Source organism: Thrips palmi, unplaced genomic scaffold (assembly GCF_012932325.1).
Source record: "Thrips palmi isolate BJ-2018 unplaced genomic scaffold, TpBJ-2018v1 HiC_scaffold_2, whole genome shotgun sequence".
NCBI lineage: Eukaryota > Metazoa > Arthropoda > Insecta > Thysanoptera > Thripidae > Thrips > Thrips palmi.
Window position 1 is genome coordinate 3,879,751 of NW_023144629.1, and position 113,358 is coordinate 3,993,108.

General features: G+C 51.9%; 6 protein-coding genes and 1 pseudogene across 23 annotated transcripts; 3 read left to right on the forward strand and 4 right to left on the reverse strand.

Moving 5' to 3' along the window:
• The first annotated feature begins 3,811 nt into the window (after positions 1–3,811).
• LOC117647312 (protein krueppel-like) lies at positions 3,812–12,236 on the forward strand. Its single transcript, XM_034389019.1, has 2 exons — positions 3,812–3,976; positions 9,775–12,236. Exons 1-2 carry the CDS (start codon positions 3,937–3,939, stop codon positions 11,379–11,381), a joined length of 1,647 nt encoding a protein of 548 aa, XP_034244910.1. The 5' UTR covers positions 3,812–3,936; the 3' UTR covers positions 11,382–12,236.
• A 23,244-nt stretch (positions 12,237–35,480) lies between these two features.
• On the reverse strand, positions 35,481–39,569 carry LOC117646778 (cysteine--tRNA ligase, cytoplasmic). 3 transcript variants are annotated; one of them, XM_034387963.1, is made up of 12 exons: positions 39,351–39,569; positions 38,736–38,915; positions 38,320–38,662; positions 38,078–38,218; positions 37,793–38,003; positions 37,467–37,708; positions 37,142–37,375; positions 36,895–37,039; positions 36,599–36,816; positions 36,342–36,504; positions 36,051–36,262; positions 35,481–35,977 (listed from the first exon to the last, which is right to left on the reverse strand). In XM_034387963.1, the coding sequence occupies exons 1-12, from the start codon at positions 39,416–39,418 to the stop codon at positions 35,858–35,860; spliced, it is 2,277 nt and encodes a 758-aa protein (XP_034243854.1). In that variant the 5' UTR covers positions 39,419–39,569; the 3' UTR covers positions 35,481–35,857. The 3 variants fall into 3 exon arrangements, with proteins under 3 accessions (XP_034243854.1, XP_034243856.1, XP_034243855.1); XM_034387965.1 differs by lacking the exon at positions 39,351–39,569 and adding an exon at positions 39,123–39,305; XM_034387964.1 differs by lacking the exon at positions 39,351–39,569 and adding an exon at positions 39,033–39,189.
• A 90-nt stretch (positions 39,570–39,659) lies between these two features.
• LOC117646775 (wings apart-like protein homolog 1) lies at positions 39,660–48,920 on the forward strand. Of its 5 annotated transcripts, none has more exons than XM_034387957.1 (19): positions 39,660–39,818; positions 39,906–39,978; positions 40,413–40,487; positions 40,607–40,923; positions 41,000–41,804; positions 41,913–42,081; positions 42,237–43,068; positions 43,146–43,297; positions 43,381–43,508; positions 43,590–43,710; positions 43,795–44,043; positions 44,129–44,344; positions 44,432–44,654; positions 44,794–44,909; positions 44,984–45,071; positions 45,488–45,706; positions 45,799–45,887; positions 45,964–46,065; positions 46,191–48,920. In XM_034387957.1, exons 4-19 carry the CDS (start codon positions 40,620–40,622, stop codon positions 46,329–46,331), a joined length of 3,954 nt encoding a protein of 1,317 aa, XP_034243848.1. In that variant the 5' UTR covers positions 39,660–39,818; positions 39,906–39,978; positions 40,413–40,487; positions 40,607–40,619; the 3' UTR covers positions 46,332–48,920. The 5 variants fall into 5 exon arrangements, with proteins under 5 accessions (XP_034243848.1, XP_034243843.1, XP_034243845.1 ...); XM_034387952.1 differs by having other exon boundaries at positions 39,661–39,818; positions 44,984–45,083; XM_034387954.1 differs by having other exon boundaries at positions 39,669–39,814; positions 44,984–45,083.
• Positions 48,921–49,198: 278 nt separating this feature from the next.
• Positions 49,199–60,908, reverse strand: LOC117646779 (heterogeneous nuclear ribonucleoprotein Q). Of its 10 annotated transcripts, none has more exons than XM_034387967.1 (13): positions 60,740–60,908; positions 59,316–59,459; positions 58,547–58,791; positions 58,349–58,456; positions 58,057–58,233; positions 56,619–56,754; positions 55,569–55,774; positions 55,346–55,495; positions 55,071–55,222; positions 54,899–54,996; positions 53,072–53,220; positions 51,600–51,810; positions 50,741–50,934 (listed from the first exon to the last, which is right to left on the reverse strand). In XM_034387967.1, the coding sequence occupies exons 2-13, from the start codon at positions 59,446–59,448 to the stop codon at positions 50,741–50,743; spliced, it is 1,959 nt and encodes a 652-aa protein (XP_034243858.1). In that variant the 5' UTR covers positions 59,449–59,459; positions 60,740–60,908. The 10 variants fall into 10 exon arrangements, 9 of the variants coding, with proteins under 9 accessions (XP_034243863.1, XP_034243861.1, XP_034243860.1 ...); XM_034387966.1 differs by lacking the exon at positions 60,740–60,908 and adding an exon at positions 60,260–60,536; XM_034387968.1 differs by lacking the exon at positions 60,740–60,908 and adding an exon at positions 60,015–60,034.
• Positions 60,909–61,144: 236 nt separating this feature from the next.
• LOC117646777 (brain tumor protein-like) lies at positions 61,145–74,258 on the reverse strand. Of its 3 annotated transcripts, none has more exons than XM_034387961.1 (15): positions 74,120–74,258; positions 72,949–73,355; positions 72,673–72,852; positions 72,405–72,560; positions 72,090–72,320; positions 71,904–72,004; positions 71,620–71,824; positions 71,044–71,514; positions 70,809–70,962; positions 70,542–70,700; positions 70,287–70,453; positions 69,962–70,155; positions 69,719–69,882; positions 69,408–69,640; positions 61,145–69,319 (listed from the first exon to the last, which is right to left on the reverse strand). In XM_034387961.1, exons 2-15 carry the CDS (start codon positions 73,201–73,203, stop codon positions 69,215–69,217), a joined length of 2,775 nt encoding a protein of 924 aa, XP_034243852.1. In that variant the 5' UTR covers positions 73,204–73,355; positions 74,120–74,258; the 3' UTR covers positions 61,145–69,214. The 3 variants fall into 3 exon arrangements, with proteins under 3 accessions (XP_034243852.1, XP_034243850.1, XP_034243851.1); XM_034387959.1 differs by having other exon boundaries at positions 70,287–70,465; XM_034387960.1 differs by lacking the exon at positions 74,120–74,258 and adding an exon at positions 73,982–74,091 and having other exon boundaries at positions 70,287–70,465.
• Positions 74,259–75,157: 899 nt separating this feature from the next.
• Positions 75,158–80,680, forward strand: LOC117646776 (DNA-directed RNA polymerase, mitochondrial). Its single transcript, XM_034387958.1, has 14 exons — positions 75,158–75,302; positions 75,597–75,716; positions 75,799–77,761; positions 77,861–77,990; positions 78,078–78,299; positions 78,384–78,545; positions 78,639–78,752; positions 78,836–79,081; positions 79,173–79,332; positions 79,421–79,524; positions 79,613–79,782; positions 79,865–80,036; positions 80,123–80,208; positions 80,281–80,680. Exons 1-14 carry the CDS (start codon positions 75,179–75,181, stop codon positions 80,402–80,404), a joined length of 3,897 nt encoding a protein of 1,298 aa, XP_034243849.1. The 5' UTR covers positions 75,158–75,178; the 3' UTR covers positions 80,405–80,680.
• Positions 80,681–80,748: 68 nt separating this feature from the next.
• Positions 80,749–85,468, reverse strand: LOC117646780 (annotated as a pseudogene).
• Between the last annotated feature and the right edge of the window lie 27,890 nt (positions 85,469–113,358).

Below are 113,358 nucleotides of genomic sequence, written 5' to 3' on the forward strand. Positions count from 1 at the left end.
TTACCCTCAGCCCTCTGAAACGCACGGCGCGGCGGGAGGACGGACGTGGCGGTCGACGGGGAGGTGCTTTCCGCGGCCCCGGACACGACAATGACGAGGCGATACGTATCCCGGTCGAATCCCATATGCAAGCCGACATGCTAACAACTGCGGCCGTTCAGGGCAGTCAGGGCCCACAAAAGGGTTATTCTGCGCGTCCGGCTGCCCGGCACGCACACGCACACACACACGCACGCACACAGATGGGGGCCCCGATGCGGGGGCGTCCAGGTACATCCATAGTACTGCCCCGACCCGCGGCCGGAGATACGTCCATGCACGCGGAGGCCTACTAGTGTGCGTGTCTGTGTGTGTGCGCGAGTCCGGCAGTCCGATCTGCGATAGTAAGCCGAGCCGGGGCGAGCACCCACACCACTGTAAGCGGGCAGCCGGTCGAATAATGGCGCGGAACACCGGCAGCCTTCGAAACGCAAAGAGCGACCCCCTTCGTGGCGTTTAATCCGGCGTGAGGCGATAGATGACCGTGAGAAAGTCGGAAAAACAGTTTTTGCAAAAAGGTCGATAATTTGACGCGACGCCGTGCAGTGACGCGACGCCGCGGTGCTGGCGGTGGCAAGCGAGACAGGCTGTCTGCTGAGCGACAGCGGGGAGTGCGAGGCGCGGCGCACAGGTGGACGAGGTGGACGCGGAGGGAGTCACTCAGGACGTCAAGAAGTCCGTCCAGACGCAGCGGCCGGTCACTGACCCTCCAGCTGCGCGACCCAATGGAAGCCCAGCCTGAGGCCCTCTGGGACTGCGGACCTGCGGACGGTGGGGCACCCCCGGCTCAGCGCAGTACGCGCGAACTGGGGAAGGGCCCACGCCGAGGCCCCGGCCGTCCTGGACCCTCGAACAGTCGCTCTGTCTCTCTCGCACCGCGACGGCACGCCCCACGAGTGCGAGAGAGACAGAGAGGAGGCTGCCGGTGGCAGTGTGGCGTGGATTAGCCGCGCACCAGCACCGATGCATGGTCGTACCTTACTCTTCCATCAGCCCTCCAGAAATGAGTTTTTGAGAAAGAGAGAGAGCGTCGTGGACGCTCAGGCTCGTTACAGTGCAGTGGCGGTTGCGGACTTTTGACGTCCACACAAAAAACTCACGAAAAAAACATGATGACAGAGCTCTGAGAACCACATAACCGATAGGGCTCTGGGATCCAATAACGGCAGAGCTCTGGGAACCAAGTAACGACAGAGCTCTGGGTAAGTCGTGCGTTTCGAACTTATGATTCTAGTAAAGAAGCGATCCCGCTCTTTCAAAAATTTTAGCGTTGTCATGTTGGGCCCCACGAAGTCCCGGACTGGTCTAAAAGGCATGCCGTTTGCCGCTTGCTTTGCAGCTTTTACAGTGTCGGAGAAAGGATTGTCGAGTTGTCTCGTCATCCTCCCTTCGGGCTCCCTTCGGGGTGGCTGACCGCGCTGGCCGCGGACCGGACTCACCCGTGTGGCTGTAAGCCCCAGCCTGCCTGCCTTGGCCCGGCTGCGTACCTGTGTGCAGTGTGCAGGTTAAACCCATCAGCCCCTCCTTCTCCTTCGGAGAGCGAACCCGCCTCTGTCTCTCTCGCACCCCTACGCGACGCGGCCGGCGCCCCGCGAGTGCGAGAGAGACAGAGAGCGGGACCCAGAAGAGGTGACGCTCGGGATTTCGCGGAGCACGGCGGGCGGGAAGGAGCGTCGGACGGGAAAGGGGGAAACCACGCTCCGAGCGTTCCGAGAGTCTCGCTCTGTCTCTCTCGCACCTACACGGCACGCCGCCTGAGTGCGAGGGAGACAGAGCGACGAAAACGACTCTCGGGATCGGTGTCCTGGTGCTTGCTGCTCGCGGGGGCCGCCAGTAAATGGCGAAGGAGTAAAAGCCCGGCCTACGCGCCCTCTCCCCCTTTCGCCCCTCGGGCGCGCGGGCCGCCCTGGCCGCCCTGGGCGCCGGGCCGCGCGGAGTGGGGTGTAACGGTGTAACGAACGAAGACGCGGGGCTGTTATGAGCGGCAAAACAGTGGAGGGGCATAACGACGGGCAAGCGCGGCAAGGCAAGGCGAGCCGGGCGGGGAAGGCGGGGTGGCGTCGGGGAGGGGCGCAAAGGGGTGGCGCCTCAACGGGTTACGATCGATGGCCTTCCCTCTGAGGGCCTCTCCCCTCTCCCTCGCACTCACGGCACTCCCGGGCCGCGCCCGGCCGCGCCGCCTGGGAGCGAGAGAGACGGAGCGACGCGGGTTCCTGGTTGGGAGGCGGCCCGCAGCCCGCTCCGACGAGGGCGAGGGCCCGCCCGGTGTGGCTCAAGCGCACAGCGCGCGTTTTTTTGGCCGAAAAACACGGTGTTTGGTCGCCACCGCGGCCGGGAGTCGAACCCGCGGCCGCGCGGTTGTTTTGGCCTGGTTTTGGCATGGCACACCGTCTCCGCCACCTGTGGGCCGCCAGGTGGCGCAGTCAGGCGCGGCCACCGAGTGCCACGACGCGACCGAAGCGACCTAACCAGCTGCCGCACGATCTGCCCGTAAAACGGCCCGTCGATGAGGCACTGTGCGTCAGCAGTATCCCTCGCTCGGGTTTAGCCAGATAGGGACGGAGCGGCGGCACGTGTCGCCCGAGAAATCGTGACCCGGGCCGGCCGGCAAACCTACTAAATTACCAGGTGGACAAGCAGGTGCTGAAAGTAGTTGCCACGGCGGTGGCTGGCCACGAGAGCGGTAGATTGGCCGCGAAGGGTCGCCGCCGTGACGCCGTCTCTCTCGCACTCACGGACAGGCTGGCCCTGGCCCTGGCCCTGGCCCCGGCCCGCGCCTCTGCAGGCGCCGAGTACTACGGGTGGTTGGGTGGTTTCGCTGGTTCAAGACTGGCAGGACTACCATCAACGGCTCCGTCCAGGCAGCCGTTCGAAGTCGCTCTCGGGTGAGCGGTGGGGGTGGGAAGGGGCGAAAGCATCCCCAAATTGTCTCCACCGTAATCGTCGTCCGGCCGGCCAGACGGGGCCTCCATTGCGTGCGTCCACTGCCGTCCGACCGCCGCATCGACCACTACACTCATATTCCAGACGCGTGTTCCGGCCATCCTCCACTCGGCCCGCTCGGTCCAATCATGGTTTCTGTTCGTACCGCTCGCGGAGGGCTCTGGATTTCGCGGGGCCTCCGGGGTCCCTTCGCTAACGAGACGTGGCCGACGACCAGGCCGACGGCCCCGGCGAATCCGCGCAAACGGCTGCAAATGCAATTGGGAGCCGGCCGGGGCGTCCACCGGGACGACCGGGAAGGAGCCGCGCCGCGCCGGCCGCGCCCCCACATGCCTGGCGCCGCGCGCCGCCGCGCCGCCGCACCGCCATCGCGGCCCTGCCCTTGAGGCCCTTGAGGCGCCCTAGACACCACACACTCCGCCGCCCTACGCCCTACGCGCGCCCGCGTGTGTGTGCGTGTGTGGGAGGCGACGTGTAAGTTGCCGTAGGTTAGGAGAACATGAATCGGCCAAGACCACCCCCTCCCCGGGCGCGGCGGGGCGGGGCGGGGCGCGGCGGGGCGGGGCGGGCCGGTGGGAGGAGCCAAGCGGGCCAGGCTTGTGCCGCCACTACACTGCCGCCGCCGCAGCACGGCGCGCTCTGCCTGGAGGTCCGCGCCACACGCCACCGCCACTGGCCGCGCTCGCGCCGCGCTCCCTCAGTCCCTCGCTCGCCACCGGAGGGGAAGGTCGTCAACGCGCTGCCTCCTCGCCGGCCGAACATGCCTCAGTGGAGTACGTGAACGGAACGCGGAGGCGCGACGAGTCGCCGACATCGCATACAGTGTCGTTTCGTCAGTGCCAGTGCAAGTGAAGCCAATAAGCGACGCAGCCAGCCACTGGATAACCCAACACCTCGGCGCCGACGCCAGCCAGCAGCGCAGCCAGCGGTGCCGCCGTCTTGGAGGCCCCCGCGATGGCCCTGTCGCTGTACCAGGACGCGTCGCCCACTACCGGTTAGTACCTGGACACTCCACGTCGGCCACCTCCGCCGCGGCCCAGTGTCTCTAGCGGCGGCCCCAGCGAGTGCGACACAGTGCTGAGGGCCTTCTCGGACTCGGACAGGACATCGTCGTCCTGCCGAACTCCGCCGAGAAGTTGGCGGCCGTGCACTTCCCTCGGACCGTGCCAGTGCCAGGCGTGCGCGACGGCGGCGCCTGACTCGGTCCCAATCAAACTCAGCTGACTCGGCGAAACTCTGCGTTGCACTGCACCTGTCACTCTGTCACCGGTAGCTGGCAGTGTGTGGGTGTCTGTGTGTGTGTGGGTGTGTGAGTCGTGACAGTCAGGCGTCGTCGCGCTGCTCTGCCGAGTCCGGCGTGGCTTTCAGCCAGTCTGTGCTTCGGTGAAGCGTGACTTTCAACACCGACGACGGTATCACCGCCAACGGATACCTGCGGGGAAAGTAAAATGGTAACGTGCGCCTCGATCGTTGCCAAGCGTAAAGCAACTGCGCCGCGTCCGATTAGGATCCAAGCTGGCCTTCCTGGTGTCAGTATCAAATTGAAAGCAACTTTGCATGTCTGGGCGCGCCGAGGTGTCTTACGGCTCTGGACACGATTTCAACCCGACTGGCGGCATTTTGGCACCTCGGCACCGAGGTGCGAATGTTTGCTGCGCTGGTGTGATTGCGTAAGTCGGCGTCAGAGGGCGGCACTGTCTGGCCAGTCCGTCCCCGGCAGTGAGTGTCCGTGCACCGTCCGCCCCTCGCCGCCCCTCGCCGCCCCTCGCCGCCCCTCGCCGCCCCTCGCCGCCCCTCGCCGCCCCTCGCCGCCCGCGGGCAGGGGAGCTTCCCTCGCCGGCCGGCCGCCCCCGTCCAGCATCGCTGCCCCGCCGCACCGCCGTCTAGACTGGTAGACTTTGCCTTTCCTCGAGGTGGCTTCCCTCTCTGGGTGCGAGAGAGACAGACCGACGGGACCCGCCGTCGGGCCGTGTTTGCGGACTCTCTGTCTCTGTCGCACCCCTGCGCGACGCTGGCAGCGCCCCACGAGTGCGACAGAGACAGAGCGACTGGAAGCCGCGGCCCCGGGGCGATCCCGGGGCATCTGCTCCGCCGCCGTTTCGGTTTCCACGTTCGGCCGCCGCTTTCCGCGCGGTTCCTCGCAAATACCTCTTTCCTTTGTCGCCGTGCTGGGCACTCGAACCCCCCGTGCGCGCTTTGCAGCCCCGTGGTTGTTTCTTCAAGCCACAGTGTCACGGGGACTCGCCGCCCGGGAGGTAGGCAGCCCAACCGACGGGCTGCCTGAGCCACCCTCCGCCAGAGGGCAGCACCGCGCTGGCGCTGCCTAGCGCTGCCGGCCGAGCGCCTGTCTTGCAACGCAGCTCAGGGCGCTCTGCTTCTGCACTTCCTGTCGCGGAAATTCGTCGGCGGGGCGCGGTGGCGGATCGCCATTCTTGTGCCAGACGTAAACATGTTGTGCCCGCCCGTTTGGCGTGCTGGCGTGCTGGCGTGCTCGAGTCTGGACCATCTGGCCATCTGCCTGGAGGCTGCGGGGGCCGAGGCGAGGCCGAGGCGGATGGACGAGCCCCAGGGCCCGCGGCACCGTGTGTCGCAGTCGCAGTCTCGGTGGCGGCATGCACCAAGCCCGCATCGGGGCCCCGAGCATTCCTTGCTGACCGCCCCACCCCACCCCGCCCCGCCCCGCCCGGCGCTCGTCTCTATAGCCCGCGTTTCATCTCTGGGATGCCGGCTGGAAGATGGAAGCTGGAATCATCGAAATACCCGTCCCCTCGAGCCGCGCACCCCACCCCACCCCGCCCCGCCCCGCCGGACGTAGCCCGGGGCGGTGAGCAGTCAGGCCGTGTTCGCGGAGCTCGGAGCCGTCTGGGTCTGGGTCTGGGGGCACGCCGATGTCGATGCGACCCGCGACGACGGGCTGCCTCGTGACCAAGCTCGTGACCGTCGCGTTCCTGGACCCGCGGCCGCCCGCGGCCAGCGGCACCCTGGGCCGGCGACAGACCCCGAGGGCGCACCGGGGCGAGGATGGCCAGGGCGGCGGCGGGGCACGGGGCAGACGGGTCGGTCCCCGTCAACCCAATGCCAATGTCGCGCCGTCGCCCCGCGAGGAGCGGTACTGCACTGCAACGCGCCGGAACCCGCAAGATCGAAATCGGGGCGGTAAAGAAATCTTTGGAATGGTCTGTTCGGTGCTGCGATGCCACTCCGGCCATGGTCGATTGATTGCGGAGTATTCGCCGAACCGTATCACACTGGAACCATACCAGTGCGATGGGAATTCAATTTCGAAGCGTAGCACCGAGAACGATCAAACGGCCTACATCCGCGCTGGGCTTGTTTCAATCGGCCATGTATTCTTGTTGTTCTGGTGCAGATGCAACTTGAAATTTCAACGCCATGGGTGCTTGGTACAGTCGCTTCCAAGGCAGCGGAGTCTGTTCGTCACCTCCAAAACTTGTCGGCCCATTCATTGGCCGGGCGAGGCGGCCGTGACCGTCGCATCGGGGTGCAGTCCAAATACTTGCCCGCAAACACAACCCGTCGCTTATCGCCACAAATTACCCGCAGTCTGGGTTTGCCGTTTGCCAGGGAGATAAGCCAGTCTGGTCGGGGTGCGCGGCGCGGTGTGCCCCACCCCGCCCGAGGCCCCGCGCCCCGCGCCCCGCCACTGGAACGTGCGCCGGGGATGGCCACGGCACGTGCCCGGAGCACGGCGGGGAGTACGTCGTGCAGGTGAGGCGCCCCGCGGCCCCACTACACTGCCCCGCGGTGGACGCGGTCACAGGGCGCTGTGGCTAGTGTGCCTACGCCCTTGGCTACGCCCCACCCCGCGACCCCGTCAGTCAATCTTCATTCAAAACGGCGTCCACGTCCACGGCGTCGTTGTCGTCCAGGGCTGCGGAGGCGCCGCCTGCAGGCCGGTCCCAAACGGTCGCTCTGTCTCTCTCGCACTCACGCGGCGTGCCGTAGAGCGACGAAGTACGCCGCCTGCTCCATAATGCATCGGCTTGGCTCTGTGCGGCTGCTGGCTTCTCGCTTTCGGTCGCTCTGTCTGTCTCGCACTCGCGTGGCGTTCCGAAGGGGCGCGAGAGAGACAGAGCGAAATTACGACGGGGCGCTTTGAATGGAGCCGAGCGGTATAAAGGTGTCGGCTGCGGTCCACGGGCAATGTCAGCCGATGGCAAGCATGGAAACGGAAAGTGTCGCTAATCAGCGCCGTCTCGTCTGGACATTGTGTGCCCGCCGGGGACCTGCACCGTTATTACGTAACGTCGCTCTGTCTCTCTCGCACCGGCGGGAGGGGCCGTGGAGGTGCGAGAGAGACAGACCGATCGCGGCGTTCGCGGCCGAAAAGAGGCCGGACCCTCGCCGCGACGGCCATCTTGGCCAGCCGGTCGACTCCTACGCCACCGGATGCGGACGTGTGTGTGCGCAGGGAAGGGGGAGTGTAGTGGAGTGTCGCGGGCCGGCCGGTCGAGGCCGTGGGCCAGCCGGCAAGCTTGCCGCATTTCTGGAGCGACCCCAGCGCGCTCCCTCCCCTCCCCTTTTCCACCCCGGGCGAGTTTTTCGGCAAAACGAGGAAAAAGCTGCAGCGGTCTGTCCGGACCGGAGGGTCGACTGTCGGCCGAGGGGAGCGTGCCTGCCGGCCTCGCACAGTGTGCCTGCACGACGCCGCGCCGCGCGGCCTCCGCTTTTGTGGAAGTCTGTGGAACTGCGTAACTGAACGATCACGTCCTCCTATCCCCTATGAGTGGGCTGGCGGAGCGCGGAGCGGAGCCTAGAACTTTGCCGCGCTGGGCTGGGCCGGGCTGGGCTACACACACGCGGCCACGGCGCCGTGTGTGGAGGCCGCCCCGCCGCCGGCTACTCGGCGGGGTCGGCAACCCGGCCCACACGCGTGGCCACGCGTTGCATATGTCTTGGACCAACAGGTGAACTTGTTGGCGGCATGGCCGCAACGCCCCGCCACTACGACGCCCCGCCCCGCTAGCGTCAGCCCCGCCGTGGTGGGGGGCCTAGGGGGCCCGGCCCGGCCGCCGCGCTGCACGTACGCGCCCCCACTGCACGGCCCCGGCGCCTCGGCCTGGGCCTGGGCCCCCTCCACGGCCGCGACGCCCCCGGCGCGCTCGCCTGGGATTTCGCTGGGCTTGGCTGGCTTGGCGCGGCGCGACGCCATGGAGAATAGAGGGGATGGAGGATCGGCTGCGAGTCAGAAATGAACTGCCGGCCGCGTCCGGGGGTTGGGAGTACGCCGCCCGGCCACCACGCGGCGCTGCGATCGCTATGCCTCCACTCTGGGTTGGTTCCAGCCGGGTCCTTAGGGAAGACTCATGTAAACCAGCGTGGAATGGCTGCATTTTTAAGGTTTATCAGAGTATATCCCCGTTTTGTCCCAGTTAATATGAGTAGAATTACGGAAAATAACAATATGGGAACAATATAAGTGCAATATTGTGCCACGTAAGTTGGATATTCCTGCATTGAAGTCAGCGGCTCTCAGCGTGCATGCAATTACAGAAAGCTTTTGGCCTCACAAATTCGGGAAGTTTAAAGATATATTATTGAACAAAGTAAAATTTCAGATACATCACCAAAGTAATAATTTAACATGTTTTCACTTTTGTGGTGACTATTTACACTTATGGTTTATCAAAATATTTCTGTGCAGATAGCTATCTATTCCACCAAAAAAAATTGTTTGACTATGATGGAATGGCCTTCTATCAGTTGAAATCAGACCACCAGTTTGAACCCTGAACTCTCAATCATTCATAAGTTATAAAGGTTTACGCAACAACCTATTTTTTGCGTAAATATGCATAACTCAAGAACGAATCTGAATTCTGGCTTTAAACGGCTAGTCTAAGCTCTTCTATGAGTGGCCTAATTTTGCACATGTAATCAAGCCCTCTGATGGCAATCATAATAATAAAAGATGTTACACTACTTTATTTTAAATATTTTTGAGAATAGGGTCCTGGTGAAAGTGAAGCGTTGGTATAAATTGACTTAGCTTGCTCTTCCGCTAAACAGCCTATTTATCCTCCAGTTATATCACATCCAATCTGGAGTTTTCCAAGAGAATCAAAGGAAGAGAAGTCTGCAAGTTCTAAGTAAAACTTTGGTTGAGAGTACTAATATTGTCTTATCAGCCCAAAAAACACCTCACCAGATCATGTTCCAGTTTGTGTATGTTTGCATTGGTAATAGTGAGGTACTAATATAGTTTTAAATTGAAGTGCATCCTGATTTAATCTCATCAATAAGTTTGCCCAAAAAATTCAGTCAAATACTTTGTCCAATTTCTTGCATCAGAGATCCCATGCACTTGGCCACAAGACAATGAGGCTTTATCATGAAGAAACTTACATTGTACGCTGGAAAAGTATATTCGGCCTTGTCCCTGGACCTTTTCGGAGCCCATATAAAATGTTAACTTAAAGTGACATTCCAAAAAGGGGTCGATTTCGGACAATTTGGTGAGTAAAGATAGTGGTCAGAAGGCTCTACGCTGTGCTGTGGCGCGGCAAAGTGGAGGCATAGCGATCGCAGCGCCGCGTGGTGGCCGCGCGGCGTACTCCCAAACCCCGGACGCGGCCGGCAGTCCAAAACGCAGGCGCCAGGCGGCCCAGCCGGTCCTCCATCCCCTCTATTCTCCATGGCGACGCGGCTCGCCCCCCGCCGTCTGACGACCCCAACGACTTGGCCGAAGCCCAAACGAGGCTCGCTTGTTCGGCTTGTTCCGCCCCGTGACGTGTCCGCCGTGTCTGACCCGCTTTCCCGTCTGTGTTGCAGGATCCATGAAGCCCGAGAGCCCCCTGCAGTTCAGCCTGGGCCTGGGGTCGCCGCCTGGCGCTGCGCTCAGCAGCCTGGCCTCCCTGCCCGGCGGCCTGTCCAGCAGCCTGTCCACCAGCCTGTCCACCAGCCTCACCAACAGCCTCACCAACAGCCTGACCAACAGCCTGGCGCAGGGCCTGCACCCCCTACTGGCCGCCCAGTCCTCGCTCATGTCGCTGGGGCTGCCCGGACTTCCCCAGGGACTCCCCCAGGGCCTGCCGCAGGGCCTCCCACAGGGACTGCCGCCCGGCCTGCTGGCCGCGGGGCTGTTCCCGCCGCTGTTTGGTTGGCCCGCGTCCCCGCAGTCGCCGCCTCCCAGCAACAACAACAACAACACGATGAAGGCGGCCAGCCGGAAGCGGCCCCTCAACAACAACAACAGCAGCACCAACAACAACAACGAGGTGTCGAGCACGAGTTCCATCAAGAGGGCGGCCGCGGCGCGTCGGAGGCCGCAGCCCAGGGCGTCGCCCGTGTCCCCCGACGCCGTGTCCGTGCCGCCACCACCGCCGCCGCCGTTGTCGCCGCCCACGTCGGGGTCCTCGCCGCCCAGCAGCGGCGGCAGCGCGGCCGGCGACGTCAAGGCTGACCAGGTCCTGGGCCGCGACAAGGTGTTCACCTGCCTGGTGTGCAACCGCTCCTTCGGCTACAAGCACGTCCTGCAGAACCACGAGCGCACGCACACGGGCGAGAAGCCGTTTGAGTGCGCGCAGTGCCACAAGCGCTTCACCCGGGACCACCACCTCAAGACGCACATGCGGCTGCACACGGGCGAAAAGCCCTACCACTGCTCGCACTGCGACCGCCAGTTCGTCCAGGTGGCCAACCTGCGGCGGCACCTCCGCGTGCACACGGGCGAAAAGCCGTACGCGTGCGAGATGTGCAGCTCGCGCTTCTCCGACTCGAACCAGCTCAAGGCCCACGTGCTGATCCACAAGGGCGAGAAGCCGTTTTCCTGCGACCAGTGCGGCGGCCGGTTCCGCCGCCGCCACCACCTGGAGCACCACAAGTGCCTCGGCAACGCGGCCGGTGACCTGGCGTCCTCGCTGCCCGGCACGCCGCCGCCGCCGCTGCCCGCCGTGGCCGCGGTGGCCCCCGCCAACCTCCGCAGCCACTTCCTGGAGGACGACGAGGACCCCATCTTCGGCGCGCACCTGACGCCGCCCAGCAGCGCGCGGAAGGGCCCCCGCCAGCACCGGGCCGCGGGCAGGCAGGCCGCCGGGCGCGCGGGGCCCCTGCGGCTGCCCGTCCCGCGAGGCTCGCCCGTCGACCTCCCCGAGCAGACTGAGCCCGAGGACCTGTCCGTGCGGAGGGACATCCCCCTGATGCACATGCAGAGCATGCACACCATGCACGGCCTGCACAGCCACCGCGAGACCAGCCGGAGCCCTGCCACCACCAGCCTCGCCGCCAGCAGCCCGCCGCCCTGGTCCGTGGACTCGGCGGGCCACGACGCCGTGGACTTCGACGACGAGGAGGAGGAGGAGGACGACGACCTGGTGGACGCCTCCTTCTTGAACCAGCAGCACCTCAAGCGACATTCCAGTCCCCATAGCATGAGCTAGTTTGCCTGTGAGATTCCCCTTATTTTTCCCCTTCCCCTTCCCCTATGTTTGACAAGTAGAAACTACTCTAAGATCGATTTTTTTTGGCATCTGTCGCCATGCTCCTCTACCTTTTTTAGTTTTATTATTTTGGTCTTGTTGACCGCTCACGACTACGGGTAAATGCCTTCTGGCATCAGTCACTTAGTTTTTAAGTTTATGTGTAATGCCTTTGTTGTTGTAAGAATAGGTATTATCTGTTTCCAAGTTAGATTTACTACAATGAGGTGCACTCATTATTGTTTTCATTGGTTAATTTTTATTATTATGATGATTATTATTATTGCTATATGATTACCCTCATTATGTTCTGGTTCATGTTCCTGTACTGTTTCTCGTGCCATATCGGTGTGATGGTTCAGTTCGTCCTGCGGGGAATTAGGACCGATTTATTATTATTATTACCATTTTCGTCGCCCGTTTATTGTTTGTCGTGTTTTATTGTGAATTGTCATGAAATTTTACTCTTCTCTTTGTGCTCTTTGTGTCTTGTTTGTTGAACAGTGATATTAGTGGTAGTAGTCTAATGATATGTGAATTTTTTTTCGGTGATCTTACACTGATTGGACATTTGCGAGGCTTCGGTGATGTGGCGTGGCGTGGTGTAGTAGGGTCCACTGCTGGTAAGACTGACTAGCGTTCCAAGCAGGGTCTCAGTATAGAATGGGGTAATGTGGAGAATTCAATGCCAAAATATATGATTTCATCTCCTCGTGTCAAGACTTCACCTGCGGGAAACAAATCTGAGGATACATACTATAGTGTTGCAATTTATATCACAAAGAAATGGTAAATAAAAATATATGTTCAGCAAAATCAAAGTGGTCTATCCATCCATTATTTTCAACTTCACAACCTCAAAAAAATGAGCAAAAGTTCAAAAATCAAACCAAAATCTACAAAAAAGTAGAAAATGGTACACTCACAAAAAGAGGGAGAAATAAATAGTCCAAAACTGGACAAGCGGCTGTTTACAGGCTGTCGAAATAAATGATGAGAACGTATCAATAAAGGATTATCGAGAATAATGAGTGAGCAGCCAGCTCGGAGCACCACCGGGGCGAATCCGTCACCACAAACACACACACACACACACATGAATGGCCAAACCCTTCCCTCCCCGCTTTCATCCCGGCCGCTGATGGCGAAGCGATCACTCGCCAATTACAACGGCAAACACACACAAACGCTGTGGCAAGTGAGGAAGACACGCCGATGCCTTTTTTACCCCTTTTCTTCTCATATTTTTTTTATCGCCACTACTGCTAAATTGTCCGTGTGTGGCGTTGTCCCCCTCTAACCCTATCATCAACCCTTCCGTGTGTGAGCGCGTGCGTGCGTGTGTGAGTGAGAGAGCGCGCGTGTGTGCGGTCGGTGCATCCCTTGCTCGCGTGGAAGGATGGGAAGGGGTGAGGAAGGGTTGGGGATGTTTACCAAGGGAGGCTCTGCGCCGCTCTGCGCGCTCCGCTCCGTTCCGGACCGCGGCAACAGGCAGCACATTGTCCCTACCCCCACCACGCCACGCTCCACTCGCGCGGCCGCGGCATGTGTGTAGGTTTGTGTGAGTACGTGTGTGACAGACTGGCACGACAGGTGACCTGCCTTCACGTACTGTATCACTGTCTCACACACACACTATAAGCTCCCACCGTGTGCTCCCACAGTGGAGCGGCCGGCAGCCGGCTGAACACTGACTGAAGTGACTGAGCCGCCAGTCGGCAGGCGACGGATGTCGACCGAAGCCCAGACGACGGCGCGTCTGTGCTGCAGCAGTAGCAGCTCTGCCAGTGTAGCGGGCCACTGCTGCCGCAGCCGCACAGCTCTGTCAGTCACTGCCGACTGCCGGCTCAGTCGCGTCAGTCAGTCGACTCGGCCGCAAGTCCGAACACTGCGAGACGCGCAAAGAAGTTTCACATCCCTTCCTTTGCGCGCGAGTGTGTGCGCGACTTGCGTGCTGTAGCGAACACGTAGTGAACCCCCGCCGTGGAGGCAGGCAACCCAACGCGCTGCCGCTCTCGAACGAAGGTAGGGCCTCTCGCCGTGGAACTCTTCTACCGATCAGATCAAAAAATTCCCGCGGTGCGCTGCTCTTTTCGGATAGCCGTCCCGGCGTGTCGTGGACGGATAGCTATCGACTCGAGTTCTCGAAATCCAGTCGATATCGGGTGTTCCCGAAAGCAGCCCAGTCGGTTCGATGAACGCGCTTCCCGAAACACACTTGCCGTTCGAACGCCGCTGCCCCATTTGACGTCCTTCGATTCCCGGAGGCGGCCGCTCCTCTCCTGTCCTCTTCCTGGGCAGGCCGCGCCGCGGGTGGGACAAGGACGGATGGGAGAGGGGGGGGGGCATTGCACAGCACGGGGTGGTGACCGCACCATCCGAAATCTACTTTGTGCTGCTCTTGTTTAATTTTCAGTGAGAGAGAAAGAGATGGAGTCTACCCCCTCCCTCCTTCTCTCTCTCTCTCTCTCTCCTCTCTCTCTCTCTCTCTCTCTCTCTCTCTCTCTCTCTCTCTCTCTCTCTGCTGGCGGCAGGAGAAATAATCGTATCGCAGGGCTTTTGTTGTTGGCGAAGGCCGAGGCAGGAGGCAAGACTCTCACTATGCAGAACAGTCAGGGGTTTGACCTGCTCCATAGCCTCGGGCGGTTGGATGGCCCGAGGGCCGGGCAGGGCCGGGCAGGGCAGGGCCGGTCCATCAATGGCTGGCCACGGCTGGCCAGCTTCCGCCAAAACGATTCGCGAGCACAGCGCACACCCTGGACGAAACGCAGATCGGGCCTGTCGTCGAGATTTTGGTTCCATAAACAAAAACAGGAACCTGAATTTGGAAAGTTAAATTATTGAGACTAGAAATTGACTGTTGAAATTATTGATTTTTTCTTCCATAACTTACGTGAATACATGAATTATTGAACCTTTTTAAAATGAAAGTAACACAAGAAGAAAATTATTTTCAAAATAAAATTCACCTGTGCCAATTTTGACGTTTTTAATTTCCTGTTTGGTGCCTTTAGGGACGGCCCCTCCGCCTAGGTAAATCAGTGCAGGCCCTTTTGCACCAGTTTCGGCGGTTGCGACCGGCCGGGGCGGGGCGGCCGGGGCGCGTCGTTATGTCATTGTTTCGCGTAACCTGTGCTGGAAGCGCTGGAAGCCTGCAAGTCTGCGCCCACGCAGCAAAGCAGCAAAATAGAAAAGGAAAGTCATTGTCGCCAGTGCGGCAGTAAATCTCCCTGGCGACGGCACGGTCAGGGACCAGCGAGGGCAGTCTTCGGACGGCGCTCCCTGTCTCACTCGCACCCCTGCGGCCCGCCCCGCGAGCGAGAGAGAGACCGGCTCGGCGCGGAGGCAGCGCGGGGAGGAGGAATAACCACCTCGCCGATGCAGTGCCGATGCGCGACGGCTCGCATTTTCGCGAAACGCAACAGCGGGGCGACGAACTGGTGCGCGAAAGCGGAGCAATGCAGAAAGAGAGAGAGACAGAGGGCGAGGTGAACGAGCACAATGCGCATTCAAGCACACTGCGATGTGGATGCAACAAGCAGTGCAAGTGGCGACAGCGTGGTGTAGGCGGCTGGGTGGTGGCGGATTCGCCGCTCTGTATCGCGTCGGCCAGCGGACACGTAGGATCTCGCTTCCTAACCCACATTTCGCGTGTGTACAGTCAGTGCTCTAGTGAGTACAGTCGGCCAAAGCAGCGCAAAGCAAGCGCGAGGCGTGCAGGCGGCGGTGGGCGGCTCGGCGCTGGGGCCTTATAATTACCAGAGTGGGGGAAGCGAGCCAGGCGAGCCGAGGGAAGGGGGAGCGGGAAAGGGGCCCAACGCAGCCCTCGCCTCTAATTGGTGGAGAGAGGTGTCCTCGAGGCATGGCGGGGCCGGGCGGGGCATGGTGTCAAACCCCTCTCCCGCTCCCAAGCGCCACGTGTTCTATCTGCTATTTAACACCTCCCTCGCCCCCTCATCTCATGCGTTGGTTGCTCTCTCTCAGTGGCCCAGCCTCTCACCCGGCCTCTCATGCCTTCGCTGCGCGCTTCGACACCACCACCACCTCCTCGCATAGTAATCACTTCCCTGTCCATGGCCACTGGAAAATGAAAATGAGGTCATGAAATTCTTCGCAAGCTGTCCGCCGCGGGTTTTCCGAGGTTTTTCATTCCACGACCCGACCGCCCCTTCGGTCCCATCGGCCCCTTCATAACTGTTTCTCCCTTTTCCCCTTCCCACCGCCTTTCCCTTCGAGTATTTTATTTCCCCGTCAGGTCTTCGAGTATCACCATCAAAAGGCCCCGGGGAACGGGATATCGGCTTCACAGTTTGCCCTTTTCTCCTGTTTTCCCGCCCTTTTTTTGCGGTCTTCTTTTCTCCCTCCCTTTTCGTCATCCTCTGCCAGACTGCTCCCGGTGGACGGGACCTCGTTGTTTTTCGCGATGATAATAAGACACACCTATAAAAACGAAAACGTCTTTTTAGTATTCAATAATCGACAAAAATTAGACCCGACCCACAAAAAGACGATAAAAAGAAAGAAGATTTTTGCAACGCGTGGGCAGAGGTGCTCTCTGCTGGCTACGCGTGCGGTGCGGAATCGCGTTCTCATTTTTCCGAACGCTTTTTAAAAATTTAAAAGGCGTAGCGTCTGCGGAACAACAACAACAACAACAACAACGGCAAGGCGAGGCGAGGCATCTCCGGCGCCGCTTTCGCCGCTTTTCAAAGAGCGCGCCAAGACGAGCGGGCTAATTTCCGGCGTGTATAATTGAATCGGGACGATTAGAAGGGCGGGGCTATGAGACACAGCCCGAGCCGAGCCGAGCCGAGCCGAGCCGAGTGGTGTGACTCCACTCGAGGCGCGTCCCGCTCGTCCTCACCTGAAAGCGCCTAGAAGCCCTGAAAGCCCTGCCGGGCTATACTCTCCAGTGGCGGGCGACGCAGGATTTAATTAATGCCACCGAGTGTACAGCAGCAGCTGCTGGCGGCAAAAAGGAGCGAAAAACGAGAAAGAAAAAAGGAAAACCTCGGTGAAAATTTGTCCGTTTCAAGGCGGTGAATGCCGGCGTTGCCATGGCGATGCCAGCGAGCGGTCCTGCCGGGCTGTTGGGCTGTTTGCGCTGCAAAGTGTCGCGCTAAATGGCCTCTCTATGTCTGAATCCGTCTCCGCTCCTCGCTGGCTCCTAGATGAAGCAGATTAATTAAAATCCGTGGCCCGCTGGCCGCCGCTGGCCCGGCCAGGACGGCTCGGTTGACGCCGCGCAGCGGGGCACGGCATCAGGAGGCTGGACGGATATTTAATGGGAAACTTTTGACGGCAAACGCCGCGTGCCACTTGGAAAATAATTATTCCGCGAAGCTGGAAGGTGAAATGTTTCGTGAGGTTTATAAGCCGAGCGCGGCGAGCGGGCCGACCGGAGAGGTGTACACTGGGCTGGAAACGACTGTGATGAGAGAGAGGGAGGGAGAGAGAGTGGTCCGTTTCAAAGGTGCAACTCCACGGCAGTCGTATTCCTCAACTCCAGCAGCCTCTTTTCAGTGTTCTGTCCAGTATCTTTCTCCAGCTCCGTGGGGCTTTATCCAGATCAGATCCAGCGTTGGTCCACCAGGTCCAGTGTCTTTGCCTCACCAGCCCCTTCTCCAGGCCCGGCGTCTTTGTCTCTGCAGAGCCTTCCCCGTCCAGCTGGACTTCAGGCCGAAGGGCGCCGGCCGCCCCTGACGAAAGACAAGAACCCTGGACAAGCAGCAGAGATGCCCCCGGAATAATTCCAGTGCATTAATATGCGATGTTCGCTTTATTTGCTTAATTCTGCAGAGTACGGCCTAACGAAGGCGAAGGCTGCCGCACTGCCAGTGGAGGTGCTCCACCTGGCAGAGTATAAACCGGCAGCGCGGCGCGGAGTCCTGAGTGGACAAGGCCGGCGAGGCCGGCAAGGCGGACAAGGCGGAGGGCGGCTAAGAGCTAAAAGGCGGGGAATAAACAGACTCCCTGCCTCGCCTCGTCGATGGTGTGCCGGCCGTGCCGCCGTGCCAGCCAGGGCCCTGTGTAATGAATGTAATTAAAAAGTTGGGAGCATGATCTCTGACGAGGGCCCCCGCTGCCGGCGAGAACGACGAGGAAGACGCGACGACGGCGACGACGAGAGAAATAATTTGAAAGGACAACTTTTACAGAAGCAGTAACTTGCTGCCTATACGCCCCCCGCCCCCTTTTTTGAGTTTTTAGTCGCGCCATCGCTCTGGTCGGGTCTCTCTGGACGCGCGGACGGGTAAGTGAGACTGACAGAGTGGCGGGGCCGGCGGGGCCCTCTTCTTCCATCGCCTCCTGTCCACTCCTGTCGCCTCGCGGCAATCAGCGACACAGGAGCACCAGTCCCGCACTGTAGGCCAGAAGACCGGTGGGGGCGGCCGCAAGTCTAGACGCGTTTTTAGCTCCAGAGTCGCTAAATGGGACTCGAACCGCAAAGACCCCACCAATAGATCGCTCTCCGAACGAGGGACCCATTGGTGCGGTCATACGCATTCGGTTCGCGTCCTGTTTAGCGACTCTGGAGCTCAAAACGCGTCGAGGCTTTTGGCCGGCTCCACCACCGGCTCCCTCTACCCCTTGCTGGCTGCGCGTTGCTGGCCTTCCGCGCTCCGCTGCCCGCACTCATTTGTTTGCCGGCGTTTGCCAATTACGCGTGGAGATAAAGGAAGGCGGCAACGGAGCCAAAGCACGGCGAAGGGCGAAGCAGGCGAAGCAGGCGAAGGGCGGAGCGTGCAAGATGGCGTCCAAGCTTCATCTTGCGCGCCACGCGGGGCACGCGGATCGATGGACTTCCCCCTCCCCCGCCCTCGCTCCCTCTCTCTCTCTCTCCTCTCTCTCTCTCTCTCTCTCTCTCTCTCTCTCTCTCTCTCTCTCTCTCTCTCTCTCTCTCTCTCTCTCTCTCTCTCTCTCTCTCTCTCTCGCACTCCCTCAGCCCGTCTCCCTCCATGGGCTGCCCTGGGCGAGCAGGCTGTAGTATCATGCTTAGCAAGTAGCGACCTATCTCCATAAAGGCTTCGGGGTGGCTTGCTGGCCGAGCCGAGCCGAGCCGAGCCGAGCCGAGCCGAGCCGAGCCGAGCCGAGCCGAGGGCCGTGTAGAGATCTCGAAAGCAGGAGCGCCAACTCAAAGGCGAAAGGAGGAACGCGGGCATCGCGGGCAGGGGAGGAAATTAAGGGCGTGGCGGAGTCAAAGAGAAGGGCGAGAGAGAGAGAGAGAGAGAGAGAGAGAGAGAGAGAGAGAGAGAGAGAGAGAGAGAGAGAGAGAGAGAGGGAGAGGGAGAAGGGTTCGTCGTTATTCGGGCCCGGAAGGAGTTCGCCAAACTGCCAAACTCGGAGCGGGTTCGGCTTAAGCTTTCTTAATGGCGGCGATGTAGCCAATTCCTGATTAAACAAAGAAGGTTCATTAATTTTTTTTCTCCCGGGGGGCTGAACGGGGCCGTGGGGGTTGGCTGCCGCGTCAAACCCGTCCGTCGGCAGGCAAAAGGGTCTCGGAGCAGCGCGGCGGCGTGGTGGCGGGGCCTGCTGCTGGCCCCGCTGGGCCGCAGGGGCCGCTGCCCGACGAGGTCACAGTTTTATCAAATCTTTTGCCGGAGATGTCGAAGAAATTCCGGGACCCTCAAAATGGGACAATGATTTCCTCGGGGACGGAGCCTGCCGAGTCCGGTGGAGGAGCCGTTGTAAAGAATTACCTTGGCAGGAGTAGCGAAGGCTGCTGCGAGCCTCCGAGGGGAAGGGGGGGGGGGATATCCATCCAGCAACCCTACCGAGCCGGGCCGGCCGGGCCTAGAGGGATAGGAGTGGCAAGATTACGGCGCGGCGGTGGAGAAGGGGGTGGCTGCAGCGTTGCAGCGGGGAGGCGACCGGTACACGTGGTGCGCGCGCCGGTGTGTGTGCCGCTGTGTGTGTGTGCATATGTGAGTGTGTCAAGGACGCTTTTTTTGCCAGCGCCAACCCCTCCTCTTTCCGCGTTTCTGAAAAGACGACCGACGACCGCGTGGCGATGCAACAATAACGTGGGGAATCAACACACGCTCCCCCCCCCCTCTCTCCTCCCTCGCCCCCCACGCGACAGCTGATCGGCGACGCAACGCTCCCCCCTCCCCCTCGCCGTCGTGTGCCCGTCGGTCGGTCTTCGGTCCCCCCCACCGCCGCCTACCCGCCACCCTCGCACAACCCGGCCGAGCCGACCAGGCTCCGCACGCGCGCCCCCTCCCACACACACACTCACACACTCTCTCTCACACACGCACAGGGGCGTGTCGCCGGGGCGTTCGGGTCGGCCTTTACGATGCGGCGCGTTGGCTAGGTCAGTAGGATTATCCTCGGCCGTGTAGGCGTGGCGAAGCAAGGCGAAGCGTGGCGCAAGCTGCACACCACGCTAAATTTTTCTCCTCTTTTCCCTTTTTCCTCCCTCCTTTTTCTTGTTTGCTCGCTGCCTTGGCCGCACGCGCTGATGGCGAATGATGATGCCAGGCCGCCACGGCATTTGCGGATTCCAATCAGGTGTCGAGCCGATGGACGATGACGTCATTACAGCGCTGTCCGATTGGCCAACGGGCCCAGCGGCACAACGGCGTGCCTGCCGAGCGCCAGAAATGAAATCACATGTTTTACTCGGCGCGGAAATGGTTCAAAAACCGTTCAAAAACATTGTGACTGGCAGGGGGCGCCTCGGAGCCACCCTGCCGCCCCCCGGGGGCCACCCCCACTGCCCCTCTGGGGGCGACACCGACGCCGGCTGCGCCAACGGCATACGCGTTCCGCCAGTGTGGCAGGCAGGCAGGCCGGCAGACAACAAAACAAACTCCGCGTGCACTCAGTTTCCACAAAACCGAAAAACGTCGACAAGAGGGAGGGAGGGGGCTACCTCTCTTTTTTTTCTGTATAAGGTATAATTCCGAACGCGCACCTTGTAGGGAGTGCGTGGATAAAGGGAGTGAAAAAAATAGGGGAGGATGCCGAAAAGGGATGAAGAGGGAGAGAGACAGATTAAGAAAAAAAAAGTTTTTAAAAAAACGGGACAGCCGTCCTCACACACACACGCACACACGTGCCTCGAAGGAGGCCGAGCTTCCTGGCGCGCGACCCGAAGCAGGCGAAGCAAGCCCCGACCCACGCGCCAAAGTAATTTCCCCCTTTTTTCGCCTTTCTCACTCCTTTTCGGGGCAAACGGTTTAAAAAGGGGGATATATATAGAGAAAAAAAAAGGGTCGAGACAAGACAAATTTCTGGAGCATCTGGGCGGAGGATCTGTGCGTGTAGGATGTAGGTCAGAGGCTGCCGTTCTGCGGGCGAGGTGAGGCGTGCCAATTTCTTGCATCAAAAGGACGCGGGCCACGCGCGCGGGGGGAGGGGGAGGGGGAGGGGGAGGTTGGATCGGCGGATGCATTGGCCACGCATGGTGTTCGGCGCACCTTTTCGGCTGGAACCAGGCACTACTGACTTATTTTACTGCCTGCCGGATTTGCCACGCTCCAGCTTCTTGATTTATTCAGGTTCCGCTTTACTTTTTCATTCTTTCCCCGCCGCTCCTCTCTCTTTTTCCTTGTTTTTTTTTAACGAACCACGTGCGGAAGTTTGCCCGGAGCGCGGCGATCGGACGACGCGACGCGGCACGCTTTTCCGAGCTGTTGCTCCTGATACAATTAAGAGGCATCATCGAACGCCTTTGTTTCTTTCCTCTCTTTTTATTATTTTTTATCTCGTCCATTTGAAATTTCTAAATTTCATCTCCAGGCGCCATAACTCACGAGGCTGCATCTGAAGGCCGTGCGCCGTGCGCGGTGCGTGCGTCGGATTTGTGTCGGCACATTAAAACGGTGCAGCAAGCAGGCCGCCCATTCATATGCAAAAAAAAAGGAGAGAGAAAAATGAGCAGCGGGATGTGGGCCTCAACCCTTTCACGCACCCACCCACCCGAACGGACGGACAGGACAGACAGACAGACAGACAGACAGACAGACAGACAGACAGACAGACAGGCAGACAGACAGACGCGGCCAGCGCGCACCCTGCGCGCGGCAGAGCGGCAGGGGCTGGGGTAGGCCGCCCGCTCCAGTGGCGTGCCTCGCGGCACGGCCTATCCTCTCGATCGCAGGGGCACTAACTCGCCATCGGCACTAGCTCGGCGGACGCGGCGACGCGATGCACCCCTCGGGGCCGTCTCCTTGGACGACTTGTAGGCGGCCAGGTCGCCGACACCGCGGGAGGCCGCCGCGCCGCGCGGCCACGGGGCTTCAGAACGCGCCCTCGCTCTACAAGGAGGCAAGGAGCGGCAAGGCGCCCCACCCCCTTCCTCCCTTGTTCCTGGTGACACGGTGCTGGGCCGCCCGCGCCGCGCGCTGGTCCTGACGAGGGCTGCTGGAGGCCTTAGAAGGCCTGCTCTCAGTGAAGTAAAGAAAGAGAGAGAAAGCGTAAAGAGAGAGGTCCAAAGAGGACCGGTTGCTTAGCAACGCAGAGTGCAACGCACCCCACGCGAAAGGCTTAAAAAAAGAAGGGAAGGGTTGCTGCTGCCGTTGAGGCTGAGGAGCGCGCAAGGGGTTGTAAAAAAAAAGTCGTCAGGGACGAAGAAGAGAGTGAGAGAGAGAGCCGTGGGGTGCCGCGGGAGCGGAGAAGAGGAGGGTTGAAAAAATGCAGATCAATATTAACTCTTTCCCCTCGTAGCTCGTCGCACGAGCCCCGTGGCGCGGTGCGGCGCAGCGTCCCCAAAGGGTTCGTATGCATATCAGGCGCTGCAGCGCGCCGCGCCACGCCACGCCACGCCGCGCCGCTCTTCGAGGGTGCGCGGGACGTTCTTCGTGGAGCCGCCGCGCCGCCGAGCCGAGCCGAGCCGCCCGCACGGGCCGAGGCGAGGCGAGTCGCACAGCCCAGCCAGGCAAGATTTATTTCCGAGAGAGTTGCTTTTATAATCAGGACGGCGACAGCGACGCCACTGGTGCGCGGTGCGGGCGAGGCGAGAGGGAGAGTCGGATCTGAGGGACTGTGTACGCACTACGCACTGCGGCGCCCACACTCTGTAACGCACCAACGTGAGTACGGTGAGTAGTACCCCGAACGGCGGACCCTGTCCCTGCGCTGGCAGTGAGGCTGTTGCACCTGGCCCGGCCGCTCACCGACATGCATTACCTGCATGTAGACAGACAGGCGTCAAATTTTATGCAAGACTCCTCTTCGCATGCGCGAGTGCGTTGCTATTGACAGGCTTATGACAGGCGTTGCAACGGGAAAATATGCAGGCAAATCGTCCTCTGTCGAAATCAAGCGGCATCCCGTAGAGGTGCTAGGGCCGGCGTGCGTGCAGGAGTTTTGACCACATTTTTTGTTACGCAACTGCCTATGCAAACTATGCGATTTGAGTTATGCAGTCTACTCGCGCGCCGCACCTCTCCGGGGGCCCCGGGTGTGGCCGTCGAGTCCTCCAGCAAGGACAAGGACTCGACCGAGGACGCGGCGAGCGCGCTCCCGACGGGTCTCGCAGCGTCGCGCGTCCGGCCCGGGTCCCAGTTCTCATCCGATTGCCCTGGGCTGCCTGCCCCGCCGGCCCCGCCGAACCGCAATCTCAATCTGGACGTCGCCGTCGATGAATGACAAACACGCCGCGGAAATTTGGCGCCGCCTGTTTTGACATTGTAGGCGCCACCTTCCTACCCGGCTAAATTGATTAGATTGCTTAGAAACTAATTAAACTTTGGGCCCGGGCGAAATCGTGTGACTGGAATAAAAAATGGGTTAATTTATGGAAAGTCTGAATTAGAAGGAGGGCTGGAAATAAAGATGGGGCTCTGCTACTCCCGCGCCTGTACAGCACCGCACTTTCTCTCTCTCTACCCCATTTATTTATTTTTTTCGCTCTCTTTTTAAAGCCATAAAAAAGTTCCTTGCCGGCGCGCGCGCAGCACTTGGACGCTTGCCTCACTGAATGCATTTTTTATGTCTAATTATTCATGTGGGTGTCGGACTATTTATAAGAATGTACATCGTACCCCCTTTCTTTTCCCGCTCCTTCTTTTTAAAACTCCGCTCCTTTTCCCTTGGCATCTTCCTCTCTCCTAATCTACGGCCTCTCTGAGCGCCAGCCCCGCCAGCCCCGCCGGGCTCCCTGGCGCACCCCTTTATTACAAACACCCCACGCAATTTCAACCCCGCGCCGTCCTCACCCCACACCCTTTTTTTCCCAGTTTACATTTCATCCCTGGTTAATTACTACTCTTTTTTTCCTCCTCCTCTTCCTCCTCTTCCTCCCCCACAGCACGGCAGCCCGGCAGCGCGCATAAAAAACAAGGCGAACCCTTCCTCGGAGCGCCTCCAACTTCCCTCTTCCACCCCCGCGGCCTCTCTCTCTCCCTCTCATCTGGCCTTTCTTCCCTGTCTTGCGTGGCTCCGTGGCGTCCGCGGCGGCAGCGCGAGGCTGTGGGGCCCTGGGCCTGGCCCTCATTCCGCGAGCTCCGTCTCTGTCGCACCGCGGGGCCGCGAGGGAGACAGCAAGTACACCGTTCGGACTCGGCCCGGCGCCCGGGCCTTAGCGAACCTCGCGGAGGGCGAAAGGAGGGGGGGAAGGCGCCGCCACTGTACGGGACGGGGCCGTGCCGCCGTGCCGCGTTTCGCATTATAAAGAAAAAACAGCGAGGAAGCAGCGCGCACGACTGCGATTAAAAGAACGTATTCAGCGGCGGTCCTTCCCTTCTCTCTCGCCGGGGCTTTCTTGCCTCCCCTTTCCCTTCCCCCCTTCCCTCTTTCCGCCCCTACACCGCGCGGATCCGGCCGGAGGCGGCCCGGAGGCTCCGGGAGAGATAGCACAACATAAAACGTAATTATCAGACCAGAGATCTCTGCTGATTTGACTCAACGGCAGCACTGCCCCCTCCTGATGCCGGGCGGAAAAAAGGAAAAAATGAAAACGAGTTGGACAAAACGTGCGGAAAAGGGGAGGGGTTATTTTTCGGTCAAGTTGATGTGCACGCACAGGTAGGCATGGAAAGTTCATGATCAAATATTCGTGAATTTAAAAAGAAAAAAAATTCAAAGTATGTGTCTTTTTGCGGTTCAGTATGCGGTTGTGCGCGTGTGGAAGGGGAATTATTTACTAGGGTTTTCCTCCATCAGCTACCATATAGTCTGCGCCCTTCGTGGACCATCACAGCGATAGTGCGTTCAAGTCCCCCGACGTAAGGTGTCCACTGTGCTCCGTCGTGTGAATGCTGATCAAATTAAAGCAACAACACAGCGCAATGTTTAGCTTAAAAACAAAACAATTTTTTGTGAAATTTGTAACTGGTATTTTTCCCGCCCTCTTGGAACACGGTGCCAACCTACACAATCTGGACCAATTTAAACAGCCTGTCACTGGCAAGGGAATAGCAGGGCATCGAGGCACCCTGCGTTCGTGTCGATACTCTCGATCCGACTTTCGAGTCCCGAGTCCCGACTTGGAGACGGCCCGGCTAGCCTGCTGGTGATGGCACGTCAAGGCCGATATAACGTGGCCTCCATTTCGCCAGAACGGCCAGAATGGCAGGGGGCGGCGGGGCGGACCGAAACACTGAAAGACTGAAACAGTGAAAGACCGAAGGACTGGCTGACAGACTGTGAGACGGGCGAATTTGGTGGCGAATGAGCTTGGAGCAAGTTTGAGGATGACAGACACCGAGTCCGGCGGGGGCAGCCAGGGCGAGGCCTCTTCCTCTCGGCCTCACTGCAAAGCACTGCAAAGCCCGGCAGATGTTTCTAGTGGTCTAGACGCCGCGACCCGGGCGCTCGGCGCTGCTGCTGGCCCCAATACGTGCCCGCCTCTGTTTTGTCATTTTGCCGGCGAGACGCACGCGATGACGGACAGGCCCCGCGTGGGTGGCTCTGTCTCTGTCGCACTCGCAGAGCGCCCCGCATAGGGCCGCAGGGGTGCGAGAGAGACAGAGCAGCGCCCCAATAACGCACGCCCCGGCACGTCTAGCCGTCTAGCCGCGCGGCCTGGCCGGCCTGGCCCCTCTGCAGCCAAAGCGCTTTGATTCCCTCGGACTTTGTTCATCACGGTCCTGAGTGGGCGCGTGGCCAGCTCGGCGGCCAGCTTGGCGGCGGCCCGGACCAAAACACTTCAACTGCGGCAAAGTGCGGCGGAGGCGGCGGCGCGGCGGTTGCCCACGCGTCGAGACTGGGCGGGCGGAGACAGCGGGCCGTCGGGGAGGCATAACCAACCCCCGGAGGGTCGTCCGAACTCAAAGTTTCTCTGGATCCAACCGCGGCTCTCTCACTACCGCCACCTGGCTTCGGAAGCACTGCGCGGCCCGGCGACACGTCTAGTACTCGGCTTCCTGGACGCCCGGCTTTGCCTGGCCTGCCTCGCCGTCGCTCCGCGCTGCTGTATGCACACCTACATAAATCCGGTGGCGCTCCGGAGTGCCCCCTCCCCTCCGCCTCCCCTCTCGCCCTTTGAGGCTGTGCTGCCGTTAAATTAATTTGCTCAGGCTAAACAATGGCTGCGCGTCCGAGCCTTGCCCGCGCCCCGCCCCTTCCCCGCGCATTTTACTAATGGAAGTCGTTTGCGAAGGAGAAGAAGAAGGAAAAAAAAGGGCCTCCACTCCTTTTTATGCATACATTAAGGCTGACTGATGTATTAGGCTGCGCCCGCACTACCCCAGCCGTGGCGTGGCGTGCCGCGAAGAAGCACCGCGAGTCCGCGCTCGTGCGGCCTGCCACGCCACGCCACGCCGCGTCGCGTCGCGGCACCCCCAAGACCACCGCCACCCTTAGTGTTATGCGCGCGAGCCAACGCTGCTGCCACCGAACGGAAAAAAAGATAACATTTAGAAGAGAGATAAAAAAAAAAGAGAACACTCGACGATGTAATTTCACCTTTACTTGGTTTGTGCGCAGGCCACTGCTAAAAAAAAAGGGGGTGGGGGAAGATGGCACTATTGTCCTGGGGGTGATCCATTTTTCAGCGGGAAATTTATATTTTCGGAAGGTATTTTGTAATTTGATTTTGTTTTGCGTGAACGGTGATTTTTGGTGCAAATATCCGTTTCGCGAGAGGTGCACGGCGCCCTTCAAACGAAGTTATATTGAAAAAAAAAAAACAAAAAAAAACACGCGCTAATTCACTCATTTCATTTTTTTTATTTTTACTTGATTTTTTTCCTTTTTTGCATTTGCATGTGCAGTGCAAGTCAAACCGGCGGCCTGACTGGCGCGTGAGGCACGGACTTCCTCTGGCAAGTCACAGCGAGTGCATCACGGGCATCGCAGGCTGCCGGCCTGCCCAGGGCTGCCTAGCTACCGTGTACTTGTCGTGTCCCGGCCGGCCGCTCTGTTCGACTTGACGTACTTGACGTACTCGACGTCGCGCTGACGCCCCGTTTCCGCCATCTCGTTGCTAGTAGCGCCGAGCTCGACCACTAGATTACGGCTAGATTCTTGTTTGATTGCTTCTGCGGAGACTTGCTCGGAGTGGAGGGGCAGGCAGCGCGGACGCGGACATGATAGCCAAGAGCCATGCCATGGCGGGACACCCCTCGAGTGCGAGAGAGACAGAGCGACCTACAGTGCACACACACCTTGTGCCATTGGCTGACGCAGCAGCAACAACAACGCAGCAACGAGTAGTCGCAAGCGAGTGGCGCAGGTGGGAAGGGGGGCACAGTCCCGTCATGTGGGGGAGGGAGAGAGATAGAGGGACGGCGTGGGAGTCCGGCAGGACGCGGCATGTCACAGGACAAAAGTCCTGCAGTCCTTACAGTGCGCGCTCGCCGAGGCGTGGCGGGGCATTGCAGGGCACGGCGTGCGTCCTCGTCGCCTCTAGGGCCCTAGAGTCCTCGACCCGCCAAGCGCGAAGCGCGCGCAGCGTCATGGCCCGGGGAGTCGAGCACATCAAAAACTGGAAGCAACTGCACTCTAGATTTAATTTCGGGGCGGCGTGTGCGACTACACTAGTTGGCGCTGCAAATTGAATGGAGGAAAGCGGAAACGCGCGGGGCTTTTCTGCGAACAGCAAAAAGTTTAACTCCCAGGATCGGCGGGGGAGGGGCAGGGAGAAGAAAAAAAAACAGAGTTTGATGTGTTGATGTTGTCCGGAGTTGAACCCGTGCCAAAAGGGCGCGAAGCTACTACACTGCCAGACGGAGCCACTCTGAGTTTCGCAATCAGGAGGCGATTCTGATTTTAGGATTATGACTGAGGGCAGTCCAGAGTTTTCACCTCTGTCATGTTAAACATTTGTATCAGGCGGTAACTTGCGTGCGAATTATTATACCACGTCGACAGGTATTCATTTCAAATGCACTTATTTTTCGCGATTCAATACCCGCAGGGCTAAATCCGTCCTCGCCGGCTCGGGTTGGCTCGGGTGGAACGGGCATCTACTTGACACCGGGCGACGCGAGCAGGGCAAAGCACGGCAGGCGGAGCGCGCGAAGCGGATCCTGCAGCAGACTGATTCCGGGAGTCGTTTTCGTCGCTCTGTCTCTCTCGCTCCTACAGGGGACGTCCATGAGTGCGAGAGAGACAGAGCGACGAATCTCGGAATCAGTCTGCTGCACAGAAAGGGCTCAGCGAATCAAAGCGCCTGTAATCTAGCCGCCTCTCCTCTCTTCTCTCTCGCTGGGGCGTGAACACGGTGAACATGGTGAACTCGGAGCAGCGCGCTCGGATCCCCTGGAGGCAATTCGACACCTCCTAGGAACAAGCGGCTATCTTCCAGGAGCTTCCAGACACTCGGCTATCTCTCAGTAGCTTCCAGACACTCGGCTATCTTTCAATAGCGTCCAGACACTCGGCTATCTTTCTGAGCGCTGCGGAGACTCGGCTAACTGACTTCTGCGGAGAGGTTAGGGTTGTCCTTTCGATAGCGTTTTTCTTTGTTACACTTATCAAGACATGCTCACGCCATGATTTTAATCTACTCTGACAAACTTTTGACACATTTTGGTTAGGTCGCGGTGAGGGCATTTCAACTGGTTTAAAATATATATGCACCCAAACTCGGGAAGTGGGAAAAGCAGTTAGCCGAGTCTCCGAAGCGCTCAGAAAGATAGCCGAGTGTCTGGACGCTATTGGAAGATAGCCGAGTGTCTGAAAGCTACTGCGAGATAGCCGAGTGTCTGGAAGCTCTCGGAAGATAGCCGCTTGTTCCTAGGAGGTGTCGAATTGCATTTCACCTTTGGAAGACGTCGCACCGGGGTGGCGGGGACCGCCGAGCCAGAGAAAGAGAGGTTGAGCAGGTTAAAAATACGACTCATCGATTTGCTCGTCAAAACACTGCTTTCTTTTGTTTCCGCTGGTTGTTTCCAGAGTGAAAATCGCAGTCCGAAAGGTTGGCCGCACTGTTCCCGCCAAAACCGAGGTGCAGTCCGAAAGGTTGGCCGCACTGTTCCCGCCAAAAACCGAGGTTATCTCCGCCTCCGACGTTGCGGCATTTGACCAGCTCGCAGTGTATCGGAAACGCGCAATGAAATCCCCCGGCAGAAACAAGACCGGCCAGACCAGGGAATGCTCGCACGCCTCGACCCATTTTGAGCGATTACTTCTCGTCGATAAAACTGCGGAGGCACGCCGACGGCGCGCCGATGGTGGTCGTGCAGCGGGGAAAGCGACCCGGAGCGAAGCAGCGAAAGCACAGCGAAGCGCGCGCGTCCGACGCGCCTTTGATCAGTTATAAATTTAATAACAAGACGAGGCAGGGCGGGGCGTGGCAAGAAAGGCATGGCACACTCACACTGACAATATCGAGTCCCCCCTCCCCCTCCCGTCACCGGCATGGCTCGCCTTTCCACCTGCCCCAACAACGTTGCCGCTCGCTGCTGTTTGACGAGCGAGCGCCATGTTGTAATTACCAAGTCCCCCCCCTCCCCTCATTCCCCGCCCGGACGGACGGAGGGACGGAGGGGTGCGGCCAACCGTGGGTGGCGAAAGGGTTGTCGCGGCGGGGCGGGGCCGAGCGTCCGGCGCGGCGCGCTGGTGGGTGGCGGACTCCGCTTACAGTGCTCCGTCGGCGCAGCGCGCGGCCGAGGCGCCCTGTTTTCCCTGGAAACGACAAAAACAAAAAGACGAGGGCGGCGCAAGCGCCGCCTTCCCGCCTTGCGGACTCCGCCGCTCCGCCTTTTCGTTTTCGTCTTCGGCGGCGCGCGCGTTCGGCTGGCCTTCTGGCCGGCGAGGTTGACCGCCACCACCACGGCAGGGTTCGTTCTTCGTTCCGGACGCCGCGGGAGCTCAACGAGGTCGTCGTCGTGCTGCTTGACGCTGATTGCCGGGCCACCTGCGGCACCGCACCGACAACAAGCTGGGCCGCGCCCTGGCCGCACCCTGGCCGCGCGGTGCACAGGAAGAAAAAAAAATTGGATTTGTTGATGAAAAAAAAAATGTATGAAAATATTTGGCGCGCTGCTTTGATGACGACAAAACAAAAACACGGCGCGAAGAAAAAGATGGATATCGTGAATATTCATGGTTTGATATGAATGATTATTATGGGGCACTAAATCTCCAGTTTCAAAGCCCATTTCGCATTCCCCCAATTTGTACTATACCGTAATTTAAGGAAATAAATGCCTCAACTCCGCAACATCTTGCAGGGAATTACTTTGGGCGACTCCGCCTCTCTCTCTCTCTCCCCCTCTCTCTGGCATTTCCACTGGGTTCCGGTCCTGGAGACATTGTTGTTCAATAGTAGTGTGCCCTTTCCGACTTGTCAATCAACACTCGCAAATCGCCAACCCGAACGAGGCCTCTCGCGCCACTCTCGCGCCAGGACCGAGGCACCGCCTCGACAAGGCCAGACCTTTGACTTCTGGCGTGCTTGATACACCGCACGCGACTCTGGCCCTCGCCCAAATCCAAATTCAGAATCAAAATTCACGGATCCACACCGCGCGCTCTGGGGCAGCCGGCACCGCAGGCTTCAAAGTACGTACGAGCGACTACTTTGCAATAATTTGTGTGTCGCCACAGCAGAGAGGCAGCGCCGGCAGCGCGCACCACGAATGAATCGCAAAAGGGATGAGCCGCCGAGGCCGCGATGAGGAGAGCGAGAGAGAGAGAGAGAGAGAGAGAGAGAGAGAGAGAGAGAGAGAGAGAGAGAGAGAGAAGAGAGAGAGAGAGAGAGAGAGAGAGAGAGAGAGAGAGAGAGAGAGAACGAGAGAGAGAGAGACAGAGAGAGAGAGTTTCTCCAGCGCGCACTCTCTGCTGTACACGGGGAGCGAGCGAGCCAGAGCCTCGGCCGGAGTCACCGCGAGAGCGAGAGAGACGGACGCAGAGAGAGAAGGACAGAGGGAGAGAGAGAGGGACGGCCGCGGAATGAGAGGGGTGATGTAAAAAAAGGATTGCGTGGGGTGCTTAGCCGCGTGGGGTGCGCGCGTGCGGCGGGGCGAGGCGGTGTGGGGGTGGAAGACTGGAAGAGCGGCCGGGGGAGGGGGAGGGGGAGGGGAGGGGGAGCGAGGGGTGCCGTAGATCAACGCGGCATTGTCTTTCCCTGATTAATCAATACCGCACGGCACTTGCGGAGCTTGCCGGCGCACTTCCACCAGCTCCAACAACAAGAAGAGGAACAACAACAACAATAGCCACGACGACGTTGTCTAACAAGACAGCAGAGCTGCATCCGGCAGCAACAAACAACACCAACAACAACAACAACAACAAGAACCACAACGACGACGTCACCGCTGGGAATGTACAGCAACTCAACCAGGCTCGGACTGGCCAGGGCAGACAGGCAGAAAAATCTGCCGGGGCCTTTGGATTTGTGACCAGTAACGTCACGAAGTTGGTCAAAAAGTGATTGAATCTCCGAAAGTGGCCGTTTTCGCTGAATTTGAGCGGCCACAGCTTCGATCTAGTTGCGGCCAACGGCCTCCCTCGACGTCCTAGTATTCTTAAGACCCTACTCTTTCATGCCCTGTATCGGGAAGACGTTGACCACAACGATTTTGCCTTTGACCGCAACGATTTTGGGACCAAAGTTGGTCAAAAGTGGTCGAATCTCGGAAATTTGCTGATTTTGCTGACTTTGGGGGGCCACTGTGTCCAATCTAGTAGCCGTAAAAGGCCTCCCTCGACGTCCTAGTATTCTTAAGACCCTACTCTTTCATGCCCTGTATCGGGAAGACGTTGACCACAACGATTTTGCCTTTGACCGCAACGATTTTGGGACCAAAGTTGGTCAAAAAGTGGTCGAATCTCGGAAATTTGCCGATTTTGCTGACTTTGGGGGGCCACTGTGTCCAATCTAGTTGCCGTAAAAGGCCTCCCTCGACGCCCTAGTATTCTTAAGACCCTACTCTTTCATGCCCTGTATCGGGAAGACGTTGACCACAACGATTTTGCCTTTGACCGCAACGATTTTGGGACCAAAGTTGGTCAAAAAGTGGTCGAATCTCGGAAATTTGCCGATTTTGCTGACTTTGGGGGGCCACTGTGTCCAATCTAGTAGCCGTAAAAGGCCTCCCTCGACGTCCTAGTATTCTTAAGACCCTACTCTTTCATGCCCTGTATCGGGAAGACGTTGACCACAACGATTTTGCCTAGGCTATTGACCGCAACTTGTGTGGGAGCGGTAGACTCACAAAGTTGGTCATGAAGGGTAAAAACTATGATGATCGGGGGCCTTTTGCCGTCTTATCTGCCGGGGCCTTTTGGGGGCCAGTCCGAGCCTGAACTCAACTCAACCCTTTCGTGTGTGCGGAGGCTGGTGGCTGTTGGCTGGTGTCGGGCGGGCTGCAATAGCCCCTGCGCTGCGGGCCGGCCCGTCACACACGGATGGGCGGCGGGCGGGTCCGCTGCCCGGGGGCTTCGTCTGCTGTAGTCCGACTAGGCTGCGTCCGTCCGCTGCTCCGCCGCCCCGCCCTGCCGCCGCCACCGGGTGCGGCAGGCACCCCACCCGCCCCGCCCCCGGCGCAAGACGCTAATCAGGGCCTTCCACTCCACCACACAAATATTTGCGCCGCCTCATTTTTTTTAACTCGCCAAAGTTTTGCATATCTCAGGTTTATACATCTTTTCATATCTGCGGGGCTGCAGCGGGGCTGGCGGGCTGCTCGTCCGGGGCGGCGCGGGGCGGCGGGGTGGGGGTGGGGGTGGAGGGGGTGCCGAGGGACGCCCCGCTGCGGTCCCCGCCGGTCCCCGCCGGTCCCCGCCGGGCCGCGGGATGTAATTTTTGCTCGGTAACGTAATTAGACCGTCCTCCTGAAATCCACAAGGGCGAAGGCGAAGGCAAGGCAAGGCGAGGGGAAAGGCATAGGAGCTGCCCTGATGCTTCTGCTGCTTGCAGCGACCCCACGGTTTTATTTTTTCAGCGGTTTTTTCCTTTTTCGTATTTTTTTTAAGTGTACAGGCGCGATTAAGCTTGAGGGCTGGCAGTGGCAGCTAGCATTCTAGATCCCTTTCTCTCTCTCTCTCTCTCTCTCTCTCTCCTCTCTCTCTCTCTCTCTCTCTCTCTCTCTCTCTCTCTCTCTCTCTCTGTCTCTCTCTCCCTCTCCCGAGGATGCCCCGGTCCATTTTTGTCCGGAAGTCCGCGCGGCCGCGGCGGGGCAAGGCGGGGCAAGGCGGGGCACGGCGAAGAAGGCCTGAAGGAGCAGCCCGGTGGTTGCAATTAGCGGACGCACTCTGATATCGCGTTTCAGCCGAAAAACAAAGCGATTAAAAACCGGCCGCGGATTGGAGCTCCGACTCCGAGGGGGCGGGCAAAGGGGCGTCCGTGTTTCACTTTCTGGTCACTGATTTTCGGGGGGTGGGGGGTCCGATCGCCGCCGCCGCGCCGCTACAAGAACAAGAAGAATTCTTCTTCAGCTGTTTTGATACTTCCGCGACAAGGAAAATAAAAATGCTCGCGAAAAAGAAGCGATTCTCGCAAAGAGAAAAGCGTTGCGGCGTGACGGGCAGCGTGACGTGGCGCCTGCCGGCCCCTGCAGACTCCCCGAGAGTCCTTTTTCGTCGCGCTGCCTCTCGCGCACCCACGGGGGCGCCCACGAGTGCGAGAGAGACAGGAGCGACGAAAACGACTTTCGGCATCAGTCTGCTCGGCTGCCACGACTCGCCTTGTTCCGATTCGCAAATGAAATGGCAAACCGGCTGACTTTCCTGCGGGCCGCCCCGCCCCGCCCCGGACGCCCTTGCGGTGTGCGCTACAAAAGGAAAGAAATCGTTACAAGAAATAAAGCGGCCCCGTTAATGAACGAGGCTGTCTCTCTCGCACCCACGGCGTGTCCCTGCGGGGGGCGCGAGAGAGACAGAGCGACGAAACGCTGTTCGGAATCGGTCTCCAGGCGCGGCGAGGCGCCCGCAGCTTCTCGGAAGCAAAACAAGAAAAAAATGAAAGAGGAAGAATGGTGAGAACAACGGCAAGGAGTCGAAAAAACAATGGAATCAATAGTTTTGTATGGAGTCGTTATTTCGACTTGGGTTAACCGACTGGCAAGTCAGGGCGGGGCGCGGGGCGCGGCGGGGCGTGGTCCTTGCGGTCAGAGTCGTCGGAGTCGAGGCGGAGGGGTGCGTTCTGCAGTTCTGCACGTCAATCGCCCAGATCCAAGATCGACACCGCGCCTCGCCCGGCTCGTTTGCCCGTTATTCCCGTTTCCTCCAATCGCCCTTGTTCGCGACCGCTTTTCAGGAAGAACAATCGCCCAGCGAATGCCAAATGGTTAATTAATTTTTACGTTACAGACGCAAGCGACCCTTCCGCAGCGCCGAGTACTCCCCCCTCCCCTTTCGGCCCTACCCCCCCCCCCCCCCCTTGCCCGGCCAGTCATCCCTCCCTGTCTGGCAGGGTATTTCTTGCTGACTGTCCACTCGCATGTGGAAACGCGAGTGACTTTATCGAGGGTCTGTGTATGCCTCGGTCGGGTCGGGTTGGGTCAGACTCGGTCAGACTGGACTGGCCGATTGCTCCGTCCTTCCCCACCATGACGAGTCCCGAAAAGTGTGAGGCTTCACACGCCCTCCCTGTCCGCGTCTCGCTAAGTCACTCCGCGCTCCGCGCGGCCTTGCGGTGGCGTGCCGCGCGCACCGTCTCGCTGCTCTGCTCCCCCCCCTCACCGTCTCTGGATCCGCCACTGGCAGCGGCGCTGCACCGCTGCACCGCGCACCCCTTCCCTCCCACACTCTTTTTCCAGATCCGCGGATTTCAAATGGCAACAAAATGAAGTGAAAAGCTCTTTTTATCGATATCAGAACCGATGAGAGGGAGGAGGACCACGCGAATAGATAAAAAAATCGAGGGAGAGAGAGAGAGACGGAGATCGCGAGGGGGAAAACCCGAATCTTACCCCGCGCGGCTGACAAATCAGTTGGGTGAAGTGAATTTAGACAGGCCCCGGTGGTGGCCAGCTATTGTCAGACCGAGCATGAGCGGTGGGGAGGGGTGGGAGGGGGAGGGAGATAGAAAAAATTATTCCAAAAAATGGGGTAAACTGCACTATTTTGTCGTCTGTGAGACTCACACAATGCTGCTATATTTCCGCGTCGCGCCGCCGCGGGGGCTGGGGAGTGAGAACACGAGCAGGGGGGAGGGGAGGGGGTGCAATTTGAAGGGGCAGGTGGGGCGGGCTCGGCCGCAGGGGTAGGTGGGGGTGCACCCATGCCTTTGTTCGCTGCATAAAGTACACAGCGGCCCCCAGCAGGGCGACTCCGAAGGATGGTTTCGTCGCTCTGTCTCTGTCGCACTCACGGGGCGTCCCATCAAGGTCCCATAGTCCCGCAGGGTGGCGAGAGAGAGAGAGCGACGGAAAGATCCTCCGGAATCGCTAGGCTGGACACGAGCGCGTTTCCGCTAACCGGCACGTCAGTCGGCCTGCTCGTTGGGTGGCCTACCCCGCCGGCATAAGCCAAGGCTGCCAAGGCCGCCATAGGCCAAGTGAGACATGGCAATTGGTTGGGTGGCCTGCCCGGCGCGACTAGGGAAACGTAGGCCTCTACTGGCGCTCCTGTGGGTAGTATGATGGGTCAGGTGAACGTCCGGTTACGGTCAGTATAACTGATTTCATATTTATTTTGTTACATCACAGATGCAGTATACAGGTCTTATCACATGTTGGCGTTCAAGGATTATAAATACAATAAATAGGCATGAAATTCAAAATAAAGGCACCGGGCAGTGGATTAATTTATTAGAATCCTAAGGTAAGCACGATAAAAGTCTCCCCAAAATAGCACAACTTTTTAAAAACAAAACACTTCATAATAAAAATAGTTCATTATTAAGAAACCCTCTAGCTCTCCTTTATTATTATAGGCCATCCCACTGACTGTTGTCAACTCAATCGCCAATCTCAATCAACACAATATAATAGTGATTAAAGGAAGATCAAAGGTAACTATTTAAAGTAACTTTAAAGTATCAGATTAACAGTTACTGACATGATTTTCCTAGCTTTTTAAGTAAATTGGGAAAGAATAACACATGTCTCCCAAAGAAAAATACTTTATACAAAATCAGTCTTTGTAAGTATTCACTGTTTAGATGATAAATATTCTTCGTACAGCTTGGCTTGAGCGGCTTGTAATTTCTGAAGCTTCTTTTGCTGGCCTTTGCTAATTTCTTTGCCTGCTGCATCATGGGTAGGTAATCCCTTAAACCAAACAAGAAGTTGGAAACACAGTCTTCACTATTTAAATCCAGAAATAGTATTAAATGAGACTTACATTTTCATCAAACTTTGAATACTTGTCTGTTTCTTGGAGGAACATTTCAGTGGGTGGGATTTTGCGCTTTGACTCTTTAAGTGCAGCAGCCTGAGCAAGTTCCTGCTTCTTTCGCTCTTTTTCAGCAGCCTTGGCTTCCTCAGCTTTTTGTTTTGCTTCCCTTTCCTTTAACAGTGTTTCACGGTCAACAAGTTTTACCCTCGCTGGGGGAACTAGAAAAAGAAAAAGAAACCTCACAAAATTTGTGGCTTGGGGGTTCAGTTTTTAAGGCATGTTCGTTTTACTACAAACCTTCGCGATCTTCTAGTCTAACTCCAACAGTGGGCAGAATATCATCTCTCAGGTTGTCACATTGCTTAAGAATCACTACATCTTTGGTCTCTCTAGCTTGTGTGCGAACACTGTCCCGGAATTCAGCAAGGATTCGTACATACGGCATAACAGTTTCTTCAAGCTGTAATAGACAATACACCCTTATGATGAGCACAACAAAAAAAAAAAAAAATCATTAACATTCCATTTGAAGCAAAATTTAAACCTAAACTTACATCAAAACCAGAATTTTCTGCCGTTCCTAGAGGAAAACCAATGCTTGAATCTGAGGGGAGAGCACCAAAAGTGCGTAAGAGCCACATAATGTAAGAAGCCACATCCTTGAGAAGTAGAGCATTGGGTGAAAAATCTGGTGACTTGTCACCCAAGTATGAATTGCATGCTGAAACTAGGTCTCTAACAGTTTTGAGAGCTCCAGCAGTATCCACATTATCTAGAAAAAGAAAGTAACATACAGTAAAAAATGAAATGATGATTTAAAAGGGGAAAACCTGAGTGTTTCAAAACTAACCACACAAGCACGCATGAACTGCATCTTTTGTTGCAGAAAATTTATTGAAAAGTTCTAATTCTTTGGGAGTCCACTTTTGGAAAGAGTCAAGAGTAGTTTGTTGACCAACATTTCTAGCAAGATCTTTAACATTCAAGAAGAACTCCTGAAAGTAGAGGAGAAAATAATGAAGGACATATTGACAAGAAGTGAATAAAAGGCACAAAAAAGAACCATAACATTATACACAGAAGGAAATATTACTGACATTGAGCATTCTTTCATAAGTTACTGCAACTTCCATTGTATTGTCACTGTAATCAAGAGTATCCTTCCAGGAATGTAGTAGGAATGCAAATCTCAACTGGCGAGAGCTATACTTGTTCAAAGCATCCTTGATAGTGACAAAATTCTTCAAAGATTTAGACATTTTGCAACCAGAAATGGTCAGATGCCCAGAGTGTAAGAAATATCGAATCCAATTATCATTGTCAAAATAAGCCTGTTGAAAAGATTGAAATGAACTTGTTAGTCTACTCGAATGCTGTATTTTATTTGTGAAAATAGGGGACAGTGGAAAGCAAAATCCTTACTTCAGATTGCGCTAATTCATTGTCATGGTGAGGGAATTTCAAGTCGACACCTCCAGTGTGGATGTCAATGGAGGGGCCCAGAATGGCGGAAGCCATCACAGAGCATTCTATGTGCCACCCAGGTCTGCCACTACCCCATGGAGAATCCCATGACGGCTCTCCTGCTTTTGACTTTTTCCATAGAGCAAAGTCAGTAGGTGATCTCTTCTCATTCAATCTGTCTTGACCGATGCATAGATCACCTTAAAAAAGAAAAGGTTGCAGTAACTCCATAGCACAAGATGAACAAAAAAAATCACTGTAATGTTACATTAAGAAATAATCACCTTCTCCATCTTGTAATTGTTTTTCATCTCCAAATGCTTCAGGTACTAGTTTGGCATAGTGATGATTCTCCTTTGAATCAAACTTGCCGACATCAAAGTACACAGAGCCTCCAGCCTCATATGCCATTCCACAGTCTATAATTTTTTGAGTGAAAGCAATAATTTCCGGTACATATTCACTGACTCGAGTGAGTACATGAGGTCGTAAAACCTAGCAATTTTTTTCAAATTAGTACACGAGGAAGAATTTTAAAGCAGAAGCAATTTATTTTACAAAGTACTTACGTTCAGAGCATCCATATCTTTATGGAACTCTGCTTCCCAGAAGCGAGGAAGTTGGCTGAATATTGAGTTGTCAGCAACAGAACTGCCTAAGGAACTGTCAAGCCAATCCGAAAGTGGGTCCTTTGCTACTTCCAGCAAGTTCTGAAATTGACAATGCATTTATTTGTTTACTCAAAAAAACATTATTTTCACTGAAATAAGGTCAAGACACACAGTAGCGCACCAATTTTGTTTAAAGTTACCTTTTTAGCAGCCAGAATATTTTCCTCACTTTTAGATTTTACAGCTATTTCTACATCACCCATGACAACCACTACTTTGCTGAGCATTTGGTCAAGCATTATTTTTTTGTCTGGGTCTGTGGTATTCTGAAGGGTTTCTTTCAACCTCCTAACAACTGCATCAACATCTTCAAGAATTTGAGACAGACTCTTTTCCTCCTTCAGGTACTGTTCAAATAGATAATGCTGACGAGCTCTCTTGATAATTTTGTCATCTATGTCAGTTATATTCATGACATATTGAACATCAAAGTTGAAGTAATCAGACAAAACCCGACGTAATATATCAAAAGATATGTAGGACCTGCAGAGTACACACATGTAGTTCCACACCGAAAGATAAATAACTCAGTTACTTACAGTGTAACCAATTATACCTGGCATGTCCCATGTGCGATGCATCATACACTGTTGGACCACAACTGTACCATGTAACTTTCCTTCCATTTTGAGGTACAAACTCTTCCTTTTGTCGAGTCAAGCTATTGTATAGTTTCAAAACAGGAATGGCAGTTCGGCTGGGAGGCTCCCATTTGGGTTGAACGCGTTTAGACATACTGAAAAAAAAAACGGTTGTCATATACCAACAACGAAATGCACAAGTTGTACTTGCTTCAAATTTCACAAGTGCCAGTAGTTTTTCTGGTACTCGCAACGCCGCAAACGTGGCTTACGCGATTCGACAGCTGTCGCATCTTAAAAGTAACGTTGGGAAGAATTATGAACAATAAAAAGAAAAGCGAATAACACATAAGATACGAAACTGAAAAATAGAAGAATCACTAAATGTGACTTGGACGAATCCTAGATGATGAAATCTTTTTGACAGAGGAACACTCAACGGCAACTACTCCACGTCTCTTAAGTACTTTACATGAATGAAAAAATATTTATGAAAATGACTACAGATGCGACACCAATCAGATTTCAGTAAAGCGACGTTGCTAAGCTAAACACAATCAGATGCACGATTCTGATTGTCCCATACAAACCTTCTTATACCAGCAGAAGGAATTACCGATGCAAGTAACCTCAAAGTTGCTTTCATTCCGTGGTACATGGGTCCGCCCGCTAGGTGGCGCTAGGATCGCTCGGAACTCTAGAGTGCTTCAGAGCATGGTGTTGTTCATTCCCAGCATGCAACAAGGGCATGTGCCGCTCTTAAAATAATCTTTTCGTGCAAACTAAAATTCTCTGCGAGAAAGTAAACCTAAATTATCAGGGCTTGAAATATTTTATAATTGCTACAAAACGGCAGGCTTTCGTGCTCCCAATTTCTGCCACCATAGAGAGTGTCAAGTTACAGTCATCCGTGAACATACTCCTAGGAAGACTTTATCGTCTGTACGTTTTCAAGCGGAGCTCGGAAAATTATGGCTGCTTCTTGTCTGTTGTTTGTGGATTTAGTTACATATCTGCCGTCTGGGCTGTGTTGTGTATGATGCGAATTGTTGGAGTAGGTAAACACATTCTTGGGGCCCGAATATAAATACCGATGAATTTACTGACATGTTAAATGTTAATAAAATAGGGACTTTTTTTTTCAGGGCACCCCCTTTTGATCAGTGCTCCGATTCAGTGTCATTTTCCGGAGTTTGGATTTGTGAAGATCTGTCTCAGGTAATGTAAATTTAACAAGGTTGTATTTTTCGATTCAAATGTCTCCGAGCTCGGCATTGAGGCCGTTGCTTGAAGCGTCACGTCCCTGCGAGGTTTGAATAATTCCATCTGACGCCCTCAGCTCAAGCCTCTCACCTAGTGTAGTATCGTTACGCGGACCCAATAATCATTTCCAGTTCGCGCCCTGCCCGTTCGGCTGCGTTGTTTATCAACGGGTTTCCTTTTCGCCTTCGTCCGGATTCCATCTCACTACCGATTTGTTGTTCATTTCTTCCACTATTATGGGTCTGCTCTCTTGTGATAGTTTTCTCCCACATCTGGTCTGGAGAGGTTTGGGATTTCTGGAGGCTTACTTCAAACCAGTGCTTTATAACTTACCACTTCTTTTGTAACGACCTAGCATTCTCTTGTTTTGTTGTTTGTTCTACTTATAGTATCAACATGGCTGAGCCGATATTCACCAGACACCCACTGTTTAATTGAAGACTGTTATCATCGACAGAGAGCAGGTATGTTGCTTTGTTCAGATTCTATTGTGTAGTGTCTCGGCCCTTTTCCAATGATTTCAATAAATGAGTCTGGTCAGTTATTCAGTTGATGCCTTATCTGTCAAATTTGTTGTTCACAGAGACTTAGACATCATGTCACGTCATTATCAAAAGACCTTCGGGCGTAAAGTGGGCAATGTGTGCACCACAAGTATACAGTTTGACAAATTATTTAAAGAGAACAGCAACCGTCCATCTGCAGCCAAATCTGCTGGTACTGTTGGAAAATGGGGTATCACATCGTTTACCTCCATCCGAAGCTCAAATGCGATAGGACCTAACTCTGGCAGTGGGAAGGCTGGCGGAGGGAAAGCTGGTGCTGGGAAGGCTGGCGGTGGCAAGGCTGCCGCTGTAAAGGCTACCGCTGGAAAAGCTGGCGTTGGGAAAGTTGGTGTTGGTAAGTTTGCAAACATTTACTTCTCAAAATAGTGTTGGTTCATATCTTTTGTTCTACGTTTATTGTACTTCTGCAGGTAAATGTGAACCAGTTGTTGGGATCAAGAGGGGAAGGACAGATTCACAAAATAGCAAGTCCAATGACTCGTTTTCTTTTGACAATGATTCGGACTCTAGTGCTCCTCCTGTCATCAAGCCCAAAAAGTTTTTCAAAAGCAGAAATGCAGAGGCGGCTACACCTGCTACAGACGTTACCAAAGCATCAAGTGTTGCCTCGTTTGGAAGCAACATAGTTGACGATACCGATCATCCTATCCAACCAATGCGCACAGCAGCTAGTCGAAAAATGATGACTCGCACTCCAAGTCCCCCTGCAACACGACCTTCAAGTAGCTCTAATACTGAAGAAGCCAACAAACCTCCTATAGTCCTAAGGATATTTAAGGGCACATCTCAACTGGTTAGTACCACCACCACCCCTACTAGCCCAGGCAATGAGTTTGAAGTGCAATTAGTCGAAGAGCACGACATTGTGAAGGCACCTCCTGTCAAGGCTAAACAGAGCAGTGTACCCCGCAACAAGAAAGGAGGCAGCAAGAAAGAACGAATACCTGATATTGAGGATGACGATGAACTTTTGACTGTAAATACTGCCACATCACGCGCTCAGCGATACTCACGTCGGCAAGCGGCAGCAAAGGAAACAACACTAGAAATGGACTCTGATTCAATACCATTCATCCCAACTCCCAAGAAAGCAGCTCGATATGGTTATGGACGGGGTATTGACAAACCTTTAACCACTAGCACATCTGATACTTCTTCCGGCTATGGCTTGTACATGTCACCAGAAGCATCAGCCTCAACGGATAATCCTTACAGGTAATTTTAAACCTTACTCTTTCATCGAATCTGGTTCAATGATGCGTTGCCATCATGGCAGAGGCCAAAATTTAAAACTAAAATTTTGTTAATAATTTATTTTTTCAGCCCGCAAACAGTACCTGCATCAGAAGGTACAGAAAATGATGATGCAGCCTCAACTGATGCCCCTGCCATGGAAAGCTCAGCTCAAGATGAATCTCTTGACTACTCAAGTGCAGAAAGCTTGAATGTTAGCAACGAAACGGACATGTCTCTTCCCCAGCCAACATCATCAGTAAGTTTTCCCTCCCACCGATAGCTGTATTCTAGGCTTTAGTAAGAAATAATGATAAAGTTAATATTTTTATCCCTGTTGGTCTCAGAGTAACATCCATGGCTTGGTACATTGAGGTCTTCTGGTAATATTTTGTAATTTTCCATTGTTTGCAGGCTCCACCTCCTGCATTACCCAGTGCAATATATGATGAAGAAAACTCAGAATCTGAAATGCCCAGTACTGAAAATGCAGGTTTGGAGGCAGCATCTTCTGAGCCTGAAGAAACAGCCGCAACATATCCTCCTGTTTCTTCGTTCCAAGTTCCACCCTCTTATCCTTCAGCTCCTGCCTTTCAACAACCTGTAGAGAACTACCAATTACCTCCGCCCTATGACCACACCTCTTCATACCAACAACCAGATGTTAACTATCAGGCAACAGAAAGCTATGAAGCTCCAACCTCCTCATATCAAGCAGCAGCTTCATCAGAGCCTGATGAACCCCTAGAGCATATGACGGCCAGGCAGCGATTCGATCGGCGCAACAGGCAAGCCATGGAGTCCCATCAAGCACCACAGAGCATGGCAAACCACATTGAACATTCTTCTTTGGAAACAAGGTCTCAACAGTCCCCTGATCATGAGATGCATTCATCAAACATGGGTTCGGTTGACTGTGATCCAATAGATTCAGCCAATTCTGTCATTGCCAATTCGGCATTGGCTTCAAGGAATGTGTATGATGATGGTCCTGATGCTTTTGATGGATACCCGGGAAGTTCTGGTGAGCCTAGCGCCAACCATGAAGTTTCTGACTCAATTGAGAGTTATTCCTCTGCTGTTGTTGTTCCTCGGAAGAAGGGCAGCATTTTTAAAAGCCGTGCCCACGGGACTGATGAGAATAAAAAGAGGCTGGCTCTCTACAAACACAAGTGGAGTGATAATCAAGAAGGAGCTCCTGGTGCATCTCAACCTGGATCCAATGTTGAGCAAGCTGAAACTAACGGTAAGTTTTCTTTTGAGTATGGAGTGACCCTGGGCCAAGTATTTGTTTAAACCCTCATTACTGATTTTAAACCACAGCCTCCGCTTCATTGGCAAAGCCCTCTACAAGTGCATACAACGTCGATGATGAATTTGGGCCTGACGAGTTAACACGAGTGACAGAGCAGAAAGTTGAAGATGAAAGTGTTGAGCCTGTGACGACTGTGAAATGTGCAAAGAATGCCAAAGGGGTAAGTTTGCTGTTTTAATTGACGCAAACTAGTAGGTTTAGAGTTCAGAGTATGAATTAATTGTCCTATGTCTACATTTTCAGTACTACACAGTTGTCCGGAATGTGAAAAAAGCTCATCAAATTCAAGAATCTGGTGAATTTCAAGAATTTAATGATGATGTGGAGTATATTCTTGATGCCTTACAGGAGCAAAATCCTATTGGTACTCGGTAAGTTCAATCACACCTTTCTCAACCTGACTTATCACCTTGTTCCAAAACATTCTCTGATGTCCTCTTCTGTTGTGAAAGGTGTTTGTCAGCAATTACATTAGCGTCCAAGTGCATGGTTCCTGCATTTAGAATGCATGTTCGAGCTCATGGAACAGTTGCAAAGTTCTTTAAAGCTCTACATGATGCAGCTAGAGATCAGGTATTTTTTAATGAAACATCTTTGCATATGTTTTAATTCAAGGTTCCTATCATCACTTATTGTTTAAAATTGTTTTCATTACAGAGTTTAGGACTTTGTACTGCAACAGTGATGTTTGCCTTAAGTCAAGACCGCTTGAACATGGATCTAGACCGTGACAGTCTTGAGTTAATGCTCAATCTTTTGGAGTCAGATGCAAGTCATTTAAATGCCCTTGAGGATTGTGGTCTGTCAAGTTCCCAATTACTGAAAAATAAATTGAAAGTGCGTGAGCTCTGTGCTGAAATTCAAAGTCAGGGTCATGCAAAGCACCTCAACTTAGACAATATTACTGTGAGTACCCCTTCAAGATCAACTCTCGCACTACTTGAAAAATAATCTTAATTAAAAATTGTGTCTCTTAATTTCAATAATACAGGTTGGTCAGTTAGCAATGGAAACACTTTTATCTCTCACATCACGTCGTGCTGGAGAGTGGTTTAAAGAAGAATTACGTGAACTGGGTGGTCTTGAGCACATTGTTAAAACAATTTGTCAATGTTGTGTTCAAATTGACGATTATGTTGTAGAATGGACTGATGCGCTGCTTGACAGGATGAGGAAGATTGACCGTTGTCTTAGGGTTCTCGAGAATGTAAGCAGCTTTTCAGGACTCACAAAAATCTGTGATATTATTGTTTATATATTTCATAGTTTCTCTAACATTTGCTTGGCATGACAGGTTACTCAAGAGAATGAAGAGAATCAAGTGTATCTTTTGAAATATCAGAATGCCTCTCTGGTTGATGTTCTAGTAAGGCTACTTCGACTTTGTGGAAATGAAGTTCCTTTGTACCCTGTGTTTGATCCAGCTGATAAAGATTCGACTGGGGTTGTCCTGCGGGAAGCACTTTTTGCAGTCCTTAAAGTTCTTATTAACCTTTCTCATGACTTCAAGGCCCTCAGTAAGTTCATATTACAGCTTATTTTGAAAGCAACTTATTGCATGTACGACTGAGTCAGTTTTTGTACTTGACCTGACCTGCTTATTTTGACTGAAGATGAAATGATACAGAATGTTTTGTTTTCTTTCATAATTTGCAGCATATGGTAGCACTTTAGTTGGATCCAAAAATGGCATGCTAGAATCATCATTGCATATGCTTCTTCATATTCCTAATTATGTTGTGGAGAACTCAAAGTTTGATCTCATTGTTCTGGTAAGTGCCTCTACTACCTGTTGCTGTTTTCTGTTTTAAATAAGAAATAATCTCTCACCATTTTTGTCTTACAGGCGCTCACATTGATGATAAATTTGATGGAACATAATGTTGACAATAGATTAAGACTTTTGAGAACAAAGGCCCCAGCTGAAGTTGAAAGTATGTTCTCCTGTAAGTTCAGATTATTAATGTCGTGTTTGTTGTGTTGATTCTAAAAACAAGTTTTAGATGTACGCTCTTGCTCAAATGAAAATAGTTTTAAATCAACCAACTGAAAAAGACATTGTCCAGTGTTGCATAAAAATGGTTTTTGGTGTCAATTGTGATTAAGTATTAGTTAAGAATTGATGTGAAGAATGCTGAAATTGTACTTTTGAGGTCGCACAATGCTACACTCTCCTGTCTTTACTTTGTGCCAGTTTGGTACATGCAAAATTATTAGGGTCCGTCAAGAACTTCTTTTCTTGATTAACTTTTACTGCAACACATACTTATCCCAGAAACCTCTTTATTCACCACTGGCAATAAAAAATAGTTTCCTTAGTATTACTAATTTACTTGCTTTGTGGCTATAGGTAATCAAAAAAGTGCAATTGAAGCACTCATTGCCATGTTCTACCGTCAAGAGGAATTTGCTCGTAGTGAAGAAGCAAAGACTGATGCAATTCTTGATGGCAAGGATACAGCTGAAGACAGTGAGAAATCTAAAGAAGCAGAAAAGGACAAAGACAAACCCAAGACTGTGCAAGCAAACAAGACGCAAGATGAGCAGATAGAAGAGACAGTTGCCAAATGTATTTCCCCAGAACCTTCCTCTCCATTGAATATTTGGTTTTATTTGGTGTGTGTGTTTTCTCATTGTCGAACTTCCTCTTTCTGTTTGCAGTGCTCGCTAAAGCAGGCCGTCACATGGAGCACACTTTTGTTGCTGCTTACATTGGATTACTCCTTGGATATGTAATAATGAACAACCAGGTGCGTTCTTTAATTTTGTTTTTTCCCAATCCATATTTTTCAAATTACCTAATGTGATGTATGTTTGTTGATGTAGGAACATGAAGAGATGGTCCGTAGAATGCTACCAGAAGGGGATTTCAAGACAATGGTGGCTGTCCTTAAGAAATTTTTCAATTTCATGAGTCTTACTGTAACTGTAAGTGTGAGCCATTTTTTCCTTCACCATTACTTTTAACCCCCCTCCACTTTCCAATTTCAACGAACAGTTCTGCGAAAACTTGGTATTCTATTAATTGATCGAAATTTGCTTTCTCCTTACAGGCCACAGGCAGTAGTCGAGGTCTATCTGCCACAGAAACTGTTCTGAAGTACATGGAGAAATTGGATGAACCTCCACGAGAGGAAGAACTTAAGTCTGAGGGTGATTTGCCATCAGATCTAGATGGTTCTATGGAGTCATAGTGTCCATCTGCTTAGTTTTCTTTTTGTAATAAGTGAAATGATCCTTGTAACTCCAACTTTGACTTTAGGGCTCCTGGTCCCCATTTTAGCTAGAAATCTTACCTTTTTGTGTCTTGTGCATGATTTTATGGACAACACTTGTGTGTCTTATTGTGATGTAACATTAAGTTAATTTCCCATTTTCTCTTCAAGACTGGTATTGAGCATATGTTGAAGTCCAATGAAGTTGCTCCATATTTTAGGCTCCTATTGACTAGGGTAGGGCTTTAAAACTGTAAATTTGTGACTTAAGATCGCGCTTAATGGGAGCATTATCAATTTTTCAGGTTCATTATGTATTTTTTAACTTTATTAATGTTGTTGCCATTCCTGTCAAGAAAGTTGTGTCTGGTATTTTGATTGTATTTAATCCTAGATGACAACTTTTATTGGAAACATGAAATTTGTTTTTGATTACTATTATGTTTTGGATGTAAACTTACTATTACAAAGAATTGTATGGTAGGAGACGCGTTAGCTTGATTTTACTTGTTTGGTTGGAATTTTGGATGTTTCTGCCTAGGTCAGTTTAATCTTTTAAGGTTTGTTAGTATTTTAACAAATGTTTTTCCCCAAGCAATAGTTTTTATTAATACAGCAAGGAACATGTTTAAAATATGTTTGGCTTGATCTGCCTTGACTGTTGATGCAGTTTATTTTTTCCATGGAAGCTCCTGATTTATTTTATTGGTGAGAGGGATGATAAGTTTCTCATGTACTGAAGACCATTTGAACCTGTGTGATAAATGTTTTTCACCTGAATTTTAACAAGTTCCCTTTTAACTTTGTGCATGTTTTCATCAATGAACTGTCCTCTAATCAAATTAATAATTTGGTCCAAGAAACTCATTCTGTTTTTTTGTTTGTAGAAAGACACTAAAAAAATTCTTGTACTTTCTTATCCACCTGTGATTAGTTTTAAAAGATTTTTGACTATGTTCACCTTCCATTGCAGGAGGCTTTGACAGTTTGACCCACATCTTGCACAGCAAAGTGGCCTGATCTGTTTAGTGTGCTTTATGCCTGCCAAAAGCTGCACCCTCAGCTGTCATTTCTTCATGTCTGGAAGCCTTTTTTGTGATCTGTGTGATCAGCTCTGTCGTGTTGGGGGCTCCAGTCACTTTTTTAAAAAGACTCTGTCTTGTTTTATATGTAAAATTGGGTCTGAGAAGGATGTGTGACATGATAAAGTCAAAGGCTTGTATTGTTTTTAGTGTTGTGAAGACACAACAAAAATACGTGTTAGTACATAATTGATATATTTCATAGTATTTATGTGAACTTTTGTACATACATCGGTTTTAAACAAATTAATGTTGTTTTACTGTATATTTTCCTTGTAAATTTTTTTTTCCTGTTTATAGTGTACGAACAAAACTACCGTAAGAATTAAATTATTTTATGTCACTTATAATTGAAGAATGTATATAGTCATACATGCTCACTATCATAATCATAATCACTCATGTGTGAATGAATGGACAGTCCTCTGGAATTGCACAAATGTCATGACAGTATCAGAACATGTGGATTGTCACATTTGGCAAACGAGTTGTGCATAATACATAATTTGCCCAAACGAAGTAAAGACTGAGTCCTGTATCTATTGTGCCGGGGATTTGGGACGATGTTGCTGAGGTTACAAGATTCTTGATTGCCAATATGCAAAAAGCAGTTTAGACAATATTTGTTTCTTGCCAGATTGCTGCAGCCGGCTGCAATCCGTTCATTATGTCGAACTGCTTAGAATTACGTATGGCCTTCAAGAAGGTCTAATTTGTCTTTCTTTCTTCCCTATTTCCTTGCCAAGATTTACAGTGACAACTCATCAATTACTTCAAGTTATGACTCATTGCAGACATTAATTCATGGTCCTTGTTACTTACTCCCAGTTTTCTTTACTTCAATTTTGATTGTACAAATTTTACCTTGAAGATACCAGTGATAAGGTCCAGTGACCGCTCTCTTAGTTTATTTTTTATGGGATACTTTCTACTAAAACTGAATGTTACCAGGCTAGGCGCCAAAATTGGTAAAGAACATGTAGTGGAGTCTTGTCATTATCGGTGTCATGCCTTGCTATAAAATGTTTCCATTTTTTGTTCTGACTTTGGCCTAGCATTTATTTGTGCTATTAGTTTGAAATCCTAAGCACCTGCAGTAAAAAATTACTGTCTGCTACAAACTCAGATTAAATTAAATTTTGCAGTGGAACACTTCATGATTTCTGCCACTCAATCATCAATATTATGTTTTGTACATATATATGTTATTAATTTATGGTAAATTTATATATGCATGCATTTAAGTACAAATACATACTCAGTTCTGTTTATAGTTTTAGGTGTTTTATTATTGTACATCATGTTTGGATGCTAGTAACATGTCCTTACTATCTGGTACCATTTGTTTTTCCAAATTCTTTACCATCTCAAATTATTTGTTTTCAAGTAGCTTCTGTGCATTTCAGGTATGCTGAACATGTGTGAAAGATCTTATGTTGCTGTTCTAGAATTATTAAAATGAGGAGAATAAGAGTCAAGGTTCCTACTTTTCTACATTTATTGGCTAGAACCCATCCCCACCCCCAAGTTTGCTGGATAAGCCTAACTACTTGTGACAGAAGACTGGTTTTAAGTGTAACTCTCAGTGTGTTAAGTGGCTCCTAGCTCCAGGATACTAGCTGCCCCTGACCCACTCATCACCCACTCATCATTACAGATCATTGTATGAAATGAGGGGCTTTCGCCTCACTTTGCACTGAGCTCGTGGAACTAGTGAACAGAGGTTGTGAAAATAACCGATAGGTGAGAAATAAAGAACAAGGGTATCCTGCTTTGTACTTTATTGATGATTGATGGGTATGAAACTAAAAACATCAAATTTTTCACAGGAATATTTTTGATTTTATTTTAAAATCTTACCGAGTAGTTTCATATAATGACCTGCAAAAGTAACATCTTGACAGATGGATCTAGAAATTCATTTTTTTTCCATTTATTTTTATTTAAAATGAATATATTTAGACTTTCTTTTCTCTACATCACTAATTCATATCAAGAACACTTCGAAAGGCAGGTTAAAAGTGAAAAAGCAAAGCAATCTAACAGACAAAAAGTCACTAAAATTTCAAACACTAATAGGGAAAAATAAAAGAAAAGCAGAAAGTGGCAAAGAATTTGTCAAAACAAAAAAAAGTTCTTTTCAACACTTAAGTGCTAAACTAACAAAAGCAAAGAGCTGTTTCCTTGTGAGAAAGCTTTGTTCTTTAAATTTTTAATCCTCCAGTGATACAAGTGCGAACTCTTTGCATGACATACAAACAATCAAACAACATTTGCCATTGAAAATACAAACATAATCAAGTAACATCCGTCATTCAAAATAGACTCTCACATTTGATCCTGATGTTGTGGAGTACATACGGTGATCACATGAATGCATCCTGTGACTAAGGATCAATCCTAGGATAACATGGCCTTCAAAATTATGCCATTTTATTATAAGAAATTTAATACCCTTCCTTTATAAAAAAATACATTTGTGGCAATAAAAGTAAACATACAAAAAGAAAGTAACAAACAGGTCCTTTACTTTTAACAGGCTCTTGTCAACCTAACATACACCACCACATGATCCATTCATTCTTTCAATTAAGTATCTATGAAAATAAAGGATTCAAAGATTTAAAGACAAAAATCAGCTGCAATGATGAATATTGCAAGAGACTTCTTGGATGATTGAACAGTCCCTCAAAATATTTGTCTCCAGAACTAGAGGGAGGTTAGAATTTAAGTGAGAAGGTGACAGAGTTTACGACATGTTTCGAACAGTTTGAAATAGTGAGGTCTCATGATACTGTGTGACAAGCAATAAGATGAGGTTGGTGAGCCAAATAAGACCAGATGTGCACTTACATGTGGTTTCCATACAGAGGTGGTGGATACTTAGTTCATTAGTTTCCTATGGCATTTGCAGCTCTCTTTGCCGTTTTATCAGTCATAAACACACATGGTACTGGTAGATGTTTAAGGTTTCAAATAATGAGCAACAATCGACAATGACAGCTTTCATGATAATAACTATCCAATGGAAACTAAAAAGACAGGGCTATTATGGTAATCTTTTGTAGCCCTCCCTTTCCAGCTTCCATTTCAACAACCACCATTAACAATAAAAAAAAGTCTTTACATCACTTGTAGACCACACTACTTCACAGTGGTCCATGTATTTCTGGAGCCTCAAATGCTCGCACACATTTTACATTTTCTGACTTAGCTCCGTTTCACGGATATTAAGCAAGTCAATGGACGGGCTGCTCGGACAACAGTCACAGTCATATTCCACTAATGCAGTCCACATCAGGCAGTTTAACTCCAAGGCGTGAAAGTATCTTGGAAAAACTGTGGCTCAGCGTTCGACCCAAAGCCACCTCCATTCATGCCTACATTATTATAGGCATTGTTGAGATGCTGGTGGGTGTTTGGAGAATTACTCCAAGAGTTCTGGTAACGACGCTTTGTTTCCCCCTGGTTCTGGTGACTTCCATCAAACTTGCGCTTGCCTGTTCAAACAATCAAAACAAGAAGGTCCATTAATTATAAACATTTGAAAAGATTTTGAAAATGATACATAAATTTTATAATTTTGTTAAAAAGGAAAGGCATGAATGACTTTTTAAAAAGGATTCTTTGATAAATCAATTTAGACACTCAAAAATAAGAAGTTAAAGTCACAACAAGGGTATTTATACAAAAGAACAAGACTAGCAAGCTAGTTAGGCAGTTCTGTTCAATGAAAAATGAATTACATAAGAGGAATATGAAGTGAGTGGTCTGGAATGAATGGAGCATGAGGGCCAATGTAAAAGCAACAAAGCTGAATGGAAACATTATTTTAAACAATGACTGAAAACTGGCCGGTAAAGCATAGGCAAAACAAATACCAGAGCAAATTTAACAGTACAACTTTAGACGAGATAATACTTCAAGGGATAGAAAATAAAAACTGTTAAAAAAAAAATGTTATAGTTACAATCTTAAGGGCAATCCCAGTTATTCAACTTACTATCAACGAAATATTTTGTCATATGTTTCCAGAAACTCAGAACACTTGATCTGCCTGCCTTGCCCTGCCGACACAGTTTGCAAATCAAGGAGAAAAATAAGCCGACTAAAGCAACAACAAAAAATGAGAAAAAAATCAAATAAAAAAAGTGGAGATACAGACCATCCTCACCTGACAAACTTCCCTTGCCTCGGGCCTGCCCACGTCCGGTGGGCCCCGACCGCGGACCCCCACGACCCCCGGAGGCTGCGGGTTGGCGCCCCCCCCTGGGGCCCTGCGCCCCCGGACCCCCACGACCCGGACCCGTGCCCGGACCAGCGCCCCGACCACGGCCCGGACCCGCTGCTGTTCCCTGCCCACGGCCACGGCCACCCTGCATCAGAACAGTCAGCGTCAATCCTCGCTGCCAAACAGGGAAACAAGGACCTCTCTACCGCACTTGAAGCAGAAACGTTAAGTTATTTATGTTAAGGCATCATAACGTTTATCAAACAATACAGAAAAAAAGGTGCATTAAAACGACAAATAAAAATTGAGTAAGAAAAAGACAATAAAATACTTCAACAATGTTGACTGCAAAGTATGTAAATATTTGTACAAAAAAAACTGTCAACACAGAATAAAATTTAGGAACAAAATTCTAAAATGTGCAACAATACACCTAAGTACCATATCATGTGTTGATATATTGCAAAACAAAGGCTAAAAGATTAAATTTCAACCACTTCAAACATGTCAAAATGAAGGTACATAGTTTGTTTTTATCCTTTGTCTTTAATCTTGCAGTCTGCAGCAACACTTCCGGTTACATTTAACAAAAAGGGGCACTGATTAATACTTTTCTAGACTGGATGAACACAATTGCTCCAAGAGAAATTTGTCATCATTAAACAGAGGTGACCGAGAACCATGTTTCAGATTCTGATCAAATGCCAGAAGTGCCTCTGTTGCGACAATGCTGCAAATGGTGCAACAAAATACCAACGTTGCCTCTCTGACAGTGCCAACGGCTATATACAAAGCAGGATTACACAAATTGTGACAGAAAACAAGAGTGCACTTTACCACTGAACAGAGGGCGAAATCATAGCAATCTGCTACATTGGCACATAGGAGCAGAAGCATTAATGAAGCGAAAAGCATTAATTCAAAGCCCGAGCCAACAGACAAAACAATTAACAGCGGATGTACAAGATTAAAAAGAAAAGGAACAACACAAACAAAAACATGCGTCTCTGAGGGTCAGGATAAAAAATTTAATCTCATTAGCAATATGTCCCAAATGGATCAACACAGTGACACATCTGACTGAATTTGGATAACCCTCAACTACAAACATCATATCTGAGCCAATGAATGGCGCGAAGGTTTCGCTCTTTGCACCAAAGCCCAGTCATGTCAACTTACTAACAAGTGATGTGGGCATCACTTTCCCCAACTAACTGAGAAAGTTCTTTCTATGGCTTGGGTCTGATACACAATGCCTCAGATATGATTTGAAGTTGAATGTAGCATAGCACGGTCAAAGAAAAGATAACTAACTAAGTTATTGTCCACAAGCTATGCCACATTCTTAAAAAATTTAATACGAAAGCAGAAGTATGACGTTAATTTCAGCAATCAAAGGAACCCACCGGCTGAGGTTGCCTCGCCCGTCCTCTGGCAGGTGGAGCTGCTGACGGAATATCGTAATAGTAATCCTCATAGCGGTAATAGTCATCGTAATAAGGATCACTGTAGCCGCCTCGGTAATCCCCATAACCGAAATACTCGTAATCATAATCTAAAATAAAAAAGAGAACAAACAAGCCCAATTTTAGCCACCGTGAAAAATCAGACCAACTTTTCTGAATTTCTTTTTTTTAAAAACAGCGTCAAATAATATTAAAAATTAGGAAAAGAAAACACATGCCGTAAAAAAAATAGTGAAAAGAAACTGGAAGATCAAGCTTCAGGTCTACCACCATTTTTCAAAATAAAATAAATCTACTAATCATTGGGGAAGGGTGAAGGAGAGAGAGCTCCAAACATCTTATGTTTTGGAAGTCATAAGGAAAACTGACTAATGGCAAAAGAGCTTTCTTTCATCAATGTCGAACTAAATAATTCTAGGACGAACACTTAACCAGAAGTTTGTTAACAGAAGAGACAGATTCAGAAAATGTTCCATTTTTTTTACAGCTATCCTTAATACACAAGGGACATTGTTGGTCACATTTCTTCAAGGGATGACTAACAATTGCAAGGATTGTACCGTCCTGACCCTCAAACAAGCAGTTAGGTCGTCAATTTTAAATATACCACATTAAGCAGGTTACAATTTGATAGGGTGAAGGGTGCTTCCTTCACAGACAGGACAATGCCAGTTGCAAGAGTTACATAATTCATAGCTCGTTTCAGTGTCAGATTAGATCGCATGACACAGTGGAACAAACAGCTCAAAATATACTAAATATTGAGCACACCTGTATGACCACATCTGGAACACTCACTACCAAAACCTGGATTGATTTCAAAGTTTCAAATTACAACTATATTTATCTGCATCCTTATTAAGAACACACTACACAACTCAGACCAAGAGTTTGCAGTTCTTTACACATAAACATAAAGCACCCAATGCAATTCTGCACAGCACCCATCACCCCAAGCTCAATATTTCTGAAGTATTTATTCAAGTGATGATAATTGTTTGAAAGAGAAAAAACACAGATAGTAACAGATATGACATCAAGATGAAAAGCATAACTGATTGGCACGAATAAATGAGAATGCAAAGTAACATTATGCCAGCCAATAATCAAATTAAATTAGGGGAGACATTTCAACCTCAATCTATGAACAATCGTAAATGTCACCACAGTTCTCATCATATCATATAGATTAATTAATAAAATTTAGAGAGAGTAGGCTAGACACATTGCTAGAATGAAGTGGTGCTGAATGATGGCAAGCAAATTGGTTTGTGCCATGCCATGAAACATCTGTACAGCTGATGGCAGTATACAGAACACCTACAAGTGCAAAATTTGGACTGCACAAGACCATTGTAAAATAAGAGACACAATTTGGCATGCCTACGCAGTAGTTGTTGAATGAATCAGTATCCACATGTGAAACAGAAAAGTTGAAAAAGTAATAGAAGCAAATAAAGTGGAAATTTTAAATTAAAAAATCATTGCAGGCATGTTTGATAGTCTTTACAAATGGGACCAATCCTGAACTGAAACAAGGGCAGCTCTAGAAAAGCTTATCCGAGGGGCCGTTTCACACATTAAGGCATTGAATTCTACGGAGGGGGCATGGCCCCCATGGTCCTCCCCCAGAAACCGCCGCTAAACTTTGAACATATTTAATTAGATACTTCAAGGGAGAATGAGGCACCGTCGCTGTCACATCCACCCAAACCCCGTTAGTTGTCAAGCCAAATTAGACACAGAACGATTGTAAAGAGAACTCACCATAGTCGCCTCTGCCCATGGGTCCTCGCATACCAGCACCACTATTCCTAGGTCCAGAGCCACCAGGCCCTCGCATGGGGATTGGGGTTGGCATCATGCTGCAACAATCGTGGAATTTGTACTTAGTGAAAACTCTTCAAACAAGCAGTTCACAACCCTCCATGACATTTACCCTCCTCTGATCTGCATCATTTGCATCATCCTTCTTTCCCTGTTTCGCAACATTTCTTCCTTCTTTTTCTTATCAGATGGAGGCTTGGCCAGTGACACTTCAATAGCTGAACCACCACCGACTATATCCTTTCCATTCAATTCTTCCATAGCCTGCAAATTTCAGATAAGCAACATGAAGCATTTCACTTAAACACAAATATCAACTTGCTTAAAAGTTTAATAATATATGAAGCAGATTTAGATTGATCAGGTTCTGAATTAAGCTGCAATTACCTTGACAGCACTGTCACGTTCTTCAAAATGAACAAATGCATAGTCTTTAATTTTCTTTACTCTCTCAACTTTACCAAATTGTTCAAAAGATTCTTTCATTTTTTCCTCAGAACAATCTTGAGTAAGGTTTCTAACATACAGTACTTTCACCTGAAAAGTAATATTTTATTAAATTGACAATGAGTGAAGATCTATGAACAATTTCTTATTGTAAGGGACTCACTTTAGACATAGTGCTTTCATCTGGCTCTTCTTGGGGATCAGCCCAATCCACGATTATGTCACAGCCCCAAACTTTAATGCGACCTGTTCCAAGTCGCCGCTTGGCAAGGGAAGCGGCTTTGTGAGACTCATACTCCAAGAAGCAGAAGCCCCTATTTTTCTTCTTATCATCTGGTGAACTGTATATGATGACTTGAGTGAGACCAGCTGCAAGAGATGTAGCAAACCGTTATGTTAAGTTCATAGAGTTGTTAGGTCACAAACTAAACTTCAAACTATGTAACTTACAACTGCACAATAAAATTCATTTTTTTTTTTTGTTAGAGATAAGATCTACTAATATACAGTTAGCTAATTACACCTCAAAAATTAAATCCAACAACTGAAGGAAAACAAAGTCCAAAATGACACAAGGGACAAATTAAAATAACGGGATAAAAATTCAAGAAATAAAGATAAAGTTAGCTTGAGTTCCTTCCCTAAACTTTCTGCTGTTCCCAGAAGAAATATCTGCCCTTTTAAAGAAATTACAATGAAAAATTAAAGCATCCAATTTCTTCCATTGTTATGTTCATAACCTGCCGAATTATTCCACCTGCTCAAAACATGTCTCTGCCAGTAAACTTACGCGAATGTTTGAAACATTCTTGCAACAGTTCATTCTGATCTCGAGTTTTAGGAATATTTCCTAACAATAATCAATGACTGTTAAATGAAATTGTACTACCAATCTATTCCCCTTTTGTATTTCAAGCTCATAAAGCTGCAAGAATGCCAATTATGCCCATTTTTGGTCAAAATTGCTGGCTGCACATGAGGGTGGAAGGGGCAACCACCAACATTCAACACAATCAGCAAAACAAAAACACCCATGAGCAGGCTATGACCCTACAATAGTACATAATGACAGTTTAAAACACGAATAGGAGTTCAATTTAGAGCTGAGGGACACAGCAGTTTAGCATCCTGATCCCTATATCACTTAAACCCGAACAATTGCAATCCAGCCCTCCTAACAGCCAACTTTTTACGAATTTTTAAGTCCATTTACCTGTTGATTTATTGAACTCCTCCAGTATCTCGTCTTTGCCTTTTGATTTTGGAATGTTGCCCACAAAAAGTCGCAGATTTGGAACACTAATGTTTACTTTCAGACTCTTGCCGGGTTTGATTTCATAATTATCAAGCTGTGGAATGAAAAAGAAAAAAAAGAACAAACATGCCAAATTTGGAATAATTCACAAAGTGTAAAGGAAATAATAAAAACCAAACAATTTAGGAAACCACCAAATAAACAATTTTGCTCTAACTACAATAAAAAATAAATACAAAAATTACAAAACAGGCATGCTCATAGGTTATCAATCCCGACCACAAGAGCAAGCACCATAGCTGAAACCACATCCCACACAACACCCCAATGTTGGCCAGTGAAGCAACCCTGCAGCACAGTTTTACAGGGGGCGTAAATAATGATAATTTAAATTTAAGAGGGGAGAAAAGGATCAAAATGCGTGTACAAATATGTTGCCACTATGCCAAGAATAGACTAGAACAAACTATTTTTTCCAGTTCTGGTTTTGCTTGTAGCAAAGAGGAGACCTGGAAGAGTTGCAGTACAATAGATGCACATGCGGCAAATCCCTAGGCTCTTGCACAACATATCTGAAACACTATGGGAAACGTATGAATTGACGGATGAAGAAAGTCTTAGTTAAGGAGTGCAGGGAATGCAAAAATAAACTTTATAATGAACCACTTTGCTAGAATTAGAAGATAGGTTCTTCCTGACTATTTGTTTAAGGAAATGAGTGATTTAGCATCAAACTTTAGCTTCACCTTCAATATTCAAAACAACCACAGCAGCCCTGACAAAAATTTCAGAATGTATGGACAGCATGCCATTAGAGACAGACACACATTCATAGCCAAAGTACTCAGACAAATACATGCCATGTCAAAGGCAGAAGTGGTAAGTCAAGGCCTAGAGCGATTGCTGAACTGAGACTGTAAAAGGAACCAAGACAAGAAGACAGCAAGGTGATGCAGCCAACATAGTTAAAGGGAAACTTAAGAGATTATGTAAAAGCAAATTAGCAATCAACCAAGGTTCTGCACAATTCATATTAAAATAAAATGGTAACTAATGGCTGTTTTCCATGCACAGACGTAAGTGGGCAGGCCTTGTTCACAATGTTCTCAGAGGCTGATCAAGTGACATAACAGATTGGAAAATAACCGTTAAGAAAATATGTTTGGTCAACTGCAGATCTGATAGGACAGACCCAACTAAAGCCAAACATGTTAAGTTGAACCCATCTCCACATTTCAGCAAAGATTCACAAAAAGAGGGGAGTAAAGAAAGAAAAAAAAACATGCAAATTTACCACCTGACATCTACCAAATTTCAACCCTTAAGGCTCCCTCAAGAAGATTTCAAGTAAACATGAGCAATCTGTTGGGGAGAAAAAGATTGCGAGAAATCTTACCTCTCGCACAGCCTGCTGCGCAGCATCCTTGGTAGTAAAGGTAACAAAAGCATAACCTCTATTTTGACCAGACATAGGATCCATCATCAGTCGCAGATCCCAAATCGTACCACATTTTTCAAAGAGAGGGATGAGTTCATCTTCATACATGTCCTTCGGTATCTTGCCACAAAATACCTGAAAACCAGCCCCACAAAATGAAATATGAAATAAGAGTCCCTCCATCACTGTGTGCACAGGACTGGATCCTGCAGAAAGCCATAATAGTACTTCCAGTGCGTTGCAACGTTACCTCACAGCCATTGCCAGGTGCCGCCCCCTTCCAGTCTGGTGGTGGTCCTCCATACTTTCTCTGGCCTGTGGTCACATCAAGTGAGTAGCCAGTCCTGTCCAGTATTGCCTTCAAGCAGACAGTCAAAATTCAAACCAATCACTTCAAAGCTCATTTCCAAAAGAAAACAAGTGCATCTATTTTTCAAGAATGACTCACTTTAATTTTTTCTTCATCTGGAGCTTTAACTGTATTTGTTTGTGTTGCAGGGGGAGCTGCGGCTTGGCCCGCTCTGTTCTTCTGGCGGTATGTTTTCATGACTCCACAGAGATAGGCAGACTTATTAGATACATGCTCCAGATTGGCATCGAGGAACTGTGTCAGTACATTCACAGCACCTTCGATGGGGAACTCTTTCAGAGCATCAAGAGCCCTTTCATCCAAATCGGCATGGGTAAGTTTCCCTGCAATTATCAACATGGACAAATGAATATGCCGCTTGGAAATTTTTATCTCTCATATAAACCTGGTCCTTTTGTACAAGGTTCTTTGGAAGAGAAAATTTTTTATTACAAAAGCCAGCGTTAGCAGAAAGGAAGAAGAAACACAAGTTGATTAAAAGACACTGGAAAATAAGCGGTTTGCCTGATATCCTGAAAGAAATTCCCAATGACTGACCCCTTGGTAACCATGCCCAAAATAAATATTTAAGTTATTAATTTTTGATAGAAAAAAAAAAAGAAATTTAAAAATTGAAACCTCAGAGTAGTGTAAACATGACATCATTTGCAAACAGCAATTGAATCTTATAAGACATCATGCTGATGAATGTGATATAGATTTTGCGAGAGGACATCAAGTTGCTACACAGAGGATGAGTGCTATCATGACATTGAAAGCGATAGTGCAAGTTAGAGAAGTTGGGTGATGTTGGCTGATGTAGAACCAAGGTGTAGTTTCTCCGGGGTTCAGACATTTGACAACATACCAGTTTTGTAGATGTCATCCAACTTAGCGGCTACTTTTTCATCTAAACCGCAATCAATCAGTTTCTGAAAGTCTTCTGTTCGTTCAACTTTTGGCTTGAGGTCTCCACAAAGCTCCCCGTTGCCTTCAGCCATTTTGGGTTAATCTGCCACACAAAAATTACTGTCAAAGTCCTACAAAGGAACAAAAGATATGGCCAAGTTGTATCTTGTGACAAGACAGGGAGTACTACAGGTGAAACAAATAGCAGGTAACACCTCCATTCGGTTGGCTCCAAAAGTTTTTTGAGTCTTTATTCGGAATTTGAAACGGGGATGGAGCTACAAAAATTAAAAGAGAAAGAGACAAGGCTTGAATCCCCAGAGGTCCGAGAACATCCACGATGAGGAACAGGAACCTGTGCTCTCCTAACCTACGAACTAAGGGGGACGCTCCCGCCTAGAGGGTTTATCATCAACCTGCAGCTTTCGCCGCACAACCCATGGACATGATCCTGTGGCTTCCTAAAGGTGTCAACACCCCCAAAAAGCAACACAAGCCACGGACTTGCAAATCCAAAAAAAAATGCAGCTTTGTCGAGCACATGCACTACCCGACTTGGCGATACAAACAATGCATTTTCTACTGCGTGATAGCGACTACGGACGCCGCACCGGGGGAACGCCTCTCCCAAGAGCCCCGAAAAACAGCAGGCACAAACCCCGGGCAGCGTTCGGGTTTCTTTACGATCCCGTTGGCGTATAAAACAGCCGGCCGGCACAGCACGTCTCGGCCCGCGGGCCTCCGCACAATACAAATACACATTTGGTCGCCAAGGGGGTGAGCAGCTCGGGGCAGACAGACGGTATTAACCCTTTACTTCGGTCGCACGCCAGCCCAGCGACAGCCGACCCTCCTTCCGCTCTCCGATTTTCCGCGGCCGCACGCCGATTCCGCGGACCTTACCTCCTAAAATTTGGAACAAATAATGCCATGCAGCAATGGCGACGGCAACGTCAACGTGACCGCGGTCGGTGTGCGCTGCGCCGCCCGGTCGGTCCGCGCTCCGCGAGTGTAGGGGGCCACACAAGGACGCGGAGGGCCAGCCTCCAACCCAAAGCCCGGCTCGGCGCGACCGGCAAAAACTCTTTCTAGGTGCAATAAACCTAACCTAACACTGACAACAAAGGCGCCGTGCCGATTGCTGATTCATAGACAAGTCCCATTCATAGTGGCGACAACCCCCGGCCCGAGACGACAATGAAATGGACCCCTCGGGACAAAGGCCCGGTAGGGGATGCGACTCTTATGCGGAGCGAACGGCCCGGGCCACTGAATGACGACGACTTTACTCGCCGTAGCCCCCTCAACAAGTACAAACTGGAAAGACATCACTGTAGTGCCGCAAACAATTAGCTCTTAGTCCGATTCAACCCGTTAACGTACTTGGCAACAACAATTACGTCCGCGCCGACTTTAAAGTGCTTCCCAGCTCAGCCGAAAACAAACTCCATGGGCTGGCTGTAGTGGCGGTGGTGGAGCTCCGCGATGCAGCAGTAGCAGCAGGCGCGCTTCGCAAACACGCTCGCTGCTCGCTACCCGGCGGCCGGACCGGACGCAACGCTACCCACCGACACCGACAACCCCTTCCGCATCCGCTGGGCCCTGGGTCGCCGCGGAGGCGGAGATTACGAACCGACGGGACGGGACGGACGGCTAGGCCGGCGGGCGTCGAGGCCGCCGAGGGCAGGCCGAGGGCGCGAGGCGGAGGGATGGGGAGGTGGGACTGTCCCTTCGCCTCCTCATTAATTGGTTATCGATCAAGGCGACCAGAAAAACGAACAATAAAACTCGAGTGGGAACTTCAGAACACTTTATTGTTAAAAACTCGATCATACTACTCAACTTGGACATACATGGAAACAAAATCATACAACAGCCATTGTAACTACAATAATGAATTAATAATCCTCATTACGATTAACAAATAAACACCAATAGCTATTGCGTTTAGATGAGGTCCTTAAAAGAATCTAGAGGCTAAACACCTCAAGTAATATAAATTTTAACTACCCTAACTTTGAAAAAAAAAATCTCCACACAATTTGAAGTAGATGGACAATATATAGTCACAAAAGGCTACTTCAAGAACAATGTTGTTTCATTAAAATGTTGAGAAAAACTCAAACCAACAATACAATGAAGGCCAAGGGGGAAAATGAATGAATCCTAATGGTCACAAAAGAAAACCTATTTGACACACTCCACAAAACAAGAGACTAGCATACAAAATCCTTTGGAAATTATTTTCACAAGAAATTTTGCACAGCATTAACTTGAGCATGGTACAAGACCAATTATTTTCTTTAAAAAAAAATGTGCTTACATGCTGTGGAAAAAATTACCACCTTAGATAAGAGAAAAGTTAAGTAATATATCTGGAAGAGAATTTGAACTTATACATTATTATTATTGAGATACTTCACAAAGAAAAAAAAAAACAACCAGAGTTGAATTTACAACAAATGGTAAAGTTGTTGTTAGCATATGTACACAAAGACAACAAGACACCAAAAATTAATTCAGTGAAGTTATAAGCTGGAGGAAATTAACAACAAAAAATTTGTACTTTAACTGACTACATGATAACATCTGCACTACTAAAACATCATCATAACCGATAGAAAATGTCGGCAAGACATTAGCCATCATCAGGCAAAATTTGTTTACTGCCTTTAACTTTTGTCAAAATTTAACTTGTGCATCAGGATCAGTCGGAACAGTGTATCAAAGGAGGGGCTAAAACAAACAATAAGTACTTAATTAACTAACAAAGAAAATATAAGCTTGTAAGTTACATTCTCCAAGGTAACCTTTGACTATTAAAAAAAATTGTTTGTTGGTAGTTTTCTAAACAAACAGAGTTTGGACCATCAGATCTAGCTTTCCTCTGGAATGCAAATAACACTGGTGGTCCAATGCTAAATAGCTTGTTTACATTCATAAGGACTGTACACAGGATCATTTTTCATGATACAAAATATCAAGACACTTCAAAGAGTGTAGCTCACAACCTCACATTGAAAAAAAAGACATTATCTATCATACATAACATTTTTTTTTTACATAAAATTGGAATGGTGGAAAAAAAAAGAAACAAATTGCTAAAATGTAACAAATCATATCTTTCACACATTAATCACACACAAACAAACCACTGAAAAAACAAAAACACTAAAACAGGAGACATGTTAATAATATAGAAGAATAAAGCAGAGTGAAAGACAGTTAGAGCAAAATGACAAGTTAACAAATTACCTACATTTAAAGCCTTATGTCATTACAACCTCAACGAAATGTTTAAAAAATAAAGGAATAAACTAAGTAGGGGCATTCATTGGTGTTTAATTTTATGCCATACTTGAAATATTGAGCATATAAGACTACCAAACACCACATAATCGCTCAATGTTAACCTGAAGAAATTAGAATACATTACATGGAGTATCTCCTCCAGGAACACAAATATGGAAATACATAGATAGCATTTAAACAATAGAACTCTCAAATAACGTCTGAAAATACAGGAACATTGAAAACAAAGCATTTGATGCAATACAAAATAAAGATATCTTTTAATATGGTAAAAGACATTTGAACGTGACTCCGAAAGATAAGAAATAAGTTCAGCGAAGATTTAAGAAGAGTATCTTCGTCACAGACAAAAATTCACCAATGACAGAACTTAAGACCCTGGTTATCCTTTGTTACACAAATTGACTTCCCACAACTCATAGGTGCAATGAACTTCAGTGCTACAACTAGAGTTCCAACAAACAGCTCACATGAACAAGAATTGGATTACCAATAATTAAGGCAACGTCCTCAAAACCATATCTTTCATCTACACTACACATTAAAAAGCAGAGCACACGTACTTTTTGTTGTGCAATAGGGGCCGGACAAAAGAGAGGCAGAAAGAGAGAGAGAGATCTACAATGATGTCGAGACTATACAAATTGTTCCTGTACAAGCAACAAAGAAAGTACATTGAAATTAAACTGACTGGAACAACAAAATAAAACTTGGTTGAGCAAGAGAATGGAAGGATGCCTTTCAGCAATAAGTGTTAGTCAGGAGGAAAATAAATCACATTTTGGTCAACACAACAACCAAAGTTACAAAACGAGGGAAAATGGGGGGGGGGGGGAGGGAATGACGACTTTCAAACTCACCCCAACAGAAAAAAATGGTTGTTTTTTTTTTTTTGTTTTTTTTTGTCTTTCTGAATGTTTGTTACAAATTCATTAATGGAGATAAGTTCTAAATGTTTGATTACAATGCAGACATAAACATGTAAACAAGTGTCCAGAGAACAATGGTGCAACAGGGAGGTGCAACAAGCAATTTCTACATCAAAATGGGCAAAAGAATTCAGCATATCTTTCACACAAAAGCTAACAATCAATAATTTAAATTTTCAAATGCTATAAATAATCAATAGAATTATAAATTTTCTTTGGTCATACAGGACTCATAGCGCTCCTGATCAAAAGGCTTCCACCCATGCAAGGGTTGTAAAACTAAGTATTATATTTATAGACAAATGACAGAGACCAAAACCAAACAATTAACGAGCTGCACCCCATTGTCCAGGCAAACAAAAATGTCTGAATCCAACTCGGGGCAGGTGGTAACTTTTTTGAGTTATTGCTTCAAATAAAAGGACAAAATTTTGAACACAGTTTTTCCCTTTTGGGGGCTTTAGCCATCATATGGAAGAAGAATTTAAACATATGTACACATGCATGATTACACAAGCCTCTACAAATACCTAGTAATATTGCCATTGCCCATTCAGTCAAAGGTAAAACTTGGTTACTATTGCCAAAAGCAGGCTCTCAATAATATTTAGTCTCTAAAATTTGAAAAGGAGTGACACACAGATCGTACGCACACATATATGCATCATGCCAGCATGTTTAGCATCCCATGAAAATAACATTTCTCTAGAGAGTCAGAATAGAAAAAGCCTGTTTCTCAACAAGATTTAAGGTCAGGCGCAAAATCTTAATGTGCAAATAAACATGTCACATTAATCAGTACTAATGGTTACTAAAAATGGCACTTTCTTTCCCTGTAAAATTAGAAAATATCCAAAAGCGTAAAAGGTCACTTACAGGCCACTAGCATATTTTAGCATTTATAAAAAACTCATAAAAATTCTTAGAAAGAGAGAGTTGTATAGATTTTCCACTTATCCTACATAACCTGCAACACATTTTAGTTCTAAAGTAATCACATCTTTCATAATTTTTTCAAAAGAAGACTTGTAGTATTTTAAACGTGTGCCAAAATGAAATCAATTAAAGTCTTGATTCCTTAACACACAGCACAAAAGTACATGGATGACAATAAAGGGATGTTTACAGAAATTTGCACTTGATCACAGAGAGGCTTTCATGACCGACAATCCTAAAATGTTAAAAGCTGATTCAAAACTTTGAACAGTTTCACGAGTGCAGGTGCTTTCAAAGCTGTTTGCAACTGAGACATGAAACAATAACCTTTGTGAACCATATGTGATGCTTGCAAATAAGGCATGGAATCTCTAAATGCTGCTGACCAGAATGCTGCTGAGGAGTAACTACTCAGTGAAATGACAAGATATGGAAAAGAGAAACTGTGCCTACATAAATATCAACAAAAAAAAAAGAAAAGTTCTTAACTTAAGATATTACAAACAAGACACTAATAGCGTTTCCCTAATGCAGTTGGAGCATAGAAACCGGGGACGCATTACTCAAAACACACAGAATCAATGCAAAGTCTAATTAAGGATTGGTCTCATTTCTTATAAGTAGGGATGTTAAAGAGCAAGGGTGTCAAAACAGTTATCGAAACCAAAAGGATTTTGAGGAATAATAAAAGAAACACCTCCCTTTAAGTGCTGAGTATACAGTAAGAGGTGGAGTCACCTTGTTCAAAGGAAGACAAGATTATAACAACAACAACAACGAAAAATCGAACATGCAAATTTACACAAACACAACCAGCCTGAACGTTTTTCATCAAACACTTTCACAAAAATGTGACAACAGGGGCAACTATCATAAAAAAATTTCTATACATATATACATGAATATATTTGTATGCACTTTTTAATTCTGATATGTTGACTTTCAATTGGGTTTTCAAAGGTGAACTGAACAAAAAACGACTAGCAGGGAACATAGCTTCACATACTAGGCTGAATGAAACAACTTAGCAATTAATCCCTTTAGCATCAAGAAAACATTTGTTCAACCTATTCTTATCAGCACATGAACCCAAGTGCAGAGGAGAAAAAATTTGGACATCCTGTCAGACAAGGCCACATCATGGAAAAGTTTTGGCAAAAGTGCAGACCACTAAGATTTACAATAAGACAAAAACTTATGAGCGCAGCTCACCAACAACTCCCTCACAAAAAGAAGAGAATAAAACTGTTCCCACAGACGAAGCAGATGCTTTGAAAAACAACCACTTACCTAAGAAATCTGCCCCTTTCACCTCTCTCATATGCTAAGAATTAAGATTTTACCCTGTATGTTGCTTAATTAAAATTTAAACTTCAATACACACAATTAAATACAAAGACCAAGTGTCTTACTGAATGGGAGATGTACAGACCATGACAATTCAGACTATAAGTAAGTTGAGTTCTTTACACCTCATTTCTACACTGGATACCCCCATGACTCAAACTCAAATCACCGTGAAAAAGTGCGTAACAAAGAAAATATAACAAGGAAAATGAAATTAAACTCTGAATTAGACCGGTTGCCCAAAACACTGGTTATGCTCTAACTGCACTGATAGGCAAACCCACCCAACTCTGGTATTAAAGGGAACACAAGGTACAATAGAAACCTACAATCTAGTAAAAGAGCAGTGTCACTCGGATTTGACGTAAGAACGTCTCTAGGAAAACACAAAATCTCTTTACCAATGTTACAAATTGGGCCTTTTTTTTTTTTTTTCCAAATGATAAATTTAGTAGAAAGAATAGAGATAGGAATAGGAGATTTTTTCTCAAAAGCAAAGCACCTCAGAGAGGATGATTAACAGGTATTTATCACCAGAGAAGATGCACAGGACACAGGAGTTGCAGACTTTGGCCAAAAGAAGTTCACCTTCTTCATTGCAGTATCAACAAAATTTGACGAATTTGGACAAAATAGTCCGACTAATTATGAAACGTCATGAAAACACCTCAAGACATTTAAAGCAGAAACTGACTTATGATTAGCAAATAGTATTGATACTGCAAACGATGCTAAAAAATAAATTAAATCACAATATTAAGAATTTGACAGCTGGATTTGACATTTACAAACTGCCAATAATTAGACATAAACAGTTTGTTTCAATCAAGATTCTACCCATGAGCAAACGCAGCAAACCTTATGTGGCATAATAAAATGGCCATAAAATACCACACAAGACAAGTTTATATTAAGTGCCATCCTACGAACAATAAAAACTGTTCCATCACAAATATTATAGCTACAAAATGATCTCAAGAAGCCACTAACAAAAATCACAATAGTTTCTTAATAATCTTGTTACATACCACGTGAAGGTTAAAATTTAGAAAGATTTATCTACAAATACTTCAAGCACATGTTAGACACTAAAAATGTAGGGTCCTGATAAGGAGCAATTGTAACCAAACAATAATTACGCCAGAACACCTAGGATCGTTTCCAGGTTCATGCTTAACGTTATTATCACAGGAGATTGAAAAAAATGTTACCAGGTAAAATAGATTCTTCATACTCCAATTTAGTTGTTTCTGATGAAACTTTGCCTCCAAGACCAAAATAATTCAAAACTTGGAGAACTAGGTAGTACAAATTAAACAAATTGTTTATCAAGTCAGAATGCTGAACAATAACTGCTCTGCAAGTCTCACAAAATTATAAAATCCATCTGACTGCCAACTTTGCAGCATTGATACCAATAATGATGCCAACGTTTAGAGAAATCAGGCAGGTAATGTTACAGACAACAATAGAAAACTCTTGAGATTACTAGGAACAATTTTAAAGAAAGGCCTTCAAACGAATCTTGATAGATTTTGATTAGGAAATTATGGAGATCTATTCCGTCCATTCAGGTACAGATGTCAGAGTCGGCAAAATTCCATTCAGGACTACGTTCAAACTTTGATAAAAATGTCTCATCAGATATACAAAATTGAAAATTGATGAGCTCCAACGTCAGTCGTTGGATCCACCAAAACAGGAATGCATTAATTAAAAGACACATCAAATGGACAAGAGAACCAATAGTGATAAACAGACTTAACCTCCACATCCTTAAGTAAAATAGAGAATTGAAATATGGTCAATGAAATAAGACAATCAGTTAACAGCTACAACAGATTGACTATCATATCTTGAATGAGCTCTTACATTTAACTGATAAAAATTCTTTTTTCTTTTGAAGTTTCATAATAATTCAATAGGCATCCTATTAACTAATTTATTGCTACTTAAACCATATGAGTGTAAGCAGTACGGATTACAATACTAGTACCCCACACTATCAAAACTTTTTTTTTTCTCAGAAGTATTTTTGTTTTCTATAACTTATATTTAAACATTCTGTTCCTTTAAATGTAAATACACACATACACATTCATACAGTTATGAACATGTACGGTACACATGACTCAAAGAGCGCATAAATAGACACACCCTTGAACACGTGAATATAAACTGGTTAATCTTTAACAATATTTAGCTTAACGATTAAAGAAAACAATACCTTCACTCGTCATAAAATATGATAATAGGCACCACAATAAGGGCAATATTTTAAAATCTAATACCATCTTGGAGCACACAAAGTACTTTAAAAAATACACACCTATACAGCTCACAAACATTCAGAAATACTCAAATAAAATGGCACTTCTTACAGCATGTTCTGTTCAGAATTAGTCACTTGTATAACAGGAATGCACACATAAAAACGTACACTCACATATGAATAACACTTCAAAACAGTATCACAATATATATCTGATAGATTGAAAGTTGGGACCTGTCCTGAGTACATAAGAGCTAATGAATTCAATAAGTTCCATAATAAGGAAATGTTTCCTTACAGCTGTTGTAAAGATGTCCACTAGTATTATTCAATTACAATAACATGCACAGTAATACAAGCAGAGCTATGTACATTCTTTTGCCAGTGAAACAACTTGGAAACATAAAATCAGGGGAGAAACAAAAAAACAAAAAACAAAATGGCAGTACATGTATAAAGAGCTACGAGAAATTTTAGACATACATGTTTAACTAAATTAGTACAAACTTAATTATTACCTTCAATAAAAAACAACAAAATAAAATCATCAGTCTTTATCATATGGTGAAAAGTACAATTGGTTTTATCCCTGAAGAGTAACATTTTAGACAACTCGGGAGAGACCAATATCTTCTTGCCTGAATAGGAACCAGACCTGTCTAAAAATAGGTAAATAACACTTCTCTGATTGATGAATCATAACATCAAAATGTCCTATAAGCTTTTGTATAGGTGAGAAAATTTCACATTGAACACATACCAGACAAATTACATTTAAGTCTAAATGCGCATATTGCCAGCACTATAATACACAATCAAGATAATTCAGCATGAAATAAGTCTCAAATCAACATGAGATGAGAGTAAACATAATGACTCTTTATCCACTTTGACTATGTCTTCACAATGACTATGAGATCAAGCTAGGCTATAAACGCCTGGCAAATACAATGGTAATCAATTGAAGGCAGACCAATCACCAATCAGAAAAGAAGTAACCTCACGAGCTCAGTAACCTTACAAATACATGACACCTTAACATTTTTTTCTGAATAAAGATATTCAGTCCACATAAAGTGTGTTAAGGACCAAAACACAGTGGTTGTTCTTTGCCAAAGTAACAACATAGCCATCTGATGTTATCTTCAGTCCACAGCATCGAGATACCTGCAACAAATGAAATGAAATATTCAAAGTGCATTAAGTCAAAACAAATAATCATAAGTGGAAACATGCTTCCTCCCACAATAAATACCTTGACATGAGGGCACTCAAATTCTGATAGCTGCTCTCCATTTTTGTTGAAAACAACAACATGGAATCTGTTACCATGAGAGTCCCCAACAACCACATCCCCTGCATCCGAAACTTCAATTCCATTCGGATAGTGGGTAATAGGTTCACGTCCAATCCGCCGTTTGAACTTTCCATCTTCATCAAAGACCACAACAGCATGGCCTTTAAAGTCACACACATAAAACTCTCGTCCTGAACAGAGGAAAGGGTTCTAGGGTTATCATTGAGGACATAAACTAGGTAACTTAAATTGCTCTATAGTTCCATTACCTGACACAGTAATATCAGATGGCTCCATCATATAGTCACTGCAGTTGAACCATGAACTAATTCCACCAGTTTCAGATATGACAAAAACTGTGGGGGAAACACTATCAACTGCAACAATGTGCCCTGATTGTGTGACGGCCAAACCAGCCAAAATTTCAATGTACCTGAAGTTAAAATATAATTTTTAGAGAGGGAGAGATGACAACAGAAATTAAATCCACACACAGTTGAAATAGTGCTGACCTAATGGCAATTTTCCTGACAAAATGGCCATTTTTGGTAAATATTTGAAGGCGGGACCTCTCATTGCCTCGATCACAAACAACAAACTTGCCAGAGTTGCGAATTACAGCAACTTTCCGAGGGTAGAAGAGCTGTCCTTCCTCTTTACCCGCAACACCAAATTGGAATTTGAATTGTCCCATTTTATCAAACACCTGCAAATTCAAAGGGATTTGCTAGATGTAGTGAACCTTTTAAACATTAAGAGAACTGAAAGAACCAATGACACACCATGCAACTTGAGTTTCAAAAAAAAAACAAAAAAAACACTGTTTCAATAACGTACTTGAATGCGATGATTGTTAGTGTCAGCCACAACTATGTCTTCATCACAGCCTAGGCAGAATCCATGTGGGCTACTGAATTGACCTTTGCCATTGCCAACTGTGCCAAACTTCAGACGAACGTCCATTGCCATGACTTTACCGCCATCACGATTCATCGGAAAGGATCCTGCAGTGAAGGCTTCACATTTATCAACAGCTACATGACTCAAAACTCAAGAGAAGTGAAGAATAAAAGTAAGTGAGATCTTTCTTACCTGAATGAGAACTCAAAATTGGTTCATCTGTCTCTGAGAGGATGGGGAAATTGTTTCCTTTGCTGCTTAGAGTTGGAGACGTAAGTCCCATAGGAGTCGAAGGAGGGGACGGGCGTCCAAGTAAACCAGATCCACCATTCAATGACTCAGGATTCATATCTAGAAACATATGCACAATAATTTAGAGCGCCACCGTAAGTGGCAAATGGTTATAAACACCATGGAGGTTTGAGTAAACAGGCTGTAATGTTCTACCCTGCCTCTTACCATGATCACCAATTGACATTCCACCAAGTTTTGCCAATGCTTGTAAGTTCTTCAGAGCTTGGTTTTGGGAGCCCATGTTACCTGAGAGTATGTCGTTAAAAGACATAGGTGAGGTAGGGTTTGAGGACAAAGTTGGATGGCCTTCCATATCAACCTGCAAGAGGGGCACAGTTGTAATCAGAAAAGTCTGAAAAGTGAGAGAAATGATCCAAGTAACAGCAAACTTTGACACTACCTTGTCAGCCAAGCTTGCAAGCTGTGTTAGATTGTACTCCTGAATACTTGTAAGACCAGCACAAAGAGCATTTTGAGAAGACGACATTGATGGGGACTGCGCTGTCGGTGTTTCAGGCTTTGCAGTGACACCATATCCAGTGATTTGACTTATTTCGCTGTCATATGAAGAGACAGGACTGCTTGTCACAGAACTAGCATAGCCATTTAGTAAACTGGAGGTAGTTGCCGCATTGTAGGAGGATTGAACCCGTCCTGTACCAGGCACAGTTGTTCTTTCTCCGTTGGATGAAACGGTAGAAAATGTTGGGGAAGGGCTGCTGTCATCCCTCGCCATCAATGACTGCGGTACTATCTGAATACTCGCATTTCCAGGTGGCGGCGGAGGAGGTGGGAAAATGGCAGACATTGTGTCTGTACTGGTTGGAACCTCAGGAGTGATTGTTTGGCATTTCAAAGCTCCAAAGGTAGCCTAGAAAAGAAACAAAATACCAGATAAAATGCAGGAGGGTTTAAAAAATAAAATAAACAAGGGGGGAAGGCATTATGTGGAGAAACAAATAGTCTGAGCTTTCACCTTCACAGCTGCCTGGAATTTGGTGCCATCAGTAACAAATTCAATGGAGGTGTTAACTTCTGGCTCAGGAGAAGTTGCCAAAATTTTGTGAAGTTGAGCAATGACAATATTTCCCAGAGAGACAATTTCCACATTATTTCCTTGCCTCAAGAGACGAGAAGTAAATTTGCAAGCATCATCCACTTTGTCCATTGTCTTTTCAACCCTGAAACAATCAATTGCAAGTCAGCATGAATAAACACCACACAAGACGGTTAAAGGCTGCCCATGTTACAGAGACTTACATGTGGTATGAGCCCATAATGCGCAACTCCTTTTGTTTGTGGATGGTGTGCAGCTCCTTGAGAAGGTCTTCCTGGCACATCTCGAGAAATGCCTTGTAGCTCTGCAGCAATAAACAAGGACATATGAAGATCTGTTCACACCAAGAGGACGCTGAACGTTACCCAATTCTAAGCATTAAGACAAACCTGGAAGGTCTCCTTGATGAGGTCCTGAGCAGCATCTCTCTGAGCTTGGAGCTCTGTCAAGGCATTATCCAGATCAGAAGATGCTACTTCAAAAACACTCGACTTTCTCCTAACTTCGTGCGCCAAGCTCTCAATCTCTTCTCGAAATGTTGGGGCAGTAGCAGTTAGTCGTTCATACCGATGGTGTGGAGCAACATGATCCGATAGAACACAGTCATTGCAAATTGGAATCTAGAATAGTAATTTTTGAAAAGTTAATTAGATTAAAAATTGTCGAAAAAATAATAAGAGGAAGCTGACTAGCTGAATCTTTACCCGGCATGAGTGACAGTAAAGCTTAAGACACTCAGTTGGATGAACTGAACAGTAGATGGGCTTGTGGATTGGAACCGAGTCCTTCTCTTCGCCAGCCGTCTGCTGGCGAAGTTCTTCAAAGGGAACAACATGATGATTCTCAAAGCACCGCATAAACTACAGGAAAATACATAATGACTCAGTAAATTTTAATCACTTTGTGCTAATTAAATCTTGATGAAGTTCCTCAATAACAACATTACTTTATTACTCAGAAAACATCCTTTACCTGGTGAGCTGTATTGCAGTTCGAGCACAAAAAATTTGCACAGTCAGAGCAGCGAGAAACAGCATTTTCTTTGGTTTTGCAGCTAGTGCATACAACAGTCATATCCCGAATTGCACACATATCCAACAGGTTGTTCATCACATAGTTAGATGGTAAATCGGCTGCTTTTTTGCCTGCAACCTGTAAATGACGCAATATGCATAGAAAACTAGCACTTATAACAAAACGGTGAAATAGTAATGGTGCTATTGAGAGTGATTTCAAACCACTATTTACCTTGGTTTCCTGCTCACAAATGGGGCAGGCAACAGTGTGATCATGGCCATTTCCATTAGCAGACTCGTCACTTATAAGCTTATCAATGCACTTCTCACAGAATGTATGCAAACAAGACAAAAGTCTGGGTTGGCATAATTTTTCCTTGCAAATTTTACAGAAGTACTCAACTTGCGGTTTGGGACTAGTATCTTCCAACGCACCATCGGGGAAATCATCCCCGAAGGCGTCACCGTCATTGGGAAGTAAATCCATTTGCCTACTGGTTCCAAGACATAAAACAAGTCAAGATTGTCCCCCAGGGAAATGTGCTGGGGCTTCAGTTAAATCTTGAAAGAAAACGAATAGTTTTCTTCAATACATGAGGTCATGAAGCTGTGTCAGCGCCCCGTAGTAAAGATGTAATTCTGCAACAATATATCAAAAAACATTAAAGAAATGTTGAAGATCAAAAGAAAACAGAAATAACAAGTGTATGCAAGAAAATAGAAACCATTGATAATTTGTAACATCAAACTCCCAGATAACACAGAAAAAGTAAAAAATTGGGCCTATTTCAAAATTTGTTAAAGAGCTTCTGAAACTTTGATAGAAACTGGCTTCCAGAGCCATTACTAGAATTGGTTAAACCCTTGATTTGTTGTGGGGCAGTATAAAACAAGCCACAACCACAAATTCTCGATGCTATGAAGGAAATGGATCGATTTGTTTGGAAACCGCGGATCACGACAAAACATAAAATCCACATAAGGATAAGGTTCAAACCAGACACAGTCGACAAGTGTAAGTTTATAAGAACTCGAACGACCTTGGTTATGAGGGGAGGTGGTTAAGGTTAGGATGAGCCTTAAGGACGTAACAGTGGGTATGGAGCTTAACGGCAGCTATTAAACGTCAGAGAGCATTCTCGAGAAATAGCGCCGCTGGACGTAACGGTGCCACAATAATATCCGTCGCTCGGCACTCGTTTGCAAAAGCTGACCAGGAAGCTGAAGCTTCGGAGGGGAAAGGCCCCGTCCCGTTCCAAGCTCACCTGTCAACCGATATAACTTAGGCAGGGGTGCACCCTCCGACCCGCAAACTACAGCGCCTCGAGCCCCAAACCTTCCAACGGATCGTCAAAGCCGGGGGAAATGGTTGGGATTGTGGACGCCACTCGACTTGGACTTACCGTCGTGGTGCGCACTTGCCCCTACTCGAACACCAAACATGAGGCAATGGCAATGCCAGACTCAAGATGGCGTGACACTTGCACGCCGCCTAAAGCCTAGCCTAGGTTGTCGCAGGGAAGGCTGGACAGCAACGACTGGTTCACTTCGCCAGAGTGCTCGACCAATCGGGCGGACAGATCAATGCGGAGCTGGGCCGCGTCGCTTCCTTCGCTTGTGTGCACCACATTCACTGCATGGGGATGGGGACATCAGAGAGCCGAGTCGACCGAACCGATTAGAGATTTTATTTCGATGGTGTTTGAGTCCGGGCTTGTTTCACGAACAACGTAATGGAGATCTTGCGAGCTGCGAAACCACTGACTACCGGCTTACGAGCCAACGACCATGGTGTCAAATTCGTCTGGAAATGTGAATCTCTTCGGAAGGACAGTGCGTTTCTGGGTTTTGATAAGATAGGGTACCACTTTTGCCATGCACTAGATACTTATTTGCCCTCTCGGCCGCGCGAGGGCGCCACCGGCGTTGCCTTGCGGACCTTGCGGTCGAGCGGGCTTGACCCAGAGTCGCACAGACCGCAGATTTAAATTTCGATCTAGGGCAAGTAATTTGGGTCCAGCATATCGGAAAGATGAAGGTTCTGTAACTTCGTTGTAACGTCATCTCTAATCATTTCAATGGCAAAATGTCTAAATTCACATTGTGCCCACCGTCTTTACAATCCCCTATCGGTCCAGCTCAGTACGAAAAGTTCAGCGACCAGAATACGCATTCATGCTCGGAATAGTCTTGAGATTCATAAATAATAACTATGTGATTTCAGCTTGGTGTAACGTGCAAGCCCTCTCAAGATACACATTTTCGCAAGTTCAGCTTTTGAAAAAAAATTTTCCCGCCCGGCTGCCGAGTGGAACTTCCCTGTTTACTTCTCATACCGTACAGAAAAACCAACGCTCCGTAAATAAGGGGTCGGGCTAGTCCAGCAGAAGGAATCAACTAGAGCCCAAACATCGCACATGTTCTTCTCGTGTTAACGCCTTTTTTGGCGTTTTGCTGCAACAATGCATCGTTTCATGACACTGAAGAAGCTCCACATCAAAAATATCAACACTGGATCAACAGGATTGCGTAATTCAAGGACTTGTACATTATGCAATCGAATATCTTCTCACTTACCGTTCACAGGTACTGTTCAGAGCACTGTGTTGTTTTTATTTTCAGCCCTGAACCAACATTGATTATTTTCTGGTCTTGACTTTCTTTTCTAGTCGTAAAAAGTTTTTCCGTTATTCCTTGTCGTAACCCATGATTTAAAACTCACAAATGTTGTGAAAAATAATTTTTTAATAATTTTTAACCTGTACATGAATGCCATTAAATTTCCTTAAATTATGCTGTAAAAAGTGTATCTTGATTCTGCGGCTCCAAGTCAGCTTTCGGGTTCTTTTTAAACCTACGATGTTTTTCTCCAATTTCCAGACTATGTGGGTTCTTCAAGAATACATTCTACTTGGTTAAATCCAGAGCATGTAACCTTTGTCGCCAATAAGAAAAAACGAAGATACAAGCTAGGAAATGTTGTTCTTACTCATGCTGATGGTAAGTTAAATATTTATGTAGACAGCAGATATCATCCCTTTCTTCCTTTTTGTTTTCAAGTAATGAGTACAAACATTTTCAGGAAAATCCAAACGAAAAACAAAAATTACCCTGTTGGATTCCAAGGAAACCGAAGAAGAAACCTCACTGGATGTCCAGTCATTTCTGACGAGCTCTCCCTCTTCTCCAGCATTTTCCATGTCCAAATTGGGACGTGTGGGTATCACAATCATGTTGCCTCCTAATTCTACCAGGAACCTAAATTTTCAAGAATTAACTCCTGCTCCTAATGAAGAGTTATTAACAGTGCCAAAACGGAGTCCTACATTGAGACCGACATCGGCCCTTTCACAAGAAGTTTTAGACTTAATATTGAAAGGAATTGCAAGAAATAAGTTGTCAATGCGAGATTATCCTTCACCAAGTGCTGAACTCAATGCAAGAAGGATGATGAATCCTGTTGAGATCCCTGACATAACTTCCGTTGGATCATGTTTGAAAACGGAGACCTCAATGGCATTAAAAGATTTAAAGCCCAATGAGTCAGTGGAAAATGCTTCATGTTTAGAAAGCACATCACTGGAAGAAATTCTATCTCAGATGAAAAATAGTAAGAAGGAAAAGCTAACTGTTAAGAAACAAATGTTGCTAAGAGGAAATATTACCAAACAAAAAAGAATATTCCGTAGAGCAGCATACATTGATGTTTGCTTAAACTCTGGGAAAGTAAAGAATGCCCTCCACTATGCCACAAGAGGATTGCAGTTCTTTCCAAATGTTCCTTGCCGGAACATTATTTTGGAACCACTTTTCAGTCATGCTGCTCATGAGAAAAATATAGTGGCAGTCTCACATGCCTTGATTCTGGCCAACAAGTACAATACCCCATTGACTGCTTCCTCATATGTTGTTGTATTTGAAATGTTGGCTTCAATGCCTGCGACGAAAGGGAACCTTGAAATTGCTAGAAGTCTAGTTCAGAATATGATGAAAGAAAATGTGACAGTTGATGATCTAGTAGCATGTTGTAAAGGTAGGGAAGTTCTAATCCAGAAGGTTCTCAGAAGCATTCAGTCTACAGGACTTCTGAGTACAAAGTACTCCAAACCTGGAGGTTCCAAGTACCCTGTTACAAAACTGTCTAGCTCCTACCAGTCCCCAGCTACTGGACTGTTATCTGTAGACAGTGCTGAAAAATTAATTGATGAACAAATTTCCATTCACAGCTCCTTTGAATACAAGGTGAAAAACATTGCCTGTACCCTCTCTGAGTCAGAGATCAATGAATTGATCTCCACCCAAAAAGAAGTTGAAGAAGGCTGGAGGACATCCCTTATTGCTGGCTTCCAAAGCAGCATGCATGTTCTAAAAACTGACAAATCTAGCTTTCAGTTAACGAGCTTCCTAGAGTCTCTGCCAGCTGAAACCTTTGCAGATTTAATTATACAAGAAATTCATAACCGTATTGAGGACTCTGATAAACAGTCTGTAGGATTCATCTTTGCTCAGGTTGCATTGGGGCGAAAAGTAAAGGAAATCTATGATATGGAAGTTATGAAGAGATATGGTGTATGGAACAAGGCCAAGCAAGCTCATATTGATTATTGTAAGCAGTATTTTAATCCCGAAGGCTATCCGCCTGGTCCCTCTAATCCAAGAGAAGTGTGGGACAGTGTAGTAAAAAACATGCAGTATAATGACTCTTGTACAAATTTCTTGTTGCGGGAGTGGTATCCAGAACTTTACCTCAAAATTGGAAAGTTTCTCTATGACATTTTGTTGAAAGATGTCAAAATTGATGAAAACATTAAAGTGAATGGTTCGAAACCCCACATGGTGCCAGCCTTGTATGTAGTTTTCCGCAAATCAACAAGAGGATATCAGAAGCAGCTTAAAATGCACCCCTCAGTTCATCATGTATTCCCAAACAAGATGCAGCCTTTCCTGAAAATGAATCCTTATGAGCTGCCAATGTTATGTCCTCCAAGGCCCTGGACAAGTGCAACAAATGGTGTCTATTCCCTTTCAACTCCACTCTTTCAGAGGTAAACCCTGTGACCCTGTGACAAGCATTTAAAGTTTCGGGGAAATGCTTTTCAGCTTTTTTAAACAATTTTATTGATATCTTATTTTCTTTCTGTCAGACATCCGGAGACACGTATTGGTGCAGAGGCTTTGGAGGAAAACTATTTAAGTGTTCCTACTGAGCAGCTTTATCCTAGTTTGGATTCTCTCAATCAGCTTGGATCAGTGCCTTGGAAGATAAACAATCCAGTAAGGGGTTTTCTTGTCAATACTGTTTCATCGGCAAAGGCTGGATGATATGTATTCACAGTTGTACATTTGCCTTTTCCTTTCTAGGTTCTAGATGTGATCTGTGAAGTATTTCATTCTGGAGGCTCCGAAATACTAACTATTCCAGCCCCACCCTCAGCTGCTATTCCTGAGCCATCAATGCCAGCGAATACGTCACTTGCTGAACGGATAAAAATCACCAAAGAGCGTAACCGTATCAGGCAGGATAATGCTGCTATGTACAGTCAGTGGTGTGACACACTGTACAAACTTTGCATAGCTAATGATGTATGTTAATGAAAATTTATTTAGTAATTTTACTTTTCAGCACTAAAACATGTGCCTGTTGTTTGATTTTTTAATTTTTTTTAGTTTCGAGACCGTGTGTTCTGGCTTCCACATAACATGGATTTTCGAGGACGAGTCTATCCAGTTTGCCCACATCTTCAGCATATGAGCAATGACTTGGCTCGTTCTTTGCTTATTTTTGCGAAAGGTGAAAAACTGGGACCTGATGGATTAAATTGGTTAAAGGTAAAAATATTCATCCCTATTATTATTTTCTGTATTTTTTGTCCTTTTTTCACATTGTTAAAGTTTGTATTTTTATTTTTTTTAACATTCTAGCTTCACACTATCAATTTAGTAGGAGAAATGAGCAGAGAATCTTTAGATGCAAGGTTGGCGTATGCAAATGAAGTAATGCCTAAAATTCTTGACTCTGCAGAAAGACCTCTGACTGTAAGCTGTACTTCTTGGAAATACATTGGCGCTTAATCGTCTCTTCTTTTAAAACAATTGATTTTGGTCTTTTTTTTTTGTAGGGTGAAAAGTGGTGGATGAATTCAGAGTGCCCTTGGCAAACACTGGCAGCTTGCAAGGAAATTGCTGCTGCCATTTCAAACGGTGATCCAGCCAACTTTATTAGTCATTTTCCAGTGCACCAAGATGGCTCATGCAACGGCTTGCAGCACTACGCTGCCATGGGTCGAGATACACTGGGTGCGCAGTCGGTCAACCTCGTGGATACTGTCATACCATCTGATGTCTATTCATGTGTGGCCGAAAGTGTGAGTTCGATGTTCGATGCAGACGTTGATGATGGTAGATTACTTTTATGGCCCCTTTCCTCCGTTGTTATTACTCATTTTAATCTTACAGGTTGAAAAGCAAAGAGCTAGAGATGCTGCTAATGGTGACAAGATGGCGCAGAGCTTAGAAGGATTTATCATCCGAAAAGTTGTCAAACAAACTATAATGACATCAGTCTATGGTGTAACAAATTATGGGGCCCAGTTGCAAATTGAGGGGCAGCTAAAAGGTTGCTGTCGTCAGGATTACTTCCACATGTTCTTTTTTTTAATTTTATCTGAAGTGTCAAAACGTAACTCTTAAACCTTTGTTTTCAGCTTTAAAGTATCCTCTAGATGATGTTCCACCAGCTGCTTTGTATATTACAAAATTGGTTTTCCAAAGCTTAGGGGAAATGTTCACTACTAGCAGAAAAACTATGGTTACTATGAGTGCATTTATGACTCACCGTTTGATCGAAACAAAGTTCTGAAAATATGTGAATGTAACTTTGCTTCTCTTCTCTGCAGGAGTGGTTGACTAACTGTGCGAATGGTATTGTGAAGTCAAAGAATATGCCTGTAAAATGGGTCACCCCCCTAGGTTTGCCTGTTATTCAGCCATATTTTAAAAAGAATTTTGCCAAAGTAGACTCTTTAAATTTACCGGAAGGCGAGTGGATTAATCCATCTTTGTACAGGTGTGTTGCAAGCTAAAATATTCTAATGTTTGTAAAGGGTGCAATGTCTCATGCCATTACATAATATTTTTGTGTTTTCCAGGATACCAGTCCTCAAGAAACAGCGTAATGCTTTCTCTCCTAATTTTGTTCACTCTTTGGATTCCTGCCACATGATTCTGACTGGGCTGCATTGTGAGCAAGTTGGTATCACATTTGTTTCTGTCCATGATTGCTACTGGGTGCATGCCAAAAATGTTACCGAGATGAGCAAGGTAAAATTGTTTTGTACTTTTATATTCAGTGAACATTAAGCCCAAAGGAAGGTCAAATACTGTAACAAATGTTTTACTCCTTACAGATATGCCGTGAACAGTTTGTAGCTCTTCACTCAGAACCCATTTTAGAAGATCTGGCCAAGTTTTTAACTGAGACATATTCAAACAAGTATGGCTTTGTTCAGATCCTATTTCAATTTCTTATCCAATAGAACTTCTTAATAATAAGTTTTGTTTACAGGGATCACTCTACAGGAGTTGAAGGGGTGGAAGAACGCCGTCTTGAACGCCTGTTTTCTAGTGTGCCACCTAAAGGGAACTTTGACCTGAATCTAGTGTTGAATTCCAAGTACTTCTTCAGTTGAAATGGAAGATATGTACTTATCTTTACCTAGTAACATAATTTTGCTGTTAAGCCTGCTTCTAATCAAGGGGCTGCTATCATGTGTGATATTTGTCTTAAAGTCACTATGTGACACTGACCTACCTATAATTGTGATGGGCCATTGCCCAGTTAAATGTAGTTTTGTTATATGTAGTACATATAAAGGATATACTGCTAGCACTCTATTTTAAAAACACGAGCAACTTGAATGTGATTTTCCTGCCCCAAAATAATTAAAGAGCAGTGAAATGAGAAAGAGATTGTTGTTCTGGAGCTTATTGATTCCTTTCCTTGATGAGAGAATGAATTAATTGGGCTTGCATATTCACACAGGATGCAGTATAGTTTTTATTAACAAGTGCAACACATTAGGATTCCACAGACACATCTAGCACTAACACAAATGCAATACACTTAATAACAATTTGAATTCCCAAACAACGGACACCTGTCTTATAACAAATTAATATATTCTCCATACAATTTTGTCTATTTTTGAGTAATTACTAGAGTTTATTCTTCTTGACACCACTTTATCATAAGATTTTGTTGCTGTTGTCCTTTGTTCTGAGGGCCCAGGCTGTGAAACAAACCCTCTGTTTCAGTTGGGCAGGAATGGATAGAACATATCAGTCCACTCCAGTAGGTAACATCTTTTGAATTACATTCAATATCCAATTACATTCGATACCCAATAATAAACCCTCGGGAGTTTTCTGAAACACTATTGGACAGTTTCTTTCTGTCCATTTTTTCATGGATGCTGCCAATTTCCATCATAAGACATCAAATCAACAGTCCAGTCTTATTGTTAATAAGGCAGGTAACAGTCAAAGAATAATTTTGTTGGTCTGAGAATTTAGTTTTGTTGGCTAATCAAGATTGGATCCCTACACTAGAAAAAAATATTTGGTTTACATTACTTTTTCAACCTGCAGAATAGTGGTGTGTGTATGTGTGATTGTTGGTGTAAGGCCCCACGCTGAACAGGTGAACGGGTGGCCCACGCTCGCTTCACACGCCACAGGCACCGACTGGCAGGGACGGGCTAAAAGGAGCACTTGGGCCGAAGTGCGAGCGAGAGAGAGGGAAGACTGTTTCTGCGTGAAGGCGTGAAGCCTTTGAGCAACTGCAGTGCAATTGAGCCGAGAGGGGCCTGCCTCATCAACACTCGCTCCGAAGCCACCGTCAAATGCCTCAGAGGCGCTGCGTTCTACAGGCCTCCAGCAGAGATGTGGTAGCACGTCGAGGGCAAGTGAGCCCAAAACGAGGCGCTGACGTTGGAGAGGGCCTCGTGTGCAGCCTCACAAGAGCGACAAAAATGAACAGCTATTGATTGGATTGGAATATGGAAAAGTAGGTCATCGTCCTTGCTTCAGCTGGTCTCACTACGGGCTGGTGGCCTATCGGACAGGCGCTTTTACTCCTATTGAACTTTATTGGGGGACCTCGCGGGACGCGTGAACCCGGAACCCTTCAAGAGGTGATTCTGGACTTCAACAATTTGTGAGATGATGATGCACCATCTGACTGTTTTACACAAACATTTTTGACTGCGACACACTAACAGGCTACATTAATACTATGGACACCTTATCTTCATATTTCTTTTTGGGGACTGGAAGGTGGTTTCGATGGACTAAGTTACTGGAGAGAAGGAGGGAGTCCGAGCGGCACGATCATGGTGGTTCTCTACAGTAACGAGCTTCATCAATTTGTCGTCATAAAATCGAATCAGTGCGCTATCCTGACCACCTTCTGTCCAGCCAAACAGTGGCACGTACCGGGGAAAACAGCATCGACACTCTAAATCCTACTTATCTAAAGACATCACAGACATTGTAACTCACACACTCTCACTAGAGTCCTGCATGCAGGACAGCAAACATCAACAAACCCACTCACTCGGAAAGGGTTGAGGGGGGGGGGGCAGAAAAGCAACTCCCGAGCACTAAACTGGAAACACCTTACGTTTGGACATGCGCAAAACGTCCTATATTATTAGTCCCGAATCCAAAAACGCGACTTACACGACGTACAGGTAAAACAGACGGGCGTGAATCCAGGAGCACAGGAACAGGAAACAAGCTTTGATTTTATGTGTACATTTCTTAAGTTTTCTAGATAACTGTTTTTTTTCTGAAACTAACTGTCCTGATTTTCATTGGCGAGGTAATTTTTTTTTATGAACAGGAACACCATGACATCGCCATGTCAATTTTCAAAATACAAAATACAAAACGAATCTATGGCGTAGACCTAGTTTGGGAGTTGTTTCGGCTCGAAGGCGCAGGCTAGAATCGGTGGCGCTCTAGTGCGTCGCCGTGCCCGTGGACGTGTTCGCGGACGTGTTGGTGGACCTGGGCCTCCAGGGCCTCCAGGGCCTGGGGGTCGACGACGACCTCGGCACGGCCTTCCTCTTGCTGCTCGTGCTCGCAGTCCTCCTGGCTCTGCTCCGGGGTGGTGGTGATGCAGTCGTCGCTGGCCGCGCTGTCCAGGCTGGCCCCGACCTGCGGAAGCAGAGAAACAACCAACTAACCATCTCCCTCACCGTCACGCACTAGACGCCAGCGTGCGGCCCTGCCCGGCCCTGCCCGGCCCTGCCGCCTACCTTGGACGTGCGGGCGAGCCTGGGCCTCAAGCGCGGCCGCACACACTTGGTGGGCTGCGCGCGGTTCGGGTTCGGCGCCGCGTGCAGGGTCACCATGTCCGGTCTGCGAGAAAAAAATAAAAGACGTGAACCAAAGTGGTGCTTGGCCGCGTCTCCGCGTCGAGTCACAGTGGCCCAGCGGCACCGTGCGGCACGGCACCCACCCCGAGCTGCCGCCCACGCCCACGCCGACGGGCAGCACGTAGAGGCGCTGCTTGTGGCTGCCCCGGCTGGACGCCTGGTGCGGCGTGGAGCTCCCCGAGCCGGCCGAGTCGGTGGACAGCTGGCCGTCGGCGTCCTGGTCCGTGTCCGCGTCCTGCCCGGTGTCCACGCCGGTGTCCGCCGCCGTGTCCGCGGCCTGGCCGTGCTGCGTGGGCTGCACGCCGAACACCGAGTCCGAGCCGCTGTCCGCGAACTCACCGTCCCTGCGAACCGTGGCGGGTCAACAAAGACAGTCCCAGCGTTCTCCTGCTTCCTCCACGCCGGCTTGCCGTACTTGAGGGAGGCCGTCTCCAGAGTGGCGATCCTGGCGAGGGGCGCGCAGGCCTCGCCGTACGCCACCTCGGCCAGCTCAAAGGACTCGCAGGCCGCGCCGTAGGGCAGCGCTCGGCAGGTGGACGAGTTGGAGTGCGCGGACACGTCGGCCGCGTCCGAGAGCTGGCGGTGGACGTCGCGGTGCGCGTGGCCCGGGCTCAGGCTGTGCGCGCCGGCGGCGGCCTGGCCCGAGGCCTGGCCGCGGTGCGCGGGGCTGCGGCCCGGCGTCAGCGACTGGCTGCGACCCTGGGCGCCGAGCCTGGGGGCCCTGGGGCCCAGCGCCCTGGGGGACTGGTTGAGCATGGCGGCGAACGCGCCCAGCTCGCTGCCCATGCTGCCGGCGGGGCTGCCCACTTCCGGTGAAGAGTCAATCACCTGCCGGACGATCACGCTCAAGTTGTCAACAACAGTGTTGCCTCGTCAGGAGGTGAAAACTTATTCCGCGGTGCATCAGTGGCAATCTCGTACTCACCCCCAGCGGCGACCGTAGAGCGTAGGGCTTAAGCCGCTTGTGGGCGCCGGGCACCCCCGCCACCCCCGCCACCCCGGAGGGCCTGGGGCAGTGGCTGTGCCGCCGCGCCTTGACGGCGGCCTTGACGGCGGCGGCGGACAGCGGCGGCTCCGACGTGCTCGCCAGGGAGGTGCCGGCCGCCACGGTGCCCAGGGCGTCCTCCAGCCGCTGCAGCTGCAGCTGGCGACTCTCGCGGCGCTGCGCCAGGTGGCGCTGCTGGTGGTGCTGCTGGTGCAGGTGCAGCCGCTCGTGCAGGTGGCGCGTCGGCGGGTTGGGCAGCATGGAGGCCCTGGGGACAGCGATCGTGCAACAGTGTGGCCACCAACGCACGACAAAATCCCCATGACGAATCAGTGTTGCCACCCCCAGCTGGTCTGCGAGCGAGGCCGGAGGCAGGCACAGTGAAGGAGCGCCTGCGAAGCGCGAGGTAGGCATCACCGCGAGACACGGGTGCGCCGACGTGGGCCGGTGGCCTGCCCGCCGGGCGCTCAGCCGCGCTCCGCGCTGAGCGTTGCGGTGCCGATACACCCTCTTCGTTTCAAGTGGAGGGCGGGTAGCTACAGCGCGCTCATCCCCAGGCCTTAAATGGCGGCCCCTGAAGCGAGTTTTCAATTTGAGCGCGGCGAGTGGAAACGCGGGAGTTTTGGAAACTGGAGATGGGGGCAACTCTTCCGAAAGAGATTCCCGATGTCTAAGTCTAATATGCGATGCAGGCAACAGACAAGGCAAGTGGGGGCAAGCTGCGGCATGATGAATGTGCTGGAGATACCCCGGGCGGCAGGGCGGCAGAGGGGGGCGGGGAAGGGGGTAGCGCCGGGCCGGGCCGTCTGCCCGTGGCGTGTCGTGCTCAGGGTGGATAAACGTCGCCTCTGGACGTCCCATTTTTCTCTCGGAGCGGCGGAGCGGCAGAGAGGCGCCCCGGGCCTGGCCGGGCCTGGCCGGGCCCGGGGATGATGAAATGGCTTTTTCGGCGATGGCGCGTGAACCGGCGAATTACGCCGCCAGTTTCTTGGTCCAGAAAAATGGCGGCCCTCCGGTGGCCTCCAAAAGGTGGCGACCTCTGCTCCGTAGCCATTACGAGGAGGCGCGGATATCCCGTGTTCTCCAGGCTCACTGCGGACTGGTTCCGAGAGTCGTTTCCGCCGCCCTGTCTCTCTCAGAGGCGCCCTATGAGCGCGCAGCGCGCGAGAGAGACAGAGCGGCGAAAAACGATTCTCGGAGTCCGCAGCGTGCGGCGAGGCTATCCGTTCCCCCGACATTCGACACTGACCTGCGCACGGCGGAGATGGCCACCTTGGCCTCCAGCAGGCTGCAGCCGCCCAGCGAGGAGAAGCGGATGGGCAGCGGCCGGTCGTCGGCGTCCTCGGGCCGTCCGGGACCGTGCTCGCCGCGGTCGCCGCCGAGGAAGGCGGCGCGGGGCAGCAGCCCGCCGCCGACCCACGCCGCCGCGTCCACCGCGCCGCCCGCGCTGCCCCCCACCGCCAGCGACCCCCGGGGGCCGAGCGGCCCGAGCGGGCCCATGCCCACGGGGCCCACGGGGGCGGACAGCGCGCCCAGGCTGCGGCGCGGCACGCGGCCCGTCACCACGGTCTGCATGTAGATGGCGGCCGCCACCGCCTCCTGTGGGGCAACCGGGAGACCCTCAGTCCCTGGATACCTACACTGCCGTAAAGACACTTTATGTGCTCCGCGGTGCTCCGCGGTGTGGCTCACCTGTTGGTCCTCCTCCTCGACCACGGCCTGGGCGGCGGCCAGCCGGACCTCCTTGATGGCGGCGCGGCGCGGCCGGCAGCGACTTTTGTACAGCACCAGCAGCACCATCATGCCGAAGAAGCCGCCCAGCGTGGCCGCGATGCGCACCTGCAAAGTCAACGTCCTGGGTTCAAACGCACAGTCACGTGGCGCTCGCCAAGCTGGCCACGGCCGCGCTGGAGGTCCCTGACCTACATGCGACGTCCGTGATTGCATCCCCCCAGTCCGTCCGTCCGTCCGTCCGTCCGTCCGGCAGCGAGAGGCTGAAGCTGACGTTAGTCGGCAAAAGTGGCCGCGCTCGCTCCACCCTCCGGGCCCGCCCCGCCGCGGCCCTCCGAGACCGACCCTTTCCTGGTACTCTATCCCGGCCTTCGGCCCCTCGGTCCTCGTCCTTTTTGCCGGCCACGGCGCCTCGTTTGGCCTTTGCGCTGTAATAATACCACGCCCCCCCCCCCCGAGTCTCCCCCTCCCCCACCCCCCGCACGCTTTGAGCTGCGGTGATGGAAAGAAAATCTCATCAGATCCTTCAATACGACCCGACCGCCTCCAGCAGCCTGCCTGCGAGACTAGCAACCCGCCTTGCGAGCAGCGCGCGGCGCGACCAGGGAGATGAACACGAACAGGACGGGGGCTTCGCGTCGGTGAGTGGGCCGCCCGGCCGCCCCGCGAGTGCGAGGGAGAGCGATCAAGAGTGGGGGTGTCACGCGGCTCGAGGTGAAACAGCCAGAACAATGAGCGACGTTTTTATCGTTTCCGCGTTGCAGGGCGTGGGGGCACGGTGTGGGACAAAGGGCGATGGCGATGGACAGGTGCGTATCGGGTATGACGCGCGGTGGGGCCGCATCGGATGCCGCTGCGATGCGGGGCGGGACGGGGCGGCAGACCGGCTGGGGGAGGGGGGGGGGGAGGTCAGTGGGTCGCGCCATCCGCGCCGCCAAGGGATGCTGGAATGGTGGCGACAGCGAGACGATGTCGTGCAGCCGCCAGGCAGCCGCTGGCACTACTTGGCGCTGAGCGGGGGCCGAGCCGAGGGCTCTCGTCGTCCGAGTAGTCCCTTCGGGCCCCTCGGGCTCTTCGGACGCCACTGCTGTCTCTCTCGCACTCGTTAGGGGGCGAGAGAGACACCGCGACCTCGGCGACTCGGTCCTCCGAGCAAGTGAGGCAGTCCCACTCGTCGTGCCGAGTCGAGTCCCAAGTCGTCCCTACACTGATTGGCGTCGGGCGCGGCCTGGGAGGGAAGGTGAGGTGACGCTGCACCCTCGCCTCCCGACTTTTTCCACCCCACCCCCTTTCTGGATATAAGAGCGCGGCTGGAGTGGCGCCCCAGGGGCGCCCAGGGGCTGTGCGGCCAACCAGGCTGGCTGCCTGGCTGGGGAGGGAGGGAAATCGTGACGGAACCACTGACCGCGTTGTTCGGCGGGCAGGCCGGAGCGCTCGACAACTAACTCGCCCGGATTTGGCGTGGGAGCCTCGAGGAGGCGCGACCACCGCCACCGCGGCCGCGGAAGTGCAATGGCAGGCCAGGGCAGGCCGTGGCAGGCCAGGCGGGGACTTTGGGATTTAAACGGCGGCGTGGTTCGGCATCGGCCGTCCCGGACAAAGTACACAGCCCCCCGTTTGCGGAGCATGTTTACATAACCGGGGAGCAAAAAGGGACGAGCGCCCCGCCCCGCCCCGCCCCGCCCCGCCCCGCCCCGCCCCGCCCCGCCCCGCCCCGCCCCGGGCAGCGAGGCCGGGCAGCCAGCAGCCACAGGCTCCATGACATTATCCTCTTGGTGGAGGCTTACCCATCTGTTACCATGTCCCAACTTTGCGTGCCCGGACCGCTGGCGGCGCGACGCGGCGGCGGCAAGGCTCTCTAGGTCAGATCGCGTCCCCGTCTTACATCGCGGGGCGTGTCTTTTATTCAAGGACTGGGAGAGGCCGGGCCGGGCCGCGTCTAAGGACTTTTCCGTGTTCCCGCCGGCTCGGCTCGGCTCGGCTCGGCTCGGCTCGGCGCGCGGATCCCGGGGGCGCACAATGGCATACTACGCTGGGCCCGGATCAGTGGTAGGGGATCATCGAGGGGGCCGAGGCCATGCGGCCATGGGGCCATGGGCATGAACAGGAAGGAGGTCGTCCTGGCGAGGACGACGTCATTTAGGCCGGCCTTTTCCTCACCCCGGTCATGAGGTCGTAGGTGCGGAAGAACTCCTCCCGGGCCAGCTCCCGGCTCTCCTCGCGCCTCATGTCGTCCAGCGTGCTGTGGTCCGTCGTCGTGCGGGGCAGGTCCTCGACCGTCGTGGCCATCTGCAAAGCAAACAATCATTCCTTTACTTTCGGTCGGAGAACAGAAAACAACAACAACATCTGAGGATATTTTTTTTGAAAGACGGGGAGCTTGTTTTCGCCAGTTTTCACCGGGGAAGCCGGGAGGGACCGCGACAAAGTTACGGGAACGTACCCTCGGTGTAGCGAGTTTGCCTTCTCGTCTAACTTGGCGCTATTGGCGAGCCCCTCCCCCCCTCCTTTCTGCCCGCTCGCCACAAGTCCACCCCTAACGAGATCAAGGGCCCCGACTCGGCGGAAAGGGCACTGTTCAGTTGGTTAGCAGTACAACGCTCCACCAAACTCGTAGCCGCCCACGGCGCCCACCACACGAACCGGCCAGGCCAGGCCAGCCGCCCCCCCCCCCTTTTTCACTTTGTTTAAACAAAATGCCTCATCGCGCGCAAGTGCAGAGCGCAGCCCGGTGAGGTATTTACCCTGAGCTACCGCCTGCAGCCCTGCAGGGCCCGTGGGTCCTGGAAGATGGACTCCCGTGGGACTCAGGACAGTAGTGCCCCCCCCCCCCCCCCCCCCAAGCCCGGGGTGCAGCGCAAGCTTGAAAGGAGTTCCAGCGTCCTTTGAGACGCCTCCAGGCCCGGGTCCTGGGCCGCCCTTGGGCCTGTGGGTCTGTCGGATGAAAAGGGAAAGGAAACGGAAGGAATGCTCTACTGGCGCGTCGTGTCGCGTCGCGGCAGGAAGAGATGCACCGCGCCGCCGTTCACTTCGCTTCCTTCGGCGGCCTTTTCTGCAGCCTCGGCACCACACTGCAACCGCTTGGCGGCAAGCCGAAAGTGGCACAAGAAGTGGCACCGGAAGTGGCACCGGAAGTGGCACCGGAAGTGGCACCGGAAGTGGCACCGGAAGTGGAACCGGAAGTAGCGCCGCGCTTCAAAACTTGAAAACTTTCCGCCCGTTGGCGTAATTGGCCGCTCTCGCCCGCATTGCTGAGCTGCTCGGGGCGCAGCTTTTACCGACTTGCCATAAGTGCAGTGTAGGAGCAGGAGGCTCACCGATTTCAGCACGACGTTGCGAGCGCGCGCCGCTGTGTGAGAGAGTGGGAAAGTGAGTGAGTAGGCCACAAGCAGCAGGAGGCCCACGGGGGTGCTGGCATAGAGTCAACAGCACTTTCGTTCACTTCGGAACGTCTGACGGCCCCCTCGGGCCTCGCTCGGGGTGAGCGGGGCTCCGCGGAGACGGCGGGTCCGACCAACGGCGACGCGACCGGGTCGCCATCGCCAGCCCTCGCGCCAGCCAGGACTCCGCGAGGGTTCGCAGGTCCGCAGTTTCGCACACACCGCGGCATCCACCGGGCCTCCACCCCTCCCCTGCCAGGGCCTGCCTAGGCCTGCCCCGCCCAACCGCGTTCAATGCCTCCCCGGAGAGCGTTTACATCGACTGTCACAGTCGCTTCCATGTCGCGCACGCACGCACACACACACACACACTCACACACACGCAGGGACGCTCATTGGTCCGGGCGAGATTCGCGCTGGTGGCGCGCCGGTGGGACCGTCACGGCGGCTGCACACACGCACACACAGACACACACACACACACACGGCGCATTTTTATGTGGTGGTGGCGGCGGTGGCGGTCGTGAATACAATGCCCGCCACAGCCCCGTACAATAGAAAGTCACATCGTGTTGGCGGCCTTGCCCTGCCCCGCCCTGCCCCGCCCCGCCCTGCCCCGCCCCGCCCTGCCCCGCCCCGCCCCGCCCCGCCACGCCGCCGCCTTGCGCGGTGTCAACCAAGTGTGGGATTCGCTTTGGGGCTCTTTTCTCTCTCGCCGCCTCGACCGCCCGCCTGCACCCTTTCCTCCACCGCCCGGCGCGCACGTGGCGGCCAAAACAGGAGCGAAAAATCAATTTATGAATTGGCTTTAGCCCGACTGCTTTCGAGCGATGCGTTGGTTTGCAGTGGAGTCGCTTCGCTTCCGCCTTATGGGCCCGAACTACCCCGTCGTGGGCGTGGCAGGGCGTGGCGTGGCGTGGCACGGTGGAACTTTAGCTCGAGTACGCGAGGGTCATTACACATAATGAGGACGTGCGACTCCCTGCCCCCACCCCTGCCCCACGCCTTTTGTCCTCACTTGCTCGCGCTTTCAAACGGTCGTTTAACACTCCAATACAGTCAGTTTTTGTTTTAATTCGGAAAGAAAAAATAGACGTTTCAGCCCCCGCAGAGCATTTCCACAGCCCATCATCTGCCCGCCAGAAAGTTATGTGTGCGCACAGCAATTACTCCGGCATGTCGCTGCAGCGGGAAAAAAAAATAAATATGAAAAATGCAAAGTTCCCCTGACGGCAGTGGCGCGCCCGGATGACGACCGCTTCAGCCCAGTCACACGGAAGCGGCGGAATAGATTTCCCTGACTGACGTGGACGTGTCGGCGGGCGCGGCTTCGGCGGTGGCGCCCCGGGCAGGGGGGGGGGGATGACGGGTGCCCGGATAAGCCCCGGAAATCGAGTCCGGGCGTATTTACCATCCAACGGGGAACAATACAAAAGCCCACAGGAAAGAAAGACTAAATAAACAACAAAAGAACAAAACATACGGCTTATTTATGAAAGGGGTACATTTCAAATACTACGCGATTAATTCTGTGTGATGGTGTGTTTTGCCTTTTCCCATTCATATCGAGGATCCGCAAAAAAAGGCACGTTGCGATGTTGTTATTGTTTTTTTCATTTTCGGAGGCGCGCTACCCTGCAGCGTCACCGTCGCGCTTCCCCTGGCGCGACACCGTCGCGCTTGCCCTGCCGCGACACCGTCGCGCTTCCCCCTGGCGCGACCCCGTCGCGCTTCCCCCTGGCAGGGGAAGCGCGACAGTGTCGCGGCAGCCGAAGCGCGACAGTGTCGCGGCAGCCGAAGCGCGACAGTGTCGCGGCAGAGGAAGCGCGACAGTGTCGCGGCAGCCGAAGCGCGACAGTGTCGCGGCAGGGGAAGCGCGACAGTGTCGCGGCAGCCGAAGCGCGACAGTGTCGCGGCAGCCGAAGCGCGACAGTGTCGCGGCAGAGGAAGCGCGACAGTGTCGCGGCAGCCGAAGCGCGACAGTGTCGCGGCAGGGGAAGCGCGACAGTGTCGCGGCAGCCGAAGCGCGACAGTGTCGCGGCAGGGGAAGCGCGACAGTGTCGCGGCAGGGGAAGCGCGACAGTGTCGCGGCCGCGGCAGGGGAAGCGCGACAGTGTCGCGGCAGCCGAAGCGCGACAGTGTCGCGGCAGGGGAAGCGCGACAGTGTCGCGGCAGGGGAAGCGCGACAGTGTCGCGGCCGCGGCAGGGGAAGCGCGACAGTGTCGCGGCAGGGGAAGCGCGACAGTGTCGCGGCCGCGGCAGGGGAAGCGCGACAGTGTCGCGGCAGCCGAAGCGCGACAGTGTCGCGGCAGCCGAAGCGCGACAGTGTCGCGGCAGGGGAAGCGCGACAGTGTCGCGGCCGCGGCAGGGGAAGCGCGACAGTGTCGCGGCAGGGAAGCGCGACAGTGTCGCGGCAGGGGAAGCGCGACAGTGTCGCGGCAGGGGAAGCGCGACAGTGTCGCGGCAGGGGAAGCGCGACAGTGTCGCGGCAGGGGAAGCGCGACAGTGTCGCGGCAGGGGAAGCGCGACAGTGTCGCGGCAGCCGAAGCGCGACAGTGTCGCGGCAGCCGAAGCGCGACAGTGTCGCGGCAGGGGAAGCGCGACAGTGTCGCGGCAGGGGAAGCGCGACAGTGTCGCGGCAGGGGAAGCGCGACAGTGTCGCGGCCGCGGCAGGGGAAGCGCGACAGTGTCGCGGCAGCCGAAGCGCGACAGTGTCGCGGCAGGGGAAGCGCGACAGTGTCGCGGCAGGGGAAGCGCGACAGTGTCGCGGCAGGGGAAGCGCGAGAGTGTCGCGGCAGGGGAAGCGCGACAGTGTCGCGGCAGGGGAAGCGCGACAGTGTCGCGGCAGGGGAAGCGCGACAGTGTCGCGGCAGCCGAAGCGCGACAGTGTCGCGGCAGCCGAAGCGCGACAGTGTCGCGGCAGGGGAAGCGCGACAGTGTCGCGGCAGGGGAAGCGCGACAGTGCCGCTGCTTGTGTGGTGCGCTGGCGCCCTGCCGCCCTGCCTGCGCCTTCCCGGCCGCGGTTTAGGCAAGAAAGTTTCCGACCTACGCTTCCCCCCCCCCTCCCCCTCGCCCCGCCGCTGGAATTTAATATCGTGTCGAACCACAAGGCGACTGACGCCAGCCTCCTGCGGTCACACGCGTGGCGGGCACCAAGACGTATGTGCGCTGGTGTGTGTGGTCGTTGTGTGCGTGTGAGTGTGAAGGTATGATGGTGTATTTCGTGGCAATAATACGCACGCACGCACACCCGAACACACGCACAAGGGAAGAAAATCCGGACACGACATAACCTTCGTTTCAGGGGAAGACAAGCGTCGTCAAATTTTCCATACCCCCCCCCGGACGATTTTTCTCTTCTTTTAATTTCCCCTCTCACTCAATTTCCCCCCTGGCACAATTTTCCCCCTGCCCTCCCTATTCCCCTCCCGCGGAAACCGAAGCACTCACAACACAGGTCGGTAATGAAGGAGGGCCCCGGTCGGTGCAGGCCAGCAGGCCGCCAGCAGGCCGCCAGCCGTCCCGAGGGAACCCCTATACCTGTGGTGGAGCCGTTGGAGCACACCGCGCTAGCACGCCGGCAGACGGACAGACAGACAGACGGGCGGACGGACGGACGGACAGACGGACAGCGGGCAGACAGACGCACGGACAAACATCGGCGGGAATACGAAATGTGGATAGCTGTCAAGCGAACGGCTTTGCACGTTCTCTGCGCCGCCCCATCGCATCCCCCCTCCCCCCTCCACTCTCAAACCATCATAGAGGCGTCGGGAAATACGTCCGCCACCGAAATCAGGCAAAGAAATGCGCCAGCTTCCCCGAAACGAGCGTTTTTGTTGCTCTGCTCCACGCCGCTCCGCCTCCGCCTCTGCGGCCTTGGCCAGGCCTTGGCCAGGCCTTGGCCCGCACATTTTCTCCCCTAAGACCCTCGCTGTTCCAAATCATTATTAGCGGGCGTGGGCCGCGGGGGGCGCTGCCGGCGGGGAGGGAGAGAGGGAGACGAGAGTCTCGGATACTTTGGCGCAGCAACAGGTAGGCGCTAAGGTGTATCCCTGTATCCCCTCCGTCTCCGTGCTGGTCCACCGGGTCCACCAGGGCCCTGGCCGGCCCTGCATAGTGGGCCTGCATAGTGGGCCGGGTCGGCAGGAAGGCCCGCAGCACACTGCCACGCGGCGGGCAGGCCTACCCGACGGTTCGCAGGCGCTCTGCAGGGCTGGTCCCGAGGGTCGTCTTCGTCGCTCTGCCTTTCTCGCACTTATAGGGGACGCCCGACGAGAGCGAGAGGGACGGAGCGACGAAAACGACTCTCGGTATCAGTCTGCAGGTTCACAGAGTGTGGTGGGTCCGCGATGCGAACGCCGAGCGCCGAGCCCGGGGTCGGCAGGCAGTGACTGCCTATCTCGAAGCGGTTTACAGGCCGTCGTAAACAAGCCCGCCTCGCCCCCACTCGAAGCAGACGACGCGCTCGGCTTGGCGCTCGGCTCGGCGCTCGGCTCGGCGCTCGGCTCGGCGCTCGGCTCGGCGCTCGGCTCGGCGCTCGGCTCGGCGCTCGGCTCGGCGCTCGGCTCGGCGCTTCGCCCGATTCGATTCCTCGGCTAAAGCGTCCAAGCGCCGCAACAAAGTTTGTCCAAAAGGCGTCGCGCGCGGCGCGGGCTGCGCCGGTGCTTACAGTGCAGAGATGAAACTCCAGTCGGCGCGACCCGCGGTGCTTTCCCGCGCGACTCACAGGCTGACCACAGCGAGGGGGTTCACTTACTCTTTTTATTGTTTTTGTTTGTTTTCGAGGAAGATTATAGGATTTTTGAGGGTCAAGCTCGTTTGGAGAGGCGAGGGTTGTTGGCCTGTTGTCTCTGTCTCACGCCCGGGGGCGCGGCTGAGCAAGCTTGAAAGAGAATCGTCGCGCGGGAAGAAAAAAAAAAATGCCCACTGCAGTAGGAATTTTGTTATCACCCCCAGAAAACATACCGTGCACTGTCCGCACTACACGAGCTCCGACTCGTCTCCAAACGCGGGAAAAAAAGAAAAAGAAGACAACGGAGCGAGACATTAAAAATGCTGTTTACACAAGGTGGGTCCGGCAGGCTCCAGTCCGCTCCAGAGTCCAGACTCCAGGGTAAGTGAGTAACGGTGGGCTAATTACTCAAACAGGCTGTCTCGAGTTGCTCGGCTCCAGACCGAGTTCCAGACCGCTTAATAATGAAGCAGAAGCCTTCAAAAATGTTTCGCCTGCCGTCGGCCCCGCCGGCCCCGCCAGCCCCGCCAGCCCCGCCTTTCTGGCGGCCAATGAGCACACAGCGCGCGGTGCGGTGTGCCAGGGTGTGCCAGGGTGTGCCAGGGTGTGCGGTGCGTGGCGCGCGAGGCCGTGTTTTGCTAGTCGGGATAACTCGGGCCGAAACTCGGCCGAAAGTTTGTCCGCCATTGTCTCGTTGCTCTTGCCGCTCCCGCTCGGGCCGCTGCTGAGTCACAGCCGCTTGCCCCGGCCGGACTGCAGGCCGGACTCCGGGCCGGACTCCAGTCTGGGCCGGACAGCGCCGCTCACTGGAAGGAGTTTGGGAGTTGGGACCGCCGACATCAGCAAACTGTCCGAGGCCGGGGAGGGGGGGGGGGGCGGAACCGCTGCTCGAGGTCGCGCCGCCCGGACTTTGTATCGTTTTTATCGGGTTGTTTGCTATTGCACGGATCGAAATAAAAGTACTTTTGGTTTCGCACGGGCGCCAATAGAAAAAGAAAAACTTCGTGATTTTTTAAATAAAGTATTTTTCCTGCTGCCTGGAGCCACTTGTTTTAAAATTAAATTCTAATTTTTTGGTGGGTGTGGTGTGTTTTATTTGCGTGCTTTTCGTCTCCAGTGTGGGGCTTTCCGGCAGTGTGCCACGCACTAGTTCGTTACGCCGTCCACTACACTTCCCGCTGTGTGCCGCCACTGTGTGCGCGAGAGCGAATTTCTCACACAGCGCTTTCATTAGAGGTTCAAGTGAAGCAGCGCCCCGCCTGACCCGTCATCCGCGCAATTCAAACATGGCGGGGGGGGGGGGATAGGTTGGACTGAGGGGGTGAATAAATAAACCGGAGCTATCTCTCTCCCTCCTCTTTCAGACAGCCGGCCCGGTCCGTACACATAGCAGCAAGGGTTGTATTGAAAGCACGAGATCCTCGACGCCACTGCTGGCACTGCCCCACTGATCTCGGCGACCAGGTCGGTGCCTCCGAGTCTCCGAGTAGCGAGGCGCCCGCCCTTGAGTCCACCACACTGCCTAGCCCGGGCCGCTCTGGGGAAACAAGAGGCGCAGGCTTTTCTGTCGGTTTCCCGCGCGAGCGATCAGCCCCCTAAGAATAGACGACCACGGTGGCGAGTTTACTGCCGGCGGTCAGTTCGAGTTTCACGATCACCACGCGGAAGCTCGCGGAATCAGTTCCGTCAGTCCCTCCAAAGCGACCCCGAACGGCCGAACGGGCGCTAACTTCCCCGAGAGTGTCCGTCTCGATGGCTCCTTCCGCCAACTCCCGAAGCGTCGCTCCGATTCAAACAGTGGCTGTCCTCCACTCCGCTTTGTCCCGGACACGGCGTCATCGCGAAAATGGAGTTGGCCCTCGTTCCGCGGGCCAGCCAGGTCCCGCCAGGTCCCGCCAGGGGGCAGCCGCTCCGCACCGCTCCGCACCTCCGCGGCACCGAGGACCGACCGCCACAGTAGCGCTACCAAACTGAGTTTCCCAGCCACTGTATCATTATGACTCCTGGCCCCCTGGCTCCCTGTAGCTTGCTGTAGCCGCGGCCTAGTCATATGACTAGCCAGCACTGTTAGTCTGTCTGTCTGTCTGTCTGTCTGTCTGTCTGTCTGTCTGTCTGTCTGTCTGTCTGACTGTCTGTCTGTCTGTCTGTCTGTCTGTCTGTCTCTCTGTCTCTCTGTCTGTCTGTCTGTCTGTCTGTCTGTCTGTCTGTCTGTCTGTCTGTCTGTCAGGCGCATGAACCCAGCGCCTCCATGTTTGTTTCGCCTACCTCGCCACGCGATTGAAAGCCTCTCAACTTCTTTCTCTACACGGGTGACTGGCGAAACGAGAGCGGCCGACCGAACTCGCGGCCGAATCAGTGCTCACCGCCTCACTCCTCGTCCCTCCCTCCCGCTTTCGAGGACGGGGAGGAGAAAGAGAGAGACAGAGAGAGTGACGTCGCGACCCACTGAATCCATGAATGAGCGCGGAGCGGCCAGGACGCGACTCGACACCATTCCCCGAGGTCTCTCTCTCTCTCTCTCTCTCTCCTCTCTCTCTCTCTCTCTCTCTCTCTCTCTCTCTCTCTCTGACCCACACGAGAGAGAGAGGCTGTCCTCGATGAAGGGGCGTCCTCGAATCACCGCGTCCTTTTCAAACACGGAGCAGGAGAAGAAGGAGGAGAAGCAGAGCGAGATGAAGAAGTGTCGCCCACGTCCGGCGCCATTGCGACGACGACGACCTGGACCCGCCCGCTGCGCGCCCTTGAGTGTGTGTGTGTGCGTGTGTGAAGGAAGCCTTGGGTCTGGCACATACTGTCCCCTGGAGAGCAGGACGCCACAACGTCGCTTTATATTTACTGTAAACCGCCCCGGCACCCCGCCTACCTGAGTGCTGGCGCGCTGCCGCCACGCCGCCCGCAAATGGGGCACGGAAAAGGGAAAGGGAGGGGCGAGAAAAGAACGGAGCGAAGAAAACGGAGCGAAGAAGAAGAAGAAGCGAGTGTGAAAGGCGGAGAGGGAATTTGTCGGTGGCAAAGCCATGAGGAGTCTCTCTGAGGGGGCGGCGTCGTGTGCACTGCGACCTGGCCGAGGACGCCGAGGACGGCGAGGTCGGGGAACGCGCGGTGCTGACGAGAACGGCGCGAGATTCGGAGGCGATCGCGCAGCGCGAATTTGGGGCTGCGGGGGCTGCGGGGGCTGCGGGGGCGTGGAGGGGGCGAGGAGGGGGCGCCCGGCAAAGGAATGCGATGGACCTCTGCCCTGCGGCCCTGCGGGGTGTCATTTACTCCCACGATAGCGAGTGGAGCCCCGCCGAGGGCACGGCGCCGCAACGCGCCCTTCGATCGCCTCGTTCAGAAGGAGCGGGCCGACGCAGGTTCGACTACCCACCCAACAAGGAAAAAAAAAGATTTTACACATGCGAAAAACAGTTAAACAAAAAACAGAGAAAGTCGGAGCCAAAGTTTGCTTTGTAGTGTATCTCAAAAGCGGCGGAGGGATTACAAGTGTGCCACTTTGACTTTTAAATCGGGGTTTTGTTTACCCGTGGCATAACGCTTGGAACAATCTACGCCCCCGCCCCTCCTGAAACAAAAAAAAGAGGTGAGAGCCAAAATGACTAGTTTGGCGAGGGATAACCTTTCGCTTGGAGGACGGCCAACAACACCACTACTGGCCCCTCCTCTTATGGGGACTTTGGGCCCGGGAGGTTCCTTCCGACCGACCCGCGCACCGAGCACGGCATCTCGAAAAGCAAGGAAATAATAATGCCATGCTGACTCGGCTAGCGTAGGCTGGCGCATGGAGATGCGTGTGTACTTGAGTCTGCCCGGCCGATATGGGCGAAACGCGGTCCTGTGGGCGGAGAGGGAGAGAGAGAGAGAGAGAGAGAGCCATTTGCAATGCAGAGGGGGAAGGTGGCCTAGTTAGCATGGGAGAAGGCGGGGCGGGGCGCGGCGACGGACGCACCGAAGAAGCCCTTGGAAGCCACGAGTGAGTGGCCACGCTCACTTTTCTTCGCCGGGCCCGTCCACCGCCCCCGCTCCGCCCCCACCGCGACGACGGCCGCCTTGACGTGCCGGTGTTTCCTTTCTGCACAGCGACCGGCGTGCTGTTACGCCCCGCTGATAGTATAACGCGGTCCGGGATGGCGGGGTGCCCTGTGTCTACCCGGCACGGCGCGGCACGGCGCGGCGCGGCACGGCGCGGCACGGCGGCGCAAGTGTTGTAATAAAACAGCGCGGCGAGACGAGACGCGGGACGGGGCCAAGCCTTTGAAGGGCCGCGGGTCGTCGCGTTATGCACAAAGGGATTCACGCGCCGTCATGTTTTCCTGCGGCACGACGGGCTAAAAATGGCCCCCTTACTGTGTAGGTGTGTTGACGCGTTTGTTTGGTGTGTGGACGTGCATTGGTGACGTGTGCTGGTGTGGGCGCCGCCTCCGTCCCACCCCCGCAGCGCACCCCCGCAGCAGCGTGTCGTGCTGAACTAGGCCGCCGGCGGGACCAGGCAGGACTCATGGTCTCCATGGCGACGCGGCCTGCCCACCGTGGTGCACCCGGCCAGTCGGACGGCCAGCCGGACGCAGGGACCCTTCGGACTGCAGCAGCCCCACCCCCACCCCCTGTCACACACGCCGCCCTGCGCCCACCCATCACCCAACGGCCCGGACGACGAGTCTCAAACGCGGATCCGCTCCAAGTTTCACCAGGAGCTTTGAAAGCCTCGACATATTAAAATGTTTTGCCCAGCGGGGCGCGCAGGGACTCGGGGGAATGTGCAGTGCAGTGGAGCGCCGAGCTGCGTCGACGGGTCGAGGGGGAAGATGCCAGAGCGGGGGGTTCTTCCTCCAGGCCGCTGGCCAAGCACGCTGCAGCAGCCACACCTTTTTTTTGCCGTGGCTCTTTGCCACCCCAACCTGGGCGACGGCGTGGGTGGGAGGATGGGCGCTGTCGGCGTGGGCGTATGCCCGTATGGCCGTGACGGCGTGACACTGCGAGCACCAATCACTACACCGCACACTCCTCGAACGGCTGGTGGTGGTGGAGGCCCCACTGAACCGGAACGGCACGTGGCTCCGGGAGAGGGGGGAGGGGGGGGGGCCGTGGTGCCAGAGAATGGCCAGAATGGCTCAGGTCGGGCCTGCTGTAAATAATGGGCGTTGTGTGACGCGTGAGTGGCCCTGAGCCCGGGCTGGCATCGGCTGGCTGCCTCATTCTCTGTCGCGCACATCGGGGGCCCCGTAGGGGTGCGAGAGAGAACGAGCGACGGAACGACTTTCCGGAACAGCTCGGCTTCCCAGGGTCAAACAGGGGTTGGCAGGGCCGCGCCGCGCCACGCCAGTCCGATGGACCGTGCAGAGCCCCTAGCCTATCCGTAACAACAACGGCTTGGGTCGGCCGAGGCGGGGTGACTTTGATTTCGGGATTCAATCACCCCGCGGGGTCTTTTTTCCCCAGCCGGCACGCGCGGCTCTAACTCCCGCCGTTTGCGCGATATACGGCCCCTGAAAATGGAGCACATCGTCAAAAGCGAACGGGCCGATAACGACATTGTAGCGTCGAGATATTTACGCCCTCGCGAACATCGTCGGCCATGCGAGCGCGGGTTCAATGCCAAGCAACCGTTCCAGTTTTTCCCTCTTTTCTCCCTTTTTGCTCTGTCCATACTTGATGTGGTTCATGGCCGTGATGTCGGCGCCGTGGCGCCATCCGCGTCCCCCGACACTCCCCTCCTAGACACTCTCCTGCCTCCGGCACGCTCCAGACATCCATTTTTCCCCGGATCAGCCGAGCCGCTGTCGCGGACATGACGGGCTTGGCCGGCACGGCGGCACGGCGTTGCAGCGTGGCGAGGCTTACGGTCTATATATACGCGCCCAGTGCGAAATGCACCATCGACACGGTCAAGGCCGCCTAGCCCCTGCGGGCGAGCCCGGCAGTTAGCCCGAACAATGTGAGGCAGGTGGGAAGGAAGCCGGCTGCTGGTTGGCTATGGTTTCCACAAGCTTGCACGGGCTTTCCAGGCTTGCCAGGCTTTCCACTGTAAAGCGCAAAGCGCACCGAGCGCGCGCCGCGATCGAACGATTTTGGGCGGTAATGTGGCGTGAGTAGTATGGAACCCCCATTCGCACAGGCCGCCCGCGACAATGGGCACCCCTTACTACTGTCGCGTCCACCCTGCCCAGCCTTGCCGGCCCTGCCCCAGTCTCTTGCCGCGAGTCTCGCCTTCACGGACAGTCACTCATCCCTCTTTGTCTCTCTTTCTGTCTCTCCGCTTCCCACACCCGATCGGGCGCTCGCCGTTCCCAACAACTGTCGCACTGTTTCTCCCTTTCTGTCACACGAAACCTCTCCCCCGCTTTTGCCGCCGGGCGGCAGAGGGCGGAAGAGGGAGCACTGTAAAGGCCGGGACATGACGCCCAAGTTCATCGTGAGAAAAGTATCGCCGAAAAACCGGGCGGGACAGAAAAGTTTCGTTTCGCGGAAGAGACCGAGGATGCCAACTTGGCGGTCTTGTGAATTCTCGCGCGGGATAAGTCGTCTTATTTCGGACACAGATGACAACAGATACTAAAAAGTAAAATTTAAAGTGGCTACTTTGTTTTTTGGCGAATCTGCTTGCCAAGGGCTAGCGCAAGCCGGCCTCTCCGAATTCATTTGGGAGGGAAGAGGGGTCCAGCGAGCAGCAAAGGGATTGGGGGAAGGTTGGCTGGCTGTTCGAGCGGCAGGTCTCATGGACGACAACAAACACAAAGCCCCTCAGCGAAGCGCGCGGCCGCCCTGAGAAGCATTCTGATGAAGTGTCCCGGGAGCGGTACCGAAACCGGGACCGGCTCGGGGGCCCGCCTCGGCCCGCCTAGCCTCGCGGCAGGGCCATGGCAGCGCCGCCGCCCAAAGTCTGTGCAGCGGAAAGGCAGGCGGCACGGCCGAGCTGGCAGCCGCTGGCAGCCGCTGGCAGCAGGCTGGCGGCGCGGCGGGCCAAATTGAAGTAAGGCGACTAACTTTGGGGCGTGACTTTGTCGCCCACCACACTGCCGAACGGGGACGGGGGGGCGCGCAACGAGTTGCCTCGGCGGGAAAGAAAAATTCGATTCGAATCGGATAAAACTGTTGAGTTTCAATTCTATTGACTAAATCATTTTCATTAATACTACTGGAAAGGTCAACCAATTTTTTTTATTTTTTTTTGCAAATTTGACGGTTTTTTTTTCAGTAACCGCAGGGTTGGAGAGAGAAGCTTCCCAAAAATGGCGAGGAGCGAGGAGAGAGTTCATCCACGATGGAGAAAAAGGAAAAGCATCGTAGCAGAACTCCGCCGAGGAGCCGCGAGGAGAAGTGAGGGAGCCGCCCGCCGAATGCCAAACCGAGAGGGAGTGTGTCGTTTATTTTTGTGGTTCCAATAATTCAACTCTGGCAAAGAAAAAGCAGCTAGGGGAAAAAGCACAAAAAAATGAAGGGACTAGAAAAAGCGGAGAACGCGTGTGGCATAAAGAATCGCGCTAATTTCGCGCCAACAGACACACGCACACAAACGCACACCTATATAAACGCCGACCGCCCGAACACAAACACACACACACGCACACACAAACACACTCACACTCACTCACACTCACACACACACACACTAGCACGAAGAGTGACAGGTGCCGGGAAAGTTGGACGGTGCTCCCGGGCAGGCGCGAATTTGAGGGATGGCCATTGATGCCAAGCTCCAGGCTCCAGGGCTGCAGGGCTCCAGGCTCCGGGTTCCAGGAGGCGGACGGGACGTTGCTCTCCTGTGTCTAGAGGACAAAAGGGACGGGCCTGAAAGGGGGGGGGGGAGGGGCGGGGGGTGAAGACCGGTGGCGTAGGTGAACGGAAAGGATGAAAAGACGAAAAGATGAAAAGGCAGGGCGAGCGCGCAACGAAGGGGAGGGTGCGTGTTTATTGCGAGGCCCAGCCCGGCCCAGCCCGGCCTGCCCCGTCCAGTGTCCTCGGACCACTAATTAATGAAGCCCTTAAGGACCTTAAGGACCCCCGACCGGGCGGCGCGGGGTGAAGGGCAGGGCGTAGGCCAGTGCCGGGGGCGGCGCAGGGCCTAGGGCGGCCTAGTGCTGCTGGGACAAGCACAAGCCCTCGGCCTGCCTACGGCCCGACGGGCTGACGGCCACCCGCCCTGCCGTATTGAGCCACGCCGCCGCAGGGAGCCAGCCACAGGTCCTCGGGGAGGGGACGCAGCGGGACGCAGCGGGACGCGGCCTGCGTGGAGGTCCTGAAGGATGCGCGTCGCTTGGCTTCCCGCGCGGTGCACGATGCCCGCTGCTCACCCCTGTCAGCATTAACGTCAACCTACTCCAAGAGCCGCCGCCCTGAAAGTCAATTATTGTCATCGTAGTCGACCAAAGAGGGGCTCGTGTATCGAATTAATGGCACTTGAAATAGGCGAGTGTAACCGCGCCCGTGGCGTGTGTGCACACCGGAGCCCTCGACGGCGGCACGCACACTGTAAGCCAAGATATTCAGCAACGCGAACATGAAAGGACCGGGCCGTTGTTCCCGCCCAGGCCTGGGCTAGCACTCGCTGATAAAGGCGAAACCCGCTTGGTGTTGAGCGGGAATTCATCGGTCTGCGCTGCCAAAACACACATACACACACGCACACACACACACCACGCCGCGTATCACAGTTTTACAGTCGGCTGGTCGTGGTGCCGCGGGGTAAAATGGAGCTCGCGATGATGACGCCGGCGGTCGGGGTATTTCGCTTTCCGTTCATTTGCGGACTCCCCCTCCCCCTTTTTCTCTCCCTTTCCTCCCCCCTCCCTCTCTCTCTCCTTTGTGGTCTTTTTTTTCGCGCTCCCCCTTTGTCTGCCCCCATCTCCCTTCTCTCTCTGGCTGCAGCCCGGCGTCGTGTTCCCCCCCCCCCTTCCCCCCGCCTTCAATACCTGCCACTCCACTCGCTTTTTCACGTTGTTGTACTCCTGCGTTCTGGTTGTTTTTCATTACGTCGAAGGAGGGGGAAAAACTTTTTTTTGTTTTTACAAAAATGGGGGGATGTTCTTGCTGACCTCCACGTCAAAGGACGTCGTCTTGACGGACTGCACCTAGACTCCCGCTTCTGGCCGATCTTCTGGCACACTGTGTGTTGCTCGGACGCCGCCAGCCGCGACGCGCTGCTGGCCGTGCAGCCGCCCCTGCTGCCGCCCGTTCGATGAAACACGTTGGCCAACTTTATTTATTTAAGTCCAATTTCCCGGCGGTGATGTACGGGTAATCAAAGCGAGATGAATGCGGAGCCCGCAACCAATACCAGCAACGACCACGACGACAAGGTAGGGAGGAGGGGGAGGCATTTTGGTCGCCGTGAGAGCGAGCGAGAGCGCCTGCGAGGTAGGCACCACGGACACGCGTCTGTCGGGCGGGCCGGCCTGGGCGTCAGGCGCTCTGAGTGGCTGTGCCGGCTGTGCCGGAGCGAGGCAGTGTGGCCATCCCTCCGGGCCTGTCTGTCTGCCTGCCTGTCTGTCTGTCCGTCTGCCCTCCTGGCAGATCCAATAAGGCCGACCCCTTCTTGTTGTTTGCCGATTTCGGTTGTTTATTTCTTCCCCCGGTCGAGTCATATCGGGAGACGACTTACAGCGAGCCTCGTTCTGACCGCTGTCCGTCCCTCCGCCGTCCCGTCCGTGTGGAAGATGATGCATCGGCAAAGTAATCTGACGAGAAGGACGCCGAGTCCGGGGAGGCGGAGGCGGAGGGAGCACTCTCCCCTGCCACTGCGGTGAGCTTTAATAGAAAGCCTTTCACATTCCCAGAGTTGTAGTCAATCAACGCGCAGTTAGTTAGCCATCGGATGCGCAGGCTTGTTCGGGCCCCTCTCGCTGTGTCTCGCTCACACTCACGCACCCCCCCCCCCCACACACACACACACGGGCGTGAGTACAGAAACTACACGCCAACTGCAAAGTTTAGCGACGCGTGATGGCAGTTGGGTAGAGGCACACACGCTAGTTATCGTCGGCGGTGCCAGTTCGCGCTGCGCGTCGCGGCGTCGCGCCTCGGCGGCGTGACGTGATTAGGCATGCCTGCAGGAGTTTAAGGAAAAGATAACGAGGAATGACGTCATCGTCGGGTTGCGTTTCACGCGAATCTCGTCGTCGTCTGCGACGGCAAGGTTTACTTTGAATCCGTGAATCTTAATTTTTGAAACTGTCGTCGGTCGATCATCCGTTCTCGCAAAAGAATATTTAAGTAATTTTTTTTAAAATGGTTGTGTTTTTTTTTTTTAATTTTAATTTATAGTGTTGGGGGAAATTATTTTTTTCTCAGCTGAGAGTGAGAGAAAGAGAGGGGGGGGGGTGGGACGTTAATTGGGGGAAAAACTCTTCCAGGAGTGTGACAGAGACAGGGCGTGCCTCACACGTGGAGGGCGGGACAGCCGTGCCGCTCCAGAAGACTCGGTCGAGCGGCAGGTCTGTCTCTCTCGCACTCACGGGGCGCCCCGTCTGGGTGCGAGAGAGACAGACCCAGGTCGCACTCGCCGTAATGGAGCCCAGAGTGGCGCCGCCGCCGCGCCGCTCTGGGATTCGTCTCGTTAGCGCCGCCGGACAGCGTCGCTCTGTCTCTCTCGCACCCGTGCAGCAGGGCGGCACGCCCCGTGAGTGCGAGAGGGACAGAGCGAGTCTCGGAACGAGTCCGCCACCGCACGAGGCGCACGCGGCCAGACAGGCGGCGGTGACCTGCACTGCAAGCACGCCGTCAACCCCCTTGAGCACTCCAGTGCCGCAGACAGCGCGACTTGCGGGCAGGCTGACAGACAGACAGACAGACAGACAGACAGACAGACAGACAGACAGACCACAGGTCGGCGGGCAGACAGGCCACACCCGCATCTCTGCATCTTATCATCTTCGGCGGCGGGCACTCCGTTGTATTGGCTCAGCTGAGTCCATTTCGGTCCCCTCCCCCTTCCCGCTGGCCGCTATGCAAGCCGCGGCCCTCCCAGAGTCAATCTGGCCGCCACCACGTGCTGCCTCGGCGCTGCCCGTCATGATGACGGTCAAGTAGAGGCACTCGACCCCGCAAAGTCAACAAATGCCCCGCCGTAGATCGCCTTTTCTATTTCGAGACCGCGGGCCGCCCCGCCCCGCCCCGCGCCGCCACGCACCGTCACGCCTGTCTGTGTGTGCCGAGTTGATGTTCTGCGGGCGGGGCGGGGCGGGGTGCGCGCCCCAAACAGACACGGAGTAAGTTTTGGCCCTGTTTCCTAATTGGCCGTGTCCCGGCCCACCTCCTAGAGCTCCTAGACCGAGACCTCCAAGACCTCGTCGAGTGCCCGGGGCGGCCTGTGGCTCGGCACGGCGCGCCCTCCACGCCCTGCTGCACTGCACGGGCTTTGCCGCCGTGCTTGCCAAGGCGTGCTGCTCCGCCGCTGTCTGTGTCGAATGGCGGGCGCGCATTAAAATTGCAAAGTTGGCGAAAATGGGACGACGTCCTTCTCTAATGTATCGCCCCGCCCCGCCCCACCCCGCCCCGCCAGCGCTGGAACGCCCATTCAGCGAAACGTGGGGACACGAGGGTGCTGGAGGCTCGGCTGGAGGCGCGGTTCACACACGTCGGCTGGATCTGCAAGGGCACATGGGGATGGCTCATTGCCACCTCTCCTACCACCCTGTCCTCCAGAGAGAAGGCAGGAAACTACACGTGCAGGTCGTACCTTTGGTGCCGGCTAGGCTCGGCGCGGGTCCTGGCGATGTCCTCTGGCCATCAGGCGGTGGACTCGGGTCTCATCGGCACGGACGGCGCGCCCTCCAGGACGTGCTGCAGCACACGCTGTGGTACACGCGGTGGCGCGTCCTGGGCGCGCGGGCCGAGGACGGCGACGGCCCGGCCATGCCGCGTCCTGACAGGTGTCTCTGACTCCGTGTCCTGGGGGTCCTGGGGGTCCTGGGGGTCGCGCCCCGGCGTCCTGGACGGGAGGCCCGCGTCGGGGTGGCGACATGCACCGCGGCTCCCCGAAGGCCGAGGGCTTGGGGCCGAAGCGTGCCCGAGGCGTCCTCGCCGCTTGGCCCCGCCGCGCCGCGCCGCGCGGCCACGCCGTCGGGATGGGGCTGTGCCGGCGCGGACAAGGACCGCCTGCGCCACGCCGTGGCCGCCTCTGCCGACCGACTGGGACTCGGGACTGTCGGGAGGGGCGGCGGCGGAGCGCGGCGGAGCCTGGGGTTGCGCGCCGGGCTGGCCGGGTGGGGGCGCGGCGGGGCCGGGTGGAGCGGGGCGCGGCGGTCCTGGGACGGGGCGCTGCGCCGCTCCCACCCCATTGAAGCGCGCGCTCTTAAATATATCGCATCTCGGAGCGATTGGCCACGCCTCCTGCAAACGAGCGGCGATTCCAAATCAGAAGACTGTCCCTGAGTCCCTGTCCCTGAGTCCCTGTCCCTGGGTCCCTGTCCCTGGGTCCCTGAGTCCCGGGCCCCCGTTTTCAGTCCTCGAGTCACAGCGCCCCACGGCCAGCGCCCGGCGTGCTCCTTTTTGCTCGTCTGCATTTTGCCAGGCGGGAAGCCTCGGACTAATTACGAACCGGCACACTGATTCCGAGAGTCGTTCTCGTCGCTCTGTCTCTCTCGCACCTACCCGGGACGCTCCATGAGTGCGAGAGAGACAGAGCCACGACCCTCGGAATCTGGCTCCAGTGAGACATGCCGCAGCCATTCGCCCCTCTCGCTCGAGGCAGCAGCCAGCGGCAACCAGTCAGAGCCGTCCAGGAAAATAGCTTGAGCCAGGGCACTTTGCGCAAAAAGAGTTTAAATGTTTTGAATTTTTAGTTCATTACAGCATAAGCTGTCCAAAAACATAAATATCTCAACCAAAAAAAAGTAAAAACCTGGAGAAAATTGATTGGGATTGCATATCCCAATGGTGGCTAAAGTGGCTGAAACAACGCCGTATAAGTGGGTCACCAAGAGTTTCCCATCGATTCGGCGGTTCTAAAGGGATGGCCAGCTCTCCGGCATCGTTTATAAAAGAAGACCTCTCTCGGAGCCAAACCAAATAAAACGACTTGGTCCGAAACTTTTTGGTTCCATCAGTTCGGTTCGAAGTTCCCGGGGAGGGGGAAAGCTCTCGGCCGCGGTGCAGTGACGCGGTGCATTCGCGGAAAACCTTCCCCCTCCCCCTCCCCCTTCCAGGACACCGCGCGCCGCTGATAAGTCCCGTCAAGAAGTCGAGATGGTGTTCCCGATACGGCGCATTGTGACACTATTGTTCCAGCATTGTTCCAGCGCGGCGCTCGATCGAGTCCCCGGCCGCGCCCGGCTGCCTGGCTTGGCACTCAGGGCGCCCCAGAATCCAGCAGTCGCCCTTGTCCCGCTGGCTCAAAGCCGGCGGGGGCAGGGCCGACGACGGCGGTGGGACCTGCTTCGCCTGCTCTGCGCGGCAAGGCCGAATCCGTCAGGACGTCGGGACGCCGGCGACGCACCCGGGTCGGACTAGAGGGCTGGAGGGGGTTAGGTTAGGTTAGGTTCTCTAGCCCTGTAGGTTGGACTCGATGGCCGCTGCAGCCAAACGGTGCGGCGGTTGGGGGCTGGGGCCGTCCAACGGGCCGTCCGCTGTTTGATCTGGCTATGGCCGTGGCTCTGGCCGTGGCTCTGGCCGACCCCCGACACGCTGAGTGGTTTATGCATAATAGTACACCACCAAACGGGCAGTGCAGCTCCGGTGCACGCTGAAGCCCCCCCCCCCTCCCCCGCCTGGACTGCTGCTCGCCGCTGCAAACAACAGCGGCGGCGGCTAAAAATACACGCACCGAATGGAAGGCGATTATTTCGGCTGCGCGATCGCGGCTGCAAAGTGTAGGAAGCGGAGCCGTGAACGGGCAGTCCCCCTTTTTTTCTAAAAAAAAATTCGAAAAGAAAGTGATGATCCGAAGGCTAGCCACTAGAAGGCGCAGGCAGCCAGACGGAAGATTGAAACCCCTGTTTAAAATCTGCCGACGGGCTCTCGGCGTGAGGGAGACCCGCCACGGAATCCAATTCATTAATTTTGCGGGACTACGGCGAGGGGCTACGGCGAGGGGCTACAGCGAGGGCCGAGTGTCGAGGCGGTAATTTGATGTCGGACGAGGAGAGCGTGGGCCGGGGCTAATGGCTTCGGATCGGGGTGGGAATACACACGAAGCTTCCCTGTGAATGGATTCCCCTCGGCGAGACGGCTAATTCGGATGACGGAGCCGGACGTCTGCCTGGCCATGGCGCCGCCTGGCGTTGACTCGGACTGACAGAACGATAATGCTTCATTTGATGGCCACCGGGCGGGAGTACAGTAAGAGGGCCGCGGAAACTGCTTAAAAAGTCATGTTTTGGGCCGACTTTAAGCAGTCACTGCGTCCGAACGGAGGCGGGCATTCGTACTTTCTCAACGGGCATTTGGTCTTTGGACCTTCCTTTAGGATGCCTTTGTTACGGAGTGCGATTATGCGCCTTAGTTTGGGAGCAGTATTGTCTTAAAGTTGATCAAAACACGATTTTTCAGACATTTGTGACCGTTTTGATCAACTTTGCGGCAATACTGCTCCCAAACTAAGGCAGATAATCGCACTCCGTAACAAAGGCATGCAAAAGGAAGGTCCAAAGACCAATTGCCCGTTGAGAGAGGACGAAATACCGCCTCGGATCAGACGCTTAAAGTCGGCCCAAAACACGATTTTTCAAAGACATTTGTGACCGTTTTGATCAACTTTGCGGCAATACTGCTCTTAAACTAAGGCACATAATCACACTCCGTAACAAAGACATGCTAATGAAAGGTCCAAAGACCAAATGCCCGTTGAGGGAGGACGAAATACCTCCTCGGATCAGACGCAGTGGCTGCTTAAAGTCGGCTCGAAACACGATTTTTCAAAGGCAGTTTTGACCGTTTTGATCAACTTTGAGACAATACTGCTCCCAAATTAAGGCATATAATAGCACTCCGTAACAAAGGCATGCTAAAGGAGGGGTCCCGTGGGGTTCCGTGGGGTCTTCTGGCGCACTGTACTGTTTGTGAATCTGTCCGATGACGGACGGCTTTCGGTTGCCTTCCCTCCGCGAATACCGATCAGGACGGATAAACCATCTGCCTGGCGTGCTTCGCGTCTGGCCAGCTCTCTCGCCACCCCGAGGGGCTGCCTGGGCTCAAGCCTGGGCTGCTGCGGGCTGCGAGTACGAACGGACGGGTAGCGGCGGCAGCTAAAGCAACGCAGTGGTGGCCGCGGTCTGCGCGGAATCTGAAAAACCAGCAGTGCAATTTCCAGGCCAATGGTCCAAAGTTACACGCTGCCAGCCAAGCTGAGACGGACGTGGTTCAGAATCCATTTTTCCCTTCTTCTTTTTTCCCCATGTTTACCCCAGTTTCCCGCCGCCGGTCCCGGGACTTATGTGTCCTGCTTCGATCGGCCGCTTGGCAGGCCTTTTACAAGAAAGGAAATAGAAATGAACGGCGCCCACCCCGCGGCGGGCCACGGCCGGGCTGCGGCAGCAGGGCAGCACCCCGCCCGCAGACTGGCGGGGACTGGGGGCAGGGGAGTGGCCCGCCGGGCCCCATCATCCAGCGAGGCTGCCGCGTCCGCGCGCGATTCAAATTATTTCAACTATTTTGGGCAGCTGCTTCCCCGCACCGCGGCGCAGCATGGTGCGGCGCGGCCTCACCCGCGGTTGTGTTTTATAGATTCACAAAAGCGGAACATAAAATTGAAGAAGTTTGTCCGCGCCGTGCGGCAGCAGGACACCGCTTCGAAATAAAATATAGCATCATACTTTTCGGCCGTGCCGCGGAACAACTCTTCGGAATCAGTCTGCTGGCGACGGTCCCGCCCCGCCGCCAGGGGGCACGAGGGGGTCCTTTGCCCCGCCGGCCCCGCCCAGGCGGCCCACAGGGCGGCCCACAGGGCGGCCCGGCCCAGCACGGCGAGGTCGCGGCGCCGCCACAGACTCCCACAGGATCTGTTGCCCCCACGCCCCCTCCCCCTCCCCCGCCGAGATTGTGGCTCTCCGTCGTCGCCAAGACAAAAGGCTGTCGAACCTTGCACCCCCTTTCGCTCCCCCCTCTTCTCTCTCTCTCTCTCTCTCTCTCTCTCTCTCTCTCTCTCTCCTCTCTCTCTCTCTCTCTCTCTCCCCCTCTCTCTCTCCACGACCTGCCGCTCGGAAGCAGCCTGCAGCCACCCCACACCGCGCGCGCATCCTCGCGGCGCCCTCCACCCCTTCCCCCACCCCCTCCCCCTTTTCCTCTGCCTCCCAGGGTGCTATGCCCCCGAGTACCCCCTCGCTGCTCCTCCCGCCAGACACGTCGAACGAAGCACACCGAAGCACACACTAAAGAACCTCTGCTTCGCCGCGTCGCCGCTTCGGCGCCCCGCCCGCGGCGCCAGCGCGGAAGAGAAGTCCATTTCGGCGACGGGGCGCCCCCGACCCCGAATGCGCGGGGAGCGAGCGGGGAATGAGCCCGCATACTACCCCGTATAAGGAAACCGAACGAGTATTGACTGAGAAATTTGAAAGGGAAAAGAAAAAAACTTGAACTCTACACCCCCTCCCCAGTCTTAATGGGGAGGCCTCCTGCTTTACTTCGGTGTTCGGGATGGGAACCGGTGCTATCAGGTACCTGGGGTTAATCCCGTCAGCGACCCTAAGCGTTCGCCGGGGGACCCAGTAGGACCCCAAAGCTCAGGCAGCTGGGTGAGAGCACCCAGTACGAAGCTCTTTGAGGGGCGGGACGTAGAGTGAGACGACAGAGAGACAGAGAGAGACTCAGACAGAGAAGAGGTTTGGTGGGAGCTTTTTGTTTTCGTAGGGTTGGTTGTGTACCCCATGGTACCCCCACTGTCCGGCGCTCCCGTACCGAACATACAGCGTTTTAGGCCAGCTTCAAAGGACTTATCATCGCCTCCCCGACAAGTCAAGGAGGCACCACCCGCAACCACACACCGGGTGGTCTGGATTGATGGATCAAATACGCCATCGCTCCAGTGCCGAGGCCAACCCGCCGAAGCGGATTGCTTTTTAGACACCCACAGCGGAGTGGCCAGGTGAATGTGACTCTGACCACTACGCTATCACGCTTGTACGTCTGGCAGCGTGTTGGACGACGGGTTTGAGTTGCACTGGGAGGAAGGTGGTCGAAAAATGTAACGAAACGACGAGATTCGATCCCCGGACCCCGCCACCGGGACCACACGACTTTACGCTCTCGGCCACCACGGCCCATGATGTGAACCCGGCGTGAGTTGGGTTCTTGACGCAACAGGACTCGACCGACCCGGTCAAAATTTCGCAAGAAGTTGGGGGAGTCGAACCGCCGACCCTAGCATTGGGAACCGACGCCTCTACTCCCTGGACCACCACGTCCCATGCACGGAGCGGGCTCACGTTCACGGGTTTCAACCGCACTGGGCGAGGCAGTAAAATTAAATGGAAATATTTGTTAGGAGTCGAACCTCCGGCATGTGGGCCTGTTGCACACGGCTCCGCTCTCATGGCCTCGAACCACCACCCTTAGGATAGTAAGTCGAAAAAACGTATGTGACGCTGATATTCGAACGCCCGCCTGCGGTAACTCGATCCCACGCCTCTAACCTCTCGGCTATCACAGCAGTTGTGAAACGCGACGGATCATCTGCTTTCATTAACGTTCGTTGAATGAGATATTTTATTTTTCTGTAGCGTTTTTGACTCCCTCTCCCTCCCCTCCCTCGCCGCGCGACGGCCCTTCACCTCCTTCCCCGGGGCGTACACTGTACACATGGCCATCATGTTCGCGTGCGCCTCTTGCAAGGTCGCGCGGAAGGGCGCCTTGCTTCTCCCCCCCCCCCCCCCCCCCCGGTCTGCCCGGTGCCACGCCTGGTTTGCGGGACACGCACGAATTCGCGCCAAAGCAACACGGCGGCTGCCGAGCACGGAATTCTCACCGCCTACCGCTCTATTGACAGGAGGCATAAGGTGGGGATTGGAAAGGGTGGGTGGGGGCTGTCTGCCGTCCTGTGTGGTGGGTGGGGTGGGTCCACGTGGGAAGAGTCAGGGGTGCGGCAGGGGAGCGGCAAAACTGCGCCGAAAGTAACCGCGACGGGCGTGCACCACCACCTCCCCATCCCTCACTCGCATCGCAGTTCCGAGAAGCGCGCATTCCTGTTTCAATTTTCCCGCGCGCGTCCGCCCAGCAGACTCATTCGTTTTCTCCATCGCTCTGTCCCTCTCGCACCCACACGGGACGCCCCGTGAGTGCGAGAGGGACGGAGCGCGACGAAAACGACTCCCCGAATCAAGTCTGCGGTGAGTGAGTCCCTGGGCACGTTTCGATCATTCCGAATGCCAACCGTCGTCGGCGTGTCGGCGCTGTTTCCGCCGCGCGCCCCGCTTTGGCCGTGTTTGTGCACAGCCCTGGCACAGCCCTGTCGCAAGTCACGCCGGAGACCAAAAGGAACGTCGGAAAGGGGGTGGGGCTGGCCCGCCGCGGGCGGCTGATTGTTCTCCACGGCACGGCGGTTAGGGCGGCACGCTGGCGGCACGGCGGGGCGCGCGAAACGCCCCGCAATGCTCTTTATTATTTTTCCCAGTCCGTATTTGCTTTGCAGCCAAACGAAATGAGTCACCGCCGCCGCCGCGAGTCGCGCCGCGCAAAAAGAAAACAAAACAGAGAGAAAAAGAAAACAACGTGAAAATGGAAAAACAAGCGCTGACTTCAGCCTCGCCGTTTCCGGTCTCGTTTTGTCAGAGTGACGCACCCCCAATGTCCCTCTGAGAATTTGTCATAGCTGCAGGGACAAGTTCAGACAGTAGTACTTCGTTCTGAGCTTTTCGCTGCATGAATAAAAACAAGAGGGCGTGAGTCGCCTGTTTGGACGGCGAGTTTCTCATACCGCGCCCCCCGGCGGCCACAGCGCTCCGTGGCTCTGCGGTCGAGGCCCACATTGATAAGCGACAACTCATGGCCGCTCCGCCACTCACCTGCCGACTCGTCTATAGCATTCGCACCCAGAAAAAAATTCCTGAAATTAATACATTAGCTTGGAAATTTACTAACGACTTTTCGCAGTAAATTTCCTAATGTTGAGAATATTTTTCTGGCTGGGGTGGCGAGATGATGTCGTTTCAGCTGAGCCCTATTTTCACCGACGACTAGTTTCGCCGAGGCGGGATGAGTTTGTTTGTTTGTTTGGTGAGACGATGGGGCACTTGGCACTAAACCCACCACCGCGGTCGTCCTATCGTCATTTCATTGTTTGCGTCCGTCCTCGGCAGCGCGCAAAGATGCATTGCTGCATCTGGGGCAAGGAGAGACTCGTGCAGGGCGCAGCGTACTGAGATCTCTCTCTCTCTCTCTCTCTCTCTCTCTCTCTCTCTCTCTCTCTCTCTCTCTCTCTCTCTCTCTCTCTCTCTCTCTCGCAGAGCGA

What these genes read in the sequence shown, in the direction of transcription:
- LOC117646777 (XM_034387959.1), bottom strand. Translation starts at nt 73,203, where the DNA reads ATGGATTTACTTCCCAATGACGGTGACGCCTTCGGGGATGATTTCCCC. An exon ending in TCATCAAGGAGACCTTCCAG is followed by an intron (nt 72,005 to 72,089) that starts GTTTGTCTTAAT and finishes TTATTGCTGCAG; the next exon opens with AGCTACAAGGCATTTCTCGA. An exon ending in ATCTGATATTACTGTGTCAG is followed by an intron (nt 69,641 to 69,718) that starts GTAATGGAACTA and finishes TCCTCTGTTCAG; the next exon opens with GACGAGAGTTTTATGTGTGT.
- LOC117646779 (XM_034387969.1), bottom strand. Translation starts at nt 59,448, where the DNA reads ATGGCTGAAGGCAACGGGGAGCTTTGTGGAGACCTCAAGCCAAAAGTT. An exon ending in CACCTGGCAATGGCTGTGAG is followed by an intron (nt 58,234 to 58,348) that starts GTAACGTTGCAA and finishes GCTGGTTTTCAG; the next exon opens with GTATTTTGTGGCAAGATACC. An exon ending in GGAGTTCAATAAATCAACAG is followed by an intron (nt 55,775 to 56,618) that starts GTAAATGGACTT and finishes CATCTCTTGCAG; the next exon opens with CTGGTCTCACTCAAGTCATC.
- LOC117647312 (XM_034389019.1), top strand. Translation starts at nt 3,937, where the DNA reads ATGGCCCTGTCGCTGTACCAGGACGCGTCGCCCACTACCG. An exon ending in GGACGCGTCGCCCACTACCG is followed by an intron (nt 3,977 to 9,774) that starts GTTAGTACCTGG and finishes TCTGTGTTGCAG; the next exon opens with GATCCATGAAGCCCGAGAGC.
- LOC117646776 (XM_034387958.1), top strand. Translation starts at nt 75,179, where the DNA reads ATGCATCGTTTCATGACACTGAAGAAGCTCCACATCAAAAATATCAAC. An exon ending in AACTTTGCATAGCTAATGAT is followed by an intron (nt 78,300 to 78,383) that starts GTATGTTAATGA and finishes AATTTTTTTTAG; the next exon opens with TTTCGAGACCGTGTGTTCTG. An exon ending in ATGTTACCGAGATGAGCAAG is followed by an intron (nt 80,037 to 80,122) that starts GTAAAATTGTTT and finishes TACTCCTTACAG; the next exon opens with ATATGCCGTGAACAGTTTGT.
- LOC117646778 (XM_034387963.1), bottom strand. Translation starts at nt 39,418, where the DNA reads ATGTACCACGGAATGAAAGCAACTTTGAGGTTACTTGCATCGGTAATT. An exon ending in CAGAAAATTCTGGTTTTGAT is followed by an intron (nt 36,505 to 36,598) that starts GTAAGTTTAGGT and finishes TGTCTATTACAG; the next exon opens with CTTGAAGAAACTGTTATGCC. An exon ending in ATTCAAAGTTTGATGAAAAT is followed by an intron (nt 35,978 to 36,050) that starts GTAAGTCTCATT and finishes GTTTGGTTTAAG; the next exon opens with GGATTACCTACCCATGATGC.
- LOC117646775 (XM_034387952.1), top strand. Translation starts at nt 40,620, where the DNA reads ATGTCACGTCATTATCAAAAGACCTTCGGGCGTAAAGTGGGCAATGTG. An exon ending in GTCTTAGGGTTCTCGAGAAT is followed by an intron (nt 44,345 to 44,431) that starts GTAAGCAGCTTT and finishes TTGGCATGACAG; the next exon opens with GTTACTCAAGAGAATGAAGA. An exon ending in AGAAGAGACAGTTGCCAAAT is followed by an intron (nt 45,707 to 45,798) that starts GTATTTCCCCAG and finishes TTCTGTTTGCAG; the next exon opens with TGCTCGCTAAAGCAGGCCGT.